At 47.2% G+C, this 144,179-nt stretch overlaps 3 protein-coding genes, 1 non-coding gene and 1 pseudogene across 7 annotated transcripts; 2 read left to right on the forward strand and 3 right to left on the reverse strand.

The window, feature by feature from the left end:
• Positions 1 to 9,240: 9,240 nt before the first annotated feature.
• On the reverse strand, positions 9,241 to 61,497 carry LOC142587126 (BTB/POZ domain-containing protein 3-like). The gene is made up of 5 exons (XM_075698015.1): positions 61,144 to 61,497; positions 21,446 to 21,511; positions 18,138 to 18,355; positions 13,911 to 14,202; positions 9,241 to 10,796 (listed from the first exon to the last, which is right to left on the reverse strand). Exons 1-5 carry the CDS (start codon positions 61,168 to 61,170, stop codon positions 10,476 to 10,478), a joined length of 924 nt encoding a protein of 307 aa, XP_075554130.1. The 5' UTR covers positions 61,171 to 61,497; the 3' UTR covers positions 9,241 to 10,475.
• A 139-nt stretch (positions 61,498 to 61,636) lies between these two features.
• On the forward strand, positions 61,637 to 86,641 carry LOC142587893 (BTB/POZ domain-containing protein 6-like). 4 transcript variants are annotated; one of them, XM_075699229.1, is made up of 5 exons: positions 61,637 to 61,759; positions 65,438 to 65,500; positions 70,920 to 71,137; positions 73,313 to 73,604; positions 83,793 to 86,641. In XM_075699229.1, exons 2-5 carry the CDS (start codon positions 65,495 to 65,497, stop codon positions 84,105 to 84,107), a joined length of 831 nt encoding a protein of 276 aa, XP_075555344.1. In that variant the 5' UTR covers positions 61,637 to 61,759; positions 65,438 to 65,494; the 3' UTR covers positions 84,108 to 86,641. The 4 variants fall into 4 exon arrangements, with proteins under 4 accessions (XP_075555344.1, XP_075555346.1, XP_075555345.1 ...); XM_075699231.1 differs by having other exon boundaries at positions 61,637 to 61,753; XM_075699230.1 differs by having other exon boundaries at positions 61,637 to 61,736.
• A 12,740-nt stretch (positions 86,642 to 99,381) lies between these two features.
• Positions 99,382 to 111,587, forward strand: LOC142587127 (BTB/POZ domain-containing protein 6-B-like). Its single transcript, XM_075698016.1, has 4 exons — positions 99,382 to 99,407; positions 99,777 to 99,994; positions 104,885 to 105,176; positions 110,262 to 111,587. Exons 1-4 carry the CDS (start codon positions 99,402 to 99,404, stop codon positions 110,664 to 110,666), a joined length of 921 nt encoding a protein of 306 aa, XP_075554131.1. The 5' UTR covers positions 99,382 to 99,401; the 3' UTR covers positions 110,667 to 111,587.
• Positions 111,588 to 117,825: 6,238 nt separating this feature from the next.
• LOC142589160 (U2 spliceosomal RNA) lies at positions 117,826 to 118,014 on the reverse strand. Its single transcript, XR_012829844.1, has one exon. It is a non-coding gene; the product is annotated as a U2 spliceosomal RNA (small nuclear RNA).
• Positions 118,015 to 135,595: 17,581 nt separating this feature from the next.
• Positions 135,596 to 135,763, reverse strand: LOC142589149 (U2 spliceosomal RNA; annotated as a pseudogene).
• Positions 135,764 to 144,179: the final 8,416 nt, after the last annotated feature.

Consider the following 144,179-nt stretch of genomic DNA (forward strand, 5'->3'; position numbering starts at 1 on the left):
CAAATGTTTAATTTATTCAGCGTTCAGTGCAATGTGAGAGTGGTGAGTTCATGTTGACAGTTACATTGCGCGCAATACCTTTCGTTTCTCTGCGTGCTACGCAAAGCACACAAAGAGACGTTGTCTCGAGGCGTTGTGGTGCGATATTGTTCGTAACCTCCGCGAAAGTATGTATACCTCATTGCCTCACTCCGCACATCAAATCATGGCACAAGTGTTCGACTTTGATTGAATTACGGAGATTGTACTTGGTCAAAACACAATGCGATTATGATGCATGCAAAAGGATAGAAGGTTGGGCGAGTTGGTACGGTAACATATTCTTGGGTTGTAGCGCGAAGTGACACGCACACAGACTAGACGAAGGCCACGAGGCACCATGAGGCATGGCGTAATGGCGGACTCCCGATTCATGATCACACCAAAGGTGTCGTTCTCTTAACGTGTATCTAAATCTAAGAGCACGAGCGTATTTTATTTCGCCCCCGTCGAAATGCCTCTGCCGCGGTCAGGATCAAATCCGCGACCTCGAGCAGTGGCGTAGCCGTAAAGCTACCGCAGTGGCACGGAAGTGTCGATTTGACGTGCGACCGCTTCCGTAGTGTCGCATAGGACTCCGCGGTGCGCTTTAATTATTGCCGCTCTGCTTCTGCACTCCCTGCACAAGTTGTCCGCTTGACATATTTGTGGGTTTTCGTTTTTTTTTTTTTTTGAGAAATAGCAGAAGCTTACCGTACCGTACCTTGAACTTAAATTTATCCAGTTTCCCCTTAACCGCTGCCCTCTCCAGTAGTAGCGTTTCCTTGCCTGGTCAAGTCAGCTATTCTTTATCTCCCCCCCCCTCCCTTCTACGGGGCGGCGGGCAAACAGTGGCACGGCTGTTATTCATTCGTTTCGCCAAGGCGTCGGTTCTACCTAATCTCTGCCCCCTCCCCCCTCCCCCCCCTGTCCTTCTATCTAGCTTCCCTCTGGACTGTTTCACGTTAGTACAAAGGTAAGCTGGGGTCACTGATAATTAGAGCCGTCAAGATGGTACTGCGTAGACGCCAAGGAAGCTCCAGATAGCACTGCGGTGACGCGTTGTAAAGGTCCGAACAAGTTATTCGTGTCGCATTTCTTCTCTGCCGCGCTTCTGCCATGTGTACACACACTCTGAAAGAACGCCCGACCCGGCGGAAAAGTCGAAGAAAGAGAGAAAAAAAAAAAAGAAGCTGCGCTGCAAAAGCTTCGCTCTTAAAGAAACAAAACTGCTCCTTTAAATGTCCGTGTAATGGGAAATGTTCCGCCAACGAAGCCCGTGAATGGGGAGTTTATCGCGAGAGGGAAAATCCTGCTGGAGGCTGCTCCGAGCTACCTTGCCTTCACGAACATTACATGAACACGGTCAGATGGCCTGCAGAGTTGTCGAGGGAAACGGTGACCGTTTAGAAAACAGTGACAAAAGTGCGGTATATCACCGACATCTTAATAACGTTACGTTTTTGTATGGACCTATAAAACTATCTAGTTAGGAGAAGTTAAACCGTGTACAATTACTTAGCAGTTAAATTCGGAGCCATCATATGAAAAAGAAAATAAGCACGAAAACGACACAATAAAATGAAATGGTCTTTTCCCGTATACTCGGAGGTAATGACAAGGAAAAAAGGAAACGAAATAAAGAAAGACGGTCTTTTAACCGTGCGGATGGCGAGCTGGTCTAATTGGTTCGGGTTCACAGTTTTCCCCTAAGGTTTACTCGTATTTTGTGCTTGCGTGTTTAACTGTTTCGCTGGAACATTGCATCCTCTCAGTCCCCTAGCGTTCTCAGACACTTCGCGCGTGAATGCACATTTAATTTGATAAAGAGAAGCACCCTGTCGTGCTATTCATCTTGTTCATGGACGCTTAGAAGTCAACATAAAACGCTTCAATTTGACTACCGCATCGTCTACTAACCATCGCGTGGCGAACTTTGACCATGGTGTGCTATTCTCAAGGTGCATCGGCAAGTCTGGCTTTATACGTGGATGCGGCCATTCTTGCAGCAAAGATGACCGAGACAGTCTTCACATCGGCACTTGGCTCACGTGGGTGAGTCGGCCATTCGGATGCGATAGCTGCACGAGTTGGCGAAGGCTACTCCGAGACCACATTTGACACAACTGTGTTGCGTCCGATGGCGAAATATCCAGTGGTATAACTGGCAAGTGTAACGATAGACTGAGGCTTTATCAATCTGGGTAGACTGCACTATCGGCATTCTACGGAAGCAGAGGTCCTGGCAATCTGGTCTTGCATCTTGCCAGACCACGCGAGCCATTTTTTTGCTGTGCCTGAAGGCTATAGACTTTTGAGTGCCCGACTGTAGACGCTGCACGTGCCTTGTATCTTCGGTGTGATAGCGCGTGACTCACCTCCCTCTCTCCTAACCTGCCATTTCGTCACGCGTCAATGTTGCTAGAATGCTGAAAGGGTGACGCGTTGCATGCACTCATGTTTCGACCGCTCGCTGTGGGACGGGTGTGGTTTAACTAGCAGAGCACAATTTTAAGGGCGAAACACATGCAGGGTGACCACGTTTGAGTTTTATGGAATTAAAAAAAAAATCGCCTGTGACAAATAGCGTAATTCTTTGCCTTGCGCAGGATTATTCGGAGAGGTGGACATTACTAGCACGAGATATCGAAACACATATTCGACTAATTAAGAACATTCACTAATTAACTTAATTATCTACGGCACATATCGCAATTTATGAAATATGGCCGCTGAGAATACAAGACGCGTCCACTTGAAATTAATTTCCATGACACTAGTTTCGAGATAATATTTCCCAGAGTGGAGCGAGACACAGGCGCGTTTCAGTTATACGTTTGTGCTTCAATGCATAAAATAACACTTTGTTAACAAAGTAAGTGGAACAACAGTGCATTTTTACGGAAAGCTTGATGACCCTATCTCCAAAGTGGCGTCATTCTGGAAATTCATTCCAAATCTACACGCCTTGCAAACTCACCGGCTACAATTCCTAAATTGCAGCATGGGCGGTGAGGTAATTATTTCGAAAGATAATTAGTACATTTTAGTAAATCACTTGAATGTGCATTTCCATTTCTCGTGCAAGCAATGTGCGCCTCTCTGAACAATCCAGCTCAAGGATTGGAATTAAGTTTATGCAACTGGCCATTTCTAAAAATGTCACATAACTTAAAAATGATCACCCTGTATTTGCGAAGTTGTAGGAACTACAATACGGCTTCTTCAACATAAAGGATGAGACTATAGCGAGTGTACGAAGGGTGGAGAATATCGGATATTCGAAATCCATAGTAAAGTTCTTCGCGAAATATCGGACGTCGCCTCATCGATGCTGCCATGACATAGCGCAGAATTTGCTGATGCCTTGCAGCAATAAGGCTAGGTATGGTGATCTGTCTTTCCTTCCCTTTATGGCTCTCTCTCTCTCTACGCATGATGATATTGCTCATAAATAAAGCAAAGTAATCCATAATTACTGTACGAGTCCTCAATACCTCGTTAGTACCAGGAGTGGCTGGACACAGCATCTTTTTATTACGACCCGTTATAGAAAACAAGCTTAGAGCACAACGTGGCTTCGCACGTGAAGAAAACGAGACTCAGCACGACACCAAAAGCAGAGGTGGTGGTCACGTGGTGTTTAGACGACCGCAACTGTGTCTCGTTGTCCTCCTCGCTCACCGCACAGGGTGGCGACAAACGCGTCGTCTGCTACGGCGCGCCCCATGTTCTATCTCACTCCAAAGTGCAGTGCAAGAACACCCGTGTGCCTTGCACTGGGTGCACGTTACAGAACCTCAGGTGGTCAAAAGTGACTCGGTGTCCCACACTATATATATATATATATATATATATACGGCGTGCTTCATAAGGATATCGTGGTTTTGGCACGAAAAACGCCACGTTAATTTTTTTTTTTTTTATCGTTACGCAGTCTGTTGAGCTGTTGAACCGCGTAGTGGCTGTTAGGGCTATTTCTACCTCTTTCGTAATGTCTGCAGCCTGCACCGTGGCCGCTGCGAGTTTTTCCTTTTTTTTTTTTGAGTTTACTACACTTAGGACGTATTGGCTGCTTGCCGGCCTTTGTATTTACTTGGCCCCGTAGGTGTACTTGACCGTTTCCTCTTTCCCGTAAGAGCACTGCACTGCACGCAATATTGCCTTTCGTCTTGCTACGTTTTGTTCGACGTGCGTGGTTCGAAAGGGGAATTTTTGACACTAAAGGAAAAGTGCTTGCTTTACTGTACTTATTATGTTCGAGGGTCACTGATTAAGTGCTTTCTTCTGAAGCCTCCTTCTTGGACCTAAGTGTTGGTCCGAAGTACGTTAAATGGATAATACAGCACACTCCGCTTAAACGGATTTTGAAGAGACAGAAAAAAGTCGGTTTCGTTGGAAACGCGAAGCACGAGTCACGATAAAAAATTAGTAAACAGCTATACGAAGTAAGGAGAGTAGCCTTGTCGGCCGAATAATCTTGCAAACATTCGCTTACTAACTAAATTAACAAGTATGGGGTTTAGCGCGCGGACAAGGAAGCATGAACAAGTCTCACTCGATGGCCCGACCGCAGAAACCGTAACTTTCTGTGGCGATCAAGAGAGAACAAGTAGCAGATGCGGAGCTTAAGCACATTTGTTAGAACACCAAGTATTTAGGCTGCAGTTTGAGAACGCTTCTTAATCCTATATTTCAGGCTACTCGAAAGGAATCGAAAGGGATACGCGTTTGTGGCTTGCGACAATATTGCTTTTTCTTTTTTTTCAAAGCGACGGAAGAGCAACGAAAGACAGAAATTGCGTAGATTTAACACGCACGTTTGAGTCCATGCGTCGAGCGAGGCGATGGGATGCGTAGAATTCAATTTATTTTTCATTTTGTGCAAACCTGTACTTTTCATTCAATGTTTACGCACCCCACTGGTCACACTGTTAAATGTCACGAAATGTTTACAGGTTGATGCACTACCTCGTTGGCAACCTACTTCGACATTTTAAACACCAATTCGGGCACTTTCAGACGTCGACAAAGCGACGTCCCCGAGGTCCGAGGCGATGCTTGAGGCATTCCGGTGGATGAATGAGGAGGAGAGGAGGTACAGCAGATAGAACAACGACACGTGTAATATATATCTTACGTCAAAGTGCACAGAAACTGAAGAGAGAGAGAGAGCGACAGAAAGATAGTCTCTTTAATATATCCCGAAGAGCTACGCCTGGCGCCACATTTGAAACGCCACTCAAAACGGGCATGGTGAAAAAATAAAACGATATGCCCCAGTGCACGATATACACACAACGTGCACAGAGAGAGAGAGAGAGAGAGAGAGAGACAGAGACAGAGGAAAGGCAGGGAGGTTAACCAGAGAGAAAGATCCGGTTTGCTACCCTACGCTGGGGAGGGAGGGGAGGGGGAGGTAAAGTGGTAACAAAGTAGAGATAAAGAAAGAAAGGAGCATTGACACACAATACACTCCACAACACTCAGCGGGCTAAAGTATGTCAATACGACCATGGCCTCTGAAGAAGCTTTAAAAAAAAAAGAAACTTGCTTCGGTGCGCAATATGCGCAGGCATATTGCAAGTGATGTAACACGTGGGTGCGTTTTTCTAACCACATTGACAGAGGTACAACAAAGGCACACACCCATTTCTGGAGGTTTTGGGCACACTGGTTGAGCGGCTCGAGAATGGGTGTAGGGCCAAATGTCTGAATTTGCTTTTTTTTTAATTCAAACCGGACATGCAGTTTATTTATTCACTCATCGGCACATAACTAAGGGTGTTCTTTTTTTCGCAGGATGGGTGTGTGGAGAAAGAGTGGCAAAAAAAGGGCAACTAAATAATGCGCCGGAACCCAACCTGACCGCCAAACTGCATCAACGCTCAGCCCAATGGGCTACCACATTTTTTTTTTAATTTGTTCAACGTTTAAGGCCCTTCAACAATTCGAAAAGAAGCGGCTGACAATCCTTCACGACCCTCTACGAGGACACGTTTTTGCACATTAACAAAGGCGTAGACGCACGTCATTACTGCGGGGTAAGTTCGACCCTGCTCCAGGACTGTGCGACACTGCCCCTCGACGCTTCCCGGCTTCGGATTTCTCGGCGAAAGGTTCGCCAAGGTACCTTCGATACCTGGTATCGAAGCTTCCATAGGAGCCCATACGTTCAAAACATGGCGGTCCATCGGCGGTTCATGGGGCTTAGCGCCATCTGTATGTGGTGGGAACACTTCCTGCGGCAGAAAAGATAGTGTGACGCCATGTCCGTTAAAAGCACAAGTGACGTCATTTTGTATTCGAAGGCGCGAAATTTGTTTTGTTGGCCCGCTTTTGGAGCTATATATTCAAATTCCCCGCCATTCGACTTGATGGGCGTTTCGAGCTTTCAGCGCGGAAAGCGATGCAGGAAAAGCCAGCCGTACGGCTGTAGAAATCGCACCCCTGCAGAGAATGAACTTTCTTTGGAGGCCGACGAAAGCTTTAGGCATAGAGAAAGGAATACAACAAGAGTGGACACTCCCATAGAGCCCAGCGGCCGAACTGACAGCAGCGCACCAAGCCGTCAGCGTTAAAACGTCAACCAAACTTCCGGTTTCGGTTTTGTGCGCACGCGTTTTGAATAATAGCTGGTACGCGCCACGCCGGCTCCGCTTTATTTTTATACAGCTCAACTGCGCGCGGTCTTCGCGCGAAATCGTTTTATTATTAAGTAAAATTGATGGCGAACGATCTTTACAAGCCGTCATCGAATATGTGCCACGTGCTATTTCACGAAGACGCAAGACGCCTTGTGTAATGAGGTAATGTTTATTTTATTTATAAATGCTCGTTGCGGGCTTCTTGTGCATCCATCCAACGTTGTGGCAGCAGGTAAGCAGCAATAGTTTCCGTAGGAAGCTCCACCAGACGACGTCAGCTGAAAAAATTATATTACAAGCAAGTGTTATTTTGGCATTAACATGTAATCATGCGTGTACAGGCGAAGCGCGACAGTGGTGAATGAGCGCGACAGTGGTGAATGGGCGGCATTGCAAACAAAAGCAGTATGTATTTACACACACGGCGTATAATATACGCGACTCATCCCCAACAATACCGTACACACCACGAAAACATTCTATTGCATTTCTAGAACTTGGCTACAACCGACGCTATACATAGTACGCTACGAATACAGAGGCGGCCACAACACAGGATCTCAGACAGACCATGCTGTGCGCTCGCAGAATTCCTTCTACTGGCACTCAAGACAAACACGTGGGTGCCGTTCAGAAGACGGAATTTCGAGTTACTAGTTCCTGGCGCTTGAGCTCCTTGGCGTTATCTTTCGTGCGTTCTGCCGGCGCTAGCAACACACTCCCGTGTTATCACTCTTGACAGTTGCTCGTCGCGTTTTGGACAAGCGTGAGTCCGAAAGAAGGCTTAAATTGTTGCGGGGCCATAATTGTCACAAACTTGTCGCAGTAAGATTCGGTACGCACCAAACTGTGTCACCACGGCCTAGCTACTTTTCGCTGCGTCACGACAGCCGCGGTGTGCGCGCCTCATAAGCAACAAAAGTGCCGAAAATAATTTTCAACAATGTTCGGCGTCAGAGAAAGCGCCAGGAACTTGTCTAGTCAGTGCATTAAAGAGCGAAACTGCGCACCAGGACCGAGCTGCTTTTCGCTAACTGCGTCACAAGTCTAGCCTACAGATGCCGTGCCGTAAGCCTGATTGCTCGAAATGCGTCGCAGACTGTCGAACAAAATTTCTCACTTTGCCATAGTCCAATAGTGCAGCGGTGTCATGTCGAAGGACAGAGGGAACGCGAGAATTCGCCCGGAGCCCACCAAACCAAGCTAAATCCAAAAATAGAAAAGCAGGCAGACGGGTGAAGCAACAGGCCAAGGCTCAGATGCGCGGCCAGTCTAGCTCGCTTCGGCGGCGCGTCTGACGAATGACGCAAGCATCTGGCTCGTCATTCGCCGATTCGCATGTCGCTAGGCAACGGAAGTAAGCCGCAAAGTTTTAATTCAATTTATACGCAGATATTTTTACTCTTCCCGGGAAGGAATAAAAAAAAATAAAGCAATTTCTGTTAATCTTATTTCACATTCTTCTTTGGAGGCCGACGAAAGATTTAGGCATAGAGAAAGGAATACAACAAGAGCGGACACTCCCACAGAGCCCAGCGGCCGAACTGACTGCAGCGCACCAAGCCGTCGGCGTTAAAACGTCAACCCACATGTGCGTGGAAGTGCTGCAGCTGCTCTTCGGTCAAGTGGCGTATACCGTTCGGGCACCCCGTGACACCACATGGGAGTTGAATTCTCTGCTATTTGCTGTTTTTGCGAGCCAGTAAAACCAGTGTAGCACTGCGCGATAACGAAGCCTTTCCGGCGAAGACGAAACCTTTCGACCGCCGGCGTCGTTGTCAAGCGGTAATTTGAACGAGTTCTTTTTTTTTTTCTAAAATTGCAATAGAACTGGACAAGTGGCATTTTATTTAGCCTTATATAGGAAAATGTTTTTTTTTTTTTTTTGCGACGATTGGTTGAGTACTAGCGACAGGATTTAAATGAGGAGTGCTCTCGTCATCGGACAAGCACTTGAATGTCCCGGGCGAGTCATTGATCATGTCCCACGTTCACCTAAATTTCTCAATAATTAAAGCTCTACTCACGATAATATTGACGCCTTAGAGACTATCGAGCACTAACCTATCACTTTAGCCTGACTTAATATTTTCCTTTAGGTTCCTTTTCATGGAAAGGAGAGCTGGATGTTAAAGGAGTATTAGCGGAATTGGTTTCCAGCAGAGCGTTCCGAGACGGACAGGAAGACGACCAGCGTATGCCGTCGTCTCTTCCTGTCCGTCTCGGAACGTCCTGCTGGAAACCAATTCTGCTATGTGCAATCAAAAGTGCTCAGCCGAGCACTATTCTGAAGTTAAAGGAGTGCTGCTTTGCAAGGATCACGTTCAGGAGAACCGTGACTACAGGAAAGTTCGGTCGCTGTTGGCGGAGGCAGACGTGAGGCAGGGTTGCTTGTGGTCGACATTGAGAATGGCGTCGCGAAAGGGTCCCGTTTCCGACAAGTTCCCATTTCGACTAAAAAGTCCCCGCAGCAGCTACGGATGTAGACGATCGAGAACTCCCAAGAGCCTAAAGTTCTGCAGGTAACGGTCGTGTGATCGAGGAGAGAATAACCTGTCACGTGAAACACTGCAAAACGAGAACGTAACTCTTTATTGAGAAATTCAGGTAACAGAACGACGAGGAGTACATCATGAGTGTCAGGCCTTGAAACTCATTAAATTAGTTGTCTTACAGAGTTATGACATATTAGAACAGAGAAAAAAATATGCACCGATACACTGAATACAACAAAATGAGTAATGTACACATGTTGTGCACGTATTTGTGATACTATTACAGTTAAAATGCTATAAAGAACAAGACCATCATAAGCAGCCGCGCACAGCGGATGGCCCAGTGGTCCAACGAACCGAAAATTATCTATGACTGCAACGATCAAAAGTTGACGTGTCACGTTAAGGACGGAATTGACCCTTACGAGAGCACGTAAAGATTAAATGATATGTGCAAGCCGGCACTGTCGGAAATGTGGCAAACTTGAAATGCAGCGGCCTTTGAAAAAATATGTATATATAAAACACTCGCGACAACACATAAAAAACGATATAAGTATGGTGTGAAGCAGTTGGCCAACACCGATTAGAAGAAACTAGTAGCGAAGTTTGCACTAACACAAATGCGACTAGCGGAGTACGACTAGCACTGCAATACTGCCCCATTCAAATACCTTTTTGTTGGCAGCGTACTTTTTGTGGAGGGTTTTGTATCATAACTGTCCAGTAATTTCAGTTATGCCCTGAGGTATCGAAGCTATTTGCAGACGATATGCTGCAAGAACAGATGAATAGAAAGTGCATCTTTTAGAATGAAAGCATTCATTTTGGCCACGAAAGCGCGAGAATGCCAGGACCAGGAGAGGGGGACAGGGAGAAGCCGCAAGCCCCGAATCACGACAGACAGTCTAAGGTAAGAACGTCCTCAAGCTTACGAGAGAACCAACCTCGGCATATTTTGCGCAGAGTCGCGCACGCCATTAACTTTACTAATGACGGTCGCGTGACATAAGTAAAAAATACTGAGAAAACATTCGTGGCAAGTCCTCCTTTTTGTTCTGTCCTTCTCTTGCTGTGTTAACAAGAGAGAGGGGGGAGGGAGTGGAAAGAAACCAAGTATAGTGCAACCTTTCGAAGGTTACAACACAAAGAGAAAAAAAAAACGCTGCGGTATCCCCTACAGGCAGCACAGTGCGCCAAAGCTTGTGGTCGTATGTGGACTGCACGAGGCAGCTATACAGTAGGCGCCGATTGAAACGAGGCAGCCACGACGTTTCGACTTTTCAGCAGGGTGAAAAGTCCAAAGCAGCTACAGCTACTCATTTTTAGGGGTCGAACAGCGCGGCTTTCTCTCCGGGCAAGCCCACGACGGCATCTCGATGGACTTGTTGCATAAGAAGAGGCTCATGATCGCGAAGGCGTCGTCCTTGTCCAGCACGCCGCGCGTGTCGTCGGAAGCGTTGAAGGTGACGAACTCCTCCGGCGACAGCGCCAGGAACCGCAATTTGGGCAGGAACGGGGCCATGGCTGTCTTGAGGTCGACGGGCTTGTCGTCTGTTGTGGCTATTTTCTGGCAGAACGATTGTGCCCATCGGTGTACCGCGAGGATCACGTACATTTCCGGCACGTTGGTCACCTGCGGTCATGAAGTTGAAGACCGTGAAAAAGACTGTGCAGTCCATCCGAACTACGCCCAGTTCCCTCTTAAAGGGACAGAAGGCTGAGAGAAGGCTGAGGGATTCGTGGTTTGAATCTCTTCCGATTGTTCTCAGTTGATCGTCCCCGATTGTGATTTCTTTTTTCGTCCCACTTTTTCTCCTGTTTTGTGCGTTACCGTTCAAACTATGGACTGTTGAATATGCTGCACCTTTTTGGCAAATTTGAGTAATGAAGAAGCTTCATTCCGCTCAGGGATAACTCCGATGCAGCCCAGATACACGTAAAATGCAGAAATGTTTTCGTGAGGCAACCTCAGGACCGATTTGAAGCGAATTTGTTGCATTCCAGAAAGCAAGCTTAATTTTAGTGACTGTATGAAACACAATTTTATGTCGGCCCTGGATTTTTTTAATGAGATGCCAGAGATTGCTAAGTTAAAAAAAGAACACAAGCACGAAGATTATAAATCATACCTCTGTACCAAAAATTGATATCGCATTTCTGTAAACCAGTTCTGTGCATCTTTGAGCGCTTAAAGGAGACATATTCGACATATGTACTTGCAGCTTATCTGAACTTTGTCACAACGTTTACAAGCGTTTTGAAAAAGTCGCACTAACTTATTAGCGGTGCACTTGAGAGAAATGCATAATACATAAGTATGCTTCGCCTTAGATGTAACAATAAATGCAGTTTACAGAACTGTGATATCTTTTTCATTGCGGGCTTCAGGGGTAAACTTCCTCTTATCTAAACGGATACTAAAGACCAAACATCTAAATAGCTACTAAAGACCCATTTATATATACCTAGTTGTAAAGAGTTTTTTTAAATACTGCGTACTCGCAAAATTTTGACGAGAAAAGGCTGGTCATTAGTGAAGAACAAACGTTTCATGAAATTACTTCAACTGTGGCTGTTGGGCGAAGCGATATTTTCGAAAGTTGCTACATTGTTTCTTTGGTTGCGTTGAAATACAACATGGGTCTGCTTTACAGACAGTGAAAACCCCGAGAAGATGCTATCCAAATTGATGACGTAACCCGGTATCGAGCAAGGACGAACGAAGGGCAACTAGGGCACCGCCTGTATTTCATAATTTGCTTAGTTGTGGCATACTAAGCCTCTCGCCACGGTAACACACGTGGTGCTCTTTGCCGAAGCGTGATTTACAAGTAGAGTCAAATTCTAAGATATTGTGGCGAAACCGCCTACGATGATTGCCAACGCCAGCGAATAGCTGAACGCCTCACAAAAGCTATTGGCTTTATTAAAGGAATGGTGCGCGTGTATTCGTCGCAGTGAATATATTTAGGTAACGTTGGCTGTTTCAGTGCGGGATTCCCTTAAAAAAAAGAAGCAGAGCCGTTAACCAGAAATTGGCAGTGGCTTGGCTCGGCTATGCCAGTATATACGTAGCGAAAGCTAAGGCGTAGCATGGTTAGCCTTGGTTAATCTTCATTGCAAGTCCAGGTTAGTCTGGTTGTCTAGCTATGTTGCGGCTTTTAGCCAGTCGTTCGGCCCGCTGTTTGTTGGTTTTCTGGCCGATTCGTTTCCTCTTCATCTCGTTCGGATGTCGATTCCGGGCCTCCTCCTGCTTATCAGAATTGTCGCCGTCCATACTGCCGCCTCAACTGTGGTTGCGGCGCACGCCAGCTCTCCTTTTCAATCCTCCGACATTTTATCAGGCATGCGACGCAGCTGGCGAAGCGAGCGGAGGCAAGCGCAACGACGAGGAACGCGGTGAGACGTCATACCAAACGGCGGCGGCGAAGCGGCGGAACACACCTGCGGCTCGGTGCTACTAGTGGCGCATGCGCAGTAGTGACTACGGAGCGAGAGAGAGAGAAATATCCTCGGCGAGGCTCGCGTTGTTACGTCATGTGCCTCCTCGGAGCACCGCCAAGGCGAAATCGCAAGTTCGCGGCCAGGAAAGATGTCGCTTTAAAAATATCCATCTAGCGTTAATAAATGTGGACAGCATGCGCGTCTCAAAGAAGGCGTGACAGGTGGAGTTTGGAAACGAGCACACCCCGGAAGGCGAGCGCGCCCACCTTTGCCGCAGGCGTCTTGGTTCCGACCTCTAACCGTCAACCACCGACCACGAGAACTGGTGAAAGCGTCAATAAAGGCTATTCACTTTTATGTGGATATACTTGGCTAACCTGCACAGTTACAAGCGTACATCCTACAGATCTGGCTGGGTGTCTTTTGTGGCACTAAAAATTCTTGGTAAAGCTACGCCTCCTAAACAAGCACTCGAATTAGTTTGGGTCCCGGCTCACTCCTCAGTTTAGGGCAATGAATATGATCATCAACAGGCCCGAGCGCTAAACTCCCGGGCCAACGAGGAGGCAAGGGGATGGCAACCCATCACAAATTACAGGGATATAGTCAAATATTACAGGGACGGCAGGAAGACATTCCCGCACCCCCACCACTCCTTGACCAGAGCCGAACAAACAATATACAGGCAAATCCAGGCAGGATCCTTTCCCCACCCCTGCCTCCAGAACAAAATATACCCAGAGAGATATAAGAACACATATCCTCACTGCAATGCATTAGGCACCCTTCGGCACGTCATAGGAGAGTGCAATTTTTCCATACACCACTCCCACCTATACCCATAACTAAGCCCCCTGCTATCCCCACCCTTTACGAGCGATGGGAGATCATGCTGTCCAGCCCCGCCCTGGAAGACCAGCTCCGACTGATCCACAGGGGCCAGGCGGCCCTGGAAGCATATGGAGCCCGCGAAGAGGGAGCCACCCCATCAGACGCTTAACGCGTTTCATTTCATAATGGACCAGTAAAGTTGTTTCTCTCTCTCTCTCCGCCCTCAGTTCGCCCCACCCCCACCAACACCAGTAAGAAAGCAAGCAAATATCTAATGCTTTCTAAGGAGAACAGATTAAGGTAGCGACTCTCCCCCATCCCCTCGCCATATTCAAGGCACCCCAACCAGAAATTCCCAGCCCACTGCTCAGGAGAACTAACACGTGCTTAAGGCGTTCGGGGTAAAGTATGACGGTGACTTATATGCCTTTAGTACTCAGTTAGGCTGCGACCAAGTAAACACTATAGACACCTTGTCCAGAACGTAGTGCACCGTCTGTTCCAAGCTGTCGGTGAAAGCGTCCGACGCCAAGACGGCCTCGGGACGCTCTTCGAGAAGACGCCCCACGGCGCCGTCGACGTCCTCGCCACCGGTCAGCAAAGTGTAGTCGATGACGTGACACACGTCTTCGGCAGTCACGTGACACCTTATGTACTCCGAGCAGGCGAGCGCCAGGTGCGGCACGAGATACTTGTCAGCCGCCGTTCTCGTGTACATGGCTTCCTCCGTGCTTTTAATCTTTGGCTTACCAATGTACAGGTACCTGGAACAACGAAAGCGATAGCATGAGATGCACATGGCATGCAAGGAGCCCGCCAAACTACACCTCCCGAAATCAGCTGAAAATCATCCACAGGAAATCTTAACCAGCAAGAAAAATTAAGATATTGGTGTTGGGCTGCTTAGCACGAGGTCGCTAGAACGAATTCCGGCCTCGCCGGCCGCATTTCGATGGGGGCGAAATACGAAAACACCCGTGTACTTAGATTTAGGTGCACGTTAAAGAACCCCAGGTGGTCAAAATTTCCGGAGTCCTCCACTACGGCGTGCCTCATAATCAGAAAGTGGTTTTGGCACGTAAAACCCGATAATTTAAGAAAATTAGATATTGGGAGCAGGCAATCTCTTAAGGATCGGTGCGCATGAATGCGGAAAAAAGAATATTCGCGGCAGCGGTGTGCGGCAATCGTTAACGTACATCCTCACTTGCGGAAATAAGCGCGAGCAAGGCGGCGCGCTTAAAAACGCGTGCCGCGGCTTTCGCGGCAAGAATTATCTGCCCGCGCGGGGATGGGTCCCGAACGCATTCTTTTGCGGCGCCGCGTTTCCGCAAGCACGAACAAACCAATCACGAGCCAATGCTCTCGCCGGCTAGACCGAGCGGAGCGTGCACCGTGTACCAGCAGCCGGGGAGGAACAACGACTGAAACGTGCGCGAATTCTCGCGGGCTCCCGAGGCATCTCGAGAGAGGGCGAGAACTCTCGCCTGCCCGCCGCTCTCCGCGACCGCGCAGTGGTGTGGCCTCCGGAACGCGGCGCGCGTTTTTGAGCGCGCAGCCTTGCGCGCCCTTGTTTCCGGAAGTGAGGTGCGTGCGCTCACACTGTGCGGTGGATTCAATGCCTTGGTCTCGCCGACACGAACCCGTGCAACAACTGCGGTGCAGTGGAGAGATTCCAACACTCGTTCCGCGGTGCATCGCATTCTCGGAATGTTGACAAGAAATCTTTTAGCTGATACCGCGCACTTGGAATAAACGCGGCAATCAAGTGCCGAGAGCGCCGGGCCGCAGCCTTGGGATTTCTGGTCACCCTAGCCTCGCTTGTCTCTGCACGCCCCGAGTACGCCAAAGCCGTGCGCGCTCGACGGGCAAGTGAGAACGTCGACACGCGTAAAGCTCGTCTCGACAAACCACGCGCCAAAGTATTAACACGGCCGATGCTCGCGAAGACTGCCCCACCCAAATGCGTGAATCCTATTGTGGCCGCGTAGTCAAATAACTGCATATCATATTGACCGATAATAGAGACGAAGAAAGGGGAAGAGAACACAAAACGAGGAAATGGGCGGTACGCGACACGAACGACGACACGCCGCCCATGTCGTCGATAGGTGTTCTCTTCCTCTGTCTTGGTCTTTATTGACGGTCTATAGACCAGAACACGATAGCCTCACACCCAGACTAACCGAACGCATACTCTCGCACCCGGGTTGCCCCGTCGACCAGGGCCATGTTGTACTGGGCTGCGAAAGTGTGTTCGCCGGCGACCGGTAGACATGGCAAGCGCCAGTTCTAGGATTCCAAAGTGCGGAAATGTGCCCGTTCACGCGGATCAAGAAGTACAAGAAGTACAAGTCATCTGGGCATCATTGCGTCGTGTTTGGATGCCAAACAACCAGCGGAAAAGGAGCAGGTTGCTTAGCGCTGTTTGCAAAGAGCACAACACACGTATAGGGAATCGTGCCGGTGCGGTGTTTTCAGCCTGCACCGATTTCCATCCGCAACGAAGAATGCCAAGCTGCGCCACCGCTGGATAGCTGCAGTGAATAGAAAGAACTACCAACCCAGTGAAAATGCACGAGTGAGTGCATCTGTGTATATTTTGGTGCCACGTTCAACTTTGCGCCCTACGATCGTAATATGTGTAACATGCAGGTTTGCTCCGAGCACTTTCTGGACAACAAGCCTACAGAACAGAATACCGTGCCGGTGGTTCGTCTTGGCTATAACAAAAAGGGAAGCCTTTTTGTGTTTTCATTGATGCAGAGCTCCCGACGGTTAAGCGGAACAGTTGAGTTTGCGGTTAGCGATACTTGCAGCTGCTGCGCGGCATGACCATTAAGCGCGAACGACAAGTTGTAGGCAATAGAATGTTGCCCTGCTGGTGAGCGTTATTGCTAATGAAAGTAAACCGAAGGCTGCTCGACACGTAGCATGCGTCCACAAAAACGTAAACGACGACTGCTCGTCGCCGAAGGTGTTCTTGCTGCTGTTGCAGGTGTCATTCGTAACGATTTCATTTGAGCCTCCTGAGCTCTAAACTGCTTGCGGGGTGTTATGCGGGGCAAAGCCCAAAATTTTTCCGTTCAGATATCGAGGAAAATAAGGTGGTTATTTATTGTTGTATATTGTAACAAAATTTTGCTCGTTCACACCAGTTCTTTTTTTACTGTTTTCTTTTATAAGGGAGCGCCAACAATCCGATATGGCCTCGTACAAGCGAAACAGGTCTGATACCAGGTAGCTGCAGTGGGTGGCACTAATTTCTTGGAATGCAGGTGCGGTTGTTGTCTTGTACCAAAGGGGTCCCTGATGATGCAGCTTTAAGTAGGGATGGCAATTTTATGTGCCCCGTCATGGTTTGTGCAACAACTGTACAACACCTGCATCTGTCACGCTCGCCCTGTTATACGGGCTTTGACTGCACATGTAGTTGAACATTATAACTACTGTAGTTCCTAATTTTCCAATGAGTGCAGGTTTAGCATCATATGCTGCTTGTTCGAGTGCTGTACCTAGGCTTGTGTTCTGAATGTTGTACTCTTAGGTGTTTCACGATACATTTGGCCTGGTGTATTTTCTATTTCATTTCGAGAGGACTTTATATCTTCGCATCAGTGATGGCATGGGAAAGAACTACTGCCCTTCTTACTATAACATATATTTTGTTTTCAATTATGTGCAGGTGGTGAAGAGCAGGCATCTGCTAATCAGGCAGGCTGTAAGCCCAGTAAAACGACCTCGCCAGTTGGTTGCCAAACACGGCCAACCCAGTAGTGACCATGACAAACAAGACCAAACTAGAAGTGCAGAGGACAATGTTCTGCATGCTTTAATAATATGGCACCAACACAGTGCTGTATATTCCTTCACAGGTTACGTGCCGAAAATTCGGAGATATTGCAGCTCACACGTGCTCTAGCACATAGCGTGCGCTTTGTACAAACGTAATAGCGTACTTACCCGATGTATTCGCTTCTACAGTCTGCACAGCACTCAGTGTGGCCATTGCGGACTTGCATGAGGTCTTGAAGTTTGATTGAATCGAGAGACAGCGAAAATGACAGGTTAGAAAAAACGCGAAGCACGCCTTCCGCCCAGCTAAAAAGCCCAAGTTTCGCTTTTGCGCAGGGTCGAATCTCCCGGCGTGGCAGCCCAGGCCTGCTACTTCGCGGCGCTTGCGATAGATGGCGCGACCGGCGCTCATCAATATGGCGGCGGGCTTTGAATTCACGGTGTTCTGGTGTATATGATATGCATTAAATACCAACTAGGCCGCACTCAAGTTATTCTGAGCTAATAATAATATTTGGGGTTTTACGTGCCAGAACCACTTTCTGATTATGAGGCACGCCGTAGTGGAGGACTCCGGAAATTTTGACCACCTGGGGTTCTTTAACGTGCACCTAAATCTAAGCACACGGGTGTTTTCGCATTTCGTCCCCATCGAAATGCGGCCGCCCTGGCCGGGATTCGATCCCGCGATTCTGACGTACAGTCAGCATTTAATCACTCATTCACTTAAACCACCATGTACGTCGACCTTGTCTTTTTAGTGTGGACCCTAGGTTCACTCTTTTATTTAACAGTGCAGCACTTCTTCGTCCGCTGTCTCGCGTGTTTGCCGATTCGCGCGGGGTGAAGTCAGCGAACTGACTCATTAATGGACCACTGTTTGACATAACTGCGCCAAACTCACTTTAGAAGGCCGTAAAAGCCATCAGGATGGAGGTCGGTGACGACCACGACGTCCTTCTCGGGGAGCTGACCGTAGAACATGGCGGCGAACACCTCGTTCCTCAGTGCCAGGAGCTGCCGGTGGGCCTTGAAGGTCTTCGAGACGGGAAACTTCTCTGGCTTTACGGCGAACTCAACGTCCGAGTACTGCCCACTTTCCAGGAACTTCTTGAAGTTGAACTGCGGTATGGGTTGTCGAGGTTAAGAATACGTAACTTGGCCCGTGATAACGCTGAATATAACCGCCGAGCGGAGCAATGTGCCAGTGGACTTCTCAAAACTTTCTCAACCAAATTCAATTGAAAGCCAAATGTATCGATGCTAACTGGTTCTATGTGGGGTAGCGCCAAAAATGAATACTGAAAATTAAATTATGGGGTTTTACGTGCTAAAACCACTTTCTGATTATGAGGCACGCCGTAGTGGAGGACTCCGGAAATTTGGACCATCTGGTGTTCTTCAAGGTGCATCTAAATCTGAGTACGCGGGTGTTTTCGCCCCCCATCGATATGCGGCCGCCGGGGCCGGGATTCGATCCCGCGACCTCGTGCTCAGCAGCCCTACACCATAGCCACTGAGCAACCACGGCGGGTATGAATACTGAGGCCTTAATAACTGTGCTTCAGAGAATTGATTTACGCAGAGCGTCCAAGTTTATTTTTAATCAGGGTTCGTACGTCACTGCAATGTGGGAGGACGCGACCAAACGTTGGGCGTCGAGCCTAAGAAATACCGGTTTGGTTCGAATTCAACGTGCACCGATTTTGTTCCGGTTTCGAGAAATAAGAATTATAACAGGTTACGGCACTGGTTAAGCGCAGTCCACGTTACCTTTCACCGCGTCCTGTTGCACAGTGCTATCGGCTCGTCCGCATACGCTAGTTTTGACAGCAGGAAGCAGACGTGAGATAAAAAGATAGCTCGCTTGCGAACGAACGAAAGGTACCAAATAAAGCTTGCCGACAATGTGAACAGCGATCGCGCAGTCCGGTGTCCGGTCTTTTACTTTCCTTTATTATTTATTAGCATAAACTCGTGCATTGAACGGTGCCCGTAGACCTTAGATACATTTATAGGAGTGACATCGTTTGCCGGAGTTCTAGCGATATAAAAAAAATACCGAAAATGAAAAGACGCTGATAAGAATGGGCGCGGGCGTTTTTCGCTATGATGGGCAGTTTACGAATAAAATTTCGCATATATGGGAGCTTACTTGTTGGTATAATAATGACAGAATTAAAGAGACGGAGAGAGAGAGACTGAAGGAGGACAGACAAGGGGATCAACGAAGGTCTTCTCCGGTTGGCTACCGGGGTTGAGAACAATCCCTGTCTACGTCCAGTGTCCGTAACATACACGGCACGTTACCTTTACAGCAGGTTAGGGAGCCAATTTTACCACTGATTCAGGTACTACTAAGTTTCCGGAGGGTTATCTGTGGTATGTAATTTGCGGTGTTGACCACACCGCAAATCAGTATCAACTAGAGATTCAAAGTTCGGAATACAGGAATTGATGGTCGGCTGACAGGCGTTTTCCCTCTACCAATACCTGCCAAGCTGCAAGTTTCAAAATTCGTAAAGAGCCCGCTGGAATGACATCGACCAGTGAGAGAGGAAAGTTTTACGCAATAGCGTTCTTGTTTTTATAGTAACATACAACTGGACATTATTTTAACAATTATTTAACTTCCACGGAGCGCAAGCAGCAGCAAACTTGAAACAGCGGTCTGTCGAGCGAAACATCCCTCTTTAGATCACAGTGACTCTTTAAACAACTTTGGTGTTGCTGATTTCGCCGGCTTTAGGAGCTTGTCTGAATAATCTTTCGAAACAGGCACCCCTGTGGCGCTATTTCACCACCTGCTCTTGTAAACCGACATTTAGAAAAAAGGCAGACCACCGCGCGAAAATATCTCACGTATAGAACTTAACTTTTCGTAAAACAATCGGCGTTTGCAACTTGAAGTTTGCGCGCCCCTCGGACTCAACAGAAAGGAGTACTGGGGCGCTATAAACGCAAAGCTATTGCAAAATGTTTCTATTTCATGTTGCCTCGACGATGGGTGAAACATTTTTCGGGCCAGCCCCGTTAGGCCTGTCGCTCGCGCGATGTGAAGAAAACAGCGAGACCGTACGCACACTCATTACGCATGGATAAACCGAACAAGAGAATTTTTTTTCCAATTCTAAGCACCTTTTCGCCCTTAGCCCTCGCCTATATATAGGTCAAAATATTTTGGCTTCGCCTATCTAACTCGCGCCGTTATACAAGGCTCGAAGACTCAGCACATGAAAGTATAACGTGTACGCCCTAAAGATTCATTATTATGCCGAACAAAACTGAATTCAGCTGGAGCCCTGCTTAGGACCGTACCGAAAGGAAGGATAGCTGCCTATGCACCGATCGTTCTGGAATTGGATACTCGTAGCTGACGGGAATACACGTGCTTTCTGAGCATAATAAAACTTTTTGGATGTCACTATAACGTTGCTGTGCACCTTCCAGGACGTATATGACATTGCCCGGCCAACTTCGCTGAGGATGCGTTTTAGCGGCATTTTCATCTTTCCGTTGCACTCCACCGCGATTTTCGACCAAAGACCGCAGGCTAAGCAAGGGGAAGCGGACCAATCACCGACGCCGGCACCACCCTCCTCATCCGGTTATCTACTTTCAGAGCGCTAGCTCAGACCCACCGAATCCCTCTCACTAGTGCGCGCTCCTGGCCTCTTGTCAGCCAATTAGACAAGAAACGCCTGTCACGGTAGACAATGCTATCTGCTTTCAAGGCAAGCGAAAGTAACCTCCTATTAACAAGGGTAGCGTTTTATTGGGCTTTCAAACAACTCAACGGATCGCCGCCCAATGTGTTAGAGATTAGGTGAATTGCACGTCGGGGAGAGTGGAATAAAATCATAACAGAAAAAGTTTTACGTTATATGGCCCCTGTATCTACGCACAGTTAGCGCTCACGCCACCACAGGAAGGCAGTGCACGCTGCCGCGGATGCGCTGACAAGGCGTACGAGCAGATGGTGACGGTGCGTCCACTTGGACCCGTCGTTTTTCGCAGACAACGCTGAGCGTGTCTGTCGCGTATTTTAAAAGACTTTCTAAACCTTAATGCACGCGTCGCAGACTGCGCTGTCGATGGCTTGTCGACATGGCGACGAGGACGGCGAGAGCATGCCTCGAACGGTCGCATAATTGAAATTGCAATAAAACGTAGCAAACACGAACACTATAGTCACCAAATGAACGAACTTACAGCAAACATTTTTCGTCGGCGTCGTTTGAGAAGATCACTTGGAACAGATAAATGGGCCTGGCGAACCTGCGAACCGCGAAGCACGTGCAAGGGTTAAGAGGAAGCTTTGCCTTAAGAACTCGCACATCCGAATACATGGGAACGGAGACGTCCTTTTTATGCGGCATACACCCCACCAGATTTCGTAAGGCTTACTTCAAGAAAAGAAAATATCGAATTCTACAAACTGGGCGTAATACATTTCATTTAGGCAGTCATCCTTTATTTATATTGTTGAAATCACCAAATATATAAAACTAAAGCATAAATCTTACGGCTCTGTAACTTATCAATAAAAAAATCAATCTTGCAATTCCGTGTGCACCTACCGAAAGATACAAAGCGGACAAATTTGATCGCTCTGTGAGCAGGAATTTGCAACGGCGTCGTAAACATTAGAAACATCTTAAACGTTAGCTGCAGACTCATACGCTTCATATTTGTCCGCTTCAGATGTGGCACATGTCCGCACAGCATACGACACCAACGCAAAACTGAGACTTGTGCGATTTGCTCGTGCCGGCATCAGCGCCTGGCCATATATGACAAAAACGAGAGCATTGTTTCCCCGCACAACGCCCAAAATGAATGGTTCGCGGCGCCAGGCACATTGAAGGAGCACGTGGACACGACAATTTTCGCATTTGAATATTTTTTTTCGCAGTAAATTTATGTCCTACGCCCCAGTACCTTAGATCCGGGAAGCGTCAGGTCACAGTAAATAATTTACTAGGACAGCGTTTGTACGGACAGTGTCGGTTTCGTTTCTTAGGAGCCGTGCCTGCCGTTATGTCATGCACGAGAACCGTATTCTCGAGGCTTTGTACAAGGAAATTACGAATACCAAGGCACTCTTCATCGACGCATATTAAAGGCATCATAATAACGTGACCAAGGATTCGCGGATTGATTTATTAACATCCGGCGGCTAGGCCTACTCACAATACCGGCACCTGGTATCAGATGTAGCCACGAATCTCTAATCCACTGTAAGGGCAAGATACGCAACACTTCTGCCTTTTTCCTACTCAGAACTGGAATGACACCCCACCCCTCCCCAATTGTTTGTTTCATCCTCCCACACCCTAACGTTTCCTTTTTTTAATAATTTGCAGCGTCCATAATATCAACGTTCACGAATGTGCAGAAGGCATACAAACATAGTATAACCAAAACGTGCGTCAAAAACATGGCGGGAAACCGGCGGAAAAGCATGGCGTGACACCTGCGTCTCTGCAGAAGCACCGACGTGTGTAAGCATACACTATCTGTCACGACTCTGAAGAAGACGCGCCTTCTCCCTATTATGATTGACATAACATTAGAGGACCTGCTGAGGACAGCAAAGAGCTCGATGAGACCAATGATCGGCTGCCGTTACGCAAGCAAAACATTCCAATCTTCCTTACAAAAGTACTACGGCCTCTGTGGCTCGCAGATAAGTTGGCTTTAGCTCTCGCTCGTTTTTGGCTTAGAGAACTACGACACCCGTTTTAGTGTAGAGTCACGGTCTTTTAAAGTTCCTACTAGTTCTCTTTTTTCGATTTGGTAGATTTAGGAAAGTGTGTTAAAATATTTCAGGTGATAAATGAAAATTCTGTTTGACACTCCCTTTGCATACAGCATCCTCACTGTGCTATATCATTCAAATTGGCTCAGTGGCTTCCTAATGAGAGAGTTTGTGCGTTTCACATGCATTTGAGGAGGGAAACACGGCTAGGACGCAAGGCAAGGTTTCCTCTTAAAAGCAACCGGTGGTGTGCGAGCATCCCGAAAAACGTGTTGTTTAAATGTGTCAGATACAAATGGACGCGGCTCAAATGGACACGATAGAATTCTGTAAAGTTGTTAGACGTATATTCTGGAATACCCAAATGATCAATCGTATCGCGAAAAGAGGCATGATAAACCAGAAAACAAACGGAAAGGCCTCGGAGTTCTCGTAAAAGCAGCCCGTGACATTACGGATGTTGATGGCAGATTACGCTGTATCATGAGGTAATAAGTAAAGGCTCACCATCGCCACATTCGAGAACTTGGAACAGGAACCATTACGCAGGAACGTGCATTTCGTCAAACCCCCGTCATCGAATGAATCGTTCCTGTTGTGAAAGGATACTACGTTAAACTGATTTTCTGTTTCTCTATAGTGTCCCTACAAAGTTTTGAATACTCATGCAAGCCGCATTGCTTAAAACGCCCATAGCTCACAGACTGGGACACGCCTGCAGTAATTTCCTTCAAAGTAAACTGTGCTACAACGTTCAATTTCAGTGCAGTTTAAATGATTTCTGGACGCCGTCACGCCACACATCGCGCTACACTCACACCGAGCGCTTCGTGAGCGCAGAAATACGTCACAACGGCGCAAAATTTTCGAATTTGTCGCCCCTGTATAGTCGATGATGCAAAGGTTAGAATGAAATTACTGCTTACACTACAGCTATTCAGGAAAGTTGGATCTCAACCGGCAGTCAAAAGTAGTTGCTGTCAGCGTAAAAAGAGACAACCGCCTCTCTCTTACATTGGGTGCATAACCAGTGGCGTAGCAACGGGGCGGGAGGGGGGGGGGGCGGGAGGGGGCCCTGGGTGCACGGGGCCAGTAGGGGTGGTGTCATATACGTCTGAAGACACCCGAAAATTGTCGATGTCCTCACCTTCCTCGACTACACACGGGGAGGGGGGGGGGGGGGGTCTGACAGAAGAGCTATCGGCCCCGGGTGCCAGACGACCTAGCTACGCCACTGTGCATAACCACATCAAAATAGCAGTAGTAATTTCCTGCTCGCTAAGATCTAGGAATTGCAAACAGACAAAAAGCGGGACGAGCATAGGCACGTCCCACGTCCACGAGAAAACCGCCGATGAGCGCTACACACGTAGCGCACGCTTCAAGACGGAGAACTGGCTTAAAGTCTCAGGGCAACAACACGAAAAACGACGCTGGAGCTACGAAAAACGACGCTGTAGAGGGCTCCAGATAATTGTTGATAGCCTGGAGTTCTATAATGTGCAGTCAGTCAAAGCTGGGAACACGTAGGTTGTCGAACTCCGCCCTCGCGAGAAGGCATGCACCGCGTCAAGGGATCGAACCTACGATCTCAGCAGAACCGCCGCAGCCAAGGCAAAACATGACGCAATACGTACGGCGAAACTTAACGTGACAGGCATTAGCGAAAATTTCTTCCCGTCCTGGTATTCTTGGAGCCGTGTTCCATAACAACCGCTCATATTCCATTGTTTCGTTATCATCCGTGCTGCTGGGGTTAATGGCAGCGGCTGAGCCCAAAGCCAAAGTACGTAAGATTAACCGGATCATTAGAATATACGACATGTGCGAGCGAACAGCCCTACTCACCCTTCCGCCGATGGGACCACGTTACGTGCTCTCGTACACAAAAGAAGTATAGTACGCAGCTCACCCTATGCCGCACTTTCGCGAAAGTGAGTCGAATGTACTTTCTGCCCAGTCCTCCACTCAAAGCGCGAACCACAGACAACCCTTGAACTTCACCGCGTACGCCCTCATCTCCTGCCACGACCACGACGCCAGAACACGCTTTGTCTCTACAAAAGTAGACCCTACTCTCCACCATCTCATAGAAATTGTGCGGCATGCTTTGGCGCTTAGGAGGCAGGCAGTGGCGCCCTCCCTCGTCGTACTCTTGCAACTGCTTGCGAACTTAATCTAACGGTGTAATCCTATTGGTCCGTACGCCCGCCTGTTTGTGTGTTTGCGTGTGTGTGCGCGGCTAGAGGTGAGCTCTGTGTCGGAGCGCTCGGTCAGCTGTGGAGTGCGTGGTATCGCTTTCTCGCGTGGGTATTCGTGCATCGTCTTGGTGTTGCCGTAACGTCGTGGCACCCTGAGTACCCGTACCAAGTACACGTAAGTATAAGTTTCTGCCATTCTAATCAGTCACGCTGTTCTGCCTATTTACACCACAGCTGTTTATTGTATCTGTTCCCGAGCCATGGGCTCTGTTTCGGTGTCGTTTTCTCACGTGTATTGTCCTGCATCGTTTTCGTTTGGCCCGGGTTTGACCTTGTAGTTCGCATCGTGAGTACCCGGAAGACGTACATGCAAGTGTGTGTTTCTGTCATTATCATCACTTCTGTAGTTTTGCTTATTTTAGCCACAACTCTTTTAACTCGGCGCAACATTTCAAGACTGTGAAACAGAGTATACTAAAAGTGCGGACAACAAAAGGATGGCAGCTCCCGTTACCCTCCCCCCCCCACCCACTCCTTTCCCCTCCCAATCCAGTGTACTCCCGCTTTACGCTCACTCTATTTGAGTTTACCCAACTGTCTTAGCTAGTGAATAACATATTGGCCTCGAGCTCCACCACTGGAAAAGCTGGCGCCACCGTCGGCGTGACGTGCTAGGAGGGATCACGTGGACATGCGGCCGCGTCGGCTGCTTCTAGCGCGCCGAAGCGAGCTGAAAACGAGTTTAAATTCCCTCGTACGCTGCGGTCCTCATTTAGTGGCGAAATTTTCCCGCTTCGAGTGTCTCCTTTACAACGTTTGAAAGCACTACAATAGGTAGTGGCTGCCTTTGAAGGCGCGCAACATGGTAGGCTACTGCTCGGTGCCGCAGGGCCGGACGCACATAACGGAGGCCGGTGTCAGCCTTATTCACACGTAGCCGCAGGACAAGAAGCTGCGTGAAGCTTGGCTCACGAAACATAAAACCGGCAAACAGTCATCGGCTACAACTCGGGTATGCAGCAAGCACAGACGCGAGGAAGATTTCTGCTAGGCGCCCGGTCTGCGATGTTCTGAAAACGCGTACTGAGACGCTCGCCCGAGTCCGCTGCCCGACTAATGTCATGACGCTTTGTTCTATGAACTTGTCGATGCTATAGATATTGGGAAGCTCAGTGGAGTGGAAAGGCAGCGGTAAGAAGCACATTTAAAAAAAGCATGGCATATGGTCATATTTGTGTTATGAACTAATGCACAGGATTACAAAAAATGAGCAGCGGTAAATTACACGCGGAGGACACCGATAAACATACAGTGCGACGCAACTCGAGAAATAGTATTGAAAGGTCAAAGAATTTAGAAGAAAAGAAAGATTGAATCGTCGCGACGGCACATCACAGGCGTCGAAGTCTCTACAATGAAATTATTTTTGAACAGCTCTGATAGCGCCCACGCAACAATGGTTGCTTGTATATTGTCAAATGCTCACATTCTGCGGCACCGTGCTCATGGCACGGTGCGAAAATGCGCGCGCGGAGAAAGCGAAACAGTGCGCGGACAAGCATGCAGACGCGCAGTCGGTCGCTGCGAATCTGCGCGATCGCTGCATTGAGGCTTCGTTCTATTACGCTCCATTTAGTTATACAAGCGCTATTAGAACATATTTCACATAGTTTGCTCTCAGCGTGTACCTACCTTTCACGCAAGAAGCCGGTTCGGGAGATTCCATCGCGGCGACCGCGCGCAGTGGCGTTCACTGTACGTATTCGGTAAAGAGATAGCGTCTGTAAACGATTGTGTGGTTTCAGTTTGCCCAAGATTATTATTTAGACAGTAAGAAACTTCTCTTGTTTCGAAAGTACTTACAGAAATGTCCGGAAGAGCTCGCGCGTGGTGTTTTCAGTGAGCGCTGACAGCAAAACCTATGAGGAGCGCGCCACGTGATCCCTCATACTACGCCAGCGAGGCGCTTCCGATAGATGGCGACTCCGTAACTCCTCGCCGCCAATAGGGCCCACGCCTGCGCAGAAGGCTTTAAGATGTACGTTGCGGTCACGTACGCATGTTGGCTATTGGATTTAGCGTCAGCTGGATTTGCATGGCTTGCCTATTCATAGCACGCTAACGTGGCGACGGCCACGTTTCATTTGAATTCACCCGTGCTACTTGCTCTTTGTCGCTACTAGAGAAATAGACGGCAAAAACAGTTTTCGTTTACTCTCATCCCACTTTGAGGACAAAAAGCGATGTTTTATCGTTATTACTGATGTTAGCGGTCTGATTTAGCCATGTTAGGTTTGACGAAAAACAGCGTCGTTGACCCGAAACTCCTTAGATTTCTATCTGCACGATGGGCCCGTGGCATATTGCGCTCACCATTCGCTGGCACTGCGGATGACTGTGCTATATATAAAGGTGCCTCCAGGATATACGCTTACCGGGCTCATAGCTGCTCTGTATGTTGCACTCTGAACGGGTGGAACGCTATATCGAAACTGTGTTTTTCCATAGTGAGCGGCCGAATATTATGGTAACGAGCCCGTTTTACGGTGGTGACTGGTTATCACAGATTGACTGGACCTTCCCTCTCCGTTATAGCGAGTGACAGCCGACGACGGAGACGACAATGCCTGTGAGTGTTTTTTTTTTCCTTCAGATTTCCTTTGCGCGTAACGCTAGTCTCTGTAGCAAAAAAAAAAAAAAAAGCTTTATGGCTATGTAAGTCCCTGGGACATTGCTGCAGTATCTGCGTTACACACGGTTGCACGCGTTTATCTGATCCCCCCCCCCCTTCACTTTGAAACAACTGACACTCGATGTCGAGTGGCGTTGATAGCCGTGCACGTCTGAGGTGCCCCGCTATCCCGTAAACCAGAACACGTATAGCTTGCACGCGACGTGGACTGTGTTGTTTATCCACAGAGAAACTTATGAGCGAAAGACACTTGCGTAACGGCCACTTCCGATGAGTTGTTTAGAGACGCTCCTGAAAGTGCCGACATCGTTTTGCAGTTGAACTTGGAGAAATTCCTGCAAAGCGGAAATCACGCCGATGTCGAATTCGTCGTGAAATCGGAAAAATTCGACGTCTCGAAGACCTTCAAGGCTCACAAGCAATTACTGGCCTTGAGCAGTGACGTTTTCGAAGCCATGTTCTACGGTCAGCTTGCCGAAAAGGACACCGTGGTCATCACGGACCTCCACCCTGATGGATTCTACGGCCTTCTGAAGTGAGTCCTTTGCAGCCGTGTTGAATAGCCGTCGTCACAGGCATTACCCTACTATATGTCTCTTCGAATGTCGCACGGCTTCGATACAGAAAAGACAAGCGTGCGTCACAAAGAATAGGCGAAGCCTTTACCAAGCGCACCAACGTGCCGGCTATCTCAGTTGTGATTGTTGTAAAATGATTCATTATGTCCTTTTACGGCGAAGCTTTTGTGCGGCTAGAAGCATTCAAGAACGTCATGTCTGTTTGGACGGTATTCTATAAAAAATCAAATTACTCAAGAGGTTTATTCAGGAAATAGGGAAAATGTTAGGGGTGATATATGCGAGTAAACTTGAAATGTGCGCGTTATTTCAGAGATACATGAAAATTGCTAAACTTTCGTTCTGGACCTTTTAACGGGCATTATGCAGTTTCGTGACTGCCCTGTAAGGACCAAAGACGGCAGGCGTCTCAGATTTGGGCAAAATGGCGGCAGTCTATTTGTGACGTGCCCCGAAGCATTGAAGCGTGTAGGGTAATTTTGTGCATTGTAAAACTTAACACTAGCATTCTGCAAACTTCTATGCGTTATACGAGACATGTAATAGGCTTCTCTGGTGTCATCAGTGAGCTATGCGGGACACCTTGCTTATATTTCGTTCAACTAGGTAGTATGCTGTCCGTCACTTACCATAGACGTTAATTTGTTTGAGGTAATTAGGGCGTGCGTAGAAAATTTCTCATTAAGGTGTTTCATGGTGTCATACGGCCGTTTTGCGCGTTGTTTCCCATAGTCTTAAGAGAACCCTACATGACACCGTAGCTGGTGTGAGCATAGTAACTATAATGTCTGGGAAAGCTTTCACGTAACCATCGTCACGGAGTGAAGGTAGCAGTAATGGCAACCTAACCGCACGAATTGACCGACTCCCTAATGCTCTCTTGCTCATCGGAGATCATTACTTGCCTATAGCGAAGCCCTCGTGATGAAATAACCGTTTCGACTTCGACATCCTCAACTAAAATTAAATTTACCGCAACTTACTGATGCATTGAGTTATCCTTGCCATTTATGCCATCACCACTTGGGATGTTTGGTGGACTTCTGTTGCATACACCAATGAGTTACGTGTAATAGTTTCAGTTGAAGTTCTGTTTAGCCGGACTTCGCAAAAACTCTTCGTTCCATACAACACAACTTTGTTAATATCGTGCCTGTTGGTGAAGTTCTTATCATGGTTTCGTTTATCTTGCATTTCTTTTTAAGCGAATTTGGTTTTACCCGGATTCCACTGTACTAATAAATGTTGTGTGACTTGAAAAGAAGCAGTGAATGGAAACGTAGTAGTAAAAATTATATGACTTTGCGTTCGAGTATGTGATGGGAAAATTTTTTACTGCTGAAAATTGTCACAGTACGCCATGACTTGATTGACCATGGGCCCTATAACGTAAAACTATTCCAATATGTTTCTATTCCAATCTCCTGACGTCAAATTTGCGTAACCATCGACGCAAGCACCGGGCGGTCACCCGCAGGCTTGTCTTAAAGGGAAGCTGAAACACTTTTCGAAAAAAATGAGTTCTCTGCGGCATTCTACAGTTTTTAGTCCCCTGAACACGAATATCTGGTTCAAAAAGGGCGGAAACAAACGCAAGCGGCTGTTTTTCCAAGAAAACGCGCACCAGAGCCTCAGGGCATCGCGCGAACGCCGCTGTTGCCCGTGATTGGTCGGGGCCGCTGTGACGTCGTTGGCGGTAGTCGCCGGTCGGCGCCGCCGCATGTCTCCGTTTCAATGCGTAGCACCATTCCTTTCTCTCTGGTAGCACGCGGTTCTGCTGTTCTGACTTCATAGCTGAGTTGCAAGATGGAACGTTCTCGCTGTCTCCGACAGCTTGTATTGTCCCCGTACATGTTTGAACCCACAGTCGATACGGAAAACGATGGCGGCAACAGAGTCAACGACGATATTGAGTGTGCCAACAGCGAGAGCGATGTGTGCACCTTCTCGCGCGCTGGAAATTTTAGCTCGTACGTATGTTTTTTTTTTTCATGTAGCTGCACGTTGCAATGACGGGAAAAAAAATGCGCTAAAGTGTCACTGGGAACATGCTGCTGGAAGAATGCCGAAGCACTAACTTCTCATTAGATTTACACGGGTGCAATTCCGCGATGTCAAGCACCTTGCCGCTGCTTGTCTAAAGTCCCGTGGTTTTTTCAGCGTTGATACACGATCGCGAACATAAGTGCCGCGTTTCAAAACGCGCACATGCAGTGCTGTGAGGTACAGTCATGGAAGTTGCTTATCATACACATCCAGAGATGACCAGAGGTATTATATGTGCAATATTCATACTATGGTTCGACGACTTTGCGAGTGTGGCTCGATCAAGAATCGGTATGCGTGCTCCATGCTAGTGTTGACATAAACATATTAGGCAGTTTTAGCACCGCCGTGTGGTAAACACGATAACTGAACCGTACGTCGAATGTCACTAGGCAAGCCTACACTCCATTTGATACCTCAGGGGCATCGCTGTGGAAGCTACGCTCGAAGTCCGGTCACCAAAATTTATTACTGCGCGCGTTTCCGTCTATGCTTCGCAGCGTGCCAGCGGCGTTTGCTCGCGCGAGCATGCACGTGAAGCTGCCGCGACGGGCTGCAATTAAAAAATACCGAAAAGAAATTTTTTTAAAAGAACGTGTTAGCAGCCGTATAAGTACACGGATGGTTTCTATGGGTAAATTCTTTTTTTTATTTTCATTCCGAACTGAGCTTATATATGGAAAGCTTTCTGAAAAATCGGGTCAAGAAACACCGAACTTTTTCTAAGTGCGAACGCAGCCACTGCAAGAAGTATCTCAAGCCTCCACAGCGTTGCACCTGATGTATGAAACGGAGTATAGCAACGCTAGCAACAACGCGTTTTCGCATTTGTCGTAAGGCTATCCGGCTACGCTAAAACTGTGTTACCAGACGTTAATGGCTGCAAATGTTCGTATTTCTCCAGTGCATCAATGTGGGCCTAATCACGCTTTCATTAAACTAGGTGCACCTGCATGTGCTGCGTATTGATGGAAGATGAAGAGAACTGCTTGTGCTGCCAGGAGGTGCAAGAGATTAGGAAAAAACAGAAGCGCACGCAGTGCGTAATAAGTTCAAGACAATTCAGGACTGTGCCTCAGCAGGGCAGTACTGGAAGTGGCACTTGCCCAGAAAGGAGTCGAACCGGCTGGACAAGGCAAGAAGTTTACACACAGGTGTGAAAATGATGTAGCCAATGGAAAAAGAGTGATGCGGAACAACGCGGAACAACGCCGGGCTTCAGTCGCGCCGATTTAATTGGAATACCGATTGCCCGCATCGTTGTCAAGCTCCGATGATAGTCACTGTCGCGGAAATGGTCCGAGCACAGCACAGTTGATTTCGTCGGCACGAACTTATCTCTCCTCACCGCACGTACCCACTGCGCTGCAAGCTTCTTTTCCTTCGGGAATTTGTGAAACACCACATCGTCTCGCCCGCCTGTGTTCGCGCAGCCGAATGCTGCACAGAACGAGGGCATGTTGGGCGCCCTTGGCTGTAGGCACTCACGCAGCACAGAAGGAAAGAACAGTTTACGAAAATCGCAAAACAAACGTGAGCGGCGGCGGCGGCAGCAGATCTCTCGTAGCGTCGTTCAGTAAAGCGCAGGACGGAAAGAGGCATGCCAGCATCGTGTCAGCACGCCGGTCCGCAGCTCGGTTGGCTCGGTCTCCGCCCATGACGTCACTCTCGCCGGTTCTCTCCTCTGCCAACGTCCTCACCCGGCGCTCAGGGAAGCGATGGGGGCGTGTCCGCGCGGGTGATTTAGAAAGCGATTTCCGCCCGGTATATTAACAAAACGAAAAAAAATTTTCGGAACCGTAAATTATTAGGTCTGTTCTTCCCAATCCCAGCAATTCATAGAAATTGAAAACCGTTTCAGCTTCCCTTTAACACACCAATAAAACGCTCTCGTTCATAGGAGGTCACTTTTGTTTGCTTGAAAAACGAATAACATTGCCTACACTGAGCGGCTTGTCGTATCTAATTGGCTGACCAGAGGCAAGGAGAACGCTCAAGTGGAGAGGGATTCGATGGGGCAGGGCCAGTGCACTGAAAGTCGATAACCGGATGAAGAGGGTGGTGCCGGCGTCTGCGATTGGTCGGCTTTCCCTTACTTAGCTTGCGATGGCTGGTCGAAAATCGCGGCGGCATGCAACAGAAGCTTAAGGATGACGCTAAAAGGGACACTCAGCAAAGAATAGTTGGCGGAATGAGGTGGTAAACGTGCCGAAAGTGCTCGAAAACGTTACACGGCCACGCAAGAAGTTTTATTATGTGCAAATACACCCATGCTCTCCGGCAGGTGCGAGTAGCCAGCGCCTGAGCTATCGGCGGCAGCCATCTTTTCTTCCTTTCGGAACGGGGCAGCCTGCGGCTATTCAGAAGGAAATTCAGTTTTGTTTGGCATATTAATGCATCTTTAATGCGTACGCGTCACTTTGACGCGGTGAGTTTTCGCGGTTTTGTGACGTCGCGTGACAGGCAGGTGAAGTGGGTGCAGCCCGAAAACTTTTGACCAATAGCCGGAGGCTAATGGCGAAAAGGCATCGAATCAGAAATAACTGTTTTCCTTTTTTCTGTCAAATCATGCATAATCAGTGTGTACACATCATATCAGATGGGGAGGTATCGCGGTTTTCGTGACGTCGCGTGACAGACAGGTGAAGTGGGGGTGGTCGAAAATGGTTTTTGACCAATCATGGAGGGCTGACAGCAGAATTGGAATAGAAAAGTTTGGAATAGTTTTACGTTATAGCGCCCCATATTTGATATGCGTTTCGTACTTGAAAATAGTGTTTCGCATTTAGCAAGCATTAAAACTACATTGTTTTGTGTACGTTGTTTGATATTTAAATGTAACGAATTGTTTGTTCCATGACATGCTCTATTTTATTTTTTTGTTTTTATGTACTCCTGCTCGGGCACGAAGAGGCTCTGCAATGTGTACCTGTATCAACAACGTAAATAAATATTTGCGCACACATCAAAGAAAGTTTCCCTTACTCCTGTAATGTCACGACATCGTTCTCCACTACGTAAAATTGTAACACCTTTATCTATGTCTCCTGCACTGGAGAGTGCATTCATACAAAAAAGTAAAATATTATTTTAGTTCGAAGCATATTAGCATATCTAATAATTATTGATTGGATTGATGAGCATTATTACCATCTTTTTTTCAAACATAACGCTAAATTTAGGTAAATAATTCGCTAAATTTTCGCAATATCCTGCTCGAAGGTCGCTAAAATTGTCGCTAAAATAATCTAGAGATGTAATGCTCTTTAGGTGTTCTTGCAACACTACAATATAGGCTAACGTCTAGCAAAACATTGCCTGTTCGTCTGGTGTCCATGCAGGCTAACAATAAAAATTTATTAGTTGGGTATAGAAGGCTTAATTTATATGAAAAATTTATTTAGGACACAATGTAAGGTGGCGGCTGAAATCTTGCATTTACGTCCAGATTTTAAGAGGAAAGATTTAGCGCGCTTCAAACAATCACAGGTGACCCTGATTCTAGAATCGGAGAGACGCTTTGTCCTCTCTATGCCTGCAAAATCTTTAGCTTTAAGCGCTCGTGAAAGAAGTGATCTTGCTCATGTTCACCATGTGTACCTTTGTACAGGTGCGATGCTACGCTGCCGCCCCTTTGATCCATCGGAATGCTAGTTCCGTGCAGTATTGGTTTGTCTGGAAGCCGTGAGAAACGGGGCCAGTGCATTGATTGGCGTGGACTAGCCCAACAGTAGCAGGCCTTTCTACAGTTCATATGTCCTATTATTCACCTGCTTCACTGGAAACGTCTCCATAAATATTAAATTTATTGCACTAAGTCCACCAATCGAACTTAACTAAGCAACTCCAGCAACCGCAGTGTAAAGGCCCTTTCCAAGTGTTTCATGAAGACGAACAAAAAAGAGCGCAAGAAAAAAAATAAACCGCGCATTTTGTGAGCGCAGTTTGAAGCCTGTTTGCCTTATCGCAACTGACCTCTGCGTACGCCCGTGGTAAGTGGAGACCACCGAGCCGCACAGCCAATTTAGGCCACCTTTTTTCTAGCTTTTGAATGATAAAGCGCGCTCTAGAAAGTCATTTCTGAAGCAAGTTTCTTTGAACTCGCTAAAATGTCGCCAACGGTTCTGCCACATTGCTAATGAATGCAGCTGGCCGCTAAAGCGACAAAAATGTGTCACTCAACAGACTTAAAATTCGGTAAATCTAGCGACAAAATCGCTAAAATGGCAACGCTATTGCTAAATCATTTGGTGGCCTAAAGCTCGCTCCAGCGTATAAGAAACTGTACTGTAGGCTATACGTTAAGTTTCTTGTGCATGAATCGGAGTTTTGAGATGTCAAACTCGACGTAGCATATATTTACGCGAGAATGGCTGCCACCTGTGGCTGCCGCCCACTGGAACGACAACGACGAAGTGAGAAGCATTATTAAAGGAACACGGTTTTGCGAAGGCCTCTTGTTGGCTTCGTGACAATACGATACCCTGCGGTTACGTCAATTCCTACTTATCAGCGGGATCCGCATACTTTTGTTACTTTTTAAGTTTTTAAGTTACATTTTATTCTCCGAAGTACAATAAACTCTGAATCCGGCGACCGGCCTGCTTACGCATTACTCGCTTTTCGGCTATTGCGCTGCATCGCAAATAAGATAACGTATGTTCGGCACTCGTTTATATGATTATTTGGTCTTAACCGTTCGTCACGTGCTATCACTTTGCAGAGGGTTATATTACTAGCCTGCGTTGTCGTGTTTTAAATTTGAGATGCATATAGACGAGCCTTTTTTCTTCATTTGCCTGTCATGCTATACGTCGCTGTAACGTATTGTGCCATTTAGGAAAAAGAAAACCTCCGGGACTTACCCATGTATCTGCCCTTGTACACTTGGTCATATGTTCGTCTGTGACAGCTATTTTGCCACCCCGCTTTTGTTTTGCAGGTACCTGTACGCGGGACGGGCCAGGATCGAAAATTGTTTTGAAGCCTTGCACACAAAGGCTGCAGCGGAGAAATATCTCTTCGAAGAGCTGGCAGGTGCCTGTCTGTACTACCTTCGCGACCATGTCGGCGCCAAAGAAGCGTGTCTCCTGCTGGACTGTGCCTTCGAGAGCGGCTACGGATCGCTTGACGAAGTGGCAGAAGCAGTGCTCGTTAGCGATGCCGAGGCTGTGCTGCGCTCCGACGCGTTCTTCAATAGCCGTCCGGAGATGGTGCATCTTGTTCTGGACAAGGTAACAGCTAATCGCATGACAAGAATTCCATACCTAGGTTGCTTAGCATGAAAGTACTGAAGCAGGGGCTGCATTCCTCCGAGGACAATTCCGAGCAAGAAACAAAAAAAAATCGTAGGCGCGCGGTGTCACGTGACTGGGCTACTCCAATAGGAAGGAGGTGGTGCGCAGCTTCCGGCTAGGAGAAGAAAGAACGGCGAAGAGCGGACGAGCGGGTGGCAAAGTTAAAAAAAAATTAAATTATGGGGTTTTACGTGCCAAAACCACTTTCTGATTATGAGGCACGCCGGTAGAAGACTCCGGAAATTTCGACCACCTGGGGTTCTTCAACGTGCACCTAAATCAAAGTACACGGGTCTTTTCGCATTTCGCCCCCATCGAAATGCGGCCGCCGTGGCCGGTATTCGATCCCGCGACCTCGTGCTCAGCAGCCCAACACCATAGCCACTGAGCAACCACGGCGAGTGTGGCAAAGTTCGAAAGGTGGCGCTATTTTAGTGAGTACGGCTCCGAACAGCACTATTTTGTTCGACTGCCGCTTAGACCTGGTCAAAAGCAATCGTTCTGGAGTTATTCTAGCAATCCCGTGAATTTTGCAGACATTAATATCTGTCGTGTTGCAGGTTACTTTAGCATGTTGCAGGTTACTTTAGAATAGAAAAAACCAGGATTATAAGCTTGAAACTATTAACTGCGCGGTTAACGTGAACAAGCTGCGCCTTGGAACGGTAGCCACGAGACGAGCGATCGCGTACGTCGCATCACGTGAGCGATCGGTGATTAGAGTTCTGGTGCACCGAACCAGAAACTTGTGGCACAGACCGTGCTTGCGAAGTGTCATGGAAGCCGTGCTGTGTCACCCTTGCCGTACGACACTTCCCGTTCTTGTGAGTCGTTGCTGATCTTGGACCGCTGCTGGGAGGCAAGCGTACGGATCTGAGCTATGTGACGTGCTTCCTAAGCAGGGCAGAGAGTCTGGGCGATAGAATAGTTCATGTGAGGAGTAAAACGCAGAGAGAGAGAGAGAGAGAGAGAGAAGGGAAGACGGAAAGGCAGGGAGGTTAACTAGACTGAGTCCAGTTTGCTACCCTACACGTGGGGAGGGGAATGGGGAGTGAAAGAGGAAGAGAGAGAACTTAAGTGTAGGACGTCTATAGTCGGGCACACAAGTCTGTTGCCCTCAGGTAGCGAAAAAGCGCTCGAACGGCTTTCTGGGCCAATGAACTGTGAGGCCAGGCTCCCAAGATCTTCGCTTCCGTAAATGGCCTGTCATCCAGTCTATTTAAGGCACACTGGAGAGTCTCACGTTGATTATCGAAGCGAGAACAGTGGCACAGAAGGTGACTGATGGTCTCTTCACACTTGCACTTAGCGCACATTGGTGAATCCGCCATTCCAATACGGTAGCTGTAGGAGTTGGTGAATGCTACTCCTACCCACAGCCGACACAGCAGTGTTGCGTCACGTCGTGGAAGGTTCGCTGAACGCAGAATGGTGTCAATGAAGCTACGTGGTAGACGAACAAGAAGCAGAAGGGGTGGTAACCAATGGTTTATTGTTGTGCTGTGTTACAGGCGTACACGATGAAAGACAAGATGTCATACATTTTTTGTGCCTTGAATTTACGTACGTGAAAATGATATTCGTTAAAGTTTAGTTAATGCGCTTGACGAGGCCATTTGTCTGCGGGCGGTGTGGGGACTCGTGACGAAATTGGCAAACAGAGACGCAAGAGCTCTTTGACTACGTCGGACACGAACTGGCGACCGCGAGCGCTCACATTATCTCGCATTATAACAAAGGGCAGCAGGAAGCACGAAACATCGATAGCCGTGGCCGTGGGCATCGCTGCGGATTCAGCATAGTGAGTTACTTGATCGACGTAGACTGTAAGCTAACACTGTAAAAAATGTTACGACCTTATGGGTGTTTTCTCATCGCACTGGTAACACCTTTACCGTTAGTGCCTTACAAATATTTAAAGAGGCCGACAACGAAGCTCTGACTAGACGTGCGATGACAAAAGATGTAGTTGGAAACTGTGATCCTTCTGACAGCCTTGGGCGCATAGGACTATCCGACAGTGAGAGATATCAAACTCTCCTGTCGGATATTTCTGAGGATATATTTAACGTTTATCTGATATGGCGTGTAAACATCTCATGCACGAATAGATCTAACAACAAAAATAATTATTTTCCATATCTTTGTCGCCACCAGTCGGGCCCACGCTGCCGACTTCTTACTGCCGATGGTATTGGTCAAAAGTTTTCGGACTGCACCCACCTGGCATTTCTTACCGCGCAACGTCAGAAAATGGCGATAGCTCACCACGTCAAAGTGACGTTTGCGCATTAAACGCGTTATAATGCCTAACAAAACTGAATTTCCTTTAAAGTAACTACTGCGTTCCGAAAAGAATGAATGCCTACCCGCCGTTTGCTCTGGCACGGGGTATACTCCGAGCTGCAGGGGTGAGCGTGTTTAATTATTTGTCTCCCGTAATTTACGTGGCAGAATAACCCTGTTGAGGCCTTTCGACACGTATCTCGCTCTGCCAACTCTTCATGGACGATGTTTCTTTGTGGCATTTTCTTTGTTGCACGTCGTCGCGATTTTCCTCCAGCCGCTGCAAACATAACCACGCGGGAGCTGGCCAGTATCGGACGCACGCACCACCTTCGTCATGCGATCATCTGCTTGCACAGCGCTATAGCTTGTACCCGACAAAACCCTCTCCACTGCTGCGTACTCCTCACTTCTTGTCAGCCAATTAGATAAGAGAAAACTCTCATGCTAGACAGTCCTATCCGTTTTGAAAGCGAAGAAAACTGACTTCCTATACAGGAGGAGAGGATTCCGATTGGGCGGATAACACAACGCTGCGGGTCACCGCCCGGTGCTTGAGTCGGCGGTTACGTAAATGGAACGTCAGGATCGAGATTGTATGAAAACGTATTTTAAGTGTTTTTTGCGCTATATATACCCTGGTACACATTTTTTACGATCCCCTTTAGAAGATGGCCAACCTTGATCTCTTTCGCCATTTGCGGTTTGAGGGCCTTGCACGACTTAAACTTAAGCACTTCTTTGATGTATGTTGTGAAGGTTTCGCCGGGAAGCTGTGCTCACTGTATATGAGCGTTTGCTGTGCCTACGCTGTAAAATCATTTACACCATTAAAAGTGAAAAAGCGTGTTAATGTGTCTATAACTCACACTCCTATGGTGGTATTTATATAACTGACACCCTCGGGGAGTGAGTTATAGACAGATTTACACCCTTATCACTTTTAAGGGTGTAAATTCTTTTAGAGTGCACTTTTTAGCCGCCGGATCCCTGGAGCACTTCTTGATTTAATCTGCGAACTTCTCCCCCATTGTGAAAGTTGAATGATCCGCACATGTTTCGCCGGCTGTTCCGGCAAGGGCGTCGAAGGTTAGTAGCTCGATTTAGTGCTGCCACGAGACGCAGAGGAGTGGCGAGCTCTGGCCGTCGGAAGCCATCTCTCGCTGTAGACTGGCAATTCGGCGACTTCAGTAAAGCACATGGCTTTGTTCACCGGTCGATCTCGAGCGCCCGCGGAAATCCTCGAGTGAGCGCTCGGGTTTCACAAATGCGAATCGGCCAGCGGAGCGCAAAGAAGCTCCGCAGTGGATCACACAAGAAGTCTGCATCCACGTTACGCAACCCGGTTCCGGAAACCATGCCCGACTTCCGCCCGGTACGTTTACACGGCAACCAAAGTCGCCGTCCCCCGTGCGTAATTTGACCGCGGCAGTCGCAGAGTCCATCATTTCCATGCCGCGCCCGCAAGGGTTGTGTATGGACAAGGTACACGGAAGGCTTCGTACACCACCTGCGTCAATTCGTAATCGCTGTCCGAGCTCTCATCGCTATACGCGAGCTCTGTAGCTCCACCGAACGCAGCCATTTTGCACAGCAACACAATATTGCGCCTACCGAGCTGGTACCGATTTCGCTTGAAAACGGAAGTGACGCGAGATATTTCCGCCCGAATCCGCGCCTCGGTGGCGGAGCAAGTGAGAGCGATCCGGCGCGGAGCGAGTTGATTCGAAACGACCAGCGGAAAACGCGAACCCGCTCCAAATCGACCAGTGAAATTAGGGTTCGTTGCCACGGAGCAAGAAATACTGCTCCGAATCGACCATGTGAAAAACGCCAGCAGATTGCGCCTCTGTGGTCGGTTCGTCGTCGTTCTTCGGGGGCGCCGTTGCTATACCCCGCGCCTCCACGAAAACTGTTACGATGGGATTTGATTTGCCATTTGATTATGGTATGCAGAATGCAGTCATGGGCTCCTGAAAATATTTACAAATTTTCTGTCGTATTATATCTACATGATTGCAGATACGTTTTATTCGAATAAAATTAACAACAAATTGGCATGCTAACATGGAGGAGGATGTACAAACTTGTGCTTTTCTTGACACTTCGAAAGCGCTTGGCCTTGTAGCACATTGCCCTTTGATTTTGAAATTGTCTGCTCCTAAATTAGATTCTCTTACACTAACATGGATTCGCAATTTCCTTTCTAATCGTCAGCAATTCACAGCACTTAATGATTTTTCTTCTCCTCTTTCACACGTTACTTCAGGTGTACCACAGGGCAGCGTTCCTGGGCCGGTACTATTTCTAATATACATTAGTGACTTACCGAATAACATTTCCTCACACGGGCTCATTGTTGCGGACGACTGCATTCTTTATCTTTCCATTAAGTGTGTCGATGATAATACAATCCTCCAAAAAGATCTAGAACTTCTCCTTGGTATAATACTTGGCTAACGAACCTTAACGTTTCTAAGTGTAAAGTGATTTCTTTTAGCCGCAAGCATACTAATTCTACGCTTCTTTATCACATAAATAAAAATTTTTCATGATACTCAATATAAATATCTTGGTGCTAACCTAACTTCGACTTTTTCGTGGTCAGAACATATTGAGTACATATGCGCCAATGCTTCGAAATCATTAGGGTGCATAAGACGCAAGTTACATAATTATACTAGAGACATTTTAAACTAGCTTAACTAACATTTCTTCGACCTCGGCTTGAACACGTCGCATCCGTCTGATCTCCCCATCAGAAATACTTGATCGAAAACTTGGAATCTACTCAGAATAGGGCTGCGCGTTTTATTTCACGTCGTTATGAGTATAACAAGCATCATCATCATCAGCCTGGTTACGCCCACTGCAGGGAAAAGGCCTCTCCCATACTTCTCCATCTACCCCGGTCATGTACTAATTGTGGCCATGTCGTCCCTGCAAACTTCTTAATCTCATCCGCCCACCTAACTTTCTGCCGCCCCCTGCTACGCTTCCCTTCCCTTGAAATCCAGTCCGTAACCCTTAATGACCATCGGTTATCTTCCCTCCTCATTACATGTCCTGCCCATGCCCATTTCTTTTTCTTGATTTCAACTAAGATGTCATTAACTCGCGTTAGTTCCCTCACGCAATCTGCTCTTTTCTTATCCCTTAACGTTACACCCATCATTCTTATTTCCATAGCTCGTTGCGTCGTCCTCAATTTAAGTAGAAACGTTTTCGTAAGCCTCCAGGTTTCCGCCTCGTAGGTGAGTACTGGTAAGACACAGCTGTTACACACTTTTCTCTTGAGGGATAGTGGCCACCTGCTGTTCATGATTTGAGAATGCCTGCCAAACGCACCCCAGCCCATTCTTATTCTTCTAACACTTATAATTCTTATAACAATAGCATAACACTAATTAAACTCGACCTCTCACTACAGCTCTTGCATGATCGTCGTAATATAGGCCTGCTATGATTATTTCATAAGTACGTCCATGATACAGCGCCATCAGTTCTGCCCCTTGAAACTCCTCACTACAGGTCGCAACGGTTGTACAACCGGTTCAATTTCATGCGTATCTACATATTACACCGACACCTGCCCGTGGTGCGGCGCAGAACCCACGCTGGCCCACATAACGTGGGAATGTACGGCTCGGCCAAGCAACGTCATTCACCTTTTCTAAGCGTCACGGACTTCGTACGGCAGTGGGTGGCACTACTCGCAAGCGAGGATCAGGGAGCCAATTGGCCCTCCTGGACCAAGCTCAGCGAGCCTCAAGAGCCAGTGGAGCCCTGGACTGAGGGCCCCACCCAGACCTGCCATAACTCCGATTAACTGAGCAATAAAGTTTTCTCTCTCTCTCTCTACGGAAAGACTAATTTATTTAACTGCTCCCCTGTTACAAGAGCCATTCGCCTTTGGATCGATCTTGTAAGCGCCATCGCTTGTGAGAGTGACCAAGAAAATTTCCGGCTTCTTCTAACAACGCATTTCTCAAACTCGGCATAACTTAACGTGTTATTTTTCTTACCTTTCCTGTTAATAAAGTGCAACTATCCGTTAAATGATGTTTTGCTATATCCTAATTATGTCCCGCTCGCTCTGTAATTCTATTGATTATATTTTACTGAGTGAAAGTTTATTCAGTGACCTGTCGCGTTCAAAAGCATTCGGTTTGTCCATTGTACAACTGTAACCCTGCATTATATATGTTAACGTATTTCTTACACTGTATTTTTGTATATGTATTCACATCTGTTCTATTTATTGTATGTAATAACCTGAGTACACTCGCCCCTCTACGGGCCTCTAAGGTATCTTAAAAAAATACTGCCCGACTTACTTTCGGCTTATGCTTAATGCTAACACATTGCGCAACGTAAATTAGAACAATATATCTGCAGGTGACAAATGCATTCGTGTATGTATTCGCAAATATATTTGCAGGTTACAGATGTACGAGAGATATTGATAATTCGTGCGGTGCTAAAGTGGGCGCGATCATTTTGCAAGGCGGGTGCCACGGACTTCAAGACGACCATTGCCGCCTTCATGCCGAAGCTGAGGTTCTTGGCGCTGCCATCGTCGGTATTTGTGCAGTTCATCACCTCCGAGGACTCGCAAGGTGTGATGGAAAAAGAAGACGCGCTCGCCATTTTGTGTAACCTGATCCACGAAGGGTGCGCTGAGCTGCCAGAGTGGGTGTGCCGGGAGAATGGGTCACGCGGTCACACAATGACAGATGACTTGTCTGATGGCGACAGGTCCGTCTTTTCTGACAGTGAGAATAACTGGTATGAAGATTACGATTGAGAAAGCTTTAGGCTACAGGTGAACTGATTTCTCTACTCAAACGTACGTTAAGCGTGGAAGATGTCTTTGTTGAGCAACCACTGTGCTTGTTTGAATGAGATCTCTTGCATTCAAAAGAGATAAATTGTGTAACTGGTGGCAGCAAAGTTCGATATTCTTGAGTCATTGAATTGATATGTAAGTGAAAGCGAAGTACCAAATTTAGAAGTTTTCAACTGCGCAGCAGAATGAGGCATCAAGATTTTCCAGTGCTTCTGTCACAACAGCTTGTTTAGCATACGTTCATCAGTTTAAGTTGAATCACAACGCGTGAGTTCTGCTAAAAAGTGCTCTTCAGAAACCGCAGTTTTCTTTATTTAACAAATGCTGGCATAGGAGAGGTTGCAGAAATGGTAGCAACGTGCCGAAGCAACGTATATGCTATTTCGATTCGCTCATTGTGTACTGATCCGTGCCACTTTATAAGAATGCGTTTGTTTGTTTGTTTTTTAAAGGGAAACGTGCCAATTTGATTCTTAGTATAAAGCAAATTATTCAATATATTGCCACCATGTTTCTCAAAATACAGGCAGGTCTAAACAGATAAGTCTTCTCCCGACTGTCACTTGGTTTTTGCTCTTTTATGCAATTCCAACACGTTTCATGCAAATACGGACAACGGTTGTTTAGAAAAGTCACTCGTGCGTCTCGCAAACGTTTCAAGAGAGAAGTGTGGGCATACCTTGCTCGTATGTCATTGTTGGTAAAATGTTGCTCATATGCACATTTGCCGTATATCAAAGCGCTGCATTTGTTGTCGAAAACCAATTTAAAGATCGATTTCGGCGAGATGTATGCTGTATTTTGCTTTCATCTGTGCTTCCGCATCGGGTTATTTATGGAGCGAGAGACATTTATATTTTACGTGCACCTAATCACGAATGTATGTCAGTACTCTCTGTTAACAGTTTCGTCTGCTCGCGAAGTGTTCAGAGTGAAAGATCTGTTCCTTTTGTTGCTGAAATGCTCATGATCTAATTCGCGCGTTTTTCAGCGGTGACAGTGTCGGATTATCGAAAGAAAGTTATTCGGGGCGATCCTTACCGAAAAACATTCAGCAATGGTGGACGCCAGAACTAAGTAATCGTCAAATAAAACGTTAACAAGATTTTCCAAGTTTACCAACTTTAGGAGGTATGCTGTCATCGCAGCATTTGGACTAAACGCAGTTACTCAAGGCACAACCGATTTCTGGAAACGCTGTGCATATGTCACAACTTTCGTTAATTGCGAATTCTAAATGTGTCGCGAAGTCCACTGTGTTTCCATTGAAGTGTTTTTCGTGCAGAAATTATCTGCGCGAAATCTAGCCTAACCAGAAATTGGAACTTGGAACTGGTGCAAATCAGAGTTTAGATATCGAAAGGTTATGCTTTGAATAGTGTCCGACTTCAGAAAATGACAACATCCCTCCTAAAGCCAATAATGCGCAAACGTAATTAGTGCTTAAGAGTTAACGCTCGTGTTGGCAATTATTGCGCAAAATCTGACGTCCGCCACTTCTCTGTATACCTCATTCACCTAAAATGGTCTCAAATCTCTCATGTTTGTTAACCTCAAACAGACCTTGCAGAAACGGAAGCACGAGCACGATAACTCAATGAACGTCAAACTGAGCCTTTCGCAGTTTCCAGTTTTGTCTAGGTCCACATGTTGCACTGCTACAAGGTTGAAGTCTAACTAGCTAGCGCAAGTGTTTACACTATGGACATTTTGTGATTGTTTACATCTGAGAAAGTTCGAGGATTGCGGTCAAGTTATTGCGGTCGGAAGTTTTTCCCTCGCTGTACGTTAACGTTACACGGCATCCACAGCACTTCTGTTCCTTGGAGCCGTTTCACCGTTTTCTTTGAAGCAGATGCATTCTTTTCCTGTAGCAACAAACAACTGACTAATATTAACTTTCCGACCCTACTTAGAGCTTAATGAATATTCAGGGTTTATTTTCAGAGATACAGAGGCAACTGAGATATCATAAGCAATCCTTCTACACGACATGACCACGACTTCTTCCGAACAAGATCTAGCCGTGTGCTGTAAATGTGATCTAATCGTGTATTGTAAAATATCAATCTTTTCACACTGTGGGAATCCAATTTCGGTTGGAATGCATGTATGTATATTGTGTATCTGGCTTCTCTCACTGTGCTGTAAGTGTAGTTATTTGCCTTATTTACAGCTGTTACTCAGGCGATGTCAAGGCGTGACAGCGCAAGTGCGATTGTTGTGTACTTGCATTTCCACCTTTAAAGCCTTCAATAAATGTCGTCATGTGAGGCCTTTCGCGTCTGTTGACTTGTCACACTCACTGTTCGCTGCTTTGGCAGCGCTTGATCTTTGCTTTTTCCTTTCTATGCAATACGTACCTGGCACGAAATATTTACTGCTATAACCTGAATCACTGTTGTGTTGCGATAACAAATAGTCGAAAAATAAAGAAACTTTTCAGGCGATTCCTGCGGTTGTGATTTCATTTACTACGACTGAAGTGGGCTCCCAGAACTCGACGGCAAATCGTGATGCGCGTGTCGTCGTTTTCTTCATCTGCAGTGCTGCCAGTTGTGGAGCGAGAAATAGATGCACAGGCAACCACTCGGAGTTCATGTGTAGGACAGGCGTCACGAAAAGAAAAAAAATATCGAAAAGCGCCAAGGCTGCACTTTAGACCGATTTAGAACCTGAAGGATCCTTAAGGGTGCATATCGGTCTATAACTGACGCCCGTACAAAGGTAAGGGCGTCATAGTGTGAGCTATAGACAGAAACACCATGAAGGGTGTAAATCGGTCTACAGCGTGCTCAGTAGCGCATGGTAAGTCAGTTCTGTTGCACATTGTCGCAGGGTCGTGCGTTTGAATACCAGGGGCACTAGAATACAAATCCCAGTTCTTTCCTGGCCTTGCGGCGAAGGTAAAGCGCTTAATAAAGTGGCCTGACGACAGTGGTCGGCGTAATCGCAAGACCGGCCTGACAGCGAAAACCAAGTTTCGAACTTCTTAGCGGGACCATTTTACATGTTCAAGAAAGCTTACGGACAGCATCATGGAAACTGCGAGATCTGCTCCCACTAGAAAAAAACGCTAAATCAAATGAGGACGGGTGCTTAACCGGCGTTGAAGCAAAGTAGAACCATCTCAGGACGATGAATATCATTACAGCTAATTTAACCTGCTGCAGCTTGAAGGTTTCACGCAGTGAAAGCTTGGGTGAACGTGAGTTGAAGTAAACCCACATCACACAGTTTACCTGCTTCTGTGTAGCACACGGGTTCATATGCGAGGATTAATAACCGTGATCACCAGTGCTGAATCTGCCGGCTTGCTCGAGCATGAGTTGAGCGATTTGCTTGATAGAGTACGTCTGTCTAATAAATGAAATGTACATAAAATTTTTGCTGCTCCTGTATTTACGAAATGTCTGTGCACTGTTGGAAATTTTTTGTGGTAGATACATAAAAATATGGTAATTTCTTGTAACATATACTTTTAGTTTAGCCTGTGCTCTGTCTTATTTCGGCACAGTCGCCTGTTCATTGCTTATTTGCAATTTTTAGACTTTCTTCCAATAAGGGGCTGAGAGTTTGCTCCCGTAATAAAGTGTGAAATTCTGGTATGTGCTTGTAACAGATCAGACATGTGGAGATAAGCATGCTACGTAGAACATACGACATGTGACCGCTGACGAGAGATGTGGTACCAAGACACTGGATGGTGCCGCGCAGACCAAGATGGCACTGCGCGACACCATCCACTCTAAAGTATTCACGGTATGACTGCAACTGCAGCTTAGCTAGAGAAAGAGAGAGAAGTATCTATTATAATAGAAAAGGTGAGAGGTCGTCCTGAATCAGTGTTCTGACCTGTTACTTGGCGTTGGGGGAAGGGGAAAGGGTGTAGAGAGAAAATAGAGAAGACGTTGATTACGAGGATGAAGAACGCGGTGAAAATCTTTCACGCCCCAAGGCTCATCAAAGTCTCTTGTCCAGTCCGCTCTCATACAAAAATTTCTTGAGAGCCTCCAAATTCAGAACGTACTACAAACGGCCATTCACAAAGTCGAAAAGTATCTCCAAGGGACGGGCCTCAAATGCTCGCCGAGCAAGTCCGAACTACTCCTTTACCGGCCCACGCGCAGAGGCATGCCACCAAAGAGCTACACGGTACCCCGGGAGTACGAGGAAATCGGCCTGTACACAGAACACGGAAACGCAATCCCCTAAGTAAACAAGATCAAAATCCTTGGAATGATCATTGAGGCCAACGGAACTAACGGCGAAACCGTGGGAAGATCGAAGCCAAGGTCACCAGTGCCAAGAGACTCATAGAGAGGATAACCAACAGACACGCGGGCATGAAGGAAGAAAACGTCATTCGACTGATCCACTCCTTCGTTGTCAGCCACATCGCCTACGCCGCGTGCCACAACTGGTACGTCGCGGAAAAGAACAAGATCAACACGCTCATAAGTAAAACGCACAAGATAGCCCTGGGCCTTCCGGAACCTACGAGCACCGAGCTCCTAGCCCAGCTGGGCATACACAAAACTCTGGAAGAAATAGCGGAAGCATAACGCATCTCGCAGCCCGAACGCCTGTCGACCACCACGCGACGGGAAGCTACATTATGAACAAGCTCGGGATAACGTACCACAACCAGCACGGCCAGAAAATGCAAATCCCCAACAAAATCAGAGACACCGTTACGGTGGCAACCATCCCAAGAAACGTGCACCCCGATTACAACCGAGGTAGAAGAAAGCCAAGAGCCGAGGCTCTGCTCCGTTCATTCGGCAGGGAGGGAAACGCGCGCTTTGTCGACGCAGCCGAATATCCGAACGGCCAAAAATACACCGCCGTATAATCATCGACACAAACTCCAAAATCAGAATCGCATGCAGTGTTTTTCCACCAAACACTCGGAAATATCAGAGGAAGTATCGAGCGCGCTGGCACTCACAGAACAGGAATGCGAAGTCGTACTAAGCGACTCGCAAACGGCAGTAAAGAATTACGCCAAAGGTCGAATATCCAAGGAAGCCGTGTCCATTCTGGCCAAAGCGGGCAGATCCAAAACCGCGAGCTCGAGGATCGTATGGTTCCCCGCGCACGTCACCACGGAAGGCGACGCGCTCCCGAACCTAAACGGCACGGCGCACCGGACGGCGCGCGACATGAACCGCCGCGCCGAACAGGGCAACGCCTCTCGCACGATAGCGAACACTACTCGTGCAGAACGGGACAGGCTCACCAGATGCAATGACATAACCACTGCATATCTAAACGCCAGAAGGATATACCCACCGCCGAATCCCAAATAGTACAAGAGGCAGGCTGTCGCCTGGAGACAGCTCCAGACGAACACCTTCCCTAATCCATTCCGTCTGAAACGTAGCTTCCCAGATAAGCATCAGGACGACACGTGCAAACTGTGCCAGGAAGGACGAGCAACACACAAACACATGCTGTGGGAGTGCAATGTAGATATAGAAGGGATGGCAGTTGCTCCGGAGACCCTGTCGTCGAGGCGGGCCGCCGATCTGCGTAGCTAAGACAGCGGAATCCAGACGTGGGCAGTCCAGCAAGCCCGCGAGGCGGCGTTGAGGCAGGGCCTTGACGTTCCCCCGTGCGAGACCTGAGCCCGGGTCGCGTTAAATCTTGCGGGACGTACAATAAAGTTGTATCCATCCATTCAGACTATCAGGCTGATGACGAGGATCAGGCGAAGGTCCCAATAGAATCTTTTCAGTTAATTGTCCAATGATAAATGTTGACATGTTTGTCAGCGATTGTCTCTGCACATCTAATCGCGGGCACAAGAGGTGTTTTGTCGTCTCAGGAATACCGCCTTTCTACGACAGGAAAGGCAGGGAGGTCCATCAGACGAGCACCCGGTTTGCTACCCTACACTGGGGTGCGGAAAATGAGAATGGAAAGAGGAAAGGAAAGAGTAAGCACTGAGTGCGTGTCAGAGGATGTACAGGGACTCTAGTAACTAAGACCACTTGGCTCGTGCCTATTAGGTCCATCACCTATACTTGCGGGGCTGGTGAAGCTGCAACACACAAATGTTAATTGAAGATTGTAAAGAGAGAAGCAAATGTTATTTCGCTCACAGTATTTATTACATTTTCACTTTACTGTATGGAGACCAATGCTGTTGAAATGAAGAAAAATTATGTCAGGCCATAAACAGAAAAAGGCCATTTCTAAATTTTTTTTACTAATTTCTCTTTATATTGTCATTTATCTTTACATTCAATCGTATACTCTAATGGCCGACGGCGGTAGAGAGGAGCACGTACGCACCTTCCGACACCTAGACGTGGTCTTCCCATTGCGGGTACGTGGTCGCACCACAACCATTAAGCCGTTCCACTGCCGGCGCTTCCGAGAGCTCCGTGTCCCTCGCCTTCCTACCTGGACGGTATGGCAGCGGGATATAAAACGCTGTCACTCGGCCGTCATCGCTCCCACGGGGAGGTCAACGGGCTTCCCCCGTAGCAATGTTCGTATGAACCAGGAGAGGCGTTTGATCGGGCTGTTCAAGCAACTCTGCGGGTCACCGCCCAATGGTTGCGTCGGCGATTGCGTAAATTCGACATCAAGGGTTTGGAATAAAATCTTCATGGAATAGTTTTACGTTATACGGCCCCTGTTTTTGCACACAGCACTCGTGCCATCAGCGGAAGGCAAGAGGCGTACGAGCAGATCGTGACGGTCCGTCCACTTGGAACCAGTCGCTTCTTTTGCAGGCAAACGCGCTGCCCGTCTGTCGCGTCTCTCAAAAGACCTTCTAAACCTTAATTCACGTGCGGCAAACCGTCGTCCATAGCTTGACAGCACGGCGACGACGACGGCAAAAGCACGCCTCGAACGGCCGCATGATTGATATTGCAATGAACACGAAGACTGCAGCAACAAAACGAACACGCAACAAACATTTTTAGTCTGCTTCGTTTCAGAAGACCACTTATCATAGATCAGTTGGCCTGGCGAACCTGCAAATATCGAATCAATTGCAAGTGTTAAGAGAATGCTTCACCTCAAAAGTTCTTGTACCGGTATACATGGGAACGGAGAAGTCTTTCTTATGCGGCGTACACTGCCCCGGATTTCGTAAGCCTTACTTCACGAAAAGAAAAGGTGGAATTCTACAAGCTGCAGGGCGTAACGTTTTTGCTTATGCCATCAACCTTTATTTGTTCAAATTGCCAAATATAGAAGAACCAAAGCATCGTGTTTGCGGCTCTGTAACGCATCAGTAAAATGAGCAATATCGCAATTTTTTGTGCACCTTCCGAAAGAGCTATAGTGGGCAAAATTGATCACTCTCTGTGAGCAGGAGTTCTCGTAAACCGAGGAAAATTTTAAACGTTGGCTACAAGCTTATGCTCCATATTTGTTTGCTTAAGATGTAGCACATAGTCGCGCAACATACGGCCCAAGGCAAAACTGAGACTTCAACATTGTGCTCGTGCTGGCATCAGCGCATGGCCATATACGACAAAAAACGATAGTTTTCCTTCCCAGCAACATACCCGAAATAGTTTGCGGTGTCAGGCACATTAGAGGAGCACTGTCATGATAACTTCAAATGTTTATTTCTCAGTAAATTAAGGTCCTACACCTCGAAAACTTAGAGAAAAATACTGGAAAGGCTAAGATCACATTAACTAATTTAACAAGACAGCTTTCTACGGCTAGTGTTGGTTTTGCTTTTTAGAAGGCTTGACTGCCGTTACAACATGCATGAGAACCGTCGTTCTAAGCTTTGTATTAGGACACTACGAATACCAAACCACTTGCCATCCACACACATTAAAGGGATCGTAATAAGATGACCGAGGATTCGCGGACTGATTTGTTAGCGTGAAACTGCCAGCCCTACTCACAACACCGGCACTCGGTTGCAGATGTAGACACCAATCTGTAATCCACTGTAAGGAAAAAAGACGCAAAGTAATTCTGCCCCTTTCATACTTAGAACTGGGATCAATCTGGACCGGCAGTAGAGGCATGGTAAGCCAGGAAAGAGGCGGGAAGGCCTGGGAGTTATCGCAGAAGCAGCCCTTGACATTACCGATATTGATGGTGTATTGCGCTGTATAATAAAGCGATCAGGAAATCCCCACCATCGCCACATTTGAGAACTGATTAACAGCCATTACGCAAGAAAATGCATGACGTCATGCCCGATTCGTCGAATGAGGGGTCCTTGTTCTGGTAGTAATACTACGTTAAACTTAATTGCTGTTCCTCTACGTATCCTGTCACGTCGTAGTTTTGAAAAAAGAAAATGTGGGAGACCCAACGAGCTGAAATCTATCTACAGCGAAGCTTTGTGTCGAAGCACACCTACGCGCACGCGCGCACACAAGCGCACACAAATTATCCAGAGCCTTTTGTTAAGCGGAGTTGCTGACAACTAGCGAGTACGGCGGACACCTTGAACGCATCATGGTTTCAGAGGCAGCACGCGCATACCTGTGTATAGTGCAATTCGAATGCATTCTATCCGCAATAAGCGTTCACTTCCTCATTAACATGCAGCCGCTTGTGCGCGGAGGCGAGAGCCATCTGGTGGTGTTGCAAAAAACCCGAGCGGCGCGCGTACTCCGCTGTGATTGGTTGGCCTATTCAGCAAAGAAATACAGCCAGGCCATAGCCAGGGTCACGAAACCCGGCTTTTTACGCCCATGCACGTCATATTGCTTAAAACTCCAATGGCTTAGTTGAAGTTGAAATTTATTTGCATCATCACAATGCGGGAAATGCTCGGGCAAAAAGTGAAAATCAATTCACTTGAGAAGCGCCCGAGCCCCCAATATACAAGGCATACAAAAAGGGCGACAATTAACAAGGCATTTTAACAGCTTACCATTGCAGGTTAACCTCTAGTGTTATACAATGTAATGTAATACGAACAGCTTGACAGTAATTATACATACATAAAAATACTAACAGCTGTGGAAAAAGAGTACGGACATCATGGAATGAAGAACTCTCGTATGTTACGTATGCTGCACATTTCTACATGAATATCCTGGAAAATTAGTTTGTTCAACAGAACTGCAAGTGCATGACGTAACATTTGCCGCCCAAGCTCAGTACGACAAAATGGCACGTGCCAGTATTCTTTACTACGGAATGGATATACAATGGTGTTCGTTTTCAACGATGATATGCTAAGAAATGCATGCTCGCTGTTATATACAGATTTTTTGTATCTTATGCATAGAAAATACTCGTAAAGTTTGGGCACGGGAACAATTTTAAACTGACGAAACAGTTCAGCAGTGTGTGCATTGTAATCAGCACTAGCGATATGACGTAATGCCTTCTTTTGTAGCACATGCAGTTTGCTAGTGTTAGACGATGTGGTATTTCCCCAAACCAGGAAACAATAGTTAAGATGGGATAAGAAGAGTGTGTTATAAATTAACAATTTTACGGATACGGGAAGGTATGAGCGAAATTTTGCTAGAACACCAACACACCTATTTAGGCGAGACATAACTGAGCTAACGTGAGGATCCCAGCTCATGTTTTTATTGAAGAGTATTCCTAGCGTTTTTACAGTATCAACTATTTCAATGTTGCAGTTGTTGAACTTTATCACTGGTTTTACAATAAGCGAATTTTGACGCGCATGAAACAACACAGCTTTTGTTTTTTTTGGAATTTATTAACAGGCAATTTGCAGCGCTCCAAGCTGGTACACTGGCCTGTACCAGTTTTGTTTTTAAACTCTACTAAAATGTTCAATTTCAGTGCAGTGTACATGTTTGTGGACGGCGTCACGCAATGTCTGCTGGCGATTCACTCACAGCGACCGCTTCGTGAGGCCAGCCATGCGCCAGATCCGCGAAATTTTTCAAACTTGTCGTGCTTTAATAGTAGACGATGCAAGCATTAGGATGAAATTACTGCTTACAAAACTATTCAGGGAAGTTGGATCTCAAACGGCGGCTAAGAGCACTTGTTGTCAACGCAAAAATTAAATTATGGGGTTTTACATTCTAAGACCACGATCTGATTATGAGGCACATCGCAGAGGGGGAGGGGGGGGGGACTCCGAAAATTTCGACCACCTGGGGTTCTTTAACGTGCACCTAAATCTAAGTACCCGGGTGTCTTCGAAATGCGGCCACCGTGGCCGGGATTCGATCCCGCAACCTCGTTCTCAGCAGCCCAACACCGTGGCCACTAAGCAGCGCAAAAATGACAACTGCCTTTTTACCATTGGAGCATAAGTATATAGCAGAATAGCAGTGGAAACACCCTGTTCGGTAAGGTTTCGGCATTGCAAACAGACAAAAGCGGTATGCACATATAGGCATGCACAAGAGAAAGCCGTCCACGTGCGCAGGACACGTGACCCACGCTTGATGATGATGATGATGTTTGAGGTTTAATGGCGCAAGGGCCAGGTATGGCCAAAGAGCGCCATGCTAGTGGTAATGAATATGTCGTGGTGTGATGGGCTCTGTGAATTTAATGTGACCTGGCTGTAAAGGGGCCTAAAAGAGTGTAAATTGCATAAAAATTACAGGTAATAAAATTATGGCAATGATTAATGACATGTACTATGATCACTGAAATGCATTAAAAAGAATGCTGCATTATATAAAATATGCGAGATGCTAAAATTTGTCTAACAGCACTACAGCCTCGCCAGAGCCCTTGAAACGCAAGGGCCGAGAGGCATGTGCTATGCGAAATAGCTTTCACAGCGGCATCCTCTAGAGAGAGGGGACGCTATGAACGTATAGGGCTAATTACATGTAGCACAACATCTTTCAGGAATGCTAGAACTGAGTTAGTGTCAAAGAGCGGTTCTGGGCCGAGTAACATTACAGGATGAAGGGGAATGAGCTGCCGGTATGCTAACGGAAAATGTTTCTTTCTGTCAGATTCGGCTTTCCGACACTCCAGGAGGACATGGAGGACGGTTAGCCTCTCCCCGCATCTCCCACAGGTTGGGGGCTGATTTCCAGTGAGTAAATAATTGTGGGTGCCAAATGTGTGTCCTATTCTTAGACGGCACAATAGGACATCTGTTCGGCGTGATTTTGTTGCAGAAGGCCAGAACCCTAATTGTGGCTTTATTATGTGCAATTTATTGTTTGTTTCCATGTCCCACGAGCGTTGCCAGTAGTTTCGCAGTTTTCTGCGCAAGTAGGGCCTCAGATCTGTGACAGCGACTGCTGCGGTAGGATTTACAGAATACGATGCAATTGATGCGGCCATCTGGTCCGCCAGAACATTGCCTTCGATGCCCCTATGACCCGGCACCCAGCATATGATGACATGCTGGTTACATATATACGTTTTACATAGGACGGAATAAAGTTTATTAATTACCGGATTTTTGTGGTTACAGAATGACAGCAAGGCCTTCACAACACTTAGGGAGTCCGTATATATAATTGATTTCTCGAGTTTTGATTTCTTTATATACTTTACAGCCGACAACAGTGCGTAGGCCTCAGCCGTAAAGATGCTTGTTTCCGGATGCAGTACATCGGATTCCGAGAAGGATGGACCGACGGCTGCATAGGACACCCCCACGCGTGACTTTGATGCGTCGGTGTAGAACTCCGTGCAGGAGTGTTTGTATTGGAGTTCCCGGAAATGCATTTGTATTTCAATCTCTGGAGCGTGTTTTGTAACTTGCATGAAGGATGTATCGCATTCTATCATCTGCCACTCCCAAGGAGGTAGCAGCTTAGCTGGAGGCATTAGGCGATGTTTGAGGATTGGGACATCCATTTCAACACTAAGCTCCCTCACACGCATCGAGAAAGGTTGTCTTACGGAGGGACGATTCCGGAAGAGTGTAGAATTTGTCATATCATTAGCGGTATTAAAACACGGATGTTGGGGATTAGAATGCACTTTCAGAAAATATGTTTGGCTGATGTATGTTCTCTGCAGATGAAGTGACCACTCATTTGATTCTACGTATAAACTTTCAATGGGACTTGTTCTGAAAGCGCCCGTGGCTAAGCGGATTCCTAGATGGTGGACCGGATCTAGCATCCTTAGCGCACTCGGGGTGGCAGAATGATAGATCACGGCACCATAATCTAGTCGTGACCGAATCAGGCTCTTATAGAGATTCATTAAGCACGTCCTGTCACTACCCCACGTAGTCTGCGATAGAAGTTTAATTAGGTTCATTGTTTTCAGACATTTTTCTTTAAGATGTTTAATGTGTGGGATGAAAGTGAGTCTATTGTCAAGTATAACACCTAGAAATTTGTGTTCTTTGTTTACAGGTATCTGTTGTCCACACAGTTCTAGGCAAGGATCCGGAACCAGGCCTCTCTTTCTTGTAAACAGAACACAAGAACTCTTGTGAGGATTGATTTTAAAGCCATTTTTCTCTGCCCACTGTGACACCTTGTTCAAACCATGCTGTACCTGTCTCTCACAGACTGTGAGGTTGCAGGATTTAAAACCTATTTGCATATCGTCTACGTAGACTGAATAGAAAATAGCTGGTGGTAAAGATGCACGAAGCATGTTCATCTTTACGACAAAGAGCATGCAGCTGAGTACGCCACCCTGGGGTACCCCAGTTTCCTGTATAAATGTACGCGACAGTGCAGGACCTATTTTCACTCGAAATGTACGGTTCTCTAGGTAGCTCTCTATAGTATTTAACATGTTGCCGCGGATACCTAGCGCGGAAAGATCGCGCAGGATTCCGTACCGCCAGGTTGTGTCGTACGCTTTTTCCATATCCAGAAATACAGATAAGAAAGATTGCTTGTGCACGAAGGCATCGCGAATGCTCGCTTCGATGCGCACAAGATGGTCGGTTGTAGATCGCCCTTCCCGAAAACCACATTGAAATGGGTCAAGCATTTTACTGGACTCTAGGAGATGCACGAGACGCCGATTGATCATTTTTTCAAATACCTTACAAAGGCAACTTGTCAGGGCTATCGGGCGGTAACTAGCCACTGAGGAAGGATCTTTGCCTTGTTTCAAAACCGGGATCACAATGGCTTCTTTCCATGCAGTCGGGAGGTATCCCGCAGCCCAAATGGTGTTGAAAATTGTGACTAGTGTAACTTGGGTGTCTTTATGTAAGTTTTTGATCATTTCATACATGATTCTGTCAGATCCCGGTGCAGAGCTCTTGCATGCGCTCAAGGCAGCTCTCAACTCGGCAATGCTAAAAGGACAGTTGTATGGTTCATTCTGTTGACATTTTCTCATAAGTGGCTTACGTTCTTCTATTTGTTTATATTTCATAAAGGAGTGCGAGTAATGGTTGGCACTTGACACGCTCTCAAAGTGCTCCCCAAGTGAGTCCGCCTGAGCTTGTAGGGTATCGCCTTCTGTGTTTACCAAAGGAAGTGCATATGCTTGTCGCCCTCTTATCCTATTCACCCTGTTCCAGGCTTTGGCCTCATCTCTGAACGAGTTAATACTCGATAGAAACTTCTGCCAACTTTCTCGTCTGGCCTGTCGGCGGGTTCGTCTGCCTTCGGATTTTGCTTTTTTAAAGTTGCTAAGATTCTCCGCAGTGGGAGAAGCGCGTAGCAACCCCCACGCCCTGTTCTGTTTTTTACGAGCGATCCTACAATCGTCGTTCCACCACGGGACACGCCGTTTGCAGGCCAAGCCTTTTACTTCTGATATGCATTTATATGCGACATCTATTATGAAGGCTGTAAAGAACTCGACTGCAGCATCAATTCCTAACGAAGACAGGTCAGCCCATGAGATACCTGTAAGAGATCGAAATTTATCCCAATCAGCTGTCTCAATCTTCCACCTAGGAGCGTGTGGTGGATATTCGTTGTCTTTAGGTGATCTTAGCAGTATAGGAAAGTGGTCGCTGCCGTAAGGGTTGTCGGTAACTTCCCATTCAAGTTCAGGCAGTACAGACGGGGAGACTATGCTAAGGTCTATGGAAGAATAGGTTCTATTTGCAAGAGAGTAATATGTGTGTTGCTTCTTATTCAACAGACACGCACCCGAAGAAAAAAGGAACTGTTCGAGAAGACGTCCTCGCGAATCTATACGAGGGTCGCCCCACAGGGAGTTATGTGCATTGAAGTCGCCAAGAACAACATAGGGTTCTGGCAATTCATCTATAAAGGTCTGAAATTCATGTTTGCTTAGTTTATAATGTGGAGGAATATAAAGCGAGCAAATAGTGATAAGTTTGTTTAGCAGAATAACTCGAACCGCCACTGCCCCAAGCGCCGTTCGTAGCTGTACACGTTGACAGGCTATGCTTTTTTGAATTATAATTGCAACACCGCCCGATGCGACAGCATCATCGCGATCTTTGCGAAAAGTAACATACTGTCGAAGAAAGTTGGTGTATTTTGATTTCAAGTGTGTTTCCTGTAAACACAGCACTTTTGGATTGTGTTGGTGGATGAGTTCTTGCAAATCATCAAGGTTTCTAAGGAGACCTCTGATGTTCCATTGAATTATTTGTGTATCCATGTTTAAGGTAAATTGGTGCTGTGTTTACGGAAACGGAGTGGATGCCTTATATTACAGAGCCCTTTCGAGGCCCTGTAATAGGTGTTTTGTTCTTTCTGAAGCGTTCGAGCGATTCTCGACGCTCCTTAGGCGTTTGGTGCGCCTTGGGTACAGGTGTAGTGTCCATTGCCTCGTGTGAGGCGCCGGACAAGCGCTCTTGCGAGCGAGAGGTTTTCAGAGGGAGTCCCGCCTTGGAGGGCAAGACCCCTGCGCCCACCAGCCCGGAGGTCGATGGGGCTCCCTGAGGGATTTGGCTGCGCTGGCCGTTGCCAGCGCTGGAAGGGGCCTCGGAGGTTGGGGCAGCCTCGGCTGCACCCACCTTCGGGGTGGATGGTCCCTTCTCCTCGGTTGACGGAGCAGCGCTAGCTGCAACCGCCGCGGGGGCAGATGGCGTAACTGCCGACTCACTGCCTGTGGGTCGGACAGCCGCCGGAGGCCGTTGTGACGCTGCCCCCTTACGCGCCACATCGGCAAAGCTGCTGTTAGACAGGTATGACACCCGCCTACGTGCCTCCTTGAAAGATATATTTTCTTTGACTTTGATTGTGACAATATCTTTTTCTCTTTTCCAGGACGGGCAGGACCGCGAGTATGCGGCATGCTCGCCCTCACAGTTGACACAATGTGGAGTGTTCTGGCACGTTTCGGAGGAATGTTCTTTGTCACTGCACTTGGCACATGTCAGCCGGCCTCGACAGTTCTGTGAACTGTGCCCGAACCTTTGGCACTTAAAGCATCTGAGAGGATTGGGCACGTATGGCCTAACACGAAGTTTGATATAACCGGCCTCGACGGACTCGGGGAGGACACTTGAAGCGAAAGTGAGTATCAGGTGTTTCGTATTGATCTCTTTACCGTCTCGCCTGATCTTAATTCGCTTTACATTTATGACATTCTGTTCACGGAAACCCTCCAAGAGTTCAGCTTCAGTGAGCTCTAGCATGTCATCGTCCGAGACAACGCCGCGTGTGGTGTTCATGGTTCGGTGCGGAGTAACTGTTATTTGGGTCTCACCAAATGAGACAAGTTTCGGCAGTTTCTCGTACTGATTCTTATCGTGGAGCTCCAAGAGAAGATCACCACTTGTCATTCTCGACGCCTTATATCCTGTTCCAAAAACTTCAGTTAAAGACTTCGAAACAAGGAACGGTGAAATGTTACGCACTAGTTTGTCTGGGTTTTCTGAGTGGATTACATGATATCTAGGAAAGTTCTGGACTTGTCGTCCGAAAAACTGAAAGAGATCTTCGGTGCGCCCTCGTTTGTGAGGGCGATCAGGGAGTTTAGGAAAAGCGTTTTCCATGAATACTGTAGGGTTTTCGGCCGCGATGCCGACCACCCACCATGGAGCCCAACAGGGGGACGTGACAGGAGTTTCTGCTAGAGAAACCCTGCCAACGCCAGCCGTACATCGCTGCTATAACCAAATACAGCATAACCAAGGCTGGTTAGCTACACAAGGTTAACCCTTGCCGCCGGGAGACTAGGAAGTTAGCAGAAGTGAAGAGAAGACAGGAAAGATGAAAAAGGCGAGAGAGAAAGACGAAGATTGGAGAGGAGGACAGGAAAAGGCGACTGCCGATTTCCCCCGGGTGGGTCAGTCCGGGGGTGCCGTCTATGTGAAGCCGAGGCCGAAGAGGTGTGTTGCCTCCGACGGGGGGCCTTAAAGGTCCAAACACCCAGCTTCGGCTCAACCCCCAGGATCCCCTTTTCCCCAGACACGGCTAAGCCGCGCACGGCTACACGCGGGAGGGTCCAACCCTCGTGTGCTCGGGTACGTGGTGTCGCAACACACCAAACGCCTGCTGACGCAGACGCCCCTGCGGGGAGAGACCCACGCTTCAAGGCTCAGGACTGACGCAGCTTGAATTCTCGAAGCAACAAGGTGGGCTACAAAAAACGCCGCTGTAGAGGCACAGGGTTAATGCCGACAGCCTGTACTTCATTAATGTGCACTCAAAGCTGGGTACAGGTAGGTTTTCTCACTCCGCCCTCACCGGAAGGCAGCCACCGCGTCAGGTAATCGAACCCGGGTTCTCAGCAGAACCGCCGCAGCCAAGTGAAGGCATGGCATGATAACAACGTTCAGCGAAATTAACTGTGACAGATATTGGCGAAAATTCCTCGCCGTCCTTGTATACCTGGTACGGTGTTTCGTAATATCCACCTATTGTTGATTCTTTCGTTATCATCAGTGACGCTGGCGTTATCGGCGGCGGCCGAGGCAGAGGTCGAAGTACGTAAGATATGAACTGGATCATTAAGAAATAAGGCGTGGGAACCATTCACCCCCAACGGCATCAGTTCAGGTGCTCTCGTACACCGGAGCATTGCCGCACGTTTAGTGTAATCGCGTCGAATCTACTTTTTTTCGAAGTCCTCTCGCTCACAGCGTGAACCGCAGACAGCGCCCCGAACTTCGTCGCGCACGCCCTCGGAGCCCTCACCCCTGCCAGGGACCACCACGCTTTGTCTGTCCTCTGGTACACTCTACACTTCATCCTCTCAAGGTATAAATGGGCGGCGTGCTTTGGCGCATAGCAGGCCGACAGTCCCGCCATTCCTCGTCATACTCTTGCAAGTGCTTGCGAACTTAGTGTAACGGTGCAATCCCATAGACCCTTTTATTGAGGGCGCTGCTATTTTGCGATCACAGCGCCGTCTATCGTCCGCCGACATGATGGTATGCGCTCGAGGGAGCATGGCGAACATGCTGTTGACGACGAGTGGCGACTTTTCGCGCTCTGCTGAAAGGTGTCAACAAGTTTTCTTTGGATTGGGAAACATCTTAGCATGTCGCCACTAAGCTTTTAGCTTCGATATAGCCGTAATATAGAACGGCGATGGCCCTAGAGGCGCTCCCGCAGCTCTGCATGTGATCGAAATAGGAGCCAAGTCTGAACATGGCCGATAGGTAACGTGCACAAGTAGCTTGTTAACATTGTGTGCGCCTAGCCTCGAACTCTATTGAAGTATCACTCAGGGGACAACAATAAGAGTTGTCCCCATGGGTCATGAGGTGTGCCGCACAAACTTAGCCCAATCCAGGTAACTGCAAAGCTCCGAGGAAGAACGTTTTGCTAGCTTTCGTGCTTCTACAATTTTCCCGGTAAGAGTTTCTAAACAGTGTTTGTCTGGCTCCCGGACATCAAGGTTTGCAAAATAAGAAACTGTAAAATAACTCGATTGAAAGGGCTGTTAACATGGACAAAATGAGCTGATTATAGTAGCTGCGATTATGCCACGATCAATCTGACTTACGCGACGCGTTGGAAAATTATGCGCACTCTTGCAAGTTCTGAATGGTGCTTGTGCGGGCAAGGGCACATCAACTAATCGAGAGGGTTGTAAAAGGAAAAACTACTCTTCGCAACAGCAACAACTTTATTTTCTGCAGTAATACAGCGCGCGATGAGCGGCGTCGACAGCTCGGCGGTGAGATTCGGAAGAACAGGAGAGCCAATGCGAAGTATAGTGTCTGGCAGCACACGGTAGACATGGCTTTGGTTACAGAATGGAAAAGAACGCACCTTCATTTCTTAGGTACTGTTTTCATAATACGTCCTCGGTATACTTCCGCCAGAACGTTGGTTGCCAAGCATGATAATCTTAGAACACGTTTGAACAGAATAAGTTTAATGTGCGTGCATGATTTCATCCATTCGCAATAGTTGACCGACCCCAATACGCACCTTTCTTTCACATCCCAGTTTGATCATGGGTGCCCAGTTCCGAGTTCGTCGCCGATCGCTCACTGGGAACGAAACCGTCCAAACATACACGCGATGGCATCAAGTTCTTTCTGTTTATGCTGGCAACACAAAGCGGACGCGTCTCTGTTATCGCAGCGGCGGTGTCCACGAAGTCGCCGCGGTTGGAGATGCCCTTCATGCTTGGTTCCGAGAGTTATTTTTGCTGCCGAATACAGCAGAGTGGTAGCCCTTCGAACTTTGTAATCTGAAATCGCAAAAATCCCAGGCACAACTCGTTAGAATCGCACTAATTCGCCAATAAACTGCCACCTTGCCCAGCTGCCGCTGCAAGGAGTCCGCATGTATCAGTGCGAGGAGGAGAGTAGCCCGGCGCGCTGGTTCGAGGCTACGTTCCTCCTCACCGATAAAGCAGTCCATTGGTCCGTGCGCCCGCCTGTTTGTGTGCGTGCGTGTTTGTACGCGGCTAGGAGAGAGCCGTGTATCAGTGGGGTAGGTCGGCTTCGCAGCGCGTGGTATCGTTTTCTCACGTGGGCATTCTTGCATCGTCTTGCTGTTGCCGTATCGCTGGCACCGTGAGTACCCGTACTAGGTAGACGTAAGTATAAGTTTCTGCCATTCTCATCAGTCATGCCCATCGGCCTATTTACCCCGCGGATGTTTAAGATTTTGTGTGCGTTCCCAACCCTTGAGTTCTCTTTCGGTGAGCTCCGTTCGGTGTGCAGAGCAAAGTATCGTTTTCTCACGTGGACTTTCGTGCATCGCCTTGGTTTGGCGCGGGTGTGGCCTTGTAGTTGGCAGTGTGAGTACCTGGACGACACACACGCAAGTTTGTGCCCTTCTCATCGCTTCTGCCGTCCTGCTTGTTTTAGCCACAGCTCTTCCTCTCGGCGGAACATTTATAGACCGTGAATCCGCTATATAGTATAACTTCTTTCGGAATTGCATTGACGGGTGCCAGTTGATATACGACGTCACTGCATTGTGTATGGTTGCACTTCGAAAGTGGCGCACGGCAGCCGACACTCACTGACACACGAAAAACATAGCGCAAGGCACAGCCGGGCGCGAAAGTTTACGGGGCACGGGTATCACGACGAATGTGAATTTCTGCTTTGGTATAAGGCATGACGCTTTTGTTTTAGTGGATCGCTGTCTAGGTGATGAGTGTAAATTTGAGACCACGTGTGCGCCAAGGGTTCGTAAAAGTTCATCTTTCTCGCAAATCACAATTCCCGTAAGCTTTTGCGACTGACTCAGAGGCTTTTCGTGTCAGTGTATCTGTGTAGGTCACCTTACCAGCGCAACCTTACGCCAGGGAGTCGTACGTTCTTCTCGGTACGAAGTTCAGCTTGAGCAGGTTAAGCATTTCCAGCGACACAGGTAATCTGATGGGGGCTTGTTACTTGTGGTTAAGTGATTTTGTGTCTTCTTTCAATTCGTGATGTGTATTTTGTTTGCGTATTCGATGTAGCGTATTGCTTGCATAATATAGAGTGAGCGTAGCGCGGCTGTGGATCAGACGCTATGGGATTGCGCTGCTGACCTCGAGATCGCGGTTTCGGTTTCCGGCGGCAGTGACCACTCTTGAGAATTTAAATTTTAAAAAGTAACAAATTCAAAACCTCAATCACTGTGCTTTGGGTGCACGTTAGAAAAAAAACCCATGTTGCCAAAATTAACCCGCCGCTCTCACCACTATTCTGGCAACCCGCTATGCTGCGGCGATAAATGCCTTGCTGCTTGGGCACGTTAAGATTTCAATATTCTTTTTAACCTAGTCGAGGCTATCGTAGGCCTCCGCGATTGTCTTTGCGAGTAATAGAGGAGAAGGGACTGAGCTGAAAAACGTCATTTGTATGGGATTTGCAGGCAGTCTACGTCCTAAGTGGCCTTTGCTATCGAGGCATGCCAGCACCAGCTTGATAAGGAAACAAATACCTGGCCACCTGGTGTCTGCCTGTCTAAACACGCGCATTCGCGGGCCTGCTGCGTGGGAAGATTGTACGTTCGACTGCAGTTTTCGCCAAATCCAGGTTCACCAAACTCCGTCGCCTGTTACAGGTTGTCTCGTCACTAAAGTAACTGTTTAAGCGTAATTGGTTACTGAAGAAAAGGTTAAGTGAATTACTGTAACCGTTAAGTGGTAAACAATTACGGAAATCCTTGAAGAACACACCACCAAAAATATAATTGATTACAAGTAATTAAATACATATAGTAATTCGTTACGTACACGTCTGGTTGCGGCGCTTCTTCCCGCTTGAGTTTCCGAATCGAAGGAACATGTTTACATGCTGTTCGATGCATGCGCTGCGAGCAATAGATGGCGCCACATTGGCGCTTGTAAGGCCGAAATAGGTAGTCCGCCTTTGCACAAATCACTGTTGCCGCTTTGTGGGCCAAGTAGATTATGCTGATTATTATGTAGATTACAGTGGGCCAAGTAGATTTATGCTTGAAAAATAAGTAGAAAATTTTCGATGGCAAAAGAGACATTTTAATGGAAGTCTTTGCCGGCACGGATGTATTGGTAATAGTTCTACGCTGTACTATATGCCAAATAGTAATACATACATTGACCTCAGATTATCTTTGCGCGGCAAACGTTCTGAAAACACACGACGCACACCAAATCTCAAACATCGTAACTGTTATAGGTGCGCAATGTTTGAACCTTCAGAAGTATTTTATTAGAAGGAAGTCAGGTGGCGTCAGGTACCCGAATTTTCGCACTGTTCTTAATCTCAAATATGAATATTCATGGCGCCTAGTACTTGCGCGTAGTAAAAGTTGATCGCTCTTTAGCAGCCATCTGTCAAAAAGCAGCAAATTTGATGTAATGTACGAGAAGTAGTGGAAAACAGAATTACAGATTCTGAAGCTTTATCGCCGAGTTAGAAAACGATCGACACAAACCAGCAGGCCTACTGAAGTGTCAGTAGCCTTGGCATTACTTGGGCTCAGTTCCTTGTGTTCAGAGGGATTTAGTCTGCGATTAATAATAAAACTAAAGCAACTATTAGGCGGAGTGTCACTGAATGGCCAGTTTTTCACACCGTAACGCTGCCTCTATGTATCTCGTTTGGTGTGCTTGCGTAAGGGCCTTCGACAGAGGAAACGCATATTGTTCTCTCTGAAAAGGAAAGTCTCTGGTAGTTCTTTAATCCTGGAGCTCTTCGCAGGAACTGTGTCAGTTCCAGGTTATCATCAGATGTGTCCAAGCGAAGGTCTTAATGCCAAGCTCAGTTCCGCACGTTGGTTCCGGTTATTGAACCCCTTGCCACGAGAAGGGCACTACTTCCGTTTCGTTAAGGAACTAAACAAACTACAGCGACATTGCTGAAAACTAAAGGCGAGTGTAGATACCCTCCCCTTCTTCCCTCCCTTCCCCTAATCATTGCGCCCCTCTCGCTTTGCGCACGCGCCATTTCAGCTTACCCGAATAGCTAGAGTATACAGTACAATGGGCCCAGAGGATGCGTGCGCGGAAGGCTATACGATATTCTTGGCGGTCACGTACGCAAGCTGGCTGTTGGATTTAGCTTCGGCTGGATTTGCGTGACTTAAAATTAAATTAAATTGTGGGGTTTTACGTGCCAAAACGACTTTATGATTATGAGGCACGCCGTAGTGGAGGACTCCGGAGATTTCGACCACCTGGGGTTCTTTAACGTGCACCTAAATCTAAGTACACGGGTGTTTTCGCATCTCGCCCCCATCAAAGTGCGGCCGCCGTGGCCGGGATTCGATCCCGCGACCTCGTGCTCAGCAGCCCAACACCATAGCCACTGAGCAACCACGGCGGGTTTGCGTGACTTGAGTATTCATTGTATGCCAACGTGCCGACTGCCACGTTTCATTTGAATTCGCAATTGCCACTTGCTATATTACGCTATACAAGAAAAATAAAGGGTAAAATCAGTTTTCGTTTAGTCTCATCCCGTTTTGAGGACAAAAAGCAACGTTTAATCATTATTACATTTGTTGGCTGTTAGATTTACCGCTCTTAGGGCTTACAGAGACGCTGTCCCGAAACTCCTCATGTTTCTATGTGCACAATAGGCCCGTGGAACTTAGCGCTCACCATTCGCTGGCAGTGCGGATCGCTGTTTCATGTACCGTCGTCTCGAGGATGTGGGTGTAGCGGGTTTGTAGCTGTTCTGTCTGTTCCCCCGTGAACCGGCGGAACTCTACATCAAAGCTGTTTGGGAATTGCGACCGCCTTAATATCATGGTAAGGCGGCCGTTTCACGGTGGCGATTGGTTATCGCAGATTGACTGGACCTGCCCTCTCTGTGATACCGAGTGACAGCCGACGACGGGAACGACAATGCCGGTGAGCGTTCGCTTTTTCTTTTTTGAAACTTACTACGTGCGTAAGCCTAGTGTCTGCAGCAAAAAAATAAAAAGCATTGTGGTGTTATAAGTACTCGACGCAGTATATCAGCATCAAACACGCATGGACAGAAGTGTTGCGCTAAGTGGCGCAAAACCATCCAGCTGCGCCAGCCTGAGCCAAAGCACTAATTTCGAATCAAGTTTCCAAATTTAACAGAATGTACGTGTCGACTGGCAACCACACAGTCATAGGCATGCGTTGTCTAGCGCTTAGCCCTGCAATCCGTTTCGGCGTTGGCATCATTGGAGTGTGGGTGTGTTTGGTGGCATAATTGTAACTGGGCGACAAGAAGATGAAAACTGTTAATGCTATACAATGCATTATATCTCAGATCGAGTCTGAAAATATTAATAAACCATTATTCGGTGAACGAAATATCGGTTGCCACTTTACACTGGCTTTTTGCAGCCTGTGTCTGAACCGCGACTGACCCCGAATAATCGAGCTTATTCAAAATATTGGACGACGACGCAGCCTGGAAAGCAAATACAAATTATTATCCCTTGATTATTTTGAAAAAAAAAAGATAACTTAGAGCTGTTTCTCGGCAAGTGATGTAAAGTACTGGCAAACGGACAACGACCAGTTAGTCACTTCACAATTATTATGCATTATTCTGCTATCTTCAATGACGGTCGGCAAGAATGAAAAATTACCTGAGGCCTCCACGAAAACGGCGTTCAGTGTGCCTTGATGGGAGTTGTTCATGGTGGCCACTGTGAATATTTCTCGTTCATTGTGGACGAACACTTTTAATTAGCTAAGTTTTTAAATTGAGCTAACCGATAAGATGTCAATGAAAAAGTTGTGGATGTCGTCTAGAAATGACCGATAACAGCATTTGAGACAACCTAGGATTTGTGAAGAACCCGCCGTGCTGGCGTAGTGGCTTTGGTGAAATCAAGAGTTCGACGAAAACTCGTCTGGTCGGGATTGCTCATAGTCAAGGGTAAAAGGGACGCCGACCAATAACATTAAAAGAAAAGAAACCAAGACGCTTGGGCTCCCACACGGAAGCCTTATTCACAACGAAAGTAAACGAAAGGGGGGAGATGATTATGTACCTGGGAATAGATGGCGCAAACAAAATAAAATGTTGGTAATTTTCAAATCCGCACCAAGGAACACTCCTATGATGTGAAAAAACGAAAAAGTTTCTTCTAACGCTCTTAGTGAGCATTTCCTAACAGAAGGGCTTGATATTGACTGGGGCAGGGCGCATGTGCTGGCCACTGGAAGTAACCTAACCTCGCGTTTGCATCTCGAGTCCAAACTACTGATGCCACGCTGAACCGCAATGACGGCAGCCTTCCTTCGTTTATGCCCGCTGTTTGCCCCATCTATTCACACGTACATAATCATCTCCACCCCGCTCGTTTACTTGCAATGTGGACAAGGTCCCCGTATGGGAGCCGAAACGTCTTGGTTTCCTTTCTTTTAATGTTGTTGGTCGGCGTCCGTTTTGCCCTTGACAGTGGCTCTGGTGCAGCGCTGCTGAGTCCGACGTTGCGGAACCAAATCCCGTCCGCGGCGACTGCATTTCAATGGGGGCGAATTGCAAAACCACCCGTGTACTGTGCATTGGATGCTCGTTAAAGAACCCCAGGCGGTCAAAATTAACTCGGAGTCCCCCACTATGGCGTGCGTCGTAGCTGTGGCACGTAAAACCTTATAGGTTAATTTTAATTCGTTTAGGCTTTTTTAGCGAGAAAGAAAGCCCGTGAAATAACTAAACAAAAGAGAAAAGCCGATGCGCATCAATGATTTCATCAATACTTACGCAAACAAATATGGGTGCCGGCAATGAGCGACTGCGCTTTTTTTTTTCGCCTTGATAGAGTCGCGTCAACAATTTTCGGCGCCCATCTTCAGTCCCTATTAAAAGCGAAGTAGCAAGAACTTGTAACGGTTCGCTTTCCGGGCTACTACAAGACTGTGACTCAGGTTTTGACGTTCCTAATATACACAATGCATTGATGGCGATGTTTACGTTTATTCTTTTTTTTTATTTTGTAGGCTTTTTCTTGTATTTCTTTTTCTCGGAGCAAAGGATCAAACAACAACTAGGTCACTATATACGCTTTTATGTGTAATTTCTCGATGTATTCTGCAACCTCTGCATTGGCACCCTAGTGAATAAGTAAGGTATATACGTTGATTCAAATAAAGTATTGATTGCTTGTTCATAATGAAAAAAAAAACAGCCGGCGGATCCCACGGCCTTTGGGAATCCATGTTATGCGAAACAGTTTTCGGGGAGCCTACCAAGTTAACGAAACGACCATGCGAGCAGTAAGATGTAGGCGGCTGATTCAACACCTACATAACACACACGTCATGACATTCATGTCCACAACCTATCATTTATGTTCGTCATGCACTGTCTTCATACTAGGCCAATTTTCGTACGTACCAAGTTAACGAAACAACCGTGAGAGCACCAAGACGCATGCAGCCGTATGATGACCTACATGACACACATGCCATTATATTCATGTCATGACCAATCATTTATATTCGTCCTACTATGTCAATTTTGGTAGATACCAGGACATAGGCGGCTCTTTCATGATCTACATGACACGGATTTCATGAAATTCATGTAATGACCTATCATTTATGTTCGTTGTACACTCTTGTCATACTATGCCAATTGTTGTAAATACTAAGTTTACGAAACGAGCGTGAGAACACCAAGATGTAGATGGCTGTTTCATGACCTACATGACAAAAATGTCGTGATATTCGTGTCACGACAGATCGCTTATCTTCGTCGTACACTCTTTTGATACTATGCAAATTTTGGTACATACCAATGGCGAATCCCATTCAGAGAACAGAAGTGGAGCTCGGCGCAGTGCGGAGTCGGCTGGCACCTCAGTGAGAGCCGGAACACGGAGGGGGACGTGTGAGGAGAAGTGTACCACGTGACGCAAGCAATCGACGTCCCAGCATTCTCTGTGGGAGAGTGGCAAAACACGTGTAATCGTGTTGTGGTCATCGGGTGCTCACCGGTTCGCGGCGGCGTATAATATACATTTGTGCAACGCCGATGCATCCTCCGACGTATCCGGTGACAGTAGCTTTCGCTGCTGTCACCGTCAAGCGTCTCAAGCAATTCAGCAAGGCGAAAAGGCTTTGCTGCCGCTGTCCTCGGCGGATCCGACGAAGAAGCAAGGTGTGCTAGAAATGCCAGTATCTGTCGCTGAATCGTTGTGAAGCTCGTTCATATCAACGGCGTCAAAGTCAATGGGGCCAAAACAGCGACTACGCTTGGTTGCCGGCATTGCCGCCGCGCTCGCCGGCTGAAGCAAAATAAATACAAATGAGGATATGACGGCTTGAATCACGTGACTTTCTCCGTACTGTAATGGTTGGGGTCTGGCATAAAGTAGATGGTAGCTGGCCCATGCCGTCTTCCAACTTATCCACGCTGAGGACGTTGTTGAAGGGGAGAGATGTGTTCTCATCGAGAACGAGGAATATGAGATTTATTTACAGTATCTACATGAGAACGTTACAGTTCATCAGTCTAACATGACTGAAAGAGGAATGCACCCCCAGCAGCCGCACAACAGCTGCTTATAAACGATCTGTCTTCCCTAGATCCCTAGGTGGGGGAAAAACGGCCGTTCAACCTGTTACCAATTCGGAGCGTTCAAAGGCATCGTTCCGACCCACCATTGAAGGGGAGGGTTTACACACACTTCCGCACAGGTTTCACTGACCACGCCGAGATTAATGGGTTCTCGCACAGTGGCCGCCGCGGCTGTTTATTATCTGTCGTCTTCAAAGGCCCGTGAGAAGGCACCGTAATGTATCTCCTTCCAGGAATTCCCCCTGCTTCAATCGAACCGTGAAAGCGTTGGCGATTCTACTAACAATACTTGGTCCGCCGACGGCGTTTAGTCATAGCGGCGCCGAGGGGATGTTGATGCGGCACATCGTCGCCCCTACAATACGAGTCGTCGCTGCAAGTGGGGGAGGGTTCCTCGGTCGCCACCTCTGCCGCTGCAGCTGGCTAGGAAAATTTTGTCGGTCGGTGGCCTTGCAGGTCGTTCGTAACAGTACTACCCTTTTGGGGGTAGTAGTAAACATTATTGAAAGGGAGAAGGGTAAAGGAGGACATGGCTGAGGGATCGGGCTCACGTAAGGCCCAGGGCCTTCTTGGCCTCCTCCGGCCAGTCCACCAGTTGAAGCTATCGGTCGACGTCCCCGGAACTGATGAGCCAGGCTGTCCAGTCAGTCTCGCTGCTGGCGGGGGGATGAGAAAACGCTTTTCAGGCGAGAGCGGTGCGGACTGCTCCCGGCTGCTCTCGCCGCAGCGAAACTGCTCTTGTTCTACCACTGCATGCCGGCGCTCCCACGCCTGTTCAACCACTGAAACACGCCGAGCCTGGAAAGAGCACTTTCAGCGTGCTTTTGAGTGCTCGTGTTCTCCCACTGGAATTCGCCACAAGTTAACGAAACGACCATCACAGCACCAAAACGGAGGCGGCTAGATAGATACTGTCAAAGTGGCAAGTGTTCGGCAACAAATGCTTCCCATTAAAAAAGAAAAAGAAAGCTCGCCTAGCAATAACACTAGCTATCCTATCAATATCAAGTGAGCGCAGCTCAGGGCAGGCGCTCGGTTATTTTTTTCTTGACCCCGTTTAGTAGGCACATCCAGCATGTAATTTAATATTGGTTTCTAAGAAACCAGCGTGGGTTTCCATTGTAGCTTCATGCTGCAGTCAGGTCCAGAAGGCGGCGGCGGGTCGCGGTGGCCACCGGAGTCTTCGAAGAGAGACATACCCTGCCCCACTCCCTTCCCGCCATTTTTTTTCTCTCATCAATAAATGTTTATTCCTCCTCCTCCTCCTTTTCATGTAATTTGTTCACCTGCCGTCTTCTGCAGAACTGATCAGCCATAACCTAATAGTGTTCTGCAATGTGAAATAGGAACACCTTTTCTCGTGATACCTGTATTTCACTCATATTGACATTCAACAAGCTGCACCAAAACGCGCATTTGCTTCTCCAACACGGATAATTCGTGCACCAAACCTGCTCCGAAGTGCCAAATTTGCTGCTCCCACAGCTGCTCGAAAACTTGCTTCGCTGCGTCCATCCCTGCACACAACTACATGCGTTTATTTGATGCCCCACCTTGAAACTGACACTAGCGTTTTCGAGGGCCGTGTATGTATGTCCTGCCCCGGTATTCCATAAACGGCAACACGCATGGCTCACACGCGATGTGGACCGTCTTGTTTATGCAGAGAGAAACTTTACAGGTCAAGAAACTTGCGCGGAAACTAATTCCGAGAAGTTATGTTGAGATGCTTCTGAGAGAGCCGATGTCATTTTGCAGTTGAACTTGGAGAAATTCCTGCAAAGCGGAGATCACGCTGACGTGGAGTTCGTCGTGAAACCGGAGAAATTCGACACCTCGAAGACCTTCAAGGCTCACAAGCAACTACTGGCCTTGAGTAGTGAAGTTTTCGAAGCCATGTTATACGGTCAGCTTGCCGAAAAGGACACCGTGGTCATCACGGACCTCCACCCTGATGGATTCTACGGCCTTCTGAAGTGAGTCCTTTCAGCCGTGTTGATCCGCCGTCGTCAAAGGCATCATGCTACTATGTCTTTTTAGAATGTCCCAGGCCTTCGATCCTGAAAAGACACGCGCGCATTGTTCAAAAAGTATAAGCGTGGCCTTTACTAAGCGCGGCCTTTACTACTTGTGATTGTTGTGAAACGGTGCAGTGCGTTCTTTTACGGCGAAGTTCTTAGAGCGACTAGAAGCACTGAAAGGCGTTATATCTGTTTTGAAGTTGTCCTAAAAAAATGTAATCCCCCAAAAATTTTATTGAGGAAGTGAGCAAAGTGTTTAGCGCGATAAGGGCGCAAATTTTTATGTGTGCTTTATATGGGAGATAAATAAAAAAAATATTCAACTTTCGCTTTCGGTCTGTTGACAGGCGTTATGCAAAATTTGCTCACTGCCCTGTAAAGACGAAAAACCGCAGGCGTTTCACATTTGGACAAAATAGGGGCCAGTCTGTTGGTGACGCGCACCGAAACATTTAAACGCATAGGATTACTTCGGGCTTTGGGAATAAATAATAATAATACTCCAAAATACCATGCGTTATACGAGGCCTGCAGTACGTTTTCCCGGTGTCCTTGGTGAACTATATAGGGGACGCGTTGCTCATATTTCGTTGAACTAGGTAACATGCTGTCCCTAACTTACGATGCACGTTCAGTTTGTGTAGTTTATTTGAAGCCTTCGTAGAAAATTCCTTATTAAGTGTTCCAAGGTGCCATACGGCTGTTTTTCGCGTTTCCCGTGTAGTCTTAAAAGAAGCCTACATGACACAGTCTTCACACTTGGTGCACGTTCTGAGAATAGTAAATGTAATGCATGGGAAAGCTTTCAGGTTTATAGCTTGATAAAAACCGCCGAAAAAAAAATGAACCCTCGTTTTATTCCATATTTTCACTCGTCGTGTGGAGTTTGTACTTGGTTTCCCGGTGTACCCTGTCAAGAAAACGTGGCGCTGCTGTCGAAAATTAGAGAATTTTAGTGCGTCCCGAATTCCAGCAAGCGCGGGTGGTTAGCCGTTTGAGCGGGGACGTAAACGTGAGCGGCCAGATTGGTGGCCCCACTTGTTGGTGCAAAGCTCAACGACACAAACACAACGCCTATTGCTGTATTCTGCTTAGCTGCTGGTTTAAATTTTCGATAGCGGCGTAATCGTGTTCACCATTACGCCGCTACCTAAAATTTGCACCAGCAGCGAAGCAGGATATAGTGGGTTACTGCGGTTTTAGCTCTGTGTTTGTCTGGTTGAACTCTACTACACGAGGTGGCTGCACCGCTCCGGCCGCTCACATTTACGCCCCCGCAAATCCGGCAGTCCGCCCAAACCGCCACTGTTTGCCAGAATAGCGGACAGGCGAAAAGTCTCTACTTACACCGGCAGCTAAGCAGAATATAGTAATCGGCTTTGTGTTTGTGTGGTTCAGCTGTGCACCACCAGCTGGCGCCTCCAATCTGGCCGCTCACGTTTACGTCCCCGCTCAACCGGCTAACCGGCCGCACTAAAATTGTCAAAGGCTAGGGTTGCCTGGCATTTTTGTTTATTTTTAACATCGAAGTCGCTAAAATGTCGCCAATGGTTCTGTCAAGTTGGTAGGGATTGTCGCTGGTCGCTAAACGGAAAAGTTTGTCGCTAAAACGTTTGCTGAACCAATAAGTATCTAAAGCTCACTCCAGCTTATTAGAAAGCATACTGTATGTTGTGCATGAATCAGAATTTTACTATATCTATACCGGTATACTGTAACTGATATACTGCGGTTATATTAATCTCCATATCTCGGCGGGATACACTTATTTTTCTTCGCTATTGAACTGCTTCAGAGAAATTTTATTCTCTAAAGTACAATCCGCTGTCAATCCGGCGACCGTGCTGCTTACGTATTAGTCGCTTTCTGGACATTGCGTTACTTAGGAAATAAGGCGCCGTATGTTCGACACTCGTTTGCATGATCAGTTTGTCTTCATTGTCTGTTTCATGCTATCTTTTTGCTGGGATTGCGTTATAAGCGTGCGTTGTCTTAATTTTTCGATGCATACTAAGGACCAGGCTCTTTCATTCGCCTGTCCTGTTACATAGCTACAATCTACTGCCATTACATGTTTCCTGAAAAGCCCATCTGTGACAGCTATTTTGCCACTCGGCTTTTGTTTTGCAGGTACGTGTACGCGGGACAGGCCAGGATCCAAAATTGTTTCGAAGCCCTGCACACACATGCTGCAGCGGAGAAATATCTCTTCGGAGAGCTGGCAAGTGCTTGCCTCGACTACCTTTACGAGCACATCGACGCCATAGAAGCTTGTCTCTTGCTCGACTGCGCCTTCGTGAGCGGCTATGGATCGCTTGATAAAGTGGCGGGGACAGTGCTCGCTGTAAATGGCGAAGAAGTGCTGCGTTCCGACGCGTTCTTCAATAGCCGGCTGGAGATTGTGCATCTTGTTCTGGACAAGGTAACCGCTAATCGCATGTCTAAGAAATTCATGCCACGGTTGCTTAGCATGAAACTATATATATAGAGTTGTACGGACTTCATTCCTCCGAGAAGAATTTTGAGCAAAAAAACGAAAATCGTAACTACGCGGGACTCTCCCGACTGCGCTTCTCCAATAGGAATGGGGAGGCGCACTGGTGGCATCGCGGGGAATGGAGAACGGCGGAGATCCTAAAGCCCGTTGAACTTCGTGAAGTAGCGACACTCTCCTCCTCCGCCCTTCGCTCCTCTTCGTTTCTCCTCTCTTTCACGCATAGCCAAGGCGATACGTGCATCCGCGCCTTTAAGCGTTCACGTTGGCCTTCTAGCTCCGAGTAGCTTTGTGTCCAGCGTATAATTTCTATCTGACGGGTATAAAAACTGAGTGGCAGCAGCCTTTTCCTCTTTTGATAACTTTTTTTAATATCTGAACGGAAGCTAACGCTATGCCGTGACTCCGAATGTATTGTGTGCGCTGCAGTTCGGTGCGCAACACTTGTGAAGCACGTGTGGCAAGAGCTTGTTGCGAACTGTTGTAAACAACACGTTTACGTTCGAGTGCCAACATACTGACCTCCAGCAAGCTCTCGGTAGCCTATATTATTCGCGCCGTCCCTACCGTTTGAATTCACGGCGGGTATCAGCTATGACGTACAAAGGCTGACAGAGGGCGCGAACGATTGCTGCTATGAAGGTTCGAAAGAGTATTGCTAGGTACAGTGCCTCCAACGTTCGTGCTTGCCAATTTTCTAGGCACGCGCAAAGGCTCAGAGGTGGGCGCCGGTGGTGTTACGTTTCTAGTGCCTCAACGTCGACAGATACACCGCCGCCGATCATCGAGTCTGGACCCTCCGTAAATAGAAAATAAAATCTGTTTTTTTAAGCGTTCGTTCGCGAAGCGGATACGGGAGAACAGCGCATCACTCAGTCTCAAAGAAGGGCACTGGGGCTTGAGTAAATTCTTTCAGGTTAGTGACTTATTTACGAATAACAATTCACTAAGTGGCGTACTTGTTGCGAACCGAGTTGCTCTAAGGTGCTCGCATTGAGCCCTGCTGCGCCCGCTCCGAAGTAACATTTGCAAGATATGACTTGATATAGTGATGACCGCGCATACAATTGCCGCGCCATGACGCGGCCGAAATTGCGGTAAGTGAAATGATGTTCAATAGAGGTCAAACTAATATGAAACAGCATTGGAGTTGCAAGTTCATAGTTTATTTTCAGCATAGATGCATTACAGGTTTGCTTTTCCAGTCACATGCCACACCAGGTGCTTCCCAGAGACATAGTGGCCGTAGGAACTGATAGTGGAACGAACGAGCGTGCAAACTAAACAAACGAGCACGAACGACGACTAAACCAGCCAGGGAATGAGCGGGCGACCGCACGTTTTCTTTCCGTGTGCTCTGTCGCCGCATCTGAAGCTTTGCACACTTCAAAGCTCACGCGAATGAGCCCGTACGCCTTAATGACCCATGATGCTGTCGCTCGGCGACGAACGCGCCGCGTAACTCGGTTTCGGGAGAACGCGCACTCTTTTCATCGGTGCCTTTGTGTCACAAATCCACCGAGCGACCGCCAAGGATGAACAGGAACAAATGAGGAAAACAAAGCTATTATATCTAAAGCAGGCCGGCACGTAACCACAAAAGGAAGAGAGTTGCTTTCCTAAGAGGAGATTTCATGATCGAGCCGGAAATTTTGACAGAATAGACTGTGCTGAATCTTAAAAGCTTTGTAATCCCTTTATTGCACGCAGCCAGGTGTCACATGATCTTACAAAATTTTCTACGTCTTTGAAACAGCCAGGCCAGTAGTATTCCATAAGCAGTATGATGTATGTGCGCAGTATGAAGAACAAACGCGACGGTCTAGATATGTTTCTTGGGTCAATAAACCGACCGTTTGATGTGCTTTTGTTTACCGAAACATGGCTTACAACACATGTTGATCATCTTCCATTCAAAAATTACCAGTATCATGGCCTCCTTCGTTCGTATATGAGAGGTGGTGGTCTTGCCGTGAATGTAAAGAGTTGTTATCCACAATGTGTGTTAGACGAAATTTCTGTAACAAATTCCAATGTTGAGCGTTTAGCCGTATCACTGTCCAGTGTCATTGTAGCTGTTGTATACAGACCTCCCGCAGGGAATAAACTACCTTTTTTCAAGTTTCTCGAAAGCTAACTCTTGAACCTCGCCAATTCCCGGTTGCCTTTTGTAATAACGGGTGATATTAACATCAACCTCATGCACCATGATCACAGTACGCGCGAATTTAATAGCCTAATAGCATCTTATGGTTGTTTAAGTACTATAAACATGCCTACTAGAATTAGCGTTGCTACAACTTCCCTGCTGTATGTTTGCGTCACAAATATGGTGTCTCCAGAAACGGAGTCTGGCCTGTTATCTTCTGAAATCAGTGACCACATCCCGATTTCTTGTTTTCTTGTGAAACTCATTAAGTCAGTATCCAAAAATGCGTCGAGGGTAACTAGGGTCATTTCCGATGAAAATCTCGGCAAATTTATGACTCGGATTCAGAGAATGTGTGTTGGGAGAACGTGTACAGCATATCTGAAGTCAACGCGGCCTATATTGCTTGTCTTGACGAGTTCATCGAATGTTATAATGCTGCGTTTCCTGCAATCGAGGTAAAACACAACTTCCGAAAATCTAGAAAGCCGTGGGTTGATGAAGTGTTATATAGCAGGATACGTAATAAAAATAAAATGTACCATGACTTTGTATGTACTCGCGATGCAATGAACTAAATAAAGACCTCAAGTCTGCAAAAAACAGCTTACTATACAGAACGGTTCTCCAGAATTTATAACCACCGCAAGAAAGTTTGAAGTGAGATAAACTTATTAAACCAACACAAGTGCAGGGACCACTAAGAAATCGCTGCATCTTATTCCCAAGCTAGCGGAACTCAATTAGCTAACACCATAAACCACGTCTTCATTGAAGCTGACAAGCCTGCATTAGATCAAGCTCTCTGTAAAGCTCCCGTATGCAACCTGATTACCACTTTACCTAACTCTATTTCGTTGCTGCCTGTGGTCCCACAAAAAGTAGCTACCTACATTGGAAAAATAAAAAACAGTATCTCAGCAGGCCATGATGACTATCAAGGCGATACCATTGAAGTATATGTCTGCATTATTATGCGAGGTTCTAGCGTATGTTATAAATCATATGTTCACAAGTGGTGCGTTCCCAGATGAACTGAAGATTGCTCGTGTTTGTGCTACATATAAAGGAGGAAATAGAAATGAAATCATGAACTATCGTCCCATCTCCGTGTTATCAGTGTTATCGAAGATATTTGAAGGAGCCGTTAATAGTAGATTAGAAAAGTTATTTAGTGTTAGTAACATTATTACCCCTTCTCAGTATGGCTTTTGGAAAACAAATCTGAGCAAGCTTTACTCGCTGTTAAAGAAAATATCATTGGCAACATTGAAACCAAAGCATACACTCTCCGTCTGTTCTATACTTCCGGAAAGCGTTTCACTGCGCACAGCATGAAATTCTTTTGAGTAAACTGAACAGTTACGGGATACGCGGAATAGCTCTAAACCTGCTGAGAAGTTACATAAATAACAGAATACAATACGTTAAATGGAATAATTTTGTTTCGAACCGTTTGCACATCACCCAAGGGGTTCCGCAGGGATCTATATTAGGTCCACTTTTGTTTTTATTGTACATAAACGACATCTGTAACATACCGGATTCTCCAGATTTGGTTATGTACGCTGACGATATAAATATTTTTTTCACACCACGTACTCTGCCGGAATTAGAAACTATTGTGAACGCTTATTTGGTAAAATTATACGCCTGGATGCAGGCGAATAAGTTTAGTTTAATCTTGTCAAAAACCAGGTACATAATTTTCAGACCTATTAATGCCTTTGTTCATTACACACCTAACCTAATATACGCCAACACAAAACTACAACAGGTAACAACTCAGAAGTTTCTTGGTGTCTGGTTTAATGGACATTTATCGTGGAACACACATATTTCAAAACTTCTTACGGACCTTAGTAAAACTCTTGGTTGTCTTTACAGGATCAGCGATCTCTTGCCCGATTCCCTAAAAGTGTACATACACTAGCGCTAATTTTTTCCAAATTGTCCTATTGTGCACTGGTCTAGGGCACTACAACAATAAGTAATTTTCAGAAGTTATTTATCTTTCAAAAGAAGGCATTGCGGGCTATTGAGGGTCACCATGGTAGGCCGGAAAACCTACCAAATTTACCACTCTATCATAAGCATAATTTACTTAAACCAAACCATGTTTATATATTTCGCCTGTTACAGTTCATCCATCTTAGTCGTTTGTATTCAATTGCTCCTAAGCGCCCTCCTACTAAATACCCCCTTCGGCAACACAGAAACTTGGTCCCTAAAACGAGGACAAATTACAGCAAACAAGAGCTCGATTACCAGATTCCAGTCTTTCTCAATAACCCATGTTTAAGTGTCATGTTTGATCTCCCAAAGAACAAATTTAAAAAAGACATCAAAAAGTTTCTAATGAACTGACTCAATATAATCTCAGTTTTTTACTTAGCGAAGCATCTCTTGTTTTCGTGTCAAGTTGCTTGTGTGTGTTTTCTTTAGCGACCTCGTGCGATGTTTACACACTGCCTTTGATTTATGGTGCAATGTCTCCTTATCAAAAGTAATATTTCTCAAGGTAATACTGTCGTTTGATGCAATGCATTTTGTTCACTATCATACTATGTTAATATTTATGTCGGTGTTGCTCACTGCTGGATCGACTGTTTTGGGGAACCTCGTCAGGCTTTACCGCCTTTTGTCACAGTTTCCTCTTTCATCTTTGAGAGAAAATAAACCTCAACCTCAATCTTTCCTTTGATTTGTTTACGCCTAGGTGGCCAAACCACCCATTTCCATGACACACTCGAAAAGTCCTCCCTGTACTTAGCAGGTACGACTAACTGATCTTAAGTCCTGCCCTTTCGGTATCTGTAGTGCCGATGCAACAATCCTCCTCTCTCATGTATCGTCACGTTGCGCCTAGCAATGCCTTCTTTAGCTGTGTTATGTAATTTAGCTAAGCTCTCATTCTTTTGCTGGGCTGCCAGTGACTCTCCATCCACACGTAAGAGCTGATCAAAGTTCTTTGAGGCCGGTGATAATAACGACCCTGTCTCGCTTGCGTTTGCGTCAGCTTGCTTTTCCTGCAGGCTTGAACTTTGACACTCTATTGATACGCTCTCATTGAGCTGGTCAGCTGGCAGGCTCTCCTCAACTGTTGTTTCATCCCTCGAGTCTAGCTCGGATTCGGGTATTGAAGTTATCCCTTTTTCAGATTCCGCTGGAGCAGCTTGTGCATATTCAGTCGAAAGCAACGCGATTTTACGAGCTTGGCCTCGGATCAATGCATGTACTATGCCCTCTCCTAGTTTAAGCCCTTTGTCACGCAGTAACTGATTCGAACGATTGGAAAAAATGTAAGGGTACTGCAGCGACAAAAATTTAGAAACTTCAGCCTCGGTCACTAGCTCCTCCAACGGTCCACTGATTTTGACTTTGGCCATGGGCAGACACACGCTGTGTTCTTCTACAACATGTTTAATCCATGCTACTTCTCCAGTTAAGTCATCTACCGTCACGTAAGACGGATGGACAATGTCCGTCGGGCTGCACTGTGTCGCAGCAACCGGCAAGCTTTGCCATTAACTTGCAGGTCGTGGGCATATATGTTCCATATTCTAGTCTTTTTCATCCACGTAGGAGAATACTACGCTAGGCTTCCCGCAGTTTACAACGATGTGTCGCAATTTGTGCCACTTATAGCAGCGGATTGGTTTAAAAGATTCCAATTTTCTTTACTGATCTTTTTTGACGTAGTAGTTCTGTGGAAACCCGCAAGGTGGAGAGAAGTAATGAATAAAGGGAAAAAAAGGGAAGGACGAATTTTTCTTCAAATATGAAGCTTTTCTTTCGAGGAACCCGTATGGGTTTCGTTTGTAGCAATTGCTACGAACGGGTGGATGTCTGCTCTTTCTTGTACGGTTTCCCCGATTGATTTCTTCTCGCGCTTTTGAGGGCTTTTCCTCCACCCCTACAGGCTCCGATCGTCTAGTCTGTGAACCCTTTTTGAACTGAAATGGCTTCCGTGGTCCATTTCGGCCGTCCCAATTTCCGTCCTCGGCGTTCAGCTTTCTACGCGTTCCGTACTCTTCGGCTAATTCCGCCACCCTTACCACAGTGTTTACATTCCCTCTGTCTTGCACCCAAAGCTTCAAAGATTGTGGGAGGCTTCTGTAAAACTGCTCTAAACACATGCAGTCAATAATCACGTTTCTGCTCTCGTACGCTTCATCGCTTTTCAACCACTCGACTAGGTTGGCCTTTAATCTATATGCAAACTCCGGATATCCCTCGCTATCTTGCCTGTGCTACTAAACCTCTGCCGTCAAGCTTCGGCTGAAAGGTGGTACTTTTTCAAACGACTAGCCTTAACTTTCTCATAATTATGTGCATCCTGCGCACGGAGTCTGGCAATTACTTCCGCAGCCTCACACTGCAACATAGACAACAACCGCTGTGGCCATGTACTCGGGCCGAAGTTCATCTTCTCGCAAGTCCTTTCAATATTTCCTAGGAACTAGCCTAGGTCGTTCCCGACATCAAATGGCTTTAACAGCCTGTCCATTCTGTACCATTCTGCCTCACTTCATAGTCCCAGAGCCCCTTCACTTGCATGAGACAACTCCAAACGTTTTCTTTCAAGCTCAAGTTGCATTTTTCTCAACTCGCGCTCCTCTCTGTTCCGTTCTTCTCTCTTTCTGTCCCGTTCTTCTCTCTCTGTCTCTCTCTCTCTCCCGTTTCTCTCTTTTTCTAAGAAGTTCTAGCCCAATATCAACGTCCTCCTGACTGGGCTTTTCGGAAATTAGCTTCAATAATTCCCGTTTTAGCATTTCCTTGTGTACCTCTAGGCCCAGTTCCGCACCAACAATCACCATTTCGTCTCTCAGCAGTGTCCTTAACTCCATTATTGCTGCTTTACTGCCTTGGTCCTGGCCGCTAAACCTACCTAGGAAAAGACAACCTAGCTAACAATCAACAATCAAGCTTCCCTGCTGTTCTAAACAGAACAACCAGAAAATGAAGCCTAGAGAGTCAAAACAAGAACTAAGCACTCACCGCAGACACAGCACCACGTCGCAAAGTCCGTCTCACCGCTGTCAGCAAGTTGTAATGTTTGGGGTCGGGCATGAAATCGACGGTAGCTGGCCCATGCCGTCGTCCAACTTATCCACGCTGAGGACGTTGTTGAAAGGGGAGCCTTGTTCTCACCGAGAACGAGGAATGTGGTATTTCTTAACAGTATCTACATGAGAACGTTACAGTTCATCAGTCTAGCATGACTGAACGAGAATGCACTCTCAGCAGCCGCGCCACGGCTGCTTATAAACACTATCCTCCCTAGGCCCCTAGGTGAGGGGAAAAGGCCGTTCAACCGTCATCCAATTCGGAGCATTCAAAGGCATCGTAGCCGACCCCCCTTTGAGGGGGAGGGTTTACACATTCTTCCGCACAGGTTTCACAGACCATGCCGAGTTGAGTGGGTTTTCGCAGACAGAGAGGTCTTGACCCGAGCAGGCGCCTCTTTATCCTAGAGTTGACCCTGCAGTCAGTGGGCTCCGCGTCTGTCCATTGACTGACGACTTCTAAGCTGCATGAGACGGCACCGCAAAATATCTCCCAGGTGCTCCCCTGCTCCAAATAGACCGTAATGGTATCGGCGTAAACACTAACACTACTTGCTCCGCCGACTGCGTCTAGCCACCTTGGCGCCATTCCTTTCGGGACGTGGCGCATTGTCCTCCTTACAAAACGAGTCACCGCCGCAGCCATGGTCGCCGATGTCCTGTTGACTCGGCGCGTTGTTGTTTTCACAAAATGAGTAGTCGCAGTAGACCTGCTGGCGCCATTCCGACGGTCGCTTCCCCGATCCGGTCAAACGTAACAGATGTCATGATTGGTATGAGGAATGGGATGAGGAAGAGTGCTTGACAACGACAGCCTACAAGAACCGAATGTCGAAGCTGGTGTAACGACGATGGAATGACCGCGATGGCTTCACGATGATGGCATGACAACGAATGCTTGAGAACTGTATGAAGATGATGGCGTGACCACGATGACATGACACGGAGTCGGATGACAAAGCTGTAATGTCGACGATGCAACGACCACAACTGTATTCCAAACATGAGCGCTCAAGCCCATGGCTCAAGCTATTGCATAACTCTGGCAAATTCGTTGGACGTTTTCTTGAGGCCGCCCTTCAGCGCGCGCCCAGACGTGGCGAGGCCCGACATAGACTGTAGCGCGCCAGCGAAGGCGCTCACACCAAGGTGACAACAACCGCTCCCTTAGTAGAAGCGATAACAAGCGCGAAGGCCCCCGTACGTGAAGCTGACCCTGAGACGCTGAATCAATTGAGGAAAGGGGCCAACATCGAAGGCTACCGTAGGAACCGCGTCGACGTCGGTTTTCCAGATTCCTAGGCGATTATGACGTATCCGGGGATGATGGTGCAACATAGGAAGCGGAGTCCGGCGAAACGATGCGATTTAGTGAGAGGGATTTTGCCAGCGGTTCGACGATTATGATTGGCCTAGATACAGTCACCAGATTCCCTAGTGCAGTCTCCTAGGGAAGACGACTGTATTAAAAGCGGAAACTTTAGGTGTAATTAGAAAGGTGCTGACGAGTCCTGATCCGAGTCAGACATTGTATGTGCTCCTACATAGAGTAGGCTTCCGTACTTTGAGCCAATGTAAAAAGCACCCATTTTCCTTCATTCCTACTACCGGACGTACTCATCCCTGTGCCGGGTGGATTCCTGGCCTAAACGCTACCACGAGCCGCAACAGTAGGCAATGCTATTCGTTTTGAAAGCAAACAAAAGTGACCCATATACGATTTGGAAAAGGGTGATTTCAGGGTGTGAAATGACAAGCGCAATGGAGGAAACACACGCATACAAACAGCGCCAGAGTTTTGTGTATGATCGCTTTGATTCTGTGTGTGTTTCTCACTTGTGTTGCTTTTGAGCGCCCAAATCTCATGTTTTCCAAATCGCACCACTTTCCCGAGTAGATTTATTATGGCCTACATACAAGGAGAAATTGGGTGGTGAAAATAACGCAACGGGTCACTGCCCGAAGCTTGTATCGTCAGTTACGCAAATGGGACGTCAGGATATAGCAGTAAAAACAGATTTGAATAGCTTTACGTTTAATGGACTCTGATACCCGTCATGGACGATTCCCTTTAGAAGATAACCAACTTTGCCTTCACTCATGTGAGGTTCGAGGGCTTAAGCTTGAGTACTTCGACGTATGCCGTGCAGGTTGCGCCGGGAACTTGAACTCGTGGCATGAATGTTTGTTCGGCCCAATTTCTACCGCCGGATCCCTGGAGCACTTCCTGATTTCGTCTACGAACTTCTCCTACTTTGGGAAAGTGTCTTTGTGGTTTTCATGCCACGAAGACGCGGTTAACTTAAGGAAGAAGGCACCGTTATTCAGCTGGACGGTGGCGTCCAAGCCGTTGAACCGACTTGCTCGTTGGTAGAGCTGAGTCATGCGTCCACCTCGTCCCCGGCTTTTCTGGCGAATGTTTGTGGCTCGATTTAAGGCTACCGCGGGACACTGAGAAGCGGAGAGCTGTCGCCGTGGGAAGCCGTCTCTGCTTCTAGACTGACAATTCGGCCACTTAAGCAAAGTTCCACAGATTGCGCCTGTTTGGCTGGTTGGTCGTCGTTCTCCGGGGGCGTCGTTTGTTTTCATGGTGCCTCCACCGAAACTGTTGCGATGTGATATGCTTTGGGATTTGATTATGGTACGCAGAGCGCAATCATGGGCTACTGAAAATATTTAGCAGATTTTTGTAGTAATATTGCTAGGTGATTGCAGGCACGTTTTTATTCAAATTATACTAGCCTGTTCTACTTTTATTCGAAGCTTAAAGCTAACTTGAGGGACAGTCTTAGCAGCCACTTGCAATCCTAAGCCAATGTCTTGCGCAACATAAATTACAACGAAATATTTGCGTATGATTTTGTGTAACTCTATTAAAATGTGACTCTGTTGCCGCAGGTGAGAGATATAGAAGAGATTTTCGTAATTCAAGCGGTGCTACGATGGGCGCGATCATTTTGCAAGGCGGGTGCCATGGACTTCAAGACGACTATTGCCGCCTTCCTGCCGAAGCTGAGGTTTTTGGCGCTGTCATCGTCGGAATTCGTGGAGTTGATCACCTCCGAGGACGCGCAAGGTGTGATGGAAAAAGAAGACGCGTTCGCCATTTTGTGCAACCTGTTCCCCAGAGGGCGCACTGATCTGCCAGAATGGGTATGTCGGGAGAGGCGGCCACGCCCTTCCGTTATGTGTGACACTGTCAGTTTGGTGTGATATTACGGTGACAGATCTGTCTTGTATGGCTTTAGAAAGTGCTTTTAGCGCACTCCAATCTGACTGATTTCCCATCTCCAACTTGCGTTAATTCAGAAGATCTCTTGTCTAGTAACCACTGTGCCTGTGAATAAAATGTGTTGCATTGAAACGAGACAAAGTGTTGTTAGCGAAGGTCTATATTTTTGAGTCACTGAATTAATGTGTAAGTAAAGGCGAAGTACCAAATGTAGAAGTTTTCAATTGAGCAGCAGAAAGAGACATCAAGATTTTCCACTGCTTCTGCCACGACAACTTGATTATTATACCTTCATCAATTTACGTTGAATAACTATATTGTTTATGTGCGTTCTGCCAAAAGGTATCTAGAAAGCGCAGTTTTCTTTATTTTCAAGGCATTGCTTGCATAAGAGTGTGGAGAAATGGTAGCAACGTGACTGAGCATTCGTTCGTCGCGTACTGATCCGTGTCAGTTTATAAAAATGTATTTGTTTGTGTGTTAGTTTCTTTTGTTAAAGTGAAATCTGCAAATTTGATGCCTAAATTAAAGCAAATTTATTCGGTATATTCCCACAATTTATATATTCAATAAGCAAATTTATTCGGTATATTCCCACAGAAATGTCTTCTCCCAACTGTCACTGGGTTCTTACTCTTCTGTAATACTGCAGCAAGTTTCACGCAAATAGAGACAACGGTTGTTTAGAAAGACCATTCGTGCATCTCGCAAACGTTTCAAGAGAAAGAAGTGTAGTCAAAAGTTACTGTCATGTCATTGTTCGTAAAAATGTCTTCATATGCACGCTTGCCGAGACGTCACAGCGTTGCATTTCTTGTCAAAATCCAATTTAAAGATAGAGTTCGTCGACATGTGTGCTGTATTTGACTTTCATCTCTCCTTCTGTGCCGCAATATTTATGGAGCGAGAGCCTTTTATGTTTTACTGCTGTACAATCATTAATGTATTTCAGTATTCTGTCAAGCAGGTTTGTCTGGACGTCAATAGTCCAAGTGAAAGATTTGTCTTTTGTTGAAAACGTAAAGTGCGTATTGATGTTTTTCTGCGATGACTGTGTAAGGTTATTGAAATTAGGTTATTAAGGTTACGTTTGCTAACAATTTTTCATGGCGATTGTGGATGCGTGAACTTGCATGGTGATAGATGTCGAATATAAACTCTAACAAGATATTGCAACAACTGGGGGCATGCTGTCTTAGCAGAATTTGGAATAAATGCCGTGACTGAAGCTGTTAGTTTTCCGTAGAAACTGTGCATATCGCACAAGCTTTGTTACGTAGGCACTCTAAATTTGTCACGAAATGCAATGTGGTTGCGAGTAAAAGTTTTCCTTGCTGAAACAATCTGGCGTGCGGGAATATACTAAACGTACATGTTGCAGAATGTGTGTATTAAAACTCGTGCCAATTACAGAGTTCCGATAACGAAAAGTTATTATTTGAATGGCGTCCGATGTCAATTCACCAATTACAACATTCCAAGGACAAACTAGAAAACGTAATGAGTACTTAAGAGACCGTTAACGTTCATATTGGGAATGATCGCGCAAAATCTGATGTCTGCCACTTCTTTGTAGCGTAGCCAGCAAAAATGGTCTCAAATCTCTCATTTTTGTTAAACTCAAACAGTCCTTTCAAAAGCGAAGCCACGAGTCCGAGCACACAAAGAATGTCAAACTGCGCCTTTCACAGTCGTCCACCTTCTCTAGACCCGCATGTTGCACTATTACAACGTCGAAATCTAACCAGCTTGCTCAAGTGTGTGCACTCTGAACATGTTGTGATTGTTTCCATCTAAGAAAGTTCGAGGATTACTGTCCAATTATTGCGGTTGGATGTTTCACGCTCACTGTACGTAAACGTTAAACGGCGTCGACACCACTTCTGTTCTTTAGAGCCGCTTCATCAATTTCCTTGAAACAGAAGCATTCTGTTTCGGTAGTAAGAAACAACTTGCTAAAATTAGCTTACCGACCCTATTTAAAGCTTAGTGAATATTAGGCGTTCATATTCAGAGACATAGAGGCAGTTGGGATATCATAAGGCATCCTCTTACCCGACACAACCACAAGTTCTTGTGAATACGATGTAGTCGTGTGCTCTAAACTTTAATCGTGTATTGTAAAAGATCAACCTTTTCACATTGTGGGACTCAAGTTTTGGTTGGAATGTATGACTATACTGTGTGTGTCGCTTTTCTCACTATGCTGTAAGTGCAGTTATTGCTTTATATTACAACTGTAACTCAAGCGATGTCAAGGTGTAACACCGCGAGAATGATTGCTTGTGTACTTGTATTTCCACCGCTTAAGCCTTCAATAAATGACGTCATGCGAGGCCTGCCGCCTCTTTTGACTTTTCGCATTCAGTGTGGGCTGCTTTGGCAGCGCATGCTCTTTGCTTTTTTTTTTCTTTCTGTGCATTCGTGCCTGGTACTAAATATTTGCTGGCATCACCTGAGGGACTGTTGTGTTTCGATAGCAAATAGTTGAATAAACAAGAATCTTTTCAGGCGATCCCTGCTGTTGTGATTTAATTTACTGCGACGGCAGTAGGCTCTCATAACGGACACCACCATCTAGACGAGAAATCTGTGACGTGCTCAACGTTGTTTTCTTAAGCGACAGTATTTCCTGTTGTGGAATCGGAAATACGTGAACAGAGGCCATCAACCGGACCCAATTGCGGGGGAAGCTTCTCGAAATAAAAAATTCGCCAGTCGCCAAGGCTGTACTGTATACCAAATTACAGCCTTAGGGATCCTTAAGGGAGCATATCGGTCTATCACTGACGCCTGTACGCAGATAAGGGTGTAATAGTGTGAGCTGTAGACAAAAACGCCATGAAAGGTGTAAATCGGTTTACAGTGTGCTCAGTAGCCCATTGTTAGTGTACTCAGTTGCACGTTGTCGCAGGGTTCTGTAATTGAATGGAAGGGGCACTAGACTACAAACCCAGCTTTTTCTTCGCTTTAAGGGGACGGTGAAGCGCAGGATGAAGTAGCCTGAACACGATGGCCGTTCGCGTAACGGAAAGGTCGGTCGGACACCGGAGGCTCAGTTTCGAACTTCTAAGCGTGACCATCGCGCACGTTCAAGAAAGTTTAAGAATGACAGTATACTGGAAAGTGGGAAATGTACTCGCACTTGGAAAAACACCGCTAAATCAAATGAGCACAGGTACACGCGTACGGACGTTGAACTGGCGGTTGAAGCAAAGCAGAACCAGCCCAGAACGATCAACATCATCTCAGCTAATAAGACCTGCTGCAGTTTGTAGGCTTCACACAGTGAAAGCTCGGTGAAACTTAGTTGTAGTCCACATCACTCGTTTTATCTGCTTCTGTGTAGCACACGGGTATGTATGCGACGACGAATAAATGCGATCACCAGTGGTGAATTTTCCGGCCTCCTAGAGCTTTAGTTAAGCGATTTGCTTGACAGAGCACGTCTATCGAATAAATGAAGTGTACATATAAGGCGGTAGGTCCTAGCATAATTTTACAGCTGCTGTTTCGCGAAATGTCTTCTGCGCACTTTTGAAAAAGTGTTGTGAAATATACTGAAAAATAGGCGATTTTTTGTAACATATACCTTTATTTTCGTTTAGCTTGTTTTTTTTATTGCAGCAAGATTGCCTGTTAATTATTTTACTGTAATTTTACAAAATATGTTAGTTTCTTCCAATAAGGGGCTGAGAGTTTACTCCCGTCATGACTGCAGCTTTCATGTAGAACGATAGCGAGAGATTCTGGGACGCGGGCGCCATGTTTACCTCGTCGTTGAGGGTGTTTACATGAACCCGACCGAAGCACGTCAAATCGGCTTGTCGGGCTGGAATACGCCTGTCTGGTTCATGTAAACGCTAGCCGGTTGGGCTGAACAAGCGTCGAGTCGGGCTCTGTCAGCCCGACTGCATGGGGTAGGTTGACCCAGCCTAAACCGTTTGCAAACATGCATGCAGCATGCACGTTTGTTTTCTGCTGCTGCTGTCACGAGAAGGTTTAAGGACTAGTCAAGTTGCTCTTTTGTAACTTTTTTCCTTATATCCTCCATAAACTTGTATATTTATGGAAATAATTTCATTCATTCATTCATTCATTCATTCATTCATTCATTCATTCATTCATTCATGTAAACCCGAGCGTGTCGGGACCATCAGCGCCGAGACTTCCGCGGGACCACTGCGAGGTCGCCACTTAGGCGCCGGCAGCGGGAATGGGATGAGGACAGCGCCAAGACAAGGCACTGTGCGGTGAAACCTCATCGTAGTCATAAGACCCGTGCATATGGCAGCGGGAAACGGAAGACCAGGTCGAACGCGTTTACGTCTCGGCGTTTGCGTCTTCGACTCGACGCTGTGTGCCGTCGTTGTCCAGACTCGTCAAAAGCGAGTCGCTGTAAACGCGGTCGCGTCGGGTTCATGACAGCGTAGCTTTTGTCGTGCTACTCGTGCAGTGGTCGGTGTGGTCACTCGTGACCGACACCGTGCACAATATAGAAAGAAAGCTCCCCAGGTCACCGTGCACGAGTTTTCAGTTCTAAATTGCACCAGTTCGGCTCATAGAACGCAGAGCCCACTCGCCACGCCGCAAAGAAACACGCAGGTGAGTCCAGGGTGGCTAGCGTCCCTCTTCGCACTGTTATGTTTAGCCAGCGCACTTTGATTTTTTAACGAGTTGTATGTTTTTTGAGTGAAAAACATTGAATATTATATGTTTTGTGCAAGGAGCGTTATTTAGAATTGCTGCGAGCGTGACTATAAGTTGGAAAAAAGCAAACGCCGCTTAAGGCGCCTCCGGCGGCTTCCTATAATACCTCGTTATCGGCCTTGTGACACGAGCGCCACGTTCTTGAGGTTGATCCCCCTCAGGAAGTCTCGCGAACCCTCATCCTAAAGCAGCTCGTGTGTGCCTTTGTGAAGCCGGTATTGCATTGGTATGACAAAGTAAAGTAATAAGCGAAGCCTCATCACCACATTTTAACACTTGTTATCAACAGCCCTTACGCATCAATATGCATGACGTCATACCCACGTCATCGAACCAGTGATGATTGTTCTGGGCGGATACGACGTCAAACTCATTTACTTTTTCTCTATAGTACCCCTTCGGAGTTCTTAAAATGCTGCAAGTCCAACTAGTTGGAATCTGTAAATAGCCAAGCTTCGTGTGAATGTATAAAGAGTCGAAACAGGAGTACACGCACGCACGAATACACAGACACGAACACGCACACAAGCCCACTCGCACACAAATTATACCGAGCCTTTTGTGAAGCGGAGCTGCTGACAACGAGCGAGTATGACGGATGCCTTGAACGCATCATGGTTTCAGAGGCAGCACGCGCATACCTGCGTACAGCGCAATTCGAATCCATTCCATCCGCTACAAGCGTTTACTTCCTCATTACCACGCAGCCGCGGATGCGCCGAGGCGAGCGCCATCTGCTGGTGGTGCAAGGAGCCCAACGTCCCGCGTGCTGCGCTGTGATTGGTTGGACGTTTAGGGCCGCCGCCATGGTCACGAAACCCGGCGACGTTCCCACAGAAAAGCTCCGCGTTTAATGCTCGTGCACGTCACATTGCTTAAAGGGACTGACAACCAATTTTGATGGTACGCATTTTTTTTAGTGCAATGGAAAGCTTACCGGTCAGAGTGCCTAATCGTGAAGTGCTGACGGGAAAACGCCGTGGAGCATTTATTAATCAGAATTTTTTTGTCCGCAGTGAGGTTGTAGTCGTTCACTGGAAGCATGCTGAAAAACGGCGATGGGTGAGTGCAACAGTGGGAGGCAGATGACAAGCGGGGCCGTAGCTGTGGCATAGTGCGATTTTGTTCATCAAGTCGATGTTCTTGCGATTCTCGTTTTCTGAATTGTTAAACTATTTGTGCGATAATAGCTACGTGTTGTCGGGGTTTCACGTCCAACCGCTCTGGTATTTAACCAGTCGAAACGAAACCAATCGCATAGAAAACGAAAACGGCGCCTTTACACGTGGCGCGGAGTTCAGCGTGCTGCCGCAACCACACGCGCGATTTTGATTTCCGAAGCGTAGAATAATGCACGATTGTCTAATAATATACCAACTGCACTTTTAAGCAATATATACGCTGTACTTAGTAACAGTCGACTTACGTACAATATCTAATAGACTACATCTGAAGCCACAATGTTTCGCCGCCAGGCCTAGCCACTTACTGGTTTTTGAGATTTTCTTTGCCAATTTAGAATTATAATTCCTACGTAAATCGTGAACAGCCTGCTGGATTCTATCACTACAAATCACTGTAATTTCATTTCCACGAACCTCTAGCAGCACATTCTGGCCAGTTGTCAGTCCCTTTAAACGCTATTGGCTCACACTGGGAGAGGACTGTACTGGTTTCTTTTAAAGTAAACTGTATTGCAATGTTCAGTTTCAGCGTAGTATAAAGGTTTGTGAACGTCGTCGGGCAACCGCTTCTGGCGCTTCAGATCCGCGCAATGTTTGGAATGTGTCGCGCCTTTATAGTCGATGATGCAAGGCTTAGGATGAAATGACTGCTTATACTACTATTCAGGGAAGTTGGATCTCAAACGCCTGTCAAGAGCATATGCTGTCATTGTAAAAGAGACAACCGCCTCTCTTGGAATTGCAGCACAACTATACCAGGATAGCAGTAGGAACTTCCTGTTCGTTAAGGTTTGGGCACTGTAAACAAACAAAAGCGGTATGCACGTAGGCACGTCCACGAGAAAGCCGCCCACGTGCGCATGACACGTCACCTATGTTTCAAGGCAAAGGACTGACGCTGCTTGAATTCTCGAAGCAACAACGCGGGCTACAAGAAAACGCCGCTGTAGAGGCACAGGGTTCATGTTGACGACCTGTAGTTCTTTAATGTGCACTCAAAGCTGGGTACCCGTAGGTTTTCTCACTCCGCCCTCATCGGAAGGCAGCCACCGCGTCAGGTAATCGGACCCGGGATCTCAGTAGAACCGCCGCAGCAAAGTTAAGGCAAAACACGATGCAATACGTATAGCGAAATTGAAAGTGACAGATATTAGCGAAAATTCCCCGCAGTCCTTGTATACCTGGGGCCGTGTTTCGTAATAGCCACTTACTGTTCATCCTTTCGTTACCATCAGTGACACGGGCGTTATCGGCGGCGGCCGAGGCAAAGGCCAAAGTACGTATGATACGAACTGGATCATTAGGAAATAACACAAATGCGTGGGAACCGTTCACCGTTCACCCAACGGCATCGCTTTAGGTGCTCTCGTACACCAACGCACACGGCGCAGCCCGGGCATTGCCGCACGTTTCGTGTAAGTTCGTCGAATCTACTTTTTTTTTTCGCGTCCTATCGCTCACAGTGTGAACCAGAGACAGCGCCCTGAACTTCGTCGCGTACGCCCTCACAGCCCTCACCCCTGCCAGCGACCAACACGCTTTGTTTCTCCTCTAGTACACTCTACATTTCATCATTTCAAAATATAAATGGGCGGCGTGCTTTGGCGCATATGAGGGCGACAGTGGCGCCCTCCCTCGTCATACTCTTGCAACTGCTTGCGAACTTAGTGTAACGGCGTCATCCTATGCACCAGAACACCGTGAATTCAAAGCGCGCCGCCATATTGATGAGCGCTGGTCGCGCCATCTATCCCAAGCGCCGCGAAGTAGCAGGTCTGGGCTGCCACGCCGGGAGATGCGACCCGGCGCAAAAGCGAAACTTGGGCTTTTCAGCTGGGCGGAAGGCGTGTGTCACGTTTTTTCTAACCTGTCATTTTCGCTGTCTCGATCCAATCAAACTTCACGACCTCATGCAAGTCCGCAATGGCCACACTGAGTGCTGTGCAGGCTGCAGAAGCGAATACATCGGGCAAGTACGCTATTACGTTTGTACAAACCGCGCGCTATATGCTAGAACACGTGTGAGCTGTAATATCTCCGCATTTTTGGCACGTAACCTGTGAAGAAATATACAGCACTGTGTTGGTGCCATATATTAATAAAGCACGCAGAACATTGTCCTCTGCACTTTCAGTTTGGTCTTGTTTGTCATGGTCACTACTGGGTTGGCCGCGTTTGGCAACCAACTGGCGAGGTCGTATGTCAGGGCTTATAGACTGCCTCATTAGCAGACGACTGCCCTTTTCACCACCTGCACATTGAAAACAAAATATATGTTATAGTAAGAACGGCTTTAGTTCCTTCCCATGCCATCACTGTTGCGAAGATATAAAGTCCTCTCAAAATGAAAAATACACCAGGCCAATTGTATCGTGCAACCAATAAGAGTACAACATTCAGAACACAAGCCTACAGCACTCGAACAAGCAGTATATGAAGCTAAACCTGCACGTAATGGAAAATGAGGAACTACAGTAGTTATAATGCTCAACTACATGTGCAGTCAAAGCCGGTATAACAGGGTGAGCATGACAGATGCAGGTGTTGTACAGCTGCTGCAAAAACCATGACAGGGCACATAAAATTACCATCCCTACTTAAAGCTACATCATCAGGGACCCCTTTGTACAATACAACAACCACACCTGCATTAAATTAGCCCCACCAACTGCAGCTACCTGGTATCAGACCTGTTTCGCCTGTGCGAGGCCATATCGGATTGTTGGCGCTCCCTTAGAAAAGGAAACAGTAAAAAAAAAAAAAAACTGGCGAGAACATGCTAAATTTTGTTACAAAATACAACAATGACTAACCACCTTATTTTCCTCGCTATATGAACGGAAAAATCTTGTGCTTTACCCCGCATAACAGCCCGCACGCAGCTTAGAGCTCAGGAAGCTCAAATGAATTCGTTACGAATGACACCTGCAACACCGGCTCGCAAAGACATGCAGGCGCGCTGCACGAACACTTTCGGCGACGAGCAGACTTCGGTTTACTTTCATAGCAATAACGCTCACCAGCAGGGCAACATCATATTGCCTACAACTTGTCGTTCACGCTTAATGGTCATGCCGTGCACCAGCTGCAAGTATCGCTAACCGCAAACTCAACTGTGCCGCTTAACCGTCGGGAGCTCTGCATGACTGAAAGCACGAAAAGGCTTGCCTTTTTGTTATAGCCAAGGCGAAGCACCGGCACGGAATTCTGCTATGTATGCTTGTTGTCCAGAAAGTGCTCGGAGCAAACCTGCGTGTTACACATATTACGTTCGTAGGGCGCAAAGCTGAACGTGGCACCAAAATATACAGAGATCGAATACTCAGTCGTGCATTTTCACTGGGTTGGTAGTTCTTCCTATTCACTGCAGCTATCCACCGGTGGCGCAGCTTGGCATTCTTCGTTGCGGATGGAAATCGGTGCAGGCTGAAAACACCGCACCGGAACGATTCCCTACGTGTGTTGTGCTCTTCGCAAACAGCGCTAATCAACCTGCTCCTTTTGCGCTGGTTGATTTGGCATCCAAACGCGACGCAATGATGCCCAGATGACTTCTTGTACTTTGGATCCGCGTGAACGGGCACATTTCCGCACTTTGGAGTCCTAGAGCTGACGCTTGCCATGTGTGCCGGTCGCCGGCGAACACACTTTGGCAGCCCAGTACAAAATGGCGCCGGTCGACCGGGCAACCCGGGTGCGAGAGTATGCGTTCGGTTAGCCTGGGTGCGAGGCTATCGTGTTCTGGTCTATAGACCGTTTCATCGGGCGAGGAGGATAGGGCGCGCGGAGAGCCTTTCCTCCTCTCTGGCTTGGGCGATCCGGCGCGGCGCTGCTTGAAAGTATTGCTGTCGCGTGCTGCGGAACGATTTCGAGATGTTTTAGATAGTACTTTGTGAAATTTACACCATGTTCGTTCATATAAGGTCGTCAGGGAAGCCTTTCGGTGCATCGGTAACTACTGTAGGCAGAAATATGTCTTGGGGGCGCAAAAATATGACGCTCATAATCAGTCGCGGTGCCTGTATGTGTTGTTTACTATATTGCTTATATCGATTTAAATTCAACAAAGAAAACCGGCGTCTCTGTATTACCAGCATTAAATGGTAAATCAGCTCATTGTCTGATCGATTGGCGTAGGGAGTAAAACATAAAACTTAAGAGCGCATGCTTGTGCGCGGCCAACCTAAGGCAACCACGAAACATCTGAGCGGCAGGCGCTATCAAATATTTTTGATACACTGACATCGTTCTCACGCATTTCAAGTCTAGTATGCTTGAAATTACCATATGTCTACGCTAGCCTTGCTGCATGAGGCCCATGGCGCTGCTCAACACAGCGATCCCTGCGGTTGGTGAGCCAGCACGATACATATATAAGCAGTGTGCTTCGGCATTGCCTTTTTGTCCTGCATACAGCCATAATATATGAAAGGGTTCGCATAAAAAGAATGCGATGGTTATCTTTGAGCGAAACATTTCCGTAATACGTGTGAGTGCGTCGTAGAGAACTGAACGAACACAACCGAAAAAAAAATTCGGTTATCCTCTTTCTCTAAAAAGCAAGAGAAAACGGGCTAACGCCGCACAACGTTTATACATATATAACCGCTGATGCCGTATGCTTGGACCATGTGCTATATAGAACAAAAATATCTGTAATCCAGCACCTACTACTGCTTAGGACGCTCGCGCAGTTCGTAAACGGTCGCTTTGCTGGACAAGCTTAATTCAGACTGCAAGGTATGCTGCCATTACTAGCCAAAAATTTTATTCATGGGTGGAAACCTAATCCATCCAACCTAGTAGTCACGCAATGTAACCTGCAGCGAAAAGTTTGAACGCTTGTCAAAGTATAACAACATAGCTCCTATCGTATCAGAACGCTACCCACGCTGTTAGGATCGTCGCGTATGTTTCATGGCTCCTAAACCGCAGCTTAGAAATAGAGGATAATACTGCAATAAGGTCACATTAGTGATTGGAACATTCAGAGATACACAGTTGATCTCCGAGGCTGATTGTAGGCTCAAATATGCGCGCACACATCGCGCTGCGTGTTCCGTCCACCTCAACGCCAGCAGAAATTCCGGTCATGACGCCTTAAACCACTTCAGCACGTCTCACAGAACCGTTTACCACGTAGAAGGCGCACGTCATACTAACCAGACCGCACGACAGCGAAAACAAACGCCAGAACCTACCGCCGAGCGTATACCTGCCATGCAAAAGACCGCTTTCACCCAAGCCAGTATGGCGCTGCTCATAGGCGGCGCCACTGCGTTCACAATATGGCGGCGCCTACGAAAAAACGGTCTATAGGCCGTTTTATTGAGGGCGCCGCCATATTGCGATCACTGCGCCGTCTATCGTCCGGCGCCATGCTGGTATGAGGGATCGCGCTGGAGGGTGCACGGAGAACGTGCTGTTGACGACGAGTGGCGAGTTTTTTGCGATTTCCCGAAAGGTGTCAATAAGTTGTTTGGATTGGACAACTTCTTAGCGTGTCTTCACTAAGATTTTAGCTTCGACGTGTCCGGAATATCGGACGGCGACGGGCCTAGGGGCGCTCTGGCAGCTTTCCCCACGATCGAAATAGGAGGCGAGTCAAGTCGATACGTAACGTATACATCTAACGTGTTATTATTGTATGTGCAGCCTTGAACTCTATTAGGGTATCACTCAGGCGACAACAATCAGAGGTGTCCCCATGTGTCATGCCGTGGGCCGCACCAGCGTACATACCAATCCAGGTAACTGCGAAGCTCCGAGGAAGCACGTTTTGCTAGCTTTCGTGGTCCTAAAATTTTCGCGTTAGCATTTTCTAAACGTTGTTTACCTGGCGCCCGGACGTGAAGCTTGACAAAGAACTGGAAAATAACTCGACTGAAAGGGCTGTTAGCAAGGATAAAATGAGTTGATGATAGTAGCTGCGAATATGCCACGGTCAACCAGACGCACGCGACGCGTTGAAAGATTATGCGCATTCTTAGGTCTACAATGGTGCCTGCGCGCGAAAGGGAATACCTACTCGAGAGAGCTGAAAAATGAGCAACTAGTCTTTGCAACAGCAACTTTATTTTCTGCAGTAGTACAGCGCGCGATGGGCGGCGTCGACAGCTTGCCGGCGAGGTTCGGAAGAACGGGAGAGCCCACTTGAAGTAGGGCCGGCCGGCACACCATGAGCATGGCTTTGGTTGCGGAATGGAAAAGAACGCACATTCATTTCTTAGTCGGCATGTGCTGTTTTCATAATACGTCCTCGGTCAACTTCCGCCAGAACATTGGTTGCCAAGCATGATAATCTTAGAACACGGTTGAACAGAATAAGTTTAATGTGGTTGCACGAAGTTCATCCATTCGCAATAGTTGACCGGCTCGAATACGCGCCTTTTTTTTCACATCCCAGTTTGATGATGGGTGCCCAGTTCCGAGTTCGTCGCCGATCGCTCACTGGGAACAAAACCGTGCGAATATACGCGCGATGGCATCAAGTTCCTTCTGTGTATGCTAGAGATACAAATCGGACGCTTCTCTATCGCAGCGGCGGTGTCCTCGAAGCCGCCGCGGCTGAAGCTGCACTTCAGCCTTACTTCTGAAAGTTATTTTTGCAGCCGAATACAGCAGAGTGGTAGACCGTCGACCTTGAGACATCTGACATCTCTGAAATCCCAGGCACAACGCGTTAGAATCGCACTGCAGTGTTCCAATTAAACTGACAATTAAACAATGGCAATGGCAATGGTGGCAATTAAACCGCTACCTTTCCAAGCTACCGCTGGGAGTAAACGGAATCGCACATACCAGCGCGAGGATGAGAGCGGCGCAGAGCGCTGGTTTGAGGCTACGTTCCTCCTCGTCCATAAAACGGTCTATTGGTGCGTGCGCCCGCCTGTTTGTGTGTGTGCGTGCTTGCGTGCGCGGCTTGCAGAGAGCCGTGCATCAGTGTGCTCGGTCGGCTTCGCAGCGCATGGTATCGTTTTCGCACGTGGGCATTCGTGCATCGTCTCGGCGTCGCCGTATCGCTGGCACCGTGAGTACGCGTACAAGGTGCACGTAAGTATAAGTTTCTTCCATTCTCATCAGTCATACTCATCGGCCTATTTACCCCGCAGCTGTTTATTTTTTTGTATGCGTTCTCGACCTTTGTTTGAGCTGGGTTCCGGAGAGCTCCGTTAGCTGTGCAGCGCAAAGTATCGTTTTCTCACGGGGACTTTCGTGCATCGCTTTGGTGTGCGTTTGGCGCGCCCGGGTGCGACCTTGTGGTTGGCACCGTGGGTCCACGTACGACGTGGACTCAAGTACTAAGTTTGTGCCCTCCTCATCACTTCTCAAGTAAAGCTCTTCCTCGGGCTAGCTGGTTGATGCTTGAATTACTAATTTACTAATTCAGGCATGAACCAGCTAGCCTAAGCAAGAGTTTTACTTGAGCATATTCCTTCTACATTGGACCCTTTCTTTCAACAAAGCTTTAGCACCTATCCTGCTATTTTGTGCGTCAACCTGATCGCCCTCTCAACTTGCCGAGTCTCGAGTGGCGCCGGTCCTGTCGTTTGTGTTCTTCGTGAGTCCCGGTCTTCTGCGCCTTGCCTTTTCATTACTTCATTACTTCTTATTCATTACTAATTCATTACTTCTGCCGTCCTGCTTATTTTAGCCACATCTCTATCTCGGCGCAGCGTTTCTAGGAGTGTGTGCTGGGAGGCTGCTTGGTAAGACATTATTTCGTGAACTTAAACTGCGCTAGGGACGATACACAGAGGTGGATAAAGAAAGGACAGAAGAAAGGATTCGTTATAGTGTACCTTCTTTCAAAAATGATTTGGCGGGTCCACTTGGTATATGACATGACTGCATTGTGTATGGTTGCGCTGCGAAGGCTGGCACACGACAGACGACAAACCTGGGACAATGTGTATCTGTGTGCGTAACTCGTAACGCGAGGTACAGCCGGCCACAAAAATTGACGGGACACGGGTTCCACGACAAATGTGAATTTTTGCTCTGTTGAGGCATGGGGAACTTGCTTTACTGAATCGCTGTGTAGGTCGGAAAAACGGCAAGCTTCTGACTGCTGTTGTATAAGGCGCGGGCCGCTTTTTTCGCCGCGATGATAGATTGGATGTTTTACAAGCACTGCTCCAGGAGATCACATGTAACCGGTAAACGGAGGCCTCAGGAGAGCACCTGAGGTTATATTAAAGCATGCGGCGCATGATCTCCAGGGCACCCAAGCGGTAGCAGGGGAATCAAAGCTGGAAGCAGGGCGGCCCCTGGGTTGGGGCCGTGGAGGCCGAAGCGTGCCAGGGAGTGTTCGCATAAAAAATAGCGGACAGCCGATCTTATACACCCTTGGCACGCGAACTTTTTGCCGACACGGATGTATTGATAATTGTTAGTTCTACGCTGTACTATATGAGAAGCAGTAATACATAGACTGACCTCCAAAGAACTTTTGCAGGCTAAATGTTTTGAAAACACACACGGCCCGCAGTAAACCTGAAACAGCTTCACTGTTATAGTACACTACGTTCGAATCTTCAGAATTGTTTTAGAAGGAACGCAGATGACACCAGGTACCTGAATTTTTTCGACTATCGTTAATCTCAAACGTGAATATTAAGGCACCTTTTGCTTGTTTGCAGAACAAGTTGATCGCTCTTTGGCAGTCATCTGTCGAAAAAGGTTGTAAATTTGGTAAAAGGTAGGCGAAGTGGTAGAAAAAGGAATGACAGATTCTGAAGCTTCATCACTGAATTACAAAAGAATAGACAAAAATCAGTAAGCCTTCTGAAATGTCAGTGGCTGTGGCATCACTTGGGCAGACTTCTTTGTCTTTGTTCAGAAGTATTTATCCGTCGATTAATAATAAACCTAAAACACTTATTAAGGGGAGTGTCATTGAATGACCAGTTTTTCACACCGTAATGCGCCCTGTATGTATTGCGCTTTGATGATGCTTGTCTAAGGACTTTCGACAGAGGAAATGCATATCGTTCGGTGTAGAAAGGGTAGTCTCTCCGAGTTCCTTAATCTGAGAGGTCTTCACAGGAACTGCTTCAGTTCTAGTTCATCATCAGTACAAAATGCCTATAGACGAGGATCTTAATGTCAGGCTCAGTTCTATGCGTCGTTCGCTGGCAATCCGGAATCCCTGTACCACAGATCAGGTCGTCTCGAGAATAGGCGTGTAACGGGTCTGTAGCTGTTCTCTGTCCGTACCCCTGTGAACGGGTGGAACGCCATATCAAAACTGTGTACGTGAATTGTGACCTGTTGAATATTACTGTAGCTCCCGTTTTACGGTGGCGATTGGTTATCGCAGATCGACTGGACCTTCCCTCTCCGTTATACCGAGTGACAGCCGCAGCGACGGGGACGACAATGCCTGTGAGTGTTTGCTTTCTTTATTTACAGACCTCCTATGCGCGTAACGCTAGTCTCTGTCGCAAAAGAAAAGAAAGCATTGTGGCGTTCCAAGTCCCTGAGACTGCAGTGTTTGCACAACAAATGGCTGCATGCGTTTATTTGGTGCCCCACCTTGAAACTGACACTAGATGTCGCTACCAGCGTTGTCGCTAGCCTTGCACGTCTGCGGTGCCCCGGTTTTCAGTAAACCACAACACGCATAGCTTACACGCCTCGTGGAGTGTCTTGTTTATGCAGAGAGAAACTTCACAGTGCAAATAAACTTGCGTGACGGCCAATTCCGACGAGTTTTATAGAGACGCTCCAGAGAGACCCGATGTCACTTTGCAGTTAAGCTTGGAGAAATTCCTGGAAAGCGGCGAGCACGCTGACGTGGAGTTCGTCGTGAAATTGGAAAAATTGGACATCTCGAAGACCTTCAAGGCTCACAAGCAATTACTGGCCTTGAGTAGTGACGTTTTCGAAGCCATGTTCTACGGTCAGCTTGCCGAAAAGGACACCGTGGTCATCACGGACCTCCACCCTGATGGATTCTACGGCCTTCTGAAGTGAGTATATTTTGCAACCGTGTTGATTCGCCGTCACCCGCCGTGGTTGTTCAGTGGCTATGGTGTTGGGCTGCTGAGCACGAGGTCGCGGGATCGAATCCCGGCCACGGCGGCCGCATTTCGATGGGGGCGAAATGCGAAAACACCCGTGTGCTTAGATTTAGGTGCACGTTAAAGAACCCCAGGTGGTCAAAATTTCCGGAGTCCTCCACTACGGCGTGCCTCATAATCAGAAAGTGGTTTTGGCACGTAAAACCCCAAATATTATTATTATTATTCGCCGTCGTTATAGGCATTACCCTACTATCTCTTTTCGAATGTTGGGCGGCCTCGACACCGAAATGATCCGCGTGCATTGTTCACAAAGAATGGGCGTGGCCTTTACCAAGCGCCTCAGCGTACCAGCTCACTTGTGATTGTTGTAAAATAGTGCATTATGTCCTTTTACGGCGAAGGTGTTAGTGCGACTACAAGCACTCAAAAACGTCATGTCTGTTTGGACGGTATTCTACAAAAAAAGTCTAATCGCTCAAGAGGTTTAGTCAGGAAGTAGGGAGAGAGAGAGAGAAAGAAAGGCAAAGGAAAGACAGGGAGGCTAACCAGAGATTATCTCCGGTTGGCTACCCTGTACTGGGGGAGGGCCAAGGGGATGCAATAGGTGAGAAAGAAAGAAGGAGAAAATGAAGGAGAAAAAGAAACCTAAGCACACACACGCACGTACACACGAACTATTTCTGTGGGCACTGTCACGCAGCCCGCAAAGGCGTTCCTAGTCTTACGCAGTGTCACTGTACTCTCCTACGTCACACAGTGTACAGTCACAATTTGTCAGAAAGTCCCGTGTCTTTCAAGTATCGCAGCAGCGCCTTCATAGCGGATCGCGCTGATGTTCGCGTAGGCCAGATTATAAGGATCTTGTTTTCTGTCATTGGGCGCTTGTCCAGTTTGTCTAAGGTGGCTGAGAGGGCTGCTCTTTGTGTGTTAAAACGAGAGAAAGTGGGGAAAATGTTAAAGGCTATGTGCGGGTAAATCTTGAAGTGTGGGCGTTATTTAGGAGATAAATGAAAATCGCTGAACTTTCGTTCTCGGCTTGTTAACAGGCGTTATGCAGTTTCCTAACTGCCCTGTAAGCACCAGAGACTGCAGGCGCTTCATATTTGGACAGAATGGGGGCGAGTGTATTGGTGACGTGTACCGAAGCATCGAAACGTGTAGGGTTATTTCGTGCTTTGGGAATAATACTGGCATTCCCCAAAGTTCCATGCGTTATACGAGGCCTGTAATAGATCATTTCCGGTGTCCTCGGTGAACCATGCGAGACACGTTGTTCATATTTCGTGGAACTAGGTAGCATGCAAACTCTGCGTGACTTGCCATGCATGTTCAATTTGTGTAGGCTCATTACAGCCTTCGTGTAAAATGACTCATTCTAGTGTTCCATGTGTAATACGGCTGTTTTTCGCGTTGTTTCCCAAAGGAAGTCTAAATGACACCGTATTCACATCTGGTGGAACTGGTGCGCATAGTAAATGTCTGGGAAAACTTTCAAGTTTCTAGCTTAATAATGAGATTTGCAAAAAAAATATTACTGAACTGTCGTTTTGTTCCCTATTTTCACGCGTTATATGACGTCTGAAGTTTGTTTTCATGATGTAACAGGTCAACAAAACAAGAAACATCGTTTATATTTCGTGAAAAGAAGGGGCAGGTTATGGGTGATGTGCAGGCAGAGCTCAAAGTGTGTGGGTTAATTGAGGCTGTTGCAATAAATTACGCATGAAAGTGTTCTGGACATTTACGAGTGTTTCATACGAATGGCCCAAAGGTTTAGTCTGCTGGCCTTTCATAATTATACAAATGCCACTTATATCAACTTTACCTAAAGTGTAGGGTATGCTGAGGCAAATGTGAAGCTGAATACATGCACGTGAAACACGGCATTTGTTAAAAATTTCTTCAGCAACTGCTCGAAAGCATTGCGAGACCAGTTTATATTTTGTGGAGGGGTAGTAGGGGTAGTAGAGGGGTATCTTACGTGTGATGCGTAGCGAAACGTTAGCAGTATTTGGTCTAATAAGGAGTAAGTAAGTGCAAATTACGGAACCGTCACATTTTTCGGCTTTTTCATGCGTTATACGAGGTTTGTGCCACGTTATCCCCTGTTTCCTCGGCCAACTAAACAAGACATTTCGTGAAGAAAATGAATACTTGGACATCATCTCGTCTGGTGGACATCATGCTGGTCGGCGTTCTGATTATTCTTTTCATTATGCACCTCGCTTATGTATAGTTAAAATTAGCGGTCTATCAAGGTTAATGTCATTCCTCCAATACTTCTAATCCGAATAGTATTCTTTGCCTATTCAACCATGTCGAGCCTGCCTGCCTGCCTGCCTGCCTGCCTATCTATCTATCTATCTATCTATCTATCTATCTATCTATCTATCTATCTATCTATCTATCTATCTATCTATCTATCTATCTGTCTGTCTGTCTGTCTGTCTGTCTGTCTGTCTGTCTGTCTGTCTGTCTGTCCGTCCGTCCTCTTACACTGACTCAGTGGCTTAAGTTATCTACTTGCTTAAGCCACTATGTATGTGACTTGGTTGACGATATTTTATATGCATTTGGTACTTCAAGATACTGTTTTACTTTTAATACGATATTACAACTACACTGTATTTGTCTGCGTTATTTGATATCATTTATGTTTAACCAAGTGTTTGTTCCACGAGAGGCTCTGAGTTAAATTTTTTTATGTACTCCTGCTCGGACACGAAGAGGCCCTGCAGTACGTGTAAACAACGTATATATTTTCGCACGCATCAAAGAAAGTTTCGCCAAATCCTGTAATGCTATAACAGCGTTTCGCACTGCGTAATATGATAAGGTATCTACCTATATATCTGACAGCGGAGAGTGCATTTGTACAAAAAAGCCAAATCTTCTTTTAGTTATAAGCATATTAGCATATTTATTAATTATTGATCGGTTTAATGAACAGCGTTGCCCTCTTTTTTCGAACGTTGCGCTAAACGAGGCAATGAAATCGCTAAACTTTCGCAGAATTTTGCTCCAATGTCGCTAAAGTTATCGATAAAACAGTAGTTGATTTTGATATAATGTTTCTTATAACACTGCATTATAGGATAACATTTAGCAAAACGTTTCCCGTTCGTGTAGTGTCGGTGCATTTGAGGAAGAAGCTTAATTCATTAGCCGGGTATGGAAGACACATTAAAGATGCAATTGAAAAACAATGCATGGTGGCAGCTGAAGTACTGCGTTTACGTTTAGATTTCAAGATAAAAAACTTAAGCACGCTTAAAAAAAATTGCAGGCCACCTGATTTTCCAATCACGAAGACGCTTGGTCCACTTTGTGCCTGCAACTTTTCGAGCTTTAAGCGCTCGTGAAAGAATAAACGATCTAGCTGTTGTTAACATGATGTTGAAAGTAGCCTGACCTTTGTACAGGTAAAATACTACGTTGCCTCCCTTTGATCGATCGGAATGATCCGTGCAATATTTGTCCGAAGGCCGCGAGTAACGGAGGCGGTGCATTGATTTGCGTGGATGACCCCAACTGTGGCACGCCTTTCTTTAGTTCATACGTTCTATTATTCACTTGTTGCGTTCGAAACCTCACAATAAATATTTAATTTGTCGCAAGTCTTGAAAACTAATTTAGGACTGTGCTCGCAACGTTCGCTAATCGAACTTACAAACCGCAGCGTTAAGACCCTTTCTAAGAACTTCCTAAAGAGAGAGAAAACGTGCATTTTGTGAGCACAGTTTGAAGCCTGTTTGTCTCGGCGCAATTAACCACAGCGTATGCCTTTGGTGAGTGGAAACCACCCTTGCTCCGTCATGGTCACAGAGTTTTTTCTAGATTTTGAGTCATAAAGCGCGCTGTAGAAAGTCATTTTTGAAGCACCTTTCTTAGCTTTTAAGTCGCTAGAATGTCGCCAGTGGTTTTTATACATTGCTAGCGATAACGCTGCTCGCTAGAAGGACAATCACTAAACAGACCAAAAACTCGCTAAATCTGGTGACAAAGCTGCTAAAATGGCAACACTGTTGCTGAGCCATCCAGTGTCTAAAGCTCACTCTGGCGTATTAGAAACCGTGCTGTAGGCTATGCGTTAAGTTTCTCGTGCGTGAATCAGAATTTTGAGATATCAGTCTCGACATAGGATATACGATACGCTGCGGTTACATCTGTTCTTACATATCGGCGAGATCCACCCAATTTTGTTACCTATTAAGCTGTTTCAGTAAAGCTTTCTTCTCCGAAGTACAATCAGCTCTGAATCCGGCAGCCAGTCTGCTTACGCATTAGTCGCTTTCTGGTCAATGCGCTGCATAGTAAATAAGGTGCCGTATGTTCAGCACTCGTTTACATGGTCATTTTATATCCACTGTTTGTCGCCTGCTATCTCTTTGCAGGTGTTAAATTATTAGCCTCTGTTGTGTTTTAAATTTTATATGCATATGAAAGACGAGGCTTTTTTTACTTGCCTGTCAGGCTAACATCTCCAGCAAACCATTAAAGCTTGTTTCTCACTCTTTCTTCGGAACTTATCCACGTATCTGCCCTTGTATAAAGTGTTGTTGAAGTTTCTGCCGGACACCAAGCTCGGCGAGCGGCCCTAGCAAGGCAGCTGTCTCATATACATAAGCACGCACCACTTCTCATCGTCATGATCCATCGCAGTACTTTCATGCCCCTTCTCTCTTCCCCAGTGCAGAGTAGCAGACTAGAGCGCACTAGCTCAGGTCGACCTCTCTGTCTTTCCTACCAATAAATTCTATTCTCTATATGCCCTTGTATATTTGGGGATTGGTGCGTCTGTGACAAATATTTTGCCACCTCGCCTTTGTTGTGCAGGTACGTGTACGCGGGACAGGCCAGGATCGAAAATTGTTTTGAAGCCTTGCACACTAAGGCCGCAGCGGGGAAATATCTCCTCGAAGAGCTGGAGACTGCGTGTCTGGCCTACATTCGCAAGCACGTCGACGCCAAAGAAGCGTGCCTCGTACTCGACTGTGCTTTCGTGAGCGGCTATGGGTCGCTTGACGAAGTGGCAGAAGCAGTGCTCGTTAAGAAAGACGAGGCCGTGCTGTGTTCCACCGCATTCCTCAACAGCCGCCCTGAGACGGTTCTTCTTGTTCTGGACAAGGTAACAGCTAACCGCATGATGAGAGTTTCATGCAAGGATTGCTTAGCATTAAACTATACTGTAGCATGGGCTGCATTCCTCGGAGCATTCTCGCGAGCGAAAAAAAAATACAAATGGCGAATTCGGCAAATCGCACCGGTGCGCACCGGGCCGCCCTGTTGCGATGATTGGATGAAACGGCGCACGAGGGCGGCCCAGGGCGCACCAGTGCAATTTGTCGAGGACGCCAAAAGAAATCGTAAGCGTGCGGTGTCACGTGACGGCGCCACACTCTTAGGCAAAAGTACACCCTCTGGGGTGTATATCTGTCAAACAACAATAATTGTCATCTGCCTTGCCTGCGTTTCCTTTCTTGAAAACGCCGCGCCCGCTACTTTCCTGTTGAGAATGCTCTGTCATGCTGATAACGTGCATGCCGTTCGTTACTGGGAAGTACCGGGCTCGCCGCGTTAAAGAAAAGAAACGCAGACAAGACAGGTGACGATTATTGTTGTGCACCAAAAGGGTGTAATTTTGCTGAAGAGTGTAGTCCAATAGGAAGAGGGAGGCGCGTAGCTGGCGGCTCGTTGTAGGGAGAACAGCAGAGAGCCGACGAGCGGGTGGAAAAGTTGGAAGTATGGCACTAGTTTTATGAGCACGTCTCCGAACAACCGCCAGTTGGTAACTCGCAGCGTTCTTTGAAAAGTGCAATGAAACCCGCTCCTCGTGTATGGGCAACCAGCGCTGAAATTTCGTGCGCCGACTGCAGCGCCGTAACACAGCCTGGTGAGCGGTGGGCGCAGTTTACAGTAGCACATGCTCCGATTTTGCATCGCCACATTTACCGCTCATCTCGAAGCACATGCGTCCAGCAACTGATCTGCCTGGGCACTGACGTGCTAGAACGCAACAGCGCATGCGCTCCTCGCAACCCGCATGGCCTTGGACAGAACTTCGCTGGGCGCATCGGGCTCAGCAAACATTGATAAAGGCGCGCGTCCTCTATTGCTAAATATGCCGTGCCACCCTCGTGGCCTCCCTACCAGACAGTGTCAGCATACTTTAGTTACACACTCAAACTGCCGTAGCGCCTTCTGGTCAGCGCTGGGTCCCCATAGGAGGTCACTTTTTTTGCTTTCAAAGCGAATAGCATTGCCTACAATGATCAGATTTTCTTATCGAATTGGCTAACAAGGGTTTCGATGAGGCCGAGCCAGCATAGTGAAATTGGATAACCGCACAAAGGGGGCGGTGCCGGTGTCTGCGATTGGTCCGCTTCCCCTCACTTAGCTTGCGGTGGCTGGTCGAAAATTGTAGCGGTGTGCAACGGAAGGAGAGAAGAGACGACAGAGCGACGTCGCATACGTGTCGGAAGGTATCGAGAACGTTATACTGCCACGCAAAAATTGCTGTCATATGCAGATAAATCCATGTTTCGCAGCAGCTCCGAATAGAGGGTGCCAGAGCGAGTGGCGGGCAGCCATCTTTTATTCCTTTCCGAACGGGGCAGTCTCCGGCTATTCAGTAAAAAAAAAAATCAGTTTTGTTCGGCTTATTAATGCGTCTTTAAAGCGTACACGGCACTTAAATTTGACGAGGCGATACTTCGCGGTAGACAAGCGAAGTGGGCGCAGCCCAAAAACGTTCGAACAATAGCAGAGGGCAAATGGCGAAAAAATGCGTCAAATCAGCAATAATTATTTTTTTCTTTCGTTTGGTCTAATCATGCACCACCAGTGTGCTCTCATCGCATCATATGGGGCGTTCTCGTGGTATTCCTGATGTCGCGTGATTGACCAGCGAAGGGGTGGTGGCGGCTCGAAACCTTTTTGACCAATCGTGGAGGGTGATCGAAGAAGTGGAATACAAAAGTTTGGAATAGTTTTACGTCATAGCGCTGCACGTCCTAGTGACGTTTGCGCATTAAAGATGCATTAATATGCCGAACAAAGCTGAACTTATTTCGGAATAGTCGGAGGTCACCGCGTTTCAAAAGGAATAGAAATTGTCTGCCCGCCGATGACTCTAGTACTGGCTACGCGGAGCTGCCGGAGAAAACAAATTTATTGGCGTGTAATTAAAAATTTTACGTGGCCATATAGCTGTGTTGAGGCCTTTTGACACGTACGCGACATCGCTCTGCCAGCTTACTGGAGATCGGTTTTAGTGGCACTCGCATCCTTCCGTTGCACGCTGGCGCGATTTTCGATTAGCCACCTCAAGCTAAGTGAAGGAAAACGGACCAAACGCAGACGCCGGCACCACTCTCCTCATCCGGTATCTATCTACTTTCACTGCTCTAGCTCGTCCCCAACGAAACTCTCTCCACTTCTGTGGGCTCCTCGCGTTTTGTGGGCCGATTAGATAAGAGAAACCTGTCAAGGTAGACAATGCTATTCGTTTTCAAAGTAAACAAAAGTGACCTACATACGAGGAGAGCGTTTGATAGGGCAGTTCACACAACGTTGCGGGCCGCCACCGAATGCTTGTGTCGGCGGTTACGCAAATGCGACGTCAGGAGATTGGAATAACTTTACGTTATAGGGCTCACGGTGCACGTCTTTGGCGATCCCTTTTAGAAGATGACTGACCTTGTCCTCTTCCGTCATCTGACGTTCGAGGGCCGTGCACGACCTAAGCTTCGTCGATCTACGTCGTGCAGGTTTCGTCGGAAACTTGAGCTCGCTGCATTAGCGTTTGCTCTGCCCACTGTTGAGCCGCCGGATCCCCGGAGCACTTTTTTGATCTAAGAACTTCTGCCACGTTGGGAAACTGTCTTTATGGTTTTCATGCCACGAAGAGATGCCGTTCCCTTAAGCAAAAAGGCAGCGTTGTTCCGCTGGCCGGTATAGTGTTCCAGCCATTGAACAAGCTTGCTCGTTGGTGGAGCTGAGCCATCTGTCCACATCGTCCCCGGCTTTTCTGGCGAATGTTCGTGGCTCGGTTTCGGGCTACCACGGGACGCTGAGCGAAGGTAGCGAATCGTCGCCGCCGGTGAGCCGTTTCTGGTTGTAGACCGCCAATTCGGCGACTTCGGCAAAGCTCCACAGACACCGCCTCTGTGATCGGTACGTTGTTCTTCGAGGGCACCGTTGTTTTATCCGGTGCCTCCACCAAAACTGTTACGATGGGATGTGCCTCGGGCTTTCATTAGTAGAACGCATAAATAGAATAGCCCGGCGCGGTGGCATAGGGGCTATGGCGTTGCGCCACTAAGCCCGATGGTGCGGGATCGAATCCCGGCCGCGGCGGCCGCATCTCGACGAGAGCAAAACGCAATAACGCCCCTTTACCGCGCATTGGCTGCACGTTAGCCCTTGCAGTCCTAAATTTTCCTTAACGTGAAAAACATTTTTGTTTCTTCATTTTGTATTAATTTGCTAACGCCTAAGAAACGCAAAAATATATAGATATTCCGAGTAACCGATCAGTATAACCTATGGCGTCATGTCTCTATATAGGACAGCTGGGCGGAGTGGTTGTAAAGACACATGCGAAGTATTTCGACATTGCAAGCTATTCTCGAAAGTTTCAGGCACTTAAATGTTTGAAAACGAGCATGACTGTAATCACGTATTGGGAATTGCGCATGAAAGGCCTGAAAACATTTCTTTGCGCTCGTTGTACAGAATACTTCATTCCACCTGAACTGCCTCCGTGTACTTGATGGCCGCTTCGTCGGATTTATTTTTGTCACAGATGGCCGGTTCTTCTTTCGCCGTGCGTCAATTACAGGTCCCCGCGCCTGCAAAAGCAAGCAGTCTATCCTGCCTTCGTCATCTCTGTCTTCTAGCTCCGACACACACCGCATTCGTAGTGTATCAAACATGTTTCGGCCCTTGATACGCGGCCTCTTCGCTACAGGAGGCCCACTGCCACTCAGTACAGCAATTCAGGCCGATTGATCGCCTCTGGAATAACAAAACGAGAAATCGGAAGCTGTCAGAAGCAGGAGCACCCTCAATGCACATTCAGCACGTGCAGAGAGCTCTTGACGACCACTTAATTGTTCTCCTGAATGGCTGTGGCGCATACACACTATGGGGGATCTGCGCTGAGCCCTGGTGTCCTGTATTTAGGACAGGCAGATCGTGACGTGCTGTCGACTATGGGCAAATGAGAGGCAAACGTGCATACATAAACTTCTAAGCACGTTAGAAGCAACATGCAAAATTACGGTCGCTACCGAGACAGTAGTAATTGAGCTAACTATTATCCGACAACGCGGCTACTGTTTCAGTCCTTTTCTTCGCCTTCCACCATTTTGCATTCACCGCTTGGGCGTTCTGAGGGACGCAAGGGCAAAGAAACTGCTGCTTATGCTGGCGGAGCTGTATAGAGAATAGCATAAGTTGTTTCTTGAGTTTTCTCATCATTATGTCACAATTGAGAACCATTTCTCTTCGTGTCCTTTTTGAAGGACACCAAAGTTAAAAGGTTAAAGAACCGCAGATGGTCAAACTTAACCAGGAGTCCGTCACTATGGCGTGCCTCATAATCAAATCGTGGTTTTGGAGCGTAAAACCCCGGAATTTAGTTTTTTAACGGTATCATGAGCTTCCGAAATTATTTACCAAAAAAATATTTACCAAGCGTAAGCAAAGCTTACTCTCATGTTGTTGTCCGTCTGATTGTAATATGACTTGTCCGACTTGCACGACAGCGACAGGTGTGCCTTGTATGACAATGACTACTGAAAACGCTTTAGGCCACAGTTGAACTGATTTCTCCACTCAAACGTGCGTTAAGCGAAGAACATACCTTGTTGGGCAACCACTGGGCCTGTTTAAATTAAATGTGTTGCATTAAAATGCGATAAATTGTGCAACTCGTAACAGCAGAGTTGCATATTTTTGTGTCATTTAATTATTACGCAAATTGTCTGTAGTAATATCGCTAGATAATTGCAGGCGCATTTTCTTAATTCAGATAAAACCGGCCTGTTCTACTTCCGGCGTAAGTTTACGGCTAACTTTTTAGGCACAGGCTATACCAGCCCCCTATATTCGCATTGCCTTAGGCAACGTATTGCGCAACTTAAGTTACAACAGCCTATTTGCGCACGACATTGTGTACGTCTTACAACCTGTGACTCCCCGACCGCAGGTGACAAACGTTCGAGAGGATTTAGTGATTCGTGCGGCGCTAAGGTGGGCGCGATCATTGTGCAAGGCGGGTGCCACGGACCTCAAGACAACCGTTGCCGCCTTCCTGCCGAAGCTGAGGTTCTTGACGCTGTCGTCGTCGGAATTCGTGGAGTTGATCGCCTCCGAGGACGCGCAAGGGGCGATGGAAAAGGACGACGCGTTCGCCATTTTGTGCAACCTGATCCACGAAGGGTGCACTGAGATGCCGGAATGGGCATGCCGGGAGAATGTGTCACGCCGTCACACTGGGGCAAACGACTTGCCATACCCGTACAACAGAAAAAGGAGAGACGCGTACGACATGGACATCTCGCATGGTGCCTCGTACGCTTATTACCATTACGATCGAAGAAACCTTTGTTGAGATCGAAAATGATTTCTCCACTCAAGCGTACACATTAGGCGCGGGAGATATCCTCTTGAGCAACCAATGTGCCTGTTTGAACGAAATGCGTTTTGCATTTAAAGGAAAACGTTTAACTGGTGACAGCAGAGTTCCGCATTGTTGAGTCATTGAATTATTTATTAGTAAAAAAGAAATGGAAGTGCCAAATTTGAGGGTCTACAACTGCGCCGCAGAAACCGACGTCTAGATTTCGTGCTGGTTTTACGCGGGTTGTGCGAGAAGGGCCATTCAGATAAAACGCAGTTTCCTCTCTATAGCAAATGCGTGCATAGCAGAGGTTGGAGAAACGGTAGTATCGTTTCGAAGCAACGTGTAGAGTGTTTCGATTCGATCATCGCGTAGTCCCCCTTCTCCCCACTGCAGTGTAGTAAACCGGACGTGCGTCTGGTTAACCTCCCTGCCTTTCCTGCCTTCTATCTATCTATCTATCTATCTATCTATCTATCTATCTATCTATCTATCTATCTATCTATCTATCTATCTATCTCTATCTCTCTCTTTCTCATCGCGCAGTAATCCGCGGCAGTTTACCAAATTGCATTACGTCGTTTGTTTTTTGTTAAAGGGCAACCAATCTGCAAATTTGGTGCCTAATTTAAAGCCAGTAATACAACCTATTCCCGCCACTTTTCTGAAATTGCAGGAGGATATAAACAAGGAGAGTATCCTCCCAACTGTCATTGGGGGTTTTTTTTTTTTACTCTTTTATACAGCTGCAGTAGGTTTTGCTCAAACAGAGACAATGGTTGTTTAGAATTAACATTCGTTCGTCTCGCAGGCGTTTAAGTAGAACGATGTGTAGGTGGGAAACCTTACTCTCATGTCATTGCTCGTAAAAAGTTGTTCATATGCACACTTGCCGAGATGTCACAGCGCTGCATTTCTTGTAAAAAAAAAACGAATTAAAGATGGATTTCGGTGAGATGTATGCTGTGTTTTGCGTTCATCTCTGCTCTGTATTGGGTTAATTATGGAGCGAGAGGCTTCGATATGTTTACTGGTACGGTAGACATGAATGTATGTCGGTGCTGCGTCAAACAGGCTCCTCTGTAAGCGATATGCTCGGGGCAGGATGTTTTTTTTTTTGTTAAGTTGTTGAAATCGTCGTGCTCCAATAAGCGTGTTTTTCTGCGATATGACTACGTCGGATTATTCAAAATAGGTTACTGGGGGCGATTTTTTACTGACCGAGTTCGTAGCAATGGTGGACGCCAGAACTTTGCAGGATAATTGAACGGCGAATAAATACGTTAACAAGATTTGGTAAGTTTAACAACTTTAGGAGGCATGCTGTTATCGCAGAGTGAGTTTGTCCGAAAGAGAGCGAATGGCAAAAGTTGGTTTCTCGTTGCCCTCAGTACAGGGCATCGCTTTTGGCTTTGTTGGTATAACTTTACAATAAATGTTTATTTGTACACGTGTGCATTGTTTCCCGCATGTTTATTTACACTGGACATATTAGTATTTGTTTTGAAAACATATATACATTTGACTGGAAAAGGAAAACGAAGAGCAGGCTACAACTGCCAGCGGAAGGAGCACAACGCCTGCCTACTCTTCAGGAAGGAGGCGTCAGAAACATAGAAATGTAAACTAGAAAGGATGGGAGGAAAGAGTAAAGAAAGAGCAATATGACAAATGTTAAAGAGTAAAGAAGAATACACAGTACAGCTCACACCCAGTAGGGCCAGCCTACTGCAGGTCACACTACTACAGAATGTTAAATAGAACAAATAATGTTTGAGTTACAAACGTCAACCTAAGTTAATTCCAGAAAAGTAAATAGAGCGCGATGAGCCTGATCGCGCAGAGGCGCACAACCACTGGGATACAAACATTCGTCGAGTGTAGTTCACAGCAGGCCAAGGATATGATAACCCCTCACCAGCGACATGCGCTGTGCACTGAAAGCAGGACACTCCAATATCAGGTGCAGAAGTGTCTCGCAGCGACCGCAAGATGTTCACGATGGACTAGCCACGCGTCCTTGTCTGTATGAACGTTCGCATACGTTCACACAGCCAACCCTCAGTTTGAGTAGTTGCGCTCTAGCGCGACGAGACAAGCCTGGACCGCGAACACGGCGAAGGAGCGTTCCATTTGCGACGCGCTGGTCTGGATGCTGCTTGAGTAGGTGGCGACGAATCAGCACACGAGCGTCAACAAGCTTGCGCAAAATTTCAGGACAGACGCAGTCATGAGCCCCAAGTTTAAACCTGTCGATCACCCGCTTCATTTCCGGCGATCCCTACGTGTGAAAGTATTCATGCATTGAGCAACGAGAGACACCCCGCGTGTTGAAATTTTGTTTGCAGAATCAGTAATGCTGCGCACAACTGGGCAGTCAATCTGACTGCGTTGTAACTTGCTAAGGGCAGCGCGGCAGTCCGTAAAGATGGCAATCTTCGATGCGGTTAACTCCTTTGGCACGTATTTCAGTGCAACGCACTGAAATACGAAGAAACATTATTGCAAGTCTGGCGAGGACGCGAACTCGTCGCGCACCCGGCTATTCCCACGTCGGGACCGGCAGGTCTAGCCCACTAGCCCGGTCGCGGGCACGCCGGACAGCCAGGATTGGCTAGCTGACGTGTCGCACTTTAGGCTCCTTCATGCAGGTGTGCGCGAAATTTAAGGGCGAAAAGACGCAGTCGACGTAAGTACGCGGTGGTTCAAGTGATTCTACGTTGATTGTACCTCCCTAGTCTGCCTATACTTCGAACGTTCATTGTTCGCCCACATTTCGTATCTCATTTGTATATCGTAACGTTTTGGGGGTTTGGCGCACCACACACGACGATATGATTACGAGGCGCGCCGCAGCGGTGGACTCCCGAGTAAATACTGACCGACCTGAGGTTGTTTAACGCGCACGTCTGTGCTCTCGGTTGTGGGGACCCCTTTGGATCCCCATCTCCTGTTCTCGCGCGACTTGGGCCATTCGCCCGCGTAATCGCGGGGGTGGGTGCATGCAGTTCCAGCCTCATTTCGGAGAGCGTACATTCTCCGCTGGCGCCAGCGCGACGCGGAGGCTGCTGCTTGTGCGCGTTGTTCACGTTACGTCGTGCGCCGCGCGTAGAAACCCGAGGAGCGGACCCCCTCTCGCCCTCTCTTCGGCTTCTCTCTCCTTCAGCATCGGAGGTACGCGGCGGGGGCCTTCGATCGCCCCACAGATTTTGACTTTCGGCGCTCTGGGCTGTCGGGCGTGCGGGCCCCCACTTCATCCCGCGCCCCTCTGAGCAAGGCGCCCCCCCCCCCCCCCCCCCACCTTTGTGTGTGGCGAACCTGCTCGGAGCAGCCGGTGTGGCGAAGCAGACTTCCTGGGAGCTTTCGCCCGTAGTCTGCGATTGCCACCCTAGTGCCGTACTCCTGTACTGTACGCGCACTTTGTACGCAACAGGCAAGAACCCTCCCCCCCAGCAATTTGTTTGTACCACGGCTGGAGTCGTCTCTACGCCTTGCCGGCGAGTCGGCGAACCCGCCGCGGCGTCCCTTTGCGTGCACTATAGACGTCACATCAGAGATGTTATTAGGGATAACTTAGGCATAAAAGAAAGCGCAGTTCAGACTCAAACAGATTCAGCAGCAATAGAGGAGCCCGGGAGATCAAAATTTAACATACAGAGATTCTGCTGGAAAAATCAGAATAAATATCCCTAATTACGCGGCCGCAGGACCCGATGAAATCCCAATACAGTTAATCAAAAACCTCGGTCGGAAGAGCAATGCACTGCTGACTAATGCCATAGAGCAAGTGATTAGAACGAAGAAAATTTCGATTCGGTGACGTAAAAGCAACTTCGTCTGCAAAGGCAGAGGTGATAAGGATAAAACGAGCTCGCACATGCCAGTTACGGTAACGTCGGTGATATACACGGTGTTTCAGCGAACACTTTCAAAAATCTTTAAAAGTTGCCTGTGGCAGACATCACAATTCTAGATGATGAGCTGGTCTACTCGAAGCGACGGACAATACTCGCACAAAAAATTGGGATGCAAAATTGACTAATTAATAGAAATTGTCTAATTACGTTTTAACTATTACATTATGGCCCATATTGCAATTCGCAAATTCTATCCGCGGAGTTCGCAAGGCGGATCCACTTGGAACGAATTTTCAAGATTGCACCAGTTTCGAAATATAAATTCCCGGACTATGCAGAGAAATGCATTGGCGTTCCAGTTTTTAACAAAACGTCATTTCATGCACTGAAGCACACAACTGGAACGCCAATTCATTTCTCCGCAAAGTTCGGGAATTTATATCTCGAAACTGGTGTCGTTCTGAGAATTCGTTCCAAGTGGATCCAACTTGGGAAGTCCACTGCTAGAATTTGTAAATTGCAATATGGGTCATAATTATCAAGAAATTAGTGAATTCTTGTTAATTAGCTGATTTTGTATTTCGATTTTTTTGCAAGTAGTGTCAGCCACTTCGAATAGACCGGCTCATTAACTAGAATTATCTGCCACAGGCAACTTTTAAAAAATTTTGAAAGTGTTCGCTGAAACACCCTGTATAGAATCGCAGTGCAAGATATAAAATTATAACTGCTTAAGTGTGTGGGAAAAAATGATGTGCTGGAGGAACTACAGAATGGGTTCAGACCATTCTGGGTTCAAATCATTGTTTTTGTGTTCTGCGTCATATGGCTTAGAAAGTGATCTTCTCAGCCATGTGGCTTAAAAAGTGATCTCAGCCATGTAGCTTAAAAAGTGATCGCAGCCATGTGGCTTAGAAACTGGTCTTCTCAGCCATGTGGCTTAGAAACTGGTGTTTTCAGCCATATGGCTTAGAAAGTGGTGTTACAGCCATATGGCTTAAAGAGTGGTGTTCTCAGCCATGGCTTAGAAAGTGGTGTTCTCAGCCATGGCTTAGAAAGTGGTGTTCTCAGCCATGGCTTAGAAAGTGGTGTTCTCAGCCATATGGCTTAAAAAGTGGTGTTATCAGCCATGGCTTAGAAAGTGTTGTTCTCGGCTACATGGCTTAGAAAGTGGTGTCCTCGGCTACATGGCTTAGAAAGTGGCGTCATCGGCCACATGGCTTAGAAATTGGTGTTCTCAGCCATATGGCTTAGAAAACGGTGTTCTCAGCCATATGGCTTAGAAAGTGGTGTTCTCAGCCATATGGCTTAGAAAGTGGTGTTCTCAGCCATATGGCTTAGAAAGTGGTGTTCTCAGCCATATGGCTTAAAAAGTGGTGTTCTCAGCCATGGCTTAGAAAGTGGTGTTCTCAGCCATATGGCTTAAAAAGTGGTGTTCTCAGCCACACGGCTTAGAAAGTGGTGTTCTCAGCCATATGGCTTAGAAAGTGGTGTTCTCAGTCATATGGCTTAGAAAATGGTATTCTCAGCCATATGGCTTAAAAAGTGGTGTTCTCAGCCACACGGCTTAAAAATTGGTGTTCTCAGCCATATGGCTTAGAAAGTGGTGTTCTCAGCCATATGGCTTAAAAAGTGGTGTTCTCAGCCATATGGCTTAAAAAGTGGTGTTCTCAGCCATGGCTTAGAAAGTGGTGTTCTCAGCCATATGGCTTAAAGAGTGGTGTTCTCAGCCACACGGCTTAGAAAGTGGTGTTCTCAGTCATATGGCTTAGAAAGTGGTATTCTCAGCCATGGCTTCAAAAGTGGTGTTCTCAGTCACACGGCTTAGAAAGTGGTGTCCTCGGCTACATAGCTTAGAAAGTGGCGTCCCCGGCCACATGGCTTAGAAAGTGGTGTTCTCAGTCATATGGCTTAGAAAGTGGTGTTCTCAGTCATATGGCTTAGAAAGTGGTGTTCTCAGCCATATGGCTTAGAAAGTGATGTTCTCAGTCATATGGCTCAGAAAGTGGTATTCTCAACCATGCATCTGGATTAGAAAGCGCGATTCTCTGCCTTATGGATTAGATAGTAGTGTTCTCTGCCACACGCATTAGAGAGTGCTGTGACCAGCCATATGGATTAGAAAGCGTATAGTTATCTCGCTAATCGAAGTGCCTAGAAAAGAGAGAAAGAAATGAGTAAATCACCAGGTAGTACTACTGCTGGATGGCGCAAGAAAGGTTTAGCAGCAAGGGCCCAAAATTAGGGGACGCTGTCGGTCGGCCGAACGAAAGAACGCAACAAAAGAAGCACCAAAGAGCGCAAGCTGAGAATGGGGCTTCACGTGCTAAAGCTCGTTCCCGTTTTAGCGCACTTAGAAAGGCGCCGAGCTTTATAAATCCCGAACCCGCCGTGGTTGCCTGGCGGCTTTGACGTTGCGCTGCTAAGCACGAGGTCGCGGCATGAAATCCTGGCCACGGCGGCCGCATTTCGACGGGGACGAAATGCAAGAACACTCGTGTACTTAGATTTACGTGCTCGTTAGGGAACTCCAGGCGGTCAAAATTGATCCGGTGTCCCCCGCTACGGCGCGCATCATAATGAGGTCGTGGTTTTGGCACGCAAAACTCCATAATTCCTTCAATAAATCCCACTTTTGTTGTTGTTGGAGGCGTGATTAACGTAACGGTACTTGCTTGTATTGAAGAGCAGGTCCCATGCGCTTTCACTTAAGCTGGCTTTAAACGTATCGTACTTCAACATGAAGTAGTATTTGCGTTATTCTTTTCTAGCCCCACTAATAATAATAATAGTCATAGGATGTACAACGTGTGCAACAATGTGCACACTGTTGCACACATTGCAAACGCTGCATGCGTTTCGCCTTCAAATAGCCCTTTTTACCATACGCATGCGTGCAGGAACCCCGTCGATCGGGGCGGTTGATGAGGGTACGTTCGGAAGCCTTGTCTCAGAGCGCCGATACCCTCTTTACGAAACGACTTTACGAAAGTCATGCACATTAATGGTGACCGCTCTCAGGTTTAAGATACATAGCGCTAGAAAAATCTAGAACGTGTTACCTTTAACTATTCCAGGTCTATCTGTAACGTGTACAAATATAGCCTGCCCCCTCCTAAAATTGAAGGTTGCTTTCTCGCATAGCTTAGTCGTCCAGTAGCTGAGTTTTCAAAAATCACGGGGGGCAAATGTAATCTCGAATTACGGCTTGCCACCATTATGACACCTTATGATGTTCACCATGTTCTTTGAGTCTGATTTTAGATTGAATAAGATTTTCCCAACCCCGTAGGGGTGAGTGCGCCGATCCCAGAGGCAGTGCAATAACGGGCCAACCCGTGGCGGAGGTGAAGCAAGCTTCAAGCACTCCGCCCCATTCCAAAAGTAAGTTTAATATCTTGGGGCCAAATAGGACGCGTATCAGATATTAAGCTGATAAGAACAGAATTTTTTATTATGTTAATTATAGAACATCAAAACATGGGGTTGCAGAACCAAGGAAAAAACGAATAAAAAGGTGTATATTCTAAAAGGTAAACAAATGGCTAAAAATACTAGTTAGTGGTCTTAGTAATATAGAAGGCTAAAACTGTATAGGTGCAAAAACTACACAAAGGGAGTTTTATTTGACAAAAGCACATGTAACAAAACACTGATGTACCGTGTTTACATCATCACATGTTATGGAGTCGTTATGTAATGTTTAGTCATGCAAGATAGTTTTTTTTTCGTAGGACGCATTGATAACGTAGATGAAGATGTGGTTACACCTTCAATATATACAACATGAGTTTTTTTTTTTTTTAGAATGGGACAATGTTCGTTTCAAGTTGGCCTTTTCTTTCAAAAATAAAACAGGTGTGCCACTTTCTCAAAAATCTTTGTTCTTTGTTCGTGTTCATTTGAGCATTTAGCTCTTTACACGTGTATTCTCGTTTTCCTTACGGTTGGAAATGTCGCCCTCACAGGCCGCCGCGACGCTTCGGCGAGACCTCTTCTATTCCATATATACATCATTGAATATAACTCTTATTAACCTTTGTATTCGTGTTTGTCATAGAGATTTCTTTGATATATCTACGTGTAAGAGTTTCTTAGCAAGTTTCCATGTAAAAACTACACAAAGGGAATTTTACGGTACCAACTCTCGGTGGTGAACATGATTACATACTAACAAAGTGTGCGTAGATCTTATAGAATAGGTAGTTTTCACACAAGTGTAGACTGCACAATAAACATGCAGACTGCGCACAGGCAAGTTAGTTCAAACAATGAGCATGATGAGGGTTTCATATAACAAACCTGTTGGAACCATCACTAGTATCTGGATAGCGCGAAAGACAGTTGTGAGGTACACAACTTGTATCATCACATAACCATGTAGGAATCAGTTATACAATGCTTAAACGGTACATGCGCCGACGGGGCAGTCTAATTGCACATCTCTGTAGTTCTATATCATGTTGTAATATGCGCCCCTAATAAGGAACAATATGGTAGTGAAGCATTCCATCCTGTAAATAAAAGAATCTGGTGTGCCACCTCCGGAGAAAGGTCTCCTCTCCACTGGCGTCCAGATCTTCTGTAAGTGTTTTCCATACTAAAAACCTAATTCTTTGCGTGGCGGAGAAAGCTGCCTTTACCGGTCATCTGCGGGCTTCTGCGATTCTTCTTCTCTTCCAGATTATAAACATTGTGCAAATAATAAACAGGTAATCGAATGATCCATATCATTTCTTGGGTATTTGAAGACCGTCTATTTTAAATGTGCGTTTCACTAGTCTCCAAATTATTTTTGCAGGTGGACATTCGAAAAGAGCATGCTGGGTTGTCTCCTTTCCGCTACAATTAGGGCAGATTGCATTTGGAACTCTTCCGTATTTATGAAGCCACTCTCTTGTCGGCAGTACTTGCCATCTGCGCTTCCAATCAAAGTCTTGAAGTTCATGGGGCAACCGAAAACGGGACCAGTCCTGCCATATTTTCTCTGAGCTCTTCTCTTTTTCTTCAATGCTTAACTGTCTATGTGTTATGTTTCGGATAATGATCGATACCTGATCGTTTCCAATTTCTGTATCAGGGCATTCTGCTAATATCATTTTTTGAGTATTGTGAGCGGCTCGATAAAAAGGCGATAGATTTTCAGCGAGCAGGCTAGTGCCTTGTTTGCCTGTAAATATGTGGCAGGTACTAGCCAGATACGATACGAGATTCTTGCCAGTGTATTCATGAATCTGGCAGAGTGAAAGGACTGTTTCTAAGTCTAGTATCTTGCCTGCGTTGACTATGTGCGGTAAACCGATGCCTCCGAATTTTGGCGAAAGTTGTAGTAGGTGTCTCTCTACTAATGGAGGTTTGTTATTCCACAGAAAGGCTAATAGTAACTTGTTGAGCCGAATACCAATTTTCCTGGGCATAATTGCGGTTCTAGATACATAACATACGCACAAACTAGTTTTGACTGCGATTGATATCTGTCTGAATGAGAGATCTGTGTGTTTTAGGGAGCTGATTGCTGAGTTAGATCTCTGAACTGCTAATTGCCATGTGGAGTCTGATATTCCATTGATAGTAAAGATAACCCTTAGAACTTTAACCGAATTAACTATAGGAATGTTTTGGATGACGCTACAAGGAAAGGAACCAAGAAGTAGCGCTTTACTTTTGTGTTCATTGATGCGTGCACCGGAGAGTGCAGAGTATTCAGTAAAGATACCTTTAAATGTTTCTAGGCTCCAGGCATCTCTGAGGAATAATGAGATGTCGTCAGCGTATGCGCTGACTCGTATTTCTTCCTGCCCGATCATTGGAAAGCCTCGTATCTGTTGGTTCTTAATAATATTTCTTAGTAGGGGATCCAGTGACAAAATAAAAAGGGCTGGACTTAGTGGACAACCTTGTCGGACACCTCGATAGATGGGAAAACTAGCCGTGATTGCTCCATTCACTATTATTTAACTTATTTTCCCGTATAGGAGCCGAATACTTTCGAATACTCCATCGAATGCTTTTTCTTGATCTACTGATACAAAGGCTCCACTATAGTTTCCTTAATCTGGGCATATTCAAACACATCACGGGTTAGCATTAGGTTTGCATATATTAATCTTCCGGGGACTGCACAGGATTGACAGGGAGAGATGATCGAAGATAGTAGCGATGTAAGACGTGTTTGAAGAATAGTAGCGACTAATCTGTAATCGGTATTTAGCAGGGTTATTGGACGCCAGGATTTCGTGTCGCTCGGAATAAAATAAATTCTTATCAATGTTATGCGACCTCTGCTGAAAGAGGTGTGTTTCCTTCCTTCCTCAAGCATCATTTCAACCATTAGAAATAAGGCGTCACCTATTGTTTCGAAGAAAGTTCTATGGAAGTTGGTCGTTAACCCATCACAGCCTGGAGCCGTTCTTGCACTCATACTTTTCAAAGCCTGTTTTGCAGTGTCTAGAGTTATTTCTTCATTAAGGAACACGAGACCTTCCTCAAGCAGTGTGGTGTCGTGACAAAGCTCTTCGACTCTTGTTCGAAACTCAGGAGGTTCGCCTAATTCATCAGTTCCAAAGAGTTGCATGAAGTGCTCGTGAATGACTGTCTCAATTTCTTGGGGATCAGTCGTTAGGGTTCCATCTGCAAGCTCAATTTCTGAAATTCGCATTGTGGCATTACCTAAAAAGGAGGCACAGTCTTCCTTTGCGTTCATAAGTTGACCGTGAGCACTCTGGTTATAGATTTCTTCCCGAACTACTCGGTCATATTTTGCTTCTAGTACTTCTAGCTATTCGTGGGTACAGGCCGTCATCGTGTCTGCCCATCTGATTGTTTGGATGCGGCGAAGCAACTCGCTGAGCTTTTTCGAAATCCTCCTATGCCTGGCTTTTCCTTCTTCCTGCAAAACCTGCTTCCAAGCTTCTTTTAAACCTTCCCATTTCGATGGGGACATTGTTGCCAGATTTTCAACGGTCTTCGAAAGTGCGACATTTATGCTTTCAATACGTTCTTTGTCTTGAAGAAGTGAAGGATCTAATCGCCATATTTGGTCTGACTTTGTGCGGCCGGCTTGCCCTTTTGACGTTACCACCACTGGGTAGTGGTCGGTTCTACACCTGAGAGAGTCGGGAAGAGATGCGACCTCACATCCCAGTAATGTGGGTAAAAGCATATCGGGTAGGTAAACTCGGTCAAGTCTGCTAGTCGTGCGGAATCCATGTCTGGTTGCTTCGAATCGGTCTTTACGTATTTATTTTTAAGCCGCTCAAGTTACAAAAACAACCTAAATAAAAATGAGGGAAACCCGCACTACCAAGGTATAGCAAGTTGAGGTCAATCGAAAATAAATGAAGAGGGGCAGAAACCCAAATTGTAATTTGAGAAAAGCCAATTGTAGAAAGAAAAAAAAATTGAGGTAATCCGACATAAAGCGAAGACAAATTAGAAGTAGGGAGCAGGAGTAAACGCGAAGTATAGGTCTGCATAGGCACGGCATGTGGCGACTCGGGATTCCGACCAGTTTTTTTATTAAGCCACAGAGCAGAAGAAAAGTATGGAAAGGGAAATTGAGGGAGAGAAGGGAGAGCAAGAGAAAAGGAGAAGAAAGAATCAGGACGGCAGAAGAGGGCAGGGCCTGAGGAGGCCTAAGCAGGTCCTGTAGGTTGCCGGACAGCAGGAGCAGATGTTCGGGTGAGCCGGGCTGCAGGAGGCTGGATACGGACTGGCACTTGGTAGGTGGCTCCCCGTTGACTGACGCAGTGGTATAGGCATGAAAGCTCGTGGGGCGACGCGCACCTGGTACACGTGATCGGGGGCCTCAGGCAGGTCCGACGGTGCGCCAGGCAGCAGAAGCAGAACTCAGGGGCCGCTTCACCGAATATCTGCGCGGCTGAATATCTGCAAGAGGCTTGAAATCGGTAGCAAATCAGTTTCAGTAAGTGCATATTGAGCATTTGGCAGAAGACACAGACAGGAAAAGGAGGGAAAACAAAAGGGACGGAGTCGGGAGGTCAGGCATTCCGTCTATAGTGTCCCCGGAGACGAGCTCCACCTTAGTTGGCATAACTAAGGACACTGTAGAGCGAAAGGCGAAGAGCAAGGTGGGAGGAAGAGGAGAGGGAAAGAGAAAAGGAGGGACAAGGAAAACACCAATGAAGAAATATGGATGGCTGAAGGAAATGGCATGTTAGGAGGGGTGAGGAAAAGTGAACAAAGAGATGACGCGATAAAGACGAATAAGGAGTGTCCGGCGTCGTCGGTCGGTAAGAAGAGAGCTAAAGAGATCCGGTGTCACGGTAGTTTGGTGATTATCTTTAAGGAGATGAGCAATATGGGATGTGGAAGGACAGTCGTTGAAATAATGTAGCAAGTCTGAGCATGGAGTGCCACATGCGCAAATTACGGGTAGATGAGAGATGAAAGCGGAAATAGTAAAAAAGGGAAGCGGCCACGAGCGGTGATGAGGTGAACGATGGGTCTTTTTTGCCGGGAAGAAAGGGGGAATGCGAGTAACGTTTTTGATCCACTTAAAAAGTCCAGTGTCACAGTTCTCTCGCGTCCAATGAGCATTCCACTGGGCGAAGGAACAGGCACGCATCTTAGAGTTTATGGAAGAAGGAGTGGCAAGGAGGAACCGAGAAACACAATGAGAGGCTGCGGAGTTAGCAAGGAAGTGCGCCATCTCATTGCCATCGACGCCCTGATGTGCCGGCACATGAAAAAGAGACACACGTCGCCGGGTAGAAATGAAAAGGAGGAGCTTCTTGGTGTACCGGACATAGGTATTGGTGGTTGTGAAGGTGTTCAATGCACTAAGCATTGACAGACAATCGGTGTAAATGTGCAGAGGGGCGAAATTAGGCAGAGTACGTATGTAGGCTAGTGCCTGTATTAAAGCGACAGTTTCGATGGCGTAAGAAGAAGTGGCACCGATGAGTTTAAACTTGCCGACCTTAGTGATGTGGCCAGTTGGATTATAAAGCATGAAAGCAGCGCCAGCAGAGTGGGAAGTATATGAGCCATCAGTATACAGGTGGTAGGCCGGCAGAGCGGTAACAGAGGGCACCTCTTGAAGTTGAAGGCAGTGATGAGAAAAACGAGATTTGAGGCTGGGATGACAGTCCCAATGATTCAGGGGGTATTGGACTAGCGTCGGACGGTAGGCGTCAGGGCCATAAAAGGTAAGGGTCTTGAGCGCGAATAAAGAAAAGTGTGCATTTAAGCGGTCGAGTTCAACGGGGAGCGGTAGTGCATTAGTCAAGACCTGAAGAGACGAGGTACGCGTCGTACGAAAAGCACCGGTGATTGTAAGGAGAAGAGTACGTTGGATAGAGGTAATTTTCAACACTTTCGATCTACTTTTTTAAGAAGATATGACAATGAGTTTCCTGTTTATATTGGTGTTATTGTGATTGGCGGAGGGGCGTTTTCATGCTATGTTAAAAAAGAGTAATGTTCATTTGTATTTCGCTTTCTTTTTCCAGTTAGAAGCGTGTACGCCACATTTGTAGGTACTTTACTTCTTTATTCATCTTGTCTTGTTCGTTCACGAACTTCCAAGCAATCAGCCTGGCTTGCCTTAGTGTTGGGTAAGTGGCTCTTACTGGATTCCTCGACGCCTCGGCTAGACATCTTTTCCATATGCACTTCATGATTATGATGTTTAGTAGGCTAATGGATCGTGTTTGTGTCCGTTTTGCGGGCTTTCCTATGTGGTTTGTCTTGCTTGCCAGTTTCCATGTTGCTTTGGCGGCGTTACATTCAAATAATGAACGATTAATTATTTCTGTGTCTCGGCAGTTGGGGCATTTCTCGTTCGGGACGACGACCCAGGCTGCTGATCTCTGGCGCGTGGGAGAAACACCCCATTGTCGCTTCCACTCAAATTATTTAACTTCACTTGGCATTTTTATTCCTGTTAAATGAGACCCCTTCTCTTTTGTAACTTGTTTGTCGTCACTTGTAAGTGTGGCGTATGCCACTTCTTCGCTGAACTGGATTGGTGGTGTTGTGCTAAGTTTAAGTCGCGGAGTTTTTGTGGTCAGTGTTTTCTTCGTTTCTGCTGCTGTGCTGTAAATGGGAACTGGGGTTTCTGCGATGGGTCCTATTTATGGTTCTGCAATGAAATCCTTTCTGAGTGTGCTTAACCTATATATTAAAAGGGATCTTCCTACATATTTAGTGTTATCTGCTAGTATTTGAACTGTTTTTGTGCTGATATGTGCTATTTTATGTACATTTGGGACGCTAAGGCCTCCTCTGTTACTTTCTAAGTAAAGAAAATTTTTCTTAACGGCTAGTGGCTTGTTATTCCATAGATATACTGTGGTTATTTGTGTTAACCTGGTTGAAGTTTGAGTGGGCATTATCGATATTCTTTCTACGTAAAAGGCGTAGGCGCATGCTTTCGTCTTTATTACTTCTATTTTTCCTTTCATAGATAAGTAATAGCGCTTTGCTTCTTGGCAAGCCTCTTCTGCCTTTGTATAAACTTCAGTCCATGCTCTGCTCGATACACCTTTGCTTTCAAACATGATACCCAGAACTTTTACTGCGTCTAGTATCTGTATGTCTGTAGGCAGTGTTTCTGTGGGTTGTCCAAATTTGGAGGCTTTGCTTTTCTTACTGTTTAATTGTGCGCCTGACATATCTCCGTATTCGTGAAAGACCTGCTGAAAGACACAGAAGCTACTACAGTCTCTCACGAATAGGAAGACATCATCAGCGTAAGCTGCTATTTTAACACAACCTCGACCAGTCATAGGGAACCCTCTGATCCTTTTGTTTTCCGCCATCTGCCTGAGAAGTGGATCTAAAACTAGGATGAACAATGGTGCTGACAATACGTACCCTTCTCTTACACCTCTGGTTATGTTTATTGCTGTTGTTAGCTTCCCATTAATCAATATTTTGCTGTATATATCAGTGTATATAAGTTTGATGTACTGTATAAAGTCTGGGGGGAATCCGTAAGTTTCTAGTAATCTAATTAGATAGTCGTGTTCGACTCTACCAAATGCTTTGGACTGGTCTACTGTTATGAAATGTCCATTTCATTGTTTGTGTTGCATGTAAGCAAAGCTGTTTCTAATTAATGTTAAAGTCGAAAAGATTGATCTTCCTGGTACTGAAGAAGCCTGATATGGTGTTGTGATGATCGGTAGGAGTTTGGCAAGTCGTTTGGATAGAAGTGTCGTTACTATCTTGTAATCAGTATTGAGTAATGTGATCGGTCTCCATGATCCTGTTTCTGCAGGGTCACCCCCTTCTTTTAATATTAGTGCGACATGTCCAGTATTGAAAGAGGCCAATTTCTGTTTGTGAATTATGAAATCATTGATCATTTCCAGTAAAGTGTCGCCTATTTCTTTTAAAAATGTTTTATGGAAACATGTTATGGTCCCGTCTGGTCCTGTGGTTTGCTTCATTGTTTTAAGTGTGTTTTCTAATTCTCTCATTGTCACAGTTGCACATAAGGCATCGTTGTCTGTATCTATTTGGGGGCAGTTGTCGCAGAAGGAATTCATTTTGTCTTTCAGTTGTGTCATTTCCCTTGATTTTTCGGTTTGAAGAGTTGTGTGAAATGTTTGGCTTTTGTTTCCTCAATTCTTTGGTGATCTGTTGTTATCGTTCCTTCTACTTTTTGGATTTTCTCTATCCTGTTGTCTTTGACATTTCTCATGCGATTGTTTTGTGCGTACGTTAAGTCGTGAAGTTCATCTTCTGCTAGTTTTTGTTGTGTCGCTTTTATTGTTACCTGGGCAGCTCCTCTTAGAGTTTCGTCATATTTTATTCTCATACATTCGAGGTACTCTTGCTTGGTGAAGGTTAGTTCCCCACCATTTTAATTATTCTTATTCTTCTGGATATTTCTGTCAGTTAGTTATTCTCTTACATCTATTTTTCCCGGCTGTTTCCTATATTTCTCGCCATTCTGTTTTGAGCTCCTCCCATCCTGGCTTTTGTTTTGTGTTGTATCTGTTACTGAGTGTTGTAGTGCTTGTTTTATTTTTTGTATACTTTCCATGTCTTGTAATAGGGTATAGCATTCATCCTCCGCGTATTTGGGTTGTTTGGTCTACCTGATGTCCCTATTATTACAATTATTGTTCTGTTACCGCTTTTGTCTGACAGTTCTTGTGGCAATATTTGTACTCTGCAGTCTTCTAGATTTTGCCTTATTTTCGGGGATGTGTATATTCTGTCTATTCTGCTTGTCGTTGTTCTTGAAATTCTTGTCGGCTCGTAATTGTCTCCATGTTTAACGATCCACACATCCGACATGTTATTGTGCAGTAGTAGCTTTTTAAGTTCTTTGGAACGGTATGTGGATCTTCCTGGTCCTAGTCCTCTTATATCTCTATTTGAGTCTACACGCAGTTGGAATCCCCTGGTATTATATTTTCGCCAGGCTCTAACATATAATTTTTTAACTGTTTGAAGAATGCGTTTGTTTGATTTCTTGTGACTGGTGCATGTACATTGATTATGCTTACTCTTTTCCCGTCAACAAATATATTTATTGCGATTATCCTCCCCTGTGTGTCATATGTACAATGTGCACCTTGTCTCTATTTGTTGGATGTGAATATTATGCCTGTACCGCAGCATCGTGCGTCGGTCAAAGAAAAGAAAGCGTCAAGTTGAAATTTGTTTCTCAGTTCTACTACCCCCCCGTCTCGAGTTGTTCGAAAATTAGTTTCTTGTAGGCAGAGTATGTCTATGGTTGTTTTTGGCGAACAGGATTATTCCTTTTTGCTTGTCCATGTTTCTGAAAACCTCTTACATTAAAGGACATTATTTTGACTTTCTCATTGGCGAGGGCCAGGGCGGGTGTTAGGAGCTAGCGGTGCAAGAAAGCAAGCGGGGGGGGGGGGGAATTTCTTGGACCGACGCATGCTGCATCCTAGAAGGGACAAATGCTTATACGTTTACATTTGTTAGTGCGTGACACAGACCCTCCTTTATCTGTTTAGCTGCTTTTCTTGCATGCGTTTGAAATAGACTATCCTTTGTGACGTCATACGTGTGTCTGCAGTCGCTCGTGAAATCAAGTAGCGATTAGAGTATTGGGTTTCCCCCGTTTGCTGCTGTTTTTGTATCATTGACGTCCATCTCGCTATCGCTCGTTGTCAATGCTGCCTTTTCTGGCGAGCGGGTACTTTTCCTTGGTATTTTCTTTCGCAACTGTTTCATCGTCACGGAACGTAGGCTCTGTCTAACCTGCTCGATGATGTCCCGCGACGCCACATCGAAACGTACGTGATGCCGTGAAGCAGTTCGTACGCGTCAAGAAGCGCGAACTGCTGCACCAGCCGACCTAGCTCCCTAGCGTTGCCGTCTAGGCCTGCCCCTGCCAGGGCCCTTGACATCTGCATCCAAATCGAGCACACAATTGAAATCGCCCAAAAAAAGAATTACCGGACGTGAATCTAGGAAATAGGCATCTAATGATATGAAAAAGGTGTTAGAATTTGCAGACTGCGCCGGACCATGGATAGACAGTAATCGAATACGTGCAGAGTGAAATGTGCAGTCGAACGTCAGCACGCGTCCGAGCGCGTCGAAGGTTACGTGATGGCCGCGCAACAGACTGTTGTTAAGAACAAGCACTCCAACACCGCTCGAACGCGTGGTGGCGTACGAAAAGAAGCAGCGAATACTGAAAGCGCGCTTGAACATCAAGACATTGCTTAGCCTAAAGAAATGTGTTTCTTGCAGGAAGAGGAGGTCGCAAGCCGACGAACGGGCAAAGGCGATCACCTCCGCCTGCTTTTGGAGGCTACGGACACCATGCACATTAAATGTGATCAGTCTGAGGTGAAGATCCATATTGCAGGAAAATAAAGATTAAGGTACCGTTAACTGTCAGGGCGAGTTCAATTGCTCCGAAATAGGCGCAGAAAGTCTCACTTTTTCTGTGCTGGAGACCCGGCAGAAGCGCGAGTCCTCCGGGGTCGAGAAGAAGCCCCCAATGGGCTCCTGTCACGGGATGGAATGTCCGAGTCGCTCGTCGAACCGTGGCGCCTTTTCGTGCCAACGTCGGTGAGGGAGGGTGGCACAAAAATGTCCGGGCTACTACCGCTCATGTCACTAGCAGTACTGTCCTCCTCGATTCTTGTCGACGACGCACACGAAGAGCTGGTGGTTGCGTCGCACAGGGGCGCCGCGTCGTCATCCCGGCCTGCAGCGCCTCGTCAATCGCGAGATGGCACGCCACATAGTCTAGGGACAAACAAGGCGACAACACGGCCTCTGGAAGCGTTGTCCTCTGTGGGCTCTCGCAATGCAAGGAACTCGACGCGGTGTTCACCGGCTGTCTCGTGGGTACACGGTGTTTTGCCCAGTTACAGAACACTTTCGTCGTTCTCCGCTTCGGGGCCATGCCATTCATTGTCTGTTACATGCCGATCGAGCGTGCTTAGCCAATATCGTAGTGCCGACGTTCCCCTATATTGCGGTGCGTTCGCCAATGCGACAACCGTCTTGGCTGCTAGTATTCTTCCTATGAGAGCTACATTGGGTATCCCCAGGCCACCTCTGGGTGGCGGTAATCTGGTGATGTTCTGTGCTACAGGTGCTGGCTTGTCGCCCCAGAGATAACGCCCTGTCAGGGTCGTTAGTCTATTGGTGACAAGCCTGGGCATATTGTCTACTCTCGTCACATAAAATGCCCGGGCACATAATTTTGATTTATTCGCTTCTGCTTTCTCGAACAGACTCGCTGGCCGGGTCAAGGTTTCTTCCACAAAGTGAGCTGCTTTCTTTAGGCGTTCTTCTAAAATTTTTGTTGCAATGTCGCCTGCTTCAAACCAGATGACTAAAACTTTAACTTGCACGATTTGTACGTCTCTTAATGCGTTTGTCCCCACTGGACCAAAACAAAGTGCTTTACTTTTTTGGTGATTTATTTTGGCACCAGATGCGGTTACATAATCTTCAAAAATTTGCAGAAAGGCTTGATAACCGTATTCGTCCCTCATAAATAGTGAAAGGTCGTCTGTAAAGGCCGCAATTTTAATGACCTCTTTTCCTGGTAGGGGAAAACCCCTAATTCTGTTATTCTGTTCAACTGTTCTTAACAAGGGATCTAGGGTCGCAACAATGAGTCCTAGTGAAAGACCGCACCCTTGTCGTACCCCTCTAGTGACTGCAGACTTATCTGTTACAATGTTGTTGATTTGTATTTCACTTGTCATACCTTGGTATAGTGTTTTTATGATTTCTATGAATACTGCTGGGAATCCAAATTATTTCATAGTATTATATATGTAGTTATGTTTAACTCTGTCATATGCTTTTTCCTGATCTAATGAGATAAAGATGCATTTACTTTCTTTTTGTTTTGCATACGCGAAGGTGTCTCTGAAGTTACTAATGAAGCGTAAATTGATCTTCCAGCTAGGAACTGCTGCTGCTTGAAATTCGGATATGATGTCGGGTAATATTATGCTTAGTCTGCGTGCTAGTAAGGTTGTCGCCACTTTATAATCTGTATTCAGTAATGTGATGGGTCTCCATCCACTTACATCTAATGGATCACTGTTTGGCTAATAGAATAATCTTTTCATTGGAAAACGACAATTGTTTTCCTTTGTTTTGAATAAGGTTGCTTAATGTCTTTACTAGTTCTGATCCGATGACATCAAAAAAGGTTCAGTAGAATGCGGTTAGGTTTGCATCTGGTCCAGGCGCTGATTCATGCGTCATTTTCTTGATTATATTTAGTACCTCTTGTGTTGTGGTTAGAGCACACAGTTCTTTATTATCTGCACTGACTTGGGGGAGGTTTTCTAATAGTCCGGTAGTGCTGTTGTCCTGGGTTGGATTTTCTCCTTGTAGTATATTTTAACGTGCTCAAGAAATTCCTCTTTAATGGTTTCTTCATCTGTTGTAATTTCTCCATTGTTCATTCTTATTTTCTCTATTCTTGTTCTTTTTTTCCTGTCGGGGTTTGAATCTATGATTTCCTAATTGCGTGCTCTCAACTTCTTTCGTTCTCTTCAAACATTCGTTGTATCTGGAGCGCAGGCAGTCCACATATTCTTGCATGCAGTACGTCATTTCGCCTCCTCTTCCTATGATTCGTATTCTTCTTAAGATTTCCTTGAGTTCTCTGGTGTGTCTTCTTTTCCTTTTTTCCGGCTTCAATAAGTATTTCTTTTCCATTCTTCTTTTAGTTCATCCCAATTTGCGTTTTCGTTCTCTTCTAAACTTGTTTTGAGTTTCATCCGTATCCGTTCGGTTTCTTCCTGATCATGTAATAGTATCGGGTCCATGCGCCCCAATCCTGTGTTATGAGCTGGCCCTTCTCTTCCCTTGAGTCTGAATGTGACAGGTTTGTGGTCACTAAAAAGTTTAGATCCTTCTGGACCTTTTATCGTTTTAATCTCTATCAGGTCCTTTAATAAACAAGATGCTATATATACTCTGTCCAGTCTGCTCTCAGTATGACCACATGCTCTTGTGCTTTCAAATCTGTCACCATGAGACCAAACCCATGCATCCGACATGTTATGGTGCATTAGCAATTTTTTTAATTCTCTCGCATGGTAGGTTGACCTACCTCGTCCTGGTCCCCGTAAGTCTCTCTCGCTGACAAGGACGCAGTTGAAATCTCCTACTACTATACAGGGCGAATTATTGGGCATGTAGTTCCATAGGATTTGGAAGAATTCGTTTGTTAAGCTCCTCGTTAGAGGGGCATATACATCGATTATGCGGGTTTTTCTACCTCCTAGGAAAAGGTCTATACATACTATCCGTCCTTTTGTACCACATGTGCAAAACGCACCACCACGATATCTGTTGGAGACGAAAATAACACCTGTGCCGCACGCTCTATTGTTCGTGAGTGAAAAAAAAAACCGTCTATCCTATGTAATTCTATAAATGCAGTCACATCTTGTGGCGTTCGAAAGTTTGTTTCCTGAACGAAAAGAATATCAATTTGCTTTTCTTGAGCAAACCTTATTAACTGCGTTTGCTTGTCTATATTCCGTAGGCCTCTGACGTCAAACAGCATGCAATGGAGACTGGCCATTTGATTTTACATTCACGCTCAGGAATTTCGTGACGTCCGCCACTGATAATCGGTTATAACATTTAAAGCAGGCGTTCCATTCTTTTTGAATTTATAAAGTAAGCTAAGCTACCGAAAGGAGAGAAGAGAGAACAGAGGTTGCTATAGCATCCTCTTGTGCTGTAGTCCCGCCGTGGGATTATTCTTGCAGGTCGTCCTCCCTTGAGGATGATCCGTCGGCCTGTTTAGGCGAATGAGTACGAGGTTTTTTAGATTGCAAACTTCGAATTGCATCGCTGTCACTGCTCGTGTCAGCTTTGTTGCGACGTGCTGTGTTTGAATGAATAAGATCTTTTTCTCCTGTTTTCTCTCTTTCCAGGCTGTGTTTGCCATCTTTTCCCCTTCTATTTGATCTTGAGCGTCTTCTTTCCTTGTTGTTTTTCGGTCGCTCATCGGGCAATCCTCCAGTGTCTGATTTGACATTCAAGGAAGTTTTCTCACTTCTTGCTTTTTTCCCAGTGGCTGGAGCCGCCTCGAGGATTGCGTAGTCATCACTGGCCGTTAGTGGCCGGTTGTCACTGTGTTGAGGAGTGTTCGTTGTCTTGCAATTTAGAAGTGGTTTCGAAAAGAGACTGTGACGTCGACGTCGTGACTTCTGATGATGAGCTTTCTTCACTTTGTATAGTTGGGGTGACTTCAGCATCTGTTGAAGTCGCATCGCCAAGCTCGTCGACTTTGTCACTGTCTGATGAGCCGCTCATGGAAGCGCGGTTTCTTTCCTCACGTTCGCTTTTATCACCCCCGTCCCAATAACTGGACGTAGGTGTCGGCGTCCGTGTGGCGCGTGGTTTTAACACCTCTAGCGAAGACTTCTGGGGCGTTGCGTCATCCGACGAACATTTCCGCTCGTCGTTCGATTCCCAGCTTGAGGCTTCGCTTCGACTTGTGCTTGCTGTTTCTGTCGGGGTTTGGCTTGTGCTCGTGCTGCGGGCATCGGTTTTGTTGTTCCCATCGCTTCTAAATCATTTAGAAGCGTTGCCTTTAGGGTTGCACTTCTTGATGATGTCGTTGGTTTCATCAAGATGGTCATTTGTCTTGTCGGTGATCGTGATAGCGAAGAGGGTGTCGCGGGCTGTGCATCTTTGCCATCGCTTGATCGTATTGCTGCCGCGCAAGATCTTGGTAGAAAACAGTCCCTCGTAGAATGTTCTCTGCCGCATCTACGACATTTCCCAGTGCATTCCGCAGTGCTATGGCCATAACTCTTGCAGCGATCGCAGTGCGGTGTGGTGCAGGTCGCAGCTACATGTCCCTCTTCATTGCACTTGCCGCATACGCGGCTCATGCCCCTATATTCCAACATAGCTCTGTGGCCTCGGATAGTTAGGAAATTGGGGGCTGGCTTGGTCATTTCCAGTTTGGCAACGCGTGTGCCACTGAATACACCTTGTCGTGAGCGCATGGCTGCGAACGTGACATCTCGGACTTTGCCAAACGGTTGAAGTGCTGCTTTTACTGCTTCGTGGGGGATGTACGGCGGGAGACGAAAGATATTTACCGGCACACAGGGCGTTCCCACCGCTTCGATTGGAATTTCTTTTTCAGAGATCTCGAAGCTGCCTTGAACAAGTAGCTGTGTCGCTTGTTCAGGTGTCTTTACACACACGAGAAACTTGAATCCTCCAAGATGTTGCAGGAAAAGAACGCCTTCGGGGCCGGTAACCTCTTCCACACTGTCAATGATTTCATCCACAGATGTGGTAGGGCCCGGTACTGTAAACAGGAAACAATGTTCCTTGGGAGGGGGCGGAACTTTGCGGGAAGCCATTCTCTTGAGGAAAGGAGAGCAGGGTGGGTGTACCACACTGTCTTCTAATGTTGACAAACTGACAACGCAGCTGGCGGTGGACGCCGCCGCACTCTGCTAGCAGTGCTGCTCAGCAGGCGCTGTTGCTCCGCTGCAGTCGTTGCGTGGGTTGCTGGCTGCTCGATAGGAGACGCGAGAGTTCCAGGCGGCTCTCAAGAACATCGGCAGCTCAGCAGACGACATCAACCGTCCTTCCTTTCCTTTGATCACTATCTATCTCAGCAGACGCCAAGGGCGCCCACTGGGTAGCTCGACAGCCTGACGTTCCTGGTGGACAGGGAAGCAGGCCCTTGGCGACAAACGCGATGGGGCTCCTTGAAGGTCCGCCGTAACCCCGATTTGTCGTGCAAGGAACGTCTGTCTTTTCATGTAATCCACCTAAAAACACCGAATTTGACGATACGATAACACGATTGGCTGGCAACGCGCGGCAGCGCCTTCAGCGGGGAATGAGCGGACGCTTGGGCAGCGTGGATAGAAAGAGTCGTCTGAGCCATGGTTCTGAAATGCGCGACAAAGTCGTAAAACTCGCGAGAACCGACGTCAGGCTATAGGCGCCCGATTCCAAGGAGCGGACCGCGGTGACGGTGTTCCTTAGGGCATAGAGTTTCCTACAAAAATTACTAGAGGGAACTCTGGCGCTGCAGTCGTTGCCCTACCATGGGAATGATGGGAAGTACATGGATTTGTCTGATCTTCGTGCTTGTGGATTGAGACGTTTTTGTGACTTTGTATATTACGCTATATAAATCTTATTGTCGTATATTTCAGCGCAATCTATATTCTTCGAAGTACTGAAGACGCCCGGAACGCGTGCAATTGCTATCAGTTGCAACGATTCAGCTTGTCCAGGTGGCCAAATCGAAACGCGCCAAGCGTCTCAAGACACTGGCATGCCCGCGATTAATATTCTAGTACACTGTACCGGCGATAAATTCACAAGGGCGTTTCATTCGCTTACGGATATGTGCGTCCGTGGCTTAATGGTTTCAATATCAGGCTACTGTACTAGAGTCCCTGTGTTCGAATCCTGCCGTCGGGCAATTTTATTGATATTTATTTAATTCTTTATTACGCAATACACTGTTGAAAATGAGTTTACAAAGTCACAAAGTCGTTTGAAGCCAAAAGGACGAAGTTTAGGCAAATCCATGTACTTCCCATAATTCCCATGCTGGGACAACCGCTCCCATTGCAGCTCCCGTAGACACTAGCGCCAGAGTTCCCTCTAGTAATTTTTGTAGGAAACTCTATGCCTTAGGGTAGCTCTAACACTAGTTCGAAGGGGCGGTGACCACTGACGCATATACTGGTGAAGGTGGGAGTGAACGCACCTCAGCGAAACCGACGTATCCAGTAAGACATCGCGGAAAATAGGAAAATGCGACGCCAGTCCAAACGTACGTGCTACCGTGAATCAGTTCGTACGCATCAAGAAGCGCAATTGCCGTTTGGCCTGCCCCTGAACATCTGCATCCGAATCGAGTGCGCAATTGAAGTCGCCCAAAAAAACTACCGGACGCGAATTTAGAATATATACATCCAAATATATACATCCAATCATTTTAAAAAGCTATTGGAATTTGCAGACACTGCCGGACCATGAGTGCACAGTAATCGGATGCGTACAGAGTGAAATGTGCAGTCGAACGCCAGCACGCGTCCGAACGCGTCGAATGATACGCGATGGAGGCGCAATATATTTCGGTTGAAAATAAGCACTCCGACGCCGCTCGAACGCGTGGTGGCGTACGAAAAGAAGCTATCAATATATAAAGCGGGTTTGAACTTCAAGACATCGCTTAAATTTTGAAAAAAAATCGTCCCTTGAAGCAAGACGAGGTCGGAAGCCGACGAATGCCTGCTTTTGCACGTTACGAAAGCCATGCACATTAATGGTGAGCGCTCTAAGGTTCAACGCACATATATAGTGCTTGAAAAATTGAGAACGTACCTTTAACTGTTCGAGGTTTTTCTGTACGCGTGCGACATAGCCTGCCCAAGCGTGAAAGAGAAGCTGGCTTTGCCGCATAGCACAGTCGTGCAGGGGCTGAGCCCTTCAAAAATTACAGGGGGGCAAATGGAACCTGGTTTCACGCATTGCCACCATTATGACACCTTATAATGGGTATCATCTAATTTGAGTCTGATTTTGGATTGAACAAGGTTTTCTCACCCCCGTGGGGGTGAGTGGGCCGATCCCGGAGGCAGTGCAATACCGGGCCAACCCGTGGCGGAGGTGAAGCAAGCTTCAAGCACTCCGCCCCATTCCAAAAATAAGTTTAATATCTTGGGTCCAAATAGGACCCGTATCAGATATTAAGCTGATAAGAACAGAGGTTTTTGAAAAAATGCTTGTTACATTTTCCCCGTGAAAGACGGTTTTATTGATGTGAATTTAGTAGAGTTTTTCGTGTTAGTTTTTGGGCAGGCATGGAGGTGTGTGTTTGTTTAGTGTTTGTTGAGTATTTTGGAAGTTTTTGTGCTGGCATGGAAGTGTGTGTTGGTGTAGTGTGTGTCTACCTAGTGCTGTTCTTCACTTGGCTGTGATGTGCGCTGCATAGATGTCTCGTGATGCAGCGATTGTCTCGCTCACGGCAAGTTTCTTGAACAGCCGCAGGTATTTGCGGCTGCAGAAGCGGCGCATGACCCGGTCGTTTTGGGGATCCCACGATCCAAGTGCCCCGATGATGATGGCCTCCACGGTCACTTTCTGGAATTTCCGCAGCAGGTATTCCCGGACTGGCTGGTACTTCTCCTCCTTCCCCTGGCGGGCCGCGTTCAGGGCTGCAGGCCGGTTCTCGAACGGGCAGGTTACATCAATGATGATCGCCTCCTCGCCCCTGCAAAGCACAAGGTCAGGACGGAGATTAGTGTTACCTACTGGTCGATTCTCGTGGGTGACAGTGAACTTGGCGGAGGCAGCGGCTTTCACTCGGTTCACGATCTGGTTGTGGCGGTTGGTGTATGCTTGACTGTGAGTCATGCAGTGACACAGGACATGTGGCAGGGTCTCTGGTTGACCGCCACAAATCCTACACCGTTGGTCCACGGCCGTAGCCCATGGCCTCGCTGCGTTCAGGGGAACGACGTTAAGTCGGGCCCGGTGAACGAAACGCCAGTCGGCAAACCTTGTGAATTGGCCGGTGCGTACAAAGTGGGAACTGCTCCGGTCGGCGGCAACGCACTCCATCACTTTCCCCTGACTGGGTTTTTGGTGGAGATCGTGATCTCGTGCGTTTGCCAGTGCCGTCCTGAGTGTCTTCACCACCTTAGTACGTTTCCTCGGGCCAAGTGTTATGTCACCCCTGGAGATACGGGGGCCGTCCTTTTCGAATTCCCAGGTGACACCAAGACGCCGAGAAGCCTTGCGGGCCTCAGTCCACACGGACTGGAGCTGGGTCGCCGTGGCCCGGAAGTCACCCTCAGTCTCGCCGCTCAGGTAGGCGTCCATGTCACCCGGTTCTGGAATGCGCCTCAACCTCCTGCATGTCACGACGATCAGCGCCTGCACTGCCAGGTCCTGGACTTCAGTGTCTGCAGAGGAAAGAAGTTTGAACGCATTGTCAATTCTGCAGATGTCACTGACTTCTGCCGCCATAGGAATGCCAATGGCACCCGCTGCGGAGCTACCGTATAGGTAGTCGTTAGCAGCGTTGGCAGGCAGGTAGAGGGTCCGCTTGATGAGTGGGCGAAGCGTTGTGTCCAGGCGAGACCACTCTGCCTTACCAAGGGAGCCACACCTCATGGCAAAGTTGAGCGCCGGAAATACAAATGTTTTAACGGCGTCCAATCTCTGCCACGGGGCGAGCATCGAGGTAAGCAGGCGGCGACCCACGTTGATGGCTTCGTCCACGGTTGCCTGGTCCGGTAGCACCGAGAACCCGACTGGTCGCCCGAGGAAGGCGTGTGCCTCGAAGTCACTGATTGATGGGATTGGGGTGCCGTAGACCGTGAAGGTCGTCGGTCTTGTCCCCACGGGTGTCTTTCCGGAGAGGTGCAGTGACTTGCACTTCGCGGGGTTCAGACGTAGCCCGAGCTGGCTCGACAGAGTTGCCACTACGTTAATGCGGCTCTGAAGCGTACCTGGCTCGTCAGCTAGCGGCGTTAGATCATCGGCGTAGGCAAGCACATTGTGCTGCCTGTCACCTCCCTGAAGCGCACGCACAACTGGGTCGAGCACTAGGTTGAACAGGAGGCCGCTCAGTGGGCAACCCTGACGTATGCCGGCGGAGATTTCTATCGGTGAGGTGATCCCGGCTTCTGCGATGACGCTGGTCCTGTTGTCTCTGTAAATATCAGCAATGATGGCACAAAAGTTATCACCCGCACCAGCGCCATGCAGTGCATCAATGAGAGCATTGTGGGGTACAGATCCGAACGCGTTGGCGAAGTCAAGGAATGCCGCGCACAGGTCCCCACGGCCAGCTCTCGCCGCGTCCAGGCGCTCCTGCAGTACGAAGTTGTGTTCGTACACACCATCATACGGCAGGAACCCCTTCTGACAACGGGAGAGCACTTCTTGGGAGGCGATCCACTCCTGTAAGCGAGCCGCCAAGCAGCCCGCGTACAGTTTTGAAATCGTGCTCCCAAGGGTAATGGGGCGCCAGTTTGCGGCATCCCGGAGGTCTCCCTTCTTGTGGATGAGTACAGTCCGTGACTCTTTCCAGGCAGCAGGCACCCTCTGGTATTTCAGGCACACGTTGAACACTGCGGTGAGAAAAAGAGCTTCGGGATCAGTGGAGCGCCAGTGTTGGTAGGTGAGGCGGTCACTTCCGGGGGCGGTGTTCTCGCTCTTGCGAAGACGGGAAACTACCTCGCCGTCAGTGAACTGCGCAAGGCTGACTTCAGCCATGTCGCTTCGCTTCACCTTGCTCAGAAGCAGAGCGGTGTCGGCTTCACGCGGCCCCCAAGCCTCGCTGAAGTGTTCCTCCAGCTCGTCAAGGGGGATCGGGCAGAGTTGGGACTCGCCCTCCACGATCAGCCTCACTGCACGTCGGCGATTGCGCCGGTACAGCGTCTGAATCTGCTGAGCATTCTCAGGATTCACGGGGCGGCGCGGCTTCCTGTTGGCAGAGGCTACAGGAAGCTTTACCGCCGCGCATACTACCTGTACGGCATCGTCCAGGATTTCGGTGAACTGCTCCCATCCAGCTTCCGATATTGGCTCGCGTTGCAGCTGCCTCATCTGTTGGGCGTGCTTGGCTAGCACGCCGTCATCCTCGATCGGGCCTGCGAGAGAAATAGGGTCAATTTCCTGGGAGGCGTCGTCGTTCTCGGTGGCTGCAGGTGACAGCGGTGCACCAGAAGAGGGGGTGGCCGCGCTGTTCGTCGTGCTGTCATGTGCTGCCTCATTGTTGTCGTATTCCTGCTGAGAGGGGGGAGAGGAGGTCAGCGCCGCAGCTGGTTCGCTGCTTTCTGCTGAAAAAGAGGGAGATGCCTCTATAGTCAAGGTCGGTGGAGAGGGCATAGCCGAGGGGCTGCTACTTGCTGAAGTAGCTGGCGTCGGTGCAGGTGTGGTCTCCCTTGAGGGGACCGGAGTCGGTGTCGTCTCTGGTTGTGGAGCGTCAGTGTTAGAATCGCTGCCTGCCGCTGAAGTTGGCCGGGTTGTGGACGAGGCTTGCCGCGCTGCCGCTTTTTTCCTGTGCGCCTGCTGGTGGTTGTCGAGACCCTTCCTGGAAGGAAAGGAAGAGGGGCACTCAGTGCATTTGTGCGGGTGTTGTATCCGCGTTGCGAGGTCGTGCTGGCCGCCAGCGAGGCATCCATGCGAAGTCGGCCGGGATCCTAGTATCTTTCTGCAAAGAGTGCAGAAATGTGTAGTTGTTAGGATCCTGGTGCCATGTTGTTGCTCCAGGTGCCGCTGAAGGGATTGCCGTCGAGATGTCCAGACTGCTGGTGAGTAGCTCGTTGAGCAGCCTTCTTCTGTACATCTGAAGCAACTAGGGAGAGGAAAAAACAGTATTAGTTCCTGCTCGTTGCGTATCGGCTGTGCGCCGGGGCTGGCGTGGTTGAAATCAGGTTGCGGCAGTCTAGCGGGCGGCGAGCGAACTGGGATCCGGCTTGGTGGTCTGGCGTCTGGGGGGCTGACAGGTGGCGCCATCTCGTTCGATAGTGGGAAAGTAAAAAACAGGAAAGGAGTCACGTGAGCGTGTTGCTCAGAGCAACCTACGCAAAGACAAGGTTTTAGTGCATGCAAGGGTTTGCGTACAAAATCAAGGACGCTAGTTGATAAAAAAATGACAGATAATCCGCGGCGTGAAAAAGCAGGAGAAAGAAAGAGAGAAAAAAAAAAAGCAAACGGAGTAGGCAAGTAGGCCTGTGAACTGCTCGTGGGCGGAATAGCTCACGGAAGCCTACTTGTGGCCGGAATGTTCGCTACATGCAGGAATGTGCACCCAAATCGAGAGAAAAAGATAGAAAAAAGAAAGGAAATCTCACCAGTGGGCCTGTGAACCGCACGTGAGCTTGTCGCTCACCGCGGCCCACGTGGAACCAACGGATATGCTACATGCAAAAGCGTGCACACAAAGACATGGTCAAGGGCTCGCGGCGCTGGGGCCGCCGAGCGAGAGAAAAAAAAAAAGGGAACTACGACTGTTCTAGAAGTTAGGGCATGCAGAAACTTTTAAGTTTACAAACGAACGAGAGAGAGAGAAAAAAAAATACAAGTACTACAGAGAAAAGGAAAGAAAAAGCAAGCAGTGAATCAGGCAATGTTGACACTTACTCAAACAGCAGGCAGCAAATCCTTCCAAAGGTCCGGGGTTTCCAAGGGCAGCAGGGATGTCCGAGTACGAGAGTTTTACCGCTTCAAAACCAAAGCGTACTACACTTTGATCTTAGCCAAAAGGCCGAGAAGCGATAAAAAGCACTGGTCCGAGGTCTGAACCCACCATTTCAAACCCGAAAATAAACTCTAGTGCACTCATCAGCCCGTGCCAGTATAACACGCCTTTTACGGCACAGCACCTCATGTACTCGCTTTGGGGAATGCTAGGATTGTTCTGCCGCAGTGCTTCTAGTTTAAAGTGTTGCACTATTACCTAATTTATTAATAAATTGCAATATTAGACGCGAGGTTCAACAATATGCGCGTGCAGATACTCTCGACAGCACGGTGACGTAGCACAGCATAACGGTCGATAATGTCAAGTCGCATACAGAGAGCCCAAAAAGCAATCACTTCTTTCTCCCAAATTATAATTTTATCGACAAAAACCTAGACATAGCCAAGTCGACAAAATCGACGAAAAACATTACTGGTAGCAAGGCGCGACGACGTCACATTCAACATGGCTTCACCCATGGCTTCCCCGTTTGCGACTTCCCCCTGTGCGCGTCGGCCGCCAACGCGACACGTTGGTATCGCCAGCTTTATCGGGAATATTTATCATATCTAACAGAGCCAGTTCCGAATGGGCGCAGACGTTATCGCCAAAGTCTACGATTACAGGCAGGAAAAAACTCTTTAGGAGGCAGGCGAGCGCCGTGAATCCGTGCGGCGTCTCTACACGCCAGCGCAACCATCCACTGCTTCATGCTGTTCAAGGGTTGCAGCTACTTCCGAGACTTCCAAGGCATGGCCACGCACTGCGATACCGTCGTCATTGATTGGAGATTGTTTTGACGCAGTGCGTCTAGTTTAAAATGTTGCTGTTCAAAGGTTGCAGCTCCATCCGGCACTTCCAAGGCACCGCCATACGCTGCGATACCGTCGTCAATTGGAATAATACAGCTCGAGGTAATAACGCTGCCCCGCTGGGCTAAACCGCAATCATCTTTTTTTTCCTCGAAACATTTATTTCAGCGTGAATGTTTGCGTTAAGCTGCGATGAAGCGACGCTGTTTCTAAGCGAGCGCCGAAGCCGTGCAAAATTTCGGTTGCGTTGCTCATCGACCAAGGCTCGTCTGTGTGTGTGTGTGCGTGTTTAGCTCTGCACCTAACACGGAGCAGCGTATTATTTTCCAGCCATATCGTTTACAAGGTTAGTGGGGGCGTCGTTACGAGTCTGCATAGAGGTTTGGGTGAGCGCCGGAGCTGTGCAACGCCTCACGCCCGTAACTCGCACTTTCCGTTTAATAAACAAGGAATTCTCACCGCACAGCAGCTGCTGAAGCGGTACTAACAAAATCTCGCGACACCGAAAGTGAAAATCAAATTGTATGAAATATGTAGTCGCATAACTTTGACTCAGACCAAGTTTGATTTCGACCAGACACGGTTGCATAACAGAAGCGACGTTGTACTGGCATTCCCTAGTCCACCGTCTCCGCCCACCGTGGCTAGAGCGTACCAGATAATGGTAGTGGAGCCAGCGCGTTCTCCCGCTGAGGCTTTTTGTTGAAAAGCTTCTGGCGCCACCGTCGCCTTCACGGCGCCGCGCGCCAACCGGATGGCCGCGTCGGAAACCCTACCGCAGCTCCGTGGAGCTTTGACAGGCGTTTTACTCTGCTGCATCTAGTGTTGATACTCGGCGGCAGAAACAGTGATTGTATTCACCACCTACATGTAGACAATAAAATGGAGAGAGACCGACGTAAATGATGCAAACGACGCAACGACGCTGCGTCGAGCAGACGACAGCTACCCCGCCCAGGAGCTTGCCTCATAGCGTCCTCGATCACCTTGCCCCGCGGTTGCCCCGAAACCAGAATGGTGCGCCTTGCACCGCCGTGGTGGCGCACTGCGGAGGGTCAACATCGAGGACAAAACTGCACCCATTGCAGGGTGCTTGCATGCAGCGCTACTTTGCCCCTGGCGCGCAAGACGCGCGCGAACACGCGCGCGCACATTTTGTTGTTTGCAGGTGCTGAGCATCTGCGGCAAGCGCTCGAACCTTGTCAAACTGCGTGCTCCGACATACCTGGTTGCAAGCAAACACCAATGGATCTTATAATTAATCCTGACGAGCCATTCCTGACGACCCTTTCAACGAACCTGTCCACTTTCGGCCGCTCTTCACCACATTGTTTTTGGAAGAGGTCGATAAGCATGCCGTCTTCGCTGTCAGACGAACTTGAAAAAAACTCATCGATTGCGGCAATTAGCAGCGCTTCCTTTCTCATTGCCGACATCTCCACTGGCCAACTCCGTCAACTCCGTTGCAACCGCAGCTATCGGGCCAGAGCATCCACGGTTGTGCAGTCGGCAGTGCGCGCGCGCGTCCCGCAGTGCTTGTTGGGATTGCACCCCGGCGCACCGCCGATTTTCTCGGTGCGAGACGGGGCAATGGAAAACCGCTCCAACAGGGTGCGCTTCCGGTGATCGAGGATGGTCGGTGCGCACCGGTGCGGTTGATCGAGGATGAAAGTGCGCACCAAGGCGCCCCGGTGCGCACCGGTGCGGGTGATCGAGGACGCTATCAGCAAACGGCAATGCCTCCTTTCAAATGGTCACTGCCGAAACAGGCAGAACTTCCGGATAAAGCGATGGCAGCGCCGCCGCAATTTCAGCGTTTTTCGCATCGCCCTCGGCGCTTGCCGGTGTCCGCTGGACCCACTCCCTGTCTTCGTAGTACATGACCTACTGGAACTCCAGACCTGCACAGATGACGCACATCTATGGGAGTCGCCTGCGCTTACTCTCGTTCAACCGTTGACCGTTAGTGACGCTTTCATGACCTGTTCGTCTGCTAGTATACGGTTGACTGGGGCTGCGTTGTAAATTAGAACGGCGGCTGTTGTGTTGTGACGAACTGCTTGCATGGTTGATTATTTTTGCGACTACAGTAACAGCGATGTCGCAAGGCTTTGATCGGTCACTTCGTTCCAATGTTGACTGCCTGAACCTGAAAAATGTCGGTGCGTGTAGTCCGCTGCTCTCTCAAATAGCGTTAAATAGCCGCCCCGATTGCATTTTCACGCAGTACTAAGCCGCACGTATCTTGCACATTAAGTAATATTGTTTCTTTAGTTCGTAAAGTACATACCAGTTTCACTGTATACATTGTAAATTTCGCTTTCGCGCTTTTTATAAACTGGAAACCGCCGTAACATTCAACGACAAAACGATAACCACTCATTTCAACTCTTAAATACCTTTCTCACACCGCTGCTCCTCCTCTAGTGTCCCTATTCAAACGCAAAACATTCGCAATTTTTGTTTTCATTTTATATTAATTCATTCATTCATTAACCACTAGTAAAAGCTCTTTGTGCCTGTCGAAATGGCAGCACGAACATTGGAAGAAATCGCAGAAGCAGACGACAACAGGTTATAACTAGCGCCACTCTGCCCGTACGTGTTATCCCTAGCGGCAAAACAATTGAACTAGACCAGGCGTGCTGGGCAAGGGACATCTGTGTGGGTCTGCAGTTTAGTAGGTCGTGTCTGGTATGTGGTGTCTGGTGCACTCTCGCCGTGGCGGCTGCCACTCGGTCATCTCCTCTCTCCTCCTCCTCCTATGCCGGCTCTCTTTCTCGCGGCTCCTCCCGGGCGCCGCCGGTGGCGACACCTCGGCGGGGTACAGCTAGCAGACGCTCCCAACGTTCGCCCCTTTGGCGCGCAGCGTACTGCGCGCCTCAATGATTTGGTTGTTGCGTTCATGACAGGAGATGTTCATAGATGAGCTATTCCAATAACTGGCGGTGTCCACGTTGCAATGCTTTATCGAAGCTCCTTCCACTGCGATCTTTTCGACTGCGGTGTCAACGGTGTAGGTGGTGTGCTCAAGCGAGCTAACGGAGTGTTTTTTTTTTCTCGGACGGCGCCTTTTTATCGGCTTCATTTGAACTTCGACGCCGCCCAGAGAAATTGGAACAACATAAGC

This window comes from Dermacentor variabilis, chromosome 7 (genome assembly GCF_050947875.1).
Source record: "Dermacentor variabilis isolate Ectoservices chromosome 7, ASM5094787v1, whole genome shotgun sequence".
Taxonomy (NCBI): Eukaryota; Metazoa; Arthropoda; class Arachnida; order Ixodida; family Ixodidae; genus Dermacentor; species Dermacentor variabilis.

Excerpts from the sequence above, each read along its gene's own strand:
- LOC142587126 (XM_075698015.1), bottom strand. The coding sequence starts at position 61,170 with ATGATCAAACTGGGATGTGAAAGAAAG. Across the intron at positions 21,512-61,143 it reads AACTGGGATGTGAAAGAAAG|GTTCGCCAGGCCCATTTATC; the intron begins GTGCGTATTGGG and ends CGCGGTTCGCAG. Across the intron at positions 10,797-13,910 it reads TGCACTACGTTCTGGACAAG|GTGACCAACGTGCCGGAAAT; the intron begins GTGTCTATAGTG and ends TCATGACCGCAG.
- LOC142587893 (XM_075699229.1), top strand. Across the intron at positions 71,138-73,312 it reads GGATTCTACGGCCTTCTGAA|GTACGTGTACGCGGGACAGG; the intron begins GTGAGTCCTTTC and ends TTTGTTTTGCAG. Across the intron at positions 73,605-83,792 it reads TGCATCTTGTTCTGGACAAG|GTGAGAGATATAGAAGAGAT; the intron begins GTAACCGCTAAT and ends CTGTTGCCGCAG.
- LOC142587127 (XM_075698016.1), top strand. Across the intron at positions 99,995-104,884 it reads GGATTCTACGGCCTTCTGAA|GTACGTGTACGCGGGACAGG; the intron begins GTGAGTATATTT and ends TTTGTTGTGCAG. Across the intron at positions 105,177-110,261 it reads TTCTTCTTGTTCTGGACAAG|GTGACAAACGTTCGAGAGGA; the intron begins GTAACAGCTAAC and ends CCCCGACCGCAG.